General features: G+C 41.6%; 6 protein-coding genes across 17 annotated transcripts; 3 read left to right on the forward strand and 3 right to left on the reverse strand.

Moving 5' to 3' along the window:
* The first annotated feature begins 2,178 nt into the window (after nt 1-2,178).
* hmbox1b (homeobox containing 1 b) lies at nt 2,179-21,112 on the forward strand. Of its 3 annotated transcripts, none has more exons than XM_026341292.1 (10): nt 2,179-2,377; nt 4,397-5,083; nt 8,587-8,672; nt 10,573-10,683; nt 12,916-13,069; nt 13,339-13,421; nt 14,811-14,906; nt 15,444-15,538; nt 16,330-16,413; nt 17,118-21,112. In XM_026341292.1, exons 2-10 carry the CDS (start codon nt 4,404-4,406, stop codon nt 17,259-17,261), a joined length of 1,533 nt encoding a protein of 510 aa, XP_026197077.1. In that variant the 5' UTR covers nt 2,179-2,377; nt 4,397-4,403; the 3' UTR covers nt 17,262-21,112. The 3 variants fall into 3 exon arrangements, with proteins under 3 accessions (XP_026197077.1, XP_026197079.1, XP_026197078.1); XM_026341294.1 differs by having other exon boundaries at nt 15,447-15,538; XM_026341293.1 differs by having other exon boundaries at nt 4,400-5,083.
* A 49-nt stretch (nt 21,113-21,161) lies between these two features.
* Nucleotides 21,162-49,329, reverse strand: LOC113149281 (kinesin-like protein KIF13B). Of its 6 annotated transcripts, none has more exons than XM_026341287.1 (42): nt 49,050-49,329; nt 48,826-48,910; nt 48,477-48,559; nt 47,584-47,677; nt 43,828-43,840; nt 43,681-43,741; nt 43,045-43,137; nt 41,013-41,193; nt 40,642-40,729; nt 40,340-40,474; nt 39,972-40,084; nt 38,613-38,724; nt 37,744-37,956; nt 37,556-37,666; nt 37,195-37,329; nt 36,946-37,076; nt 36,743-36,829; nt 36,361-36,551; nt 35,080-35,314; nt 34,811-34,973; nt 34,411-34,557; nt 34,099-34,248; nt 33,806-33,934; nt 33,024-33,197; nt 32,770-32,927; nt 31,922-32,054; nt 31,689-31,829; nt 31,524-31,553; nt 31,247-31,346; nt 30,180-30,306; nt 29,723-29,778; nt 29,517-29,635; nt 29,260-29,436; nt 29,043-29,135; nt 28,749-28,901; nt 28,288-28,365; nt 27,811-27,867; nt 27,512-27,605; nt 27,074-27,156; nt 23,990-24,055; nt 22,552-23,827; nt 21,162-22,462 (listed from the first exon to the last, which is right to left on the reverse strand). In XM_026341287.1, the coding sequence occupies exons 3-42, from the start codon at nt 48,544-48,546 to the stop codon at nt 22,203-22,205; spliced, it is 6,027 nt and encodes a 2,008-aa protein (XP_026197072.1). In that variant the 5' UTR covers nt 48,547-48,559; nt 48,826-48,910; nt 49,050-49,329; the 3' UTR covers nt 21,162-22,202. The 6 variants fall into 6 exon arrangements, with proteins under 6 accessions (XP_026197072.1, XP_026197069.1, XP_026197071.1 ...); XM_026341284.1 differs by having other exon boundaries at nt 27,074-27,192; XM_026341286.1 differs by having other exon boundaries at nt 27,074-27,192; nt 48,800-48,910.
* An 83-nt stretch (nt 49,330-49,412) lies between these two features.
* Nucleotides 49,413-65,508, forward strand: elp3 (elongator acetyltransferase complex subunit 3). Its single transcript, XM_026341290.1, has 15 exons — nt 49,413-49,569; nt 49,954-50,053; nt 51,080-51,218; nt 51,428-51,498; nt 51,802-51,865; nt 52,051-52,119; nt 52,602-52,756; nt 55,408-55,569; nt 55,656-55,782; nt 60,358-60,551; nt 60,864-60,954; nt 61,937-62,002; nt 62,118-62,345; nt 62,623-62,704; nt 63,002-65,508. Exons 1-15 carry the CDS (start codon nt 49,548-49,550, stop codon nt 63,091-63,093), a joined length of 1,662 nt encoding a protein of 553 aa, XP_026197075.1. The 5' UTR covers nt 49,413-49,547; the 3' UTR covers nt 63,094-65,508.
* Nucleotides 65,509-65,989: 481 nt separating this feature from the next.
* On the reverse strand, nt 65,990-71,793 carry si:ch211-63o20.7 (uncharacterized protein LOC566836 homolog). Of its 4 annotated transcripts, none has more exons than XM_026341981.1 (4): nt 71,628-71,793; nt 70,383-71,148; nt 69,583-69,808; nt 65,990-67,552 (listed from the first exon to the last, which is right to left on the reverse strand). In XM_026341981.1, exons 2-4 carry the CDS (start codon nt 71,121-71,123, stop codon nt 67,308-67,310), a joined length of 1,212 nt encoding a protein of 403 aa, XP_026197766.1. In that variant the 5' UTR covers nt 71,124-71,148; nt 71,628-71,793; the 3' UTR covers nt 65,990-67,307. The 4 variants fall into 4 exon arrangements, with proteins under 4 accessions (XP_026197766.1, XP_026197769.1, XP_026197767.1 ...); XM_026341984.1 differs by lacking the exon at nt 71,628-71,793 and adding an exon at nt 71,489-71,548; XM_026341982.1 differs by lacking the exon at nt 71,628-71,793 and adding an exon at nt 71,267-71,548.
* Nucleotides 71,794-88,776: 16,983 nt separating this feature from the next.
* Nucleotides 88,777-92,880, forward strand: pnocb (prepronociceptin b). Its single transcript, XM_026341769.1, has 2 exons — nt 88,777-88,914; nt 92,106-92,880. The coding sequence occupies exons 1-2, from the start codon at nt 88,777-88,779 to the stop codon at nt 92,757-92,759; spliced, it is 792 nt and encodes a 263-aa protein (XP_026197554.1). The 3' UTR covers nt 92,760-92,880.
* A 2,325-nt stretch (nt 92,881-95,205) lies between these two features.
* znf395b (zinc finger protein 395b) lies at nt 95,206-106,259 on the reverse strand. Of its 2 annotated transcripts, none has more exons than XM_026341970.1 (10): nt 106,073-106,259; nt 103,671-103,794; nt 103,022-103,182; nt 102,821-102,933; nt 101,079-101,278; nt 100,795-100,895; nt 99,511-99,802; nt 96,525-96,620; nt 96,295-96,401; nt 95,206-96,109 (listed from the first exon to the last, which is right to left on the reverse strand). In XM_026341970.1, the coding sequence occupies exons 2-10, from the start codon at nt 103,767-103,769 to the stop codon at nt 95,998-96,000; spliced, it is 1,281 nt and encodes a 426-aa protein (XP_026197755.1). In that variant the 5' UTR covers nt 103,770-103,794; nt 106,073-106,259; the 3' UTR covers nt 95,206-95,997. The 2 variants fall into 2 exon arrangements, with proteins under 2 accessions (XP_026197755.1, XP_026197754.1); XM_026341969.1 differs by having other exon boundaries at nt 99,511-99,805; nt 106,073-106,223.
* Nucleotides 106,260-106,846: the final 587 nt, after the last annotated feature.

The raw sequence follows: 106,846 nt of genomic DNA on the forward strand, positions 1-106,846 counted from the left end.
TTAGTGAGCCTACTATTATTATTATTTATCAGGATCACAGCAATAAAACAAAATCCAATATAATTATAAGACATGACTGATTCCCTGTGTGTGAAGTTATTCAAATGATGGTGATTGGATTAAAGCATGGTATAAAATCAGCTCCATATTACTGCAGAAAATCATCATAAAGGTTACTGACAATGTGAAGCATCTTTACAACTGATATTTACTCCACTTTCCCAAATCTAGCAACCTAGTTTTATTTTGGAGCATGTAGTGCTAGGAGCAACACCTTGACATTTATAAATGTGGCTGTTATTTATTTTTTTTTGTTGTTTTTTCTTCAGACAAAAATAAATTACTTTACTTTTATTTCCTCACGGGTAAAGTCAGGAAATCACAGAAACAGGCCGATGAATTACAAATGACTCGAATCAGTTAAAGAAAGGGTTTTATGTTGGAGGATGTGTTATAACACTGCAACAAGCAACTACAATAACACGTCTTGATGCGTCCGTGCTGGTCGGAGGATTCATGTTTTCAGTGTGTATGTCCATCTCATTCTTGTGAATGTAACATCTCATGAAGATTTAACTGTTAAAGTACGTGTCACATGGGGGCACTCTGAGCAGCAGGCTGTACAGTACATGGCACAGGCGCTGCACAGCAGCATTCACACCTCATCTACAAAATCTGTGCTGTTCCAAACGCTATAGTGTCTTATATAGTCAGCTGGAGATACGGCATTTTAAGCACCTTATGAGCACCATTATGCATTATTCATGACTGCTGGGTCACAGACACCTTCTTTTACAGCATTTATGTTAGTCATGTCCTATTGTGCATCACAAATGGTTTAAAATGCATCTGGCTACTTAACACCTCCACTGTGGCAGATTAGATTTAACTGTCTTGTTCAAAAGCTCTTTGTTGCTAAACGAGAGCAGATCACTTGTCATTTGTGTTGCTCTGCTCTGATTTTTTTTTCCAGCGTGGCCTCAGGATCAAGCTATGCATTAATTTACAGATAAGATTATCATTCGTCCTATTCCCTTGTCCAATAACTGTATAGTTAAGTAACAAAAATAGGCTATAAAGTGTTACCAGTTTCTGGAGTGAACAGAAAATGATATAAAGAGTATGAGTGCAACAACGCTGCAGAAGCAGAGCAGGTGCACGCTGAACTGAAGCAGAAGTACAGCGAGAAAATATTAATGGTTAACTTAAATGAGCTGTGTTTTTCATTGGAAATGTGTAATTGATGTGTATGCCAAGCAGGCCACCTGGATCCATTTCCCCTCCAGAATGAAAGTGCTTTTAATTTCTCCTTATTGCTGACCTGCTTCTTCCTAAACCAGCTACGTAAACAGCTCGCCCCCCTGCACATCAGAAACATTGAGAACTGAAATATGGAAATCGGCCTGTGTGGAAGTTTTAATGTAATCTCAATCATTTCATCTTCAGCCGTGTTCAAATCAATAACTCATTTTCAGTTTCTTACATTAGGAATCGTTCTACATGCGTACATGTATAGTGTACAATTTATATTATGGGATTAGTGATTATCGATCCCCCCAGGCGAAGCAGGGTCATCATGGCACATAAATTAGTAGTGTGCTTTTACCAAAGCTGTTTCCCTGGATGGTCTCTAATTCCTCCCACTGGATTGATTAATGCACCACCAATTCAAGTAGTATGTACTCCCATTATGTTAAAAATGAAGCATCCCTTCATTTTTTAACATAGCTTGGAAAAAACACTTTATTACATAGATGTAATTAGACTTGAAACTGAACAAGTTTGCAATTACAATGACGTTTCACATGTGACCTCTAACTTTTGATGTAGTAAGTTGGAGCCTGCACAAGTGGCCTTTGAGCCGGACACTTCTCGCAGGATTCACTCCAGCAGCAGCAGCAGCAGCAGCAGCAGCAGCAGCGGCAGCGGCAGCAGCAGCAGCGGCAGCGGCAGCGGCAGCAGCAGCAGCAGCAGCGGCAGCAGCAGCAGCAGCAGCAGCAGCCGCTGTGGCCACATTAAAAACTGCATCGCCTCCTGTGACAACTGTAGATCGGTGAGCCATCAGCTCCCCCGCCCCTCCCTTGTTCCAGGGATTTGTAGTTCTTAACGTACGGAACGTCGCCGCGTGGTAGGGGACTTCGCCGGAGTAAGACTACAGTTCCCTCGGAGCCCCTCGGAGGTGTTAGTTGTCAATATGGCTGTTGTCAGACAGACAAAGCAGAGAGGCAAATAATTCGCCTCTGATTAGAAATCCTTGGAAAACGGTCGGACAGGGCACAGTTATCAAATTGCTTCATTGTTCGACTGCAGTGGAAGACACAGCGGGTCTCTGCTCAAGTTGCAAAGTTAAATGGTTAAGTGGACGATTTGAAGCGAGGTAAGTCATGTACTTAGCTATCTACTACACTGAAAGTGATGTTATTAATATCAAACGCTCGCTAGCCAGCGACGGCGGCTAACGTCAGCTAGTGTCAGCGTTGGCAGGGCTAGCATGTTATGCTAATCATTCCACAACCCCGGTGCAACCGAAATAGCACCGTGTTAAGTTGTTAGCCGTCCTCGGTGATGGCAATGCGCTGTTGTCAGTAGAAATTCAGCGGCAGCGGCTCTGAAAAAAGACTTGGGTTAGAGTGTCGAGAACTGTTTGTTTTTTTTCAACGTTATAGTATTTCTGTCCGTCTGCCAGACATACATTTGCTACCGTTAGCTTTTGGGCAAAGGGCGTGAAAGCTGGCATCGCTGGTGGCTTACCCCCGCAGCGCAAACGAGCGGCAGATTTGTGCTCTCCACTGCAGGCCCCCCCTCAGCAAAACAAAAACACATGGGGGGAAATAGAGACCAGGATCTGTGGTCAGTTTTAGGACCGGGGCGATATAGAAAACTACACTGCCGGGACTTTGGTTTGCACGGGGATTATGTGATGCATTGCAAGTCACATTTAAGGCTAAGAAAAACAAAGCCCGTCAGCTTTTGGTTGCATGATGAACAAAGCGACGTTGAAACAGTTTTTTTTTTTTTTAGTTTCTAAACTTGTCTGGACTCTTATCAAGTGTTTGGACAAAAAGGGAAGTTTGCTCTTTGCTTTTTGAGAAGTATAAACTCTGTTTCTCTCTCCTTCCTACACACCTGTCCAGCCTGTGACATGTGAGCTGCAGTGGGACATTCATTAATGAGGGGTTGGATATGAATTTCCATCCACTGACTGTTTCAACCAGTTCAACCTGCATACACCAAAGTGAATAGTTAACTTGGTAAATACTTAAACAGGCTGGATAATGATTCCTTACCCATGCATTCAGCACACGGTATGAACACATAGAATACGAAATCAGCATTGTATCCTGGTTTGTGTAGTTTAAATTGAACGTGTGGCTCATCCCTCTGGCATGTGACAGGTTTTGCTTCATAACTGTTTGTTAATTATTTAGGTCTTTAGTAGCAGTCATGTGAATGTGTAATAACAATGTAAGAGACAAGTTAACCCAAGTAAGCCAGTCTGTGTGTAGAAATAACGTATATCTGTGCTGTGTGACTTTCCTGTAACAGTGTGAAATGCTGGCAGTTGTTCTTCCTCTTTTAATCCCGGTGTTAGAGACCTGTAAAGGCGTATATTACCCATAGTGATATTAATTTCCTTCACAATAACTTTAAAACACTGCAAGCACTCTCCAGTCATTTTGTTTTCTTTTTTGTCCCCTGCACATTTCAGACTAACACAGATGTAGAAAAATGCCAGTGACCCCTTTTAAACCATTTATCCTATCAGCATAGGTCAGGCGTGCATAGAAGATGGAAAATCTGCCGCAGTCTGATTCCAGTTGCATTGATTTTGAGCGCAGCAAATTGCTTATGAAAAACATACAGCGTGGGTGGTGTGCAGAGCCGGGGATATATTGTAGCTCTTAAAGAACGGCAGTCAGAATGTTAAGATAGCATCAGCTGTCAAGGTGACTCTGGCTCTCTGCGTGTGTTGCCTGCTGGTTCCCAAAAATAGCTGATTTTTATACCCTGCCCCTCCCTCCCTTTTTCTTTCACACTTCTGTCTCTCGCTCTTGTCTTCCTTTTCTTATCTGCTGCCTCTTTATATTCTTCTTGCAGTTGTTCCTCTTTTCTCATCCTTCTCTTTTTACATTAACCCTCAAACTCTCCCTCTCTGCCTCTTTACCTCACTCCTCCTTTCCCATCTTTTACTCCTTGGCTCCACCATCCCTTCATGTCTAATTTCTGCCTGACTTTGCTCCTTGCTTTCTTTTATCTAGCTGTGTTTCTCATCCTTTTCCCCCTCCAGATCTTGAACATCCACTTTTCTTCCCTTAACTTCCCCCAGCATTTCCTGTTTCCTATCCCCTCCTCTTATTCCTTCTCTGTCTCATAACTTGTCTTGTCTCTCATCCAGCAGCAGGATGTCTGAGTTCAGCGAGGAGCCGCGCTTCACTATTGAGCAGATAGATCTGCTGCAGCGGCTGCGTCGCTCCGGCATGACCAAGCAAGAGATCTTGCACGCTCTTGACACTCTGGACCGGCTGGACCGGGAGCATGGCGACAAGTTTGGCCGTCGCACCTCTTCTTCCTCCTCCTCCTCGTCCCCCTACGGAGTAGGCGGGGCAAACAGCTGCACCAACAACTCTGCCTCTAATACAACTACCACATCATTCAACAATAACAACACTGCCTCTGCAACCACCACCTCTTCCGTGTCATGCAACGGCAACAACAGCGCCATCAACAGCGGCGAAGGAAGCACTGGTGATCACTCAGCAGCCGCTGCCTCTTCCACAACCTCCAGAATCTCCACCGCCACGCAGACACAGTTTGGCAGTGGCGGGGGGCTGTCACCATCTCCCAGCAACAGTTATGACACCTCCCCGCCTCCAGGGCCACCACCGCCTTCTGCTATCTTGCCATCACCTGTCTCTCTGGTGGCGCTGTCACAGAATGGGCGCGATAGCCTAGCTGCTACACCCAATGGGAAGCTTTCTCCTCCACGATATCCAGTGAACAGTGCAGCTGCAGCACGAGCCTTCGGTTTTGAAGCTACGGAAGAAGATCTGGACATTGACGATAAGGTGGAGGAGCTGATGAGGTCAGTAGTATCAGAACAACTCTAAAAGTTTGTGTCAGTAACTTTTCACTTTGAGCTTCATGTCCAGCTTGACTTTGGTGCTTGTAGAGCTGGACAACATTAATAGTATAGAGATATAGGTATAGTGTTATTGCATGATTGGGAGATATTATAGTTTCATAGCTGCGTTTTGCCAGTGTAAAGTGCTTCATTCATTTAGGTCATATCATGTTGAGACTTAATGGACTATCGTTGCAAAAGTAAATGAACAGTGAATGAATGAATAAATGTCCATCTCCGCTATATTTACATTTTCAATGGTTATTTCCCAAAGTGTTCTTGTGTAAAGAACACCAGAAAGCACTAAAAGTACTTCTAAAAGGCTTTCATTTGTCTTTTCTATCTGATGCATTTTTATTTTGTATAAATTGAGTGCTCCTGTGGCTACTTGGTTGTAGTCACGGTTTGTCTCTGTTAGTCGTAACATACATACTTAGACATCCATATACTTACAATGTATATGCATACATACATATACCACCATTAAAAACTGAGGTTTACTGGTAATCTTTGAGCTTGGAAATAGATTAGAAAACATCTCACCAAAAGGTCCATTTTGTTCTGAAGCTCATGATCAGCTCACATAAACTTCATGAGCAGACATCTTTAGTTTATCTGCTGAATTTAGTTTGTCTGAATTTGTCTAAACATTTTTTTCACCAGGATTTGATTAATTTTTCTATCTCAGTCAGACTTCATTGAAGGATCCAGGCCATGTGTATAACTCAGAACAGGTCAATCTACAGTGAGACCCTCTAGATAATTATCAAGCTGACCCTTTAGACATACAGCAAGCACCCAAACTACTTTACACTAATGGTTCAGCTTCTTGACACTGTTGGTACATCCACAGATTATTTTCTTAATAGGGCAACTTCTGATTTAGCTTTCTGGGTTTGTATATTGCATAATCCCTCTGCTCCTAACAGAAATCCCCCCCAGGTGACAAGATGGACGGAGGAGTTTTTTAAGTTCAGGTTATGATGTCTTCTGGTGGAACAGGTTGACTAACATTTAAAGGACGAGCAACCCCAAACTAGAGCATAAATAAGTTGGACAATCATGCCAGCACCCTTTATTGGATTAACTGATTGATCTATCAAATCACAAAAAATAGTGAAAAGGCAATTTGAAATTTAATTTGTAATCCTTACAATTTCTTTTGTCAAACCAACAAACGCAGATATTCTCAATTACCATCTCACCACATAGGGAAAACCTCAGTGGAAAAGCTGGAACCAGTAAATTACTGGCATTTATGCATGGAAGAATGACTTGGTGACTAAGTGAAACAGTGCAAATAATATTTGCTAATTACCTTCCTGTTGATTTACTACAATTTAAATGAAATGATTGTTTTTAGCTCCACTTCACAGAAGAACAGGATTTAGCCCTTCCTGCAATTCACTGAGTTTATTAACTAACAGCAAATAACATTTGTTGTTTCATTTATTTTAATGCACAGACAATAAACAATATAAATCACCTAAAAATGCACAGATAGACAAATGAAGAAGACACAAGAAAGGCAGCACCATTTAACAGTTGTTATTAAGACATTGTCTTGTACGGCATGTTACACCATGTAATGGAGACAGCCATAAAAGTGTTCTCATTGAGACAAAGCATCATCAAATGTGTTGATGCATATATCCGGAAGTATTCTGTTTGACATGGTGGAAAGCCTTCAGGGTTCAAGGTACATTTCCTAAGAAATAAGGAAGAAAAGCCTTTCAGTTATTCACCTCTGGAAGCATTACATAGAAATACATACAGTAACATCAAATAACATTAGTTTTAAAATCATGTCAGTCAGTAGACCTATTACTCTGACAGCTTCAGTGCTCTTAATCTATCACTGTCACTGTGTTAGCCACCTCCTCTCTTCTTCTTACATTACACACCAGCCCTCTTCTTCTAAAGCTGTGGGCTCCTGCTGCCTTCCAGCTGCCCTGTTTGAACAGTCAGAGTAAGAATAGTCATTTAGAGCTCAGACTCGATCCTTAGCACCGCACTAGCTGTCCCGTTGCTCATTCACGCTGCCTCTGCATTAAATTACGTACTCTTTAGACAGCCCAAGAAGTTAAGTAGCGTTCAAAAGCCCCTCGTCCTCTCCGCCTGCAGGACTCTCCTGTGTCTCGCTAAGCGTTGAATGTGTGGGGGTGTGACACAAGACTTCAGCTTGTCAACAATCCCACAGTGCCCTTCTGATTTTTCTCACTTTTAAGTGCACATTTCCATCTCTGCAGGGGTTTGGCCTTTGAGTTGGCATCTACCACATCCCCCCCTCCTGCTCCTCCCTCCTCTCTTCCTCAGTCTTGTACAGCAGCTTGTGCTACATTGATTCGCTGGTGTCGATACAAGCAGCGTTTTTTAACTCTAATTTTAGCTGCACCGCAAGAGGTTGGTGTGGAGGATATTGATGCTGGATGTCAAGAGTCGTGACGCATTTTCATTTCAGAAATATGCTAACAGAGCGCTCAGGACTTTGATGCGTTCTCCTTTTTGACTGTGTAAGTCTGGGAAACAGTGGTTCAAAGCATGCTGTGATCGTATAGTTTGAGCAGCAGGGCTGTTAAAGTTGGGTGGGGGAAGGCACCCACTGGAGATGCCTTCCTGTAAAAAAATGCACTGTTATTATGGGTAAGTGCACCAATCAGTTTACACTTTTGGCAGGTGTTCACAATCTGCACCAGGATGAGGAATTAAACCAAGACAGTCATAAGCTTCTTGATGTGTGTATACGTGTGTGTTACTGTGTATGTATAGGGGATGAGATTGGGCTCAAAGCCAGAAAGCAGGGTGGGTACACTGTGACTGCACATGTTCACTCACCACCCTCCACTCCTGCAAGTCTGTGCATGTTTCATTTTTTCCCAGCTGAGCACTGAAATAGTGGAAACGTCCACCAAATACATCTAGAAAAAGCGAATGACTGGATTGGGGCTCAGTTCACTTTAATTTATAGACTCACAGGCTTTGTGTTCATCTGAAATGCAACGCTGATTATGTGGGAGCCATAAAAACAAAATAACAATACCCTGACAATGCTGCCAAAATGCAGCTTAAATTAAAATGGAGCCCTGGTTTTGTAGTTTTCCAATGAATTGGCACAATACAAGAACTCAGATTTGATTATGTGACTTTAAAAAGTATCAGTTATTGTAACCACGCAGCTTGTGTGAGTCTTATGTATAGGAGCGCAGCATCAACAACAATACAACAATATTTTCAGTGCTGGCCGCTAATGCCGGATAAATTATCATACAGCAACTCGCATCAGAACTGAACATGTGTAAATTGATGTAAATAGTTAAATAAAGAAGAAAATGTTGTTGATGGCAGTCGTTATGTATAAAAATCACGCTGTTCTTTGTATGTTTGCTTCTGTAAAATAAAGCATTGCTGCTAAATTTAGCTGCTGACAGTGTATTAAATGGTATTTTTGTGCTGTGTGTTTGCAGGAGGGACAGCAGCATGGTGAAAGAAGAGATCAAAGCGTTCCTGGGAAACAGGAGGATTTCTCAGGCAGTAGTGGCACAAGTTACTGGTTAGTAGCAGGCATATATACATTATATTGAACAATGTCATTCATTTGTAAACCTTCTATCATTTTGTCTGTCATCTGTATTGATTGTTAAAAGTCCTTACTCAATTTAAATGCATGTTTTGTTAAAGATTTCACACATTGTCTGATAAAGGTTGTGTAAATTGGCAGTGCATAGTGTGAGGAGCTGTAGCAATTAAAATCTATCTGCTACAGACAGACCATTTGTTAATACTGGGTTTTCTTTTCTTTTCTACAGTCTGTAAATTAGCCCCGCCTTCTTCATGGCGCATGTGGCATGCTCATAGTTTAATTAAAGCAGCAAGCTGTTGAAATTAAGCCCATTCACTGAGGACTGAACTGGCCTTAGAAGTTAAATATTCAACATATATCAACTTATTTCAGTTGTGGAAATTGCTGTGAATGCGCACATTGTCTTTATGATGAAGTTGAATATAATAATGAACATACATATACTAAACAAAGATAGATGCTAACATTAGTACTGAACCTCACTGGAATAGATGTAACAAAAATGCAGCGTTCTAGCTTTGGAGCACGTTCTGGCGAGACTATCGCCTTGTTACAACCAGACGTCCCTTCATGATGTTGTTTCAAAGGAATTTCCATAAACAGCAAGGGAAGGGGGTGTCCAGCGCAAATTTGTTTTGAGTTACTGATCAGTTGAAGCTACAGTTGTAGTTACCCAAGAATTCTTCTTTCTAAACTACAGAATAAAACATTTATTGCATAGAAAAAAGAAGGTATAACCAGACGCACAGGTTAAGAGTCTGGTAATTACATGAAAAACAAACAAAGCTATCTTTTAGAGTACAGTTTTACTTTACATACTGAGTAAAGTAAAGTTTCTATACATTTACTTGGTAAATTAGTAATTAGGGGACTGTATAAGAAGGGTTACCATTCCCCCTAAATGTTGCTGTGGTGTTCATTAAAATCATCAGTTGATAATACCAACTTAAATCTTACTTCTTCTTTTTTTTACTTGCATTATTGTACAGAATGCAGACTAGCATCACTGCAGGCTGTAAACTTTAACAAACTGAGTGCTGACTTAAAATAAGCTGCCTACAAAACAAACTGCAGTGGACAAAGGAAACAGTGATGGAAATGAGGGGAGCAGCAGCGAAGCAGCGTGACTCGTTTCTATTAGATACGTTGGCTTAACTTCTTATAAACCAGATGCTTCTATAACTTCCTCTACTTCTGTACAGAGCAGAGCTGTGCAATACATGTACTGTGTGATGCAATAGGATGTTATTACTGTCCTATAGCCAGGATTCACACTTATTATTTCTCTGACTGTATGAAATGCTGATGTTTAACTGACTAAATAGATAAACATTGGTGGTTGTTACTTTGTGGGCAATTTCTCTTTAAGTTCGAACAGTACCTTTTGGTTGCGTGCAGTAACGCTATTACCTGACAAGAGTGCGAACACAACTGTGAATATCAAGTATGCATAAACACACATTTTGCTTTGATTGTTTATTGTAGTTCTAAGCACAGTTTTTGCATATTTTTTTATAGGTAAAAAAAAAAACTCTCTCTCTCTGTCCATCTCCTAGTAACCCATAATGCAGCGTGAAAATGTGTTTACTGTCAATGTCTTCACTATTTTAATTGATGTGACATTAGTGCAAAAATAGTGGTATGAACCTTTTAAACCAGCCCAATTCTCAGCAGTAGTTCTGTGGCTACAGTTTGTGTGACAGACAAGCAATTAGAGAGAGAATAAAGTCAGGGCTAAAAACAGAGGCAACACTTTCCCCTCTCTAGTATTCCCCTCTTTCTGCCTTGACTTTTTCTAAGGGTTGTCTACAAATTGTGCTGTGGCTTGATGCGAAACACTGTTGTAATTCGATGTTTGGCTGCCTTCCAGGCATCAGCCAGAGCAGGATCTCCCATTGGCTGCTGCAGCATGGCTCTGACCTGAGTGAGCAGAAAAAGAGGGCCTTCTACCGCTGGTACACTCTGGAGAAAACCACACCAGGTACATCTGGTACCCATCTCACTGCTCACTCTTGACTATATTGACTTTTGTCTGAATTATGTATGTTTTGGTCAGGTTAACTTGTATAGGAGTTGAAAAGACATCAGAAAGGAATCCCCTTTCCAGGACAGTGAGGTACGCAGTGACTACCAAGAATTCAGCTATGGCTGAACAAAACAGGAAAAGCTAAGTTTGAAGCCTGGTAATAAAGATAGCAGTAGAGTTTGTATGAACAAACACAGCAGGGAGGAAGCTCGGAAGAAAGGAAGTCTGATAGGTAAACACTCTGCTGCCTGCAGGTTCCTCTTAGACAGTTAATTAGATAAGTAGAAGTAGTCTTGTGGTATATGTGGTGCAGTGGGAAGTAATACCTTAAGGAAGTTTTCTTAAATTCATATGATATTGTGTAGGTTAGCAATATGTATCTTGACTTCTGAAATGAATTGGAGCCTGGCTGAGACAGAGGAAGGTCAGACTGTAACAGCAGCAGTTTGTAAGAGATGACTCTGAGTGCTATTCTAGTGTAAGGAAAATCATTAATGTACACCTCCAACAAGGGGATATGAAGTACTGTAACGCCAAGAGAGCAGCACTCAGGGAAATCACCCATTTATCACAGTTAAGTTGTATAAACTAATAGTGGCAAATTAAAGTCCTGCTAGCCATAAACTGCAGTAATATACAGTATAGGCATTCATATAGCCATTTAGCATGAGTCTGAGTTTCAGATATTACACTCTGAATTAATTTTGTTATAAAAGTGTGAAGGCCTGTATAAATGTACATAGAATAGATCTAACATAACATGTTGTTTTAATTGCCTTCTGAATGATTTTAGAGAAAGAATACTGTGGGCTTGTGCTCACTGGTGATCACATTGATTATCAACAATTCAAGACACAATGGTGAGCTTACTGATTACAAAGAAGACCCCCAAAGCTGATGAAAGAAGAATTCTCTGAAAGAAAAATCACCAAATACCTGTCCAGCAGATCAGGAAGTCAGGTGTGGATTTGTTAATAACCACTGTGTGCAGATGACTTTCATGAACAGAAACCCAGGAGCTGCAAACTGGTTATCCACAAGACAGGATGGTCAGGTTACTGTTTGTCAAGAAGTAATTAAAACATCAACCAGAGCTCTGGAAATGACTAACGTATGTGATGGCTACCAAAAACAAAGTATGATGGAGAGAAAGAACTGCCTGAGATCCAAATAATTTCTTAGACAGATTTTTTTATTATGCTGAAGAGACTAACCTAAGGCACTAGCTCCCAAAACAAGCATGAGCTAAAGAAGGCTAAAAAATCCAGCACTGACAGAGCATCATCAGAAAAGATCCCTAGCAACGGACGACCCGACAAATCGCAGACTTGAAGCAGTCATTGCTTGGAAAGTGCAACGAATGACTAAACATCACCACTTTCAATTACATGCATGTTTTTTTATTACAGATCTCTAATTGTGGGTTATAGGCACATGAAAAATGTCTCCTGCTGGCTTCGGATCCCGCTGTGCATAAATGTGTGTACATAGACGTGTGCATGCTGTATCAACCTATAGCCAGGCAGCAGACATCCCACGCCTCGTTCTCTGCGGCATGTTCCTCGGTGGAGCCCTGCCAACACCGTCAGCACTGGAAACTGCTCTGTGCTATTTATGGCCATACTGAACCTGGCTCAGCCCAGCCCAGCCTAGCACTGCCTAGCACAACACACACGTCTCCATCACTGCTGCAGAGAAAAGTGATGCCCCATATAATCTGAACGTTTGCAGCGGGAACCAGTAGGGCCTTGTTGACAATGTCCGTGTCAGATTAGGTTATGACACTGTGGGTGAGCTGCTGACCTCCTAATATATCCAGGCTTGTAGCTGTTACGTGGCCAGTTCCTCTGTCTTTTTGTGTGGTTTTCTTTTGTGCTGTGGTCGTGATTTGAGATGAAGAGGCACAGTCTTTGTCAGCACTATTCAGCCGACTTTCTAATCACAATATATTGTGAGATTTGCAAAAGGCGACGCGCATTCTCACATATATTTTCAGGAGGGGTGGGCTATCTGGCTGTTGTGTGCAGCACTCAGCTTGTCACATTTTTTACTGGCACCGTTTTGTGCTTCCAAGCCACAAACACACCTGCAGACTCCTTCAGACTGATTATGGTTTGATGCTTCCTGACAGATGTTCTGGTCTTCACTTGTGTCTTACCCGTCTTATTCTGCTGCTTCCCGCCTCAGGTGCCACCCTCAACATGCGGCCGGCCCCGCTGCCTTTGGAGGAGATGGAGTGGAGGCAAACCCCACCCCCTCTTGCCACTGCCCCCGGCACCTTCCGGCTGCGTCGGGGGAGTCGCTTTACTTGGAGGAAAGAGTGCCTGGCCGTGATGGAGAGGTAAGCAGCAGCACAGGAGGAAGAAAAGCAGATTAAAGTAGATGTATGTTTCATAACTTGTCTGTTATTTCCACATGGAATTGCAGCCTGTCCTAGAAACACAGCTGGACAATGAGGAAACAGAGCCTGTGACTCTTTTCATACTGCACACTCTGAATATTGGCTTCTCGGTTGTACCACATAGAAAACAAACAGCAGTAACTCAGGTTTGTTGACACCGTCCTTGTGTAGTGAAATTAATTTAATCAGTGTGACTCTTCTATTTATAGCTACTTCAACGACAACCAGTATCCAGACGAGGCCAAGCGGGAGGAGATAGCAAATGCCTGCAATGCTGTTATTCAGAAACCAGGTAAATCACGGCAACCGGGAATGTGTGGACCACACTGAAAGAAAACATGGTTCTACTGTTGATTATAAAGATATTCTGACCTCTGCCATGGAAAACGTCTGCATTGACACAACCTTTAGAACACTGTGCCAGCCAGTTATCTTTCTAATATATATACATTTACTGCCCGTCCAAAAAATGTCACACACTCTAATATTCCATTGGTCCGCCTTTCGCTTTAATTACAGCACGCATTCACTGTGGCATCATTTCATTAAGCTTCTGCAATGTCACAACATTTATTACCGTCCAGAGTTGCATAAATTTTCCTCTAAGAGCTTCTGTTGATGATGGGAGAGTTGAACCACTGTGCAAAGTCTTAAGGTCTGGACTCTGTGGTGGTCAGTCCATGTGTGAAATTGATGTGTCATGCTCCCTGAACCACTCTTTCACAATTTGAGCCCAATGAATCCTGGCATTGTCATCTTAAAATATGCCCATGCTATCAGGGAAGAAAAAATCCATTGATGTAATAACCTCATCATTCAGTATATTCAGGTAGTCAGCTGACCTCATTCTTTGGGTACATAATGTTGCTGAACCTAGACCTGACCAACTGCAGCAACCCCAGATCATAGCATTGCCCCCACAAGCTTGTACAGTAGGCACTAGGCATGATGGGTGTATCACTTCATCCGCCTCTCTTCTTACCCTGATGCGCCCATCACTCTGGAACAGGGTAAATCTGGACTCATTTTAGTAGTTTCATCAATCTCCTTTTCTTTGCTTGTTTCATGTCAATAATTTGACTCTTCTGAAACATATTAACATCTTTTCCACAACCACAGGATGTGTCTTCTACATGATTGTTTAAGAAATGAGAAGCTACTTCCTGCATCAGTTAGGGTGAAATAACTTGTTGCCAACTGAAAAATAATCAATGATTATCCAGTGGGAGGCTTTCACCTATTTGCTTAGTTAAATCCAGGTGGTGAGTTTTTGGACAGGCAGTGTATAAACACATTTACATTTGATGTGATCTACATACATGTTACAAAGCTTAATGAATTGATAAGTCAATAATAATAATGATTAATTATTTAGGAAAAATGCCCACATTTACCTAACTTAATCAGAATTTTACAAACCAAACATCTGCGTAGCATCTGTTGTGTGATCTACTGCTTATACACCGCAATCATTCTTTACAGCAGTTCTTTAACCAGCATCAGTTATGAAGCAGTCATGTTTATAGAAGCACAAATAAAAGTGAGATTCACAGCTGGAGGAAGCAGATAACAGGGAAAAAGGTCTTAAAATGAAATAGGCCGAACAGACTGGAAACAGAATAAATCAGACAAGTCATTATCATTGTGACACTGGAAGAGATCGCGATGTGATTTGTTTCAGGGAAGAAGCTGTCTGATCTGGAGAGAGTCACCTCCCTAAAAGTTTACAACTGGTTCGCCAACCGTCGCAAGGAGATCAAGAGACGGGCCAACATTGGTAATGTAACTCTGATGACGTCTCTTTGTTTTAGCATGGCCATGTCATAGTTAATTACAGCAGTTCTGACATTTTATGCACTATGCACTGAACAGCGCTACATTAATTCAATCCCATCTCTATAATTAGGCTGATGATTGTTAATCAGTCACCCTATATCTGTAGTGACCCCTGGCGAAGTGTCCCCATAACTGCTGTGAAATTAAAAACATCCTCTAGTTCCTTGCATTAACCCAGATGCCAATTAGATTTGTACAGTACAGCCTCCATTACTCAGTACCCATGGGCTCCTTAGAGACATTCACCATCATTTGGTCAAACTCTGTGCTAATGTGTGATCATTTGTAACAGCAGCCACCTCGTTCCAAATGTCTTGCACTCTAACTTGCAAAACATATATACATACACTATATAGATATCTGTATTTGTAGTTCATTGCTCCCTGAACTCCCTGCGTGGGACTCGATTCACTACGATGTGTAATGAGGGATGTTAGCGATCCATCGTAAATCTAATAATCCATCCTCTTCCTCCAAGAAGCCACAATCCTGGAGAGTCATGGGATAGACGTCCAGAGTCCAGGGGGACACTCCAACAGCGACGACATCGATGGGAACGACTTCTCAGAGCAGGTAGGGAGTGATTGAGGATCCCAGCAGACACATAAAACCAGATTGATGTTCCACGTGGTCGGTCTGAGGGAAGACAAAAAGACATCACTGTCTCTTATACAGTATTTGTGCCTCCTTTTTATTTATTCATTCGTATTATTCCTTTATTATTATTCGTTTTTACGGATCAGCCTGTCGCCAACCATTCACTTCCACCCTATTGGCAAAAAAAAAACCTCTCTGTTCTGGCACAGAGAATCAGTAATCCAGGCATTAGTCTGATGTGATCACGCATTGTACACGTCTTTCATTGCATAATTGAAATCAGCAGCTTGTTGTGTTTGTTTGGATTTGAACCTCGTGACCTCCCTCACTTGGCACATTAATGTTCACAAATTCACACAAAAGGACAAAGAACATTTCAGCTGCTGTTTCCTTCAGATAAACCCTGAAAATATCTTTCTGCAAACACAGAAAGCACATAAAGTTCTTTAGTTTTATGAGGAACCGCTGCTCCAGGCGCATTAATTAACAAAAGCTTGCTCTCTTTTCTTTTCTTTTCTTTTTTTTCTCCTGTAACCAGTGGAAACTAAGCCGGGGCTTTGGAAAGTAGCAGCGCTCCGTATTAATGTAGAAACCTACAGATGAAGATTGTGTTCAGTTTGAGCCGTCTATCTTTGTTCCTGATTGCACAATATGCAAACCGCACTGTCAAAGTCAAGAAGTGCAGCTACTGACTGATGAACCCAGAGTTCTGGGTATATAATGTGTCAAGCAGCAGTGAGTAATCCTGTTTGTTGAAATCCCTCCAGGCCTGTGACCTCCCCTATTTTGACAAGAGACCTCTCAGCCGACCGTTTGGCCTTTACCGACTGGAGCCCACCTCACCAACACAGGTACCCCGACACACAAACGGTTTCCACAAGAACACTGCACACTGGGAATTGAATTGGTGACTTTAATGCAAAGCACAGATTGTATGTGGGTGCTGTAGGAGCAGCAGCTAATCAGCTGTGTGGCTGTCTACAGTATGTTTGTGTCTGCGGCAGATCCAAAATGAGGCCAAGAGAAACATGCAGCTAAATCAGATGTTTGTTTAAAAAGAAGGGGGGGGGCTTCCCCACAATACTTGTCTGATTGCATATCTTTAAGTTGCTTTCAGTGAACAGTAATCAGATGTCACATCACTAAGAAGATGATTTGAGGTTTGGTGTCAGCGCTCACTCCTCTTCTGCCTCCTGTGACCTCAGTTTGAAAATGTTTCCCATGTATTTAGCATCCATAATAATTAGCTTTCAAAGTTAAAACCCATCGCTGCAGCATATTGTGCACTTGATTTACTATTTGGATCTGCAGTACCTTCAGGATCACAGTATTTAATCCCTTATTTACAGACAAACTGTGAACGTCACCGTTTAGTGTTTTGGTCTTTAGGAATCATTTGAAAAGTGGATTTTTGGAGCTTTTGTTCTTTGCTCTGTTGAGCTCTGTTGTCACAAACTTTACCTCCATCGTGAGGTATGATACACACTCACATTTGTAAATAACAGTGCTGTTCCAAGTAATAAGTCATTTTCCTCTGAATCGCTCCCCAACTCAGGATGACAGCGCAGCACACAGCGAGCACCAGGACCCCATCTCTCTGGCTGTGGAGATGGCTGCCGTCAACCACACCATCCTTGCCCTGTCTCGAACTGGAGGGGTCCCCAGCGACATCAAGACGGAGTCCCTGGAGGATGAATGAACCGCACAGGAACTGGGACGGAGGAAGCAGACGAGAGAAACGACAGAGTCGGTGGGGGGGGAAGCAAAGGAGGAGTAAAAAAAAGGTGGGAAATAGGTGGGGGCTGAAAAAAAAGAGACACCAAAATAATTCTACTTATTAGTAAAACTTGTGAATCTGCCAACTGTTCCTTCTCTCTCGGCTTCCCTCCTCTACTCCTCTCGTCCCACAACGTCCATGTAAACAGTAATTCCCCACCACCCCCACTCGACCCAATATATTGACAGAGCTGGGGGTGGGCTTGGGGGGGGGGGGGGTGTCGCTATACGTCCTCTGATCTCTGTGAAAATGTTCTCTGGAAAGACGAAAGGGATGCAATCCAGGTCTTTAAACCCCCGAAAAACGGTGGCTCCTGTCTGGGATGGCGTCTCCTAGGAACACCCCTCTCTTCCTCCAGTACACTCTCTCCTCACAGGATACCTCTTCTCTTTGTTCTCCTCGACCTTACTCCCCGTCTCCCTCCCTCTCCAGCCTGGTCGTCTGAGCCGATCCTCAGTCTATCTCACCTCAACGCCAACCTCAGAAAAATTACGTGTACTGTATATATAACACATATATAAATATATATGGTTCTTATGGTTCTCAGTCACACTCAACCTCATGGTGAGCTACCCAGCTACACCTCCAACGTTCACCCTCTTCATTGTGCAATTCATCGGGAAAGCAGCCTCAGCATCGCCTCGGGGAAGATGGATAGAGAGAGGTTCCTTCTCTCCCTCTCTGACAATGATGCAGCCAGAATGGATAATATTGGCAGACATAACTGTCCACTCACTGTCTTCACCCTCTGTAGTTATCATTCCTCAGTGGAATGGATTGGTGTTTTCCTACAGTAGAGCTGATGTTGGATGAAGCCTCGAAAAAAAGTCAGCTAACGGGTCGCTGATTTTCTTTCATGACGAGGAAACAGCAGAATTCATGTTAAGGTTATTATCCAGCAGTTCTTTCACTTGCATTTCCTTCTGTGTTTTTATCCCAAATGGTGACTGGCTGTACAATCATTTTGCCTTGGTATTTAGCTTCCCAGTAACACCTCTGTTTGTTACTCGAGAGTACTCGAGCTACAGTATGTGAATCAATTTAGGGTCAATGTGATAATCAAGCAAACTTAAGCTATCTAATAAGGGGAACTGTGCTGTGTTTTAAATGTCATCCATGCCAAAGGAAAAGATGCTTGGAGTGAAACGCTAAGAGGCTAAGCTAAGCTAAGACCTATCTAACAGTGGTGTTCACATTCATCCAAAGCGATTTCTACTAAAAGTGTTTTTTTATTTCTTCCTCTCGTGTTGAGTGAAGCCTCTGAAGCCTGTGAGCTCCACACTGCAGCAGGCCCGTGTCAGTGGAGATCGGTATTAGCAGCCAAACACATAATGATAAAGCACCCCTAAGCTATTTACTACTTGTTCTGTGATGCTGCCTCTTTGAATGTGCTTTCAGAAGATCTTTTTTTAATATCAGCGGCATCAAATTAGATTCAACCCACACTGGAGCTGGTTCAGAGTATCCGAAGAATTTCTGAGGCACTTTTTGCTTTTATTACATTTGTGTGTGCTCAAAGGTCAAAGTACCACTTTGAAGGGAATCCGAAACAAACACACTGTAAGTGCTGAAATTGGAAATCATTTTCCACTTTTCTTTCGCCTTGGGTGGAACATTTCCAAATCCATCTTTGACTGAAGATCACTGTAGCGTCTGTAGCAGAGATAAGTGTTGTGTTCCTGAAAGGTATCCTATAGATCTGTCAAGTATTAGCGCTTCGTCAGTCTAAGACTCATATCTTCAACTTTGGCCTTCAGGGTGAGGAAGATGATTTTGTCTGTTCCCTTTTTTTTGCCAAACGTTAGGTAAGAAGAGAAGATTTCTACCATTCGTGTGTGACTCTGAACAGGAGTTAGCGTTAGTTTGGCAGAGAAAAGTCTGGTACTGTCCAAACCTCACTGAATAACATGTTATCGTTTATGTCATCTGTGTATGGACTCTAAACATACAGGATATAAAGTGACCTACTTTTCATTCTGCTTCCAATCTCTGAACTAAGCTAGACTACGAGGCTCTTAGCTTTAGCTTCATATCTAGTGTACTGTTGATCCTCTCGTGTAAATTTGGACAGAAAAAGCGATAAAGCCAATTTGTCTAAATGTCAAACTATTCCTTTAAAGGGACCTTTGCCTTAGTGATGGTTTTGGAGAATTGCAACAATATACAGCAAAGCCGTAGTCAGGAACAGGAAGCAGGAAAAACACAGGTGATGGATCAAATCATGTGGTTTCTGGATCCTGCGAATAGAAGAGCTCCCAGTCCGGGGCTGTGGTCTAGAAAAGCTCTATGTAACTCTACTGCTTCAGTACGTGCAAAGCTACAATACAGCGACTCAGTACTAGGACCTGTGTTTCAAAACGAAATGGTTGAAAGATGAAAACAATATGTATTTATACTCATTTTTTATGGTAATGTACAAAAAAGAATGACATGTTTTAAAATGGAAACATGCTGTTATTGTTAAATTAATCATGCTTTTTAATTTCTCATATCTATTTTTCTATTATCATTTCAATGTGTTGTTTTTTTTTTTTGTGTGTGTGTTTTTCTTTTTCTTCTTGTCATCCCTTATTTGAACAACAGTGTCCCGCCCCTGTTTGTGTCTAAGGTAGTAAGCTGTGTTGTGAAAGACAAACGATGATGCACCTTATGAAATTTAAGTATCACTGACTAAGCGCAAAAATGGAAAACGGCTAATATGCTAGTACGGGGCTGGTGTGACAAACTGTTTCACATACCATATCATGGTAAATCCAAGCCCTGGTATGTGTTGTTCTCTTCTTACAATAATGTCACACCAAACTCCATAGTGAAATTTAGCATTTTAACACCGACCTCCTTCTTGGAAACACAAGCACTCAGCCCGTCAGCAGCCGCTCAACTCCAATTACATTATTTATCTTGAACTGTAAAGGAACTACAGATAATAGAACTAAGGTGCTACCTCACTGGATGTTTGGCCACTGACCATGTAATCAAATTTGAATCATAAGGTAATCGTAGGGCTAGTATGGATGGAGTCACACAAGTCACTGACCAAACACGTGTTAAAATGTGTTTTTTATCTAAAAACTAGTTTAATGAACTCAATCCTCAAATTAACATTCACACCTTATTTTCTATTTGAAGGATAGTTCCTGTGGAGCCTGGTGTGACTTTCTGTGCTCATGCTAGAACACTGTATGTGAAAGAGAAACAAGTGGCGCGTGGAAGGAATCGATTGCATTTAGAGATTATTCTCTCAGTGTAATAAGACACTTTGATGAATTGCCTTTGCGTTTGAGAGATGCCATCGCCCAGTTAGTAAGTACAAGTTCTACTCCTGCACTATTTTAATGCGAGTGTTCAAGCTCGACAGAAATGATCATGTGATATAAAGAATCAGTGTTTTTTCCATCAGAAAACTAGACAAACAGGTAGTAGTGCTTACTCTGAAGGGGTGTCCTCCCGTGGTGTGTCAGGGTCAACATGTCCACACGTCTTTCTGTGTCCCCAATGAAACACCATCGCACTTCATCCCAGTATAGCTCAGAAAAAGAGGACTGAATGCTGTTGTTTCAATCTTAAATCTACTTATTTTCAGAATTACTGTGTTGCCCATTTCAGACTTTAGTGCCTTTTTTGGACAGTAGACTGTTCTGTAATTAAGATGTAGTATATATACATTTTTTTGTACAGTTTCTTTGTTCATTTTTTAACTTGTGTTTATTTTAGTATGATATAAATATCTATATATATATAATGTACAAGAGAATAAAGCTATATCAATGAGATTTCTTCCTGTTGGTTACAAAATCTGTCCAGCTAAGAATCACACATTAGTTGACAAGAGTAGAGTGGAATTTATTATTACACATCATTGACAGAAAGATGTTTTCCTATTGTCATTATCTTTCAATAAATAAGCACTCAGGCTGTCGGAATGATCAACTTGAATGCATATGTATAAAATGTACTGAGCATTAATACTTCATACATTACAACAAACTAAATCCCTCAAGCACCCGTGCTGTGTACAAATCAACAGGCTCCAGAAGGAGTCATCATCTAAAACGACCTCCATTCAATCTTGACACACTTGATGCTTTTTTTTTTCAGCCAATTTAAAAAGTTGCAAAATGTATATAAAAAAAACTGTTGTCAAAACTGTGCAAGTTTGTAAAACAGAAACATCGGAGTTGCTAAAATTAGCTGCTTTAACAGTTAAATCGTTTCCAGCTTACAGACTGGACGTCTGCCGCGTCACTAAGGCACTTTGCAGCAGCATTTTGTGAGTAGTAGTCATAGTATTTCAAGGCACAAGAAAAGGAAGTATAAAGCAAGTTATGACAAGTCTACTGGAACTTGCAGCTGCATATTCCAAAGAGTAGAAATCCACCTTGTGCAAAAAATACCTTCACCTGACAGGTAACATGATTTAGAGGCAGTGTTTAGACTGTAACCTAATGTCAGTGAAATGGAACATTACAATCAAACAACAGATGAATGCTCATTTGCACAGAGATACTTAAAACATTCACATTTTCTGATAAAACATTCACTATATATATATCTTTAAAAACATTCAATTACCAGGTGAGTCGGGTAGAAACATAGATCAACAGATGATAAGTCGTGAGCATCTGATAGATTCCCTCTGCCAACGCAGGAGTGCCCAGTGACTCATCTTGTGTCACTAATACTTGCATTAAAGTACCAGATATAGAGAAGCCTGCAATAACTCTGCCCAAATAAATCACTGCAGTGTCACTCTTCCTTAAAGCTCACATATAATCACATCAACCAGCGGCTCGGTGTGGGTGACGTCTGAGTGGGCGCCCAGCTATTAGCCGCTGGTGAGACTCTGAGCAGATGCGGACGCTCTCAGGGGTTCCAGGACTTGCGATTCTCTCCCCTGCCCTGGCCAGCTGATGCGCCGCCACCTTCACCTTTGGCCAGAGCCGTAAGTGCTGCCAGGTTCGGACTGGATCCGGACAGATTGGCACTTCTGCGTTTTTGCTGCTGTTGCTGCTGACGACGGCGTTTGGTACCCCCGCGGGTCACCCTGCCGGGCCGTACCAGCACCCCGTAGCCAGGGTTGCAGTGGAAGTAGTGCTTACCGCCCACTGAGCCATCATTTTTTCCTAGAAAAGACAAAACCATGGTGGTTGGACATTTTCACGGGTCATATTTTACTAATGAGTTTGTGACTTCTGACAGATGTTCTGCTCACCTGCTGGCACCTCCAGTTCCACTCCCACCCACGTACCCTCTGCAAAATCTGTGGGTCCCACATATCGCACAGTGCCGCTCTTATTTGTCCCCACAGTCACAAACTCCCCTTCTTTCAGCCAGTCGGGGACGGTAGTAGCAGCTGAGTCTCCTTCCTCAGAGTCAGAGATTATCTCCAAACTTTCCATTGGCACCGAGAGGCTGAGTCCTGTCCCGACAGTATTAGCCCGGTCTCCCTGCCCGGGTGTATCCTCGTCCGTACCCAGAATACGCTGAAAGGACTTGAGGTCTGAAGATTTGACTTTCTGGATCTTAAAGGGGTTTGCTGCTAATGCAGGAGCTCTGGGAGCCTGAACACTGGACAGAGGAGCTGCTGGAGCTGCGGCAGCTCTGGTAGCAGCATCAGAAGGTGCCATCTCTGAAGCTGAGGATACTGCGGATGCGCTATGTGGGTCTGGAGCCTCTGAAGTCGACTGTTCCTTAGGTGGAGGAGGAACGGGCTCATCTGGAGGTTCTGGAACTGATCCCAGCTTTGAATCTGGATCTTGAGGGGAGTCAAAGGTCGATTCTTCTTGTGACAGCTGCTCAGGCTGCGGGACACTGGATTCCACTTGACTTGGACCTTGTGCACACTGTGTTTCAGTCTGGACAGTTGGTTCAGGTTTTGTGCTGGACTCTATGGGTTCTTCTGTCTGACTGGTTTCTGGCCTGGAGTGGTCTGCTGGTGGACATTCTGTCTGTTTGGATTCATCCTCTTGTACTGATGCTGATTCTTTAGGTGGATCTGAATTCACCAACTCTTCTGATCTAATATCGATCTGGATTGGTTCTGACTCTGTGTCTGGATCCAGCTCTTTCAACTGAGCCACAGAAGAGTGATTTGATTGTTGGTGACTAAAATCTGAATGGGAACTGTTTTCTAGTGATGGTGCTGACTCAGCCTTCTCATCAGCTGTCTTACAATTCAAGAGCTTCGTTGACTCCTGAGGTTCTGCAGCAGGAGACTGTGGATAAAGTTCACATTGGGCCACTTTAATGTCCTCTTCCTCTTCATCTGGCACAGCCTCGAAGCCGGACGACGGGGGCAGGTCCCAGCTCAGCGTGTAGACGTCTGACAACGTTACCGTAGATATGCTGGTCGATATGTATCCACTGGATCCCTCGCTCACTGGACTTTGGGTGGTTTCCTCTGTTTCTGGGATGATTGGCGGTGGGAGCGGCACAGATCTGATGATCTCCGTTTGGTCGTCAGCAGGAAGGATTCGCTCAAAGGGAACCTGGAGGGAGACCATGGAATGGATGGTGTTATGGTGTTAGTACTTTACTAAAGTGAATAGTTCATAACCTTGTTCAGCTGATTCATTCATTCATTGGCAAATGTTTTGGTCTCTTGAGCAAAACAAGGGAGCTCAGTAATGCGTCGGGGTCGGAGGACTTACTGGCTGCTGATGCTGGCTCATGCCCTCGTCAACACTGGCTGACTGCACCATAATGCGCGGCAAACTCTGCAACGGGAAGGGAATTTGAATGGAAGTTATTATTGCTTCAGATAAAACAATCTGTAAATGTAGATTGTCATGCGGTGTTGTTGAGATCTCAACATGTGATCACGAGTTAAGTCGCTGTTATTCCAGTGTGGTCATTGTAGAGTGTGTGTTTGTGTGTGTGCGAGGCAATGATTAGCTGCTGAGGGAATTACAAAGCTAGTGTCAGTGTGACACCGAGACAGAAACGGAGCCAGTGGGGGACAGACAGTATCAAGACAGATACCGTGGGCTGAACATTATGCTCTGGCAGCCTTGAAGAATACTAAACTAGGATGACTAACTAGGCCAGTTGGCCATCTATTTCAGTATAGAATCACTGCACTGACACGGCTCGTAAGTGTGTGTAATCAGTTCAGTCTATCAGTGTATTAAAAAAAAAAAAAGGAAGAGAAGGTTTCATTTATTTCTGTAATCAGCAGTTGAGGTGTTGATCTGAGATGCAGAGAGCGTAATAAAAATATTTGTTCATCAGATCATTCAGACAGATAATCATGATAAACTGGTAAAACAATCAGGGTAATTGCACCATAATTATAATTACAACCATCATTATTTGTCCCTGTTCAGGATTCAAGTTACCCCTTTAATGCTCAAGATGATCTGTCAGCTGATTAAACGCTCTGATCTGCTTCATTTCTTTCTTTATTTATTTATTTATTTTTGAAGTCACAGAAGAAAACAAGCAAACCTCGCCGTCTTGTATCTCCAGATTCTTTAAGATGCTTAATAAATCACGAATATTGTTGGACTGCTGCACGGAACATGCGCAGACACGGGTTGTTAATCAGGATGATTGTTCCGCTCCCGTGCACATCACACATTCAGAGCAGAGCGACGCCCGCTCATCGAAATGACGCCGTTTGATTCTGAGGGGATGGGGCTATGAGCAGAACGACAACCTACGTGGACGACAGCTCTGCCATCAGACAGCAGGTCAAACACCTCTATCTTAACCCTCTGTGGCTCAGGACAGCGCACCTGGAAGTCAACACAGTGTTTCAAATCCTGTAAAAACACTAAATACAGCGATAGATTCATCTTCTGACTGGGAAACTAAAGCATTGATGGTTTTGCTCCTAATAATAAAAATTGTGTTGCATTTTACACTCCTCCTCTCCTCGTGTCTCCTGCCTGTGTCTGCACTTAAAAATAATAATCTTCTATAATAAATAAAAGCAGCTTTCTATTTTTAAGTGTGTTAGTCTAGTTAGTTACCACACAATATGTGTTTAGTGTCTATTCAAACTGTAATTCAGCCTCCATGATGTCACAACCTGCGGCTGCTTTCATGTATCAGGTTACATTAAGGAAATCGTGTCTTAACTTCTCATTTTTGTGACTGGAGTCTGGCAGAGTAATCACTGGGTTCTTACGTGGCAGCAGTTAAAAGCCAAGCAGTCCTCTGATTTTAATACAGCTGCAATTCAATCATGTCACCGGAAATGTTACAAACTTTCTAAGTGGAATTTTTAAAATAAATCTGTCAGTTTTACTGATTCACACTCAATCATTGGTCCAATTTACTCGTACCTCAACAGCCTACTAATATGTGCAAAACCCGTGGCTTTTGTGTTGACCTTTGTAAACATCTGTGGCAGGCGAGGTGGAAAAGAGCGCTAATTAGGGCGATGGCCTCAAACAATGTAGCAACAAGGCCCGACGGGTTTCCATTCCAAGCGAACACCACGGCACATGATTTCCCTGATTAGCTTCCCTTCACAGCTCGAGTTGCTAATCAGTCAAATCAGAAGCTGTAGTGTTTGGCTGCAGTAAAAAAAAAAAAGCTGTAGACTCTCACGTCCCGATGGCACATGACATGATTGGAGATCAGTGGATGAGGAGGTGGCGAGGGAGCGAGGGCGACGCGTTGGGACGACAAGGTTCATCTGCTCCTAATTAACCCTCCTCTACACACAGTGTGCTCCGGTCACAGTGGGGGCTGTTTGTAGAGTGTCTGCTCTGATCACAAACATTATACAGCACGTCAATCACTCACCAGACACTGTACATGCTGCCGATTTCATTCTCAACCTTAGTACTGGAGCGGGGTTTTAATTTAACCTGTTACGTTTCTTCCTAACAAGTTCATTTCTGATTTAAACAGGTTCTTATTCACTACTTTATCCAATGAGTCCAGCTATTTATTAGTATTCTACTCCCATGACAATGGTGGACACAAGAGAGAGATTTGAAAATGACTGGTCAGAGTTAACACAGTATATCTTCACATATCTTAACCTCTTTCCTCTAGTAAAGGTCAAGTCCCAAAATGGATCCTACATTTCCTGTAAACCAACACAACCTACTCTGCAACCAAAAGGCTGTGCTGGGTTCTACAGTGACGTGAATTAAGTCATACGTATGGGATTCTTTGTTATATGTACCAGCTTTCCGACTCGGGGCCCCCTGTTTGTAACAAACTTTTCCCAGTTGCTCTTGGCTATATGTCGAAGTGTCTTTGGACAAGACACAGAAACCCCAGTAGTGCCGTCATCTACTGCAGCTGTCCAAACAACAATTTCCCCAAGGGGATCAATAAAGTACGTCATTATTATTATTGGTATTATTATTATTTACTTCACCAGGATGGAGTTTGTTTGCAGTCTCTCTACGTACAATCCATTAATCAGTGATACGTCGTGTGTTTAAAAAGATTCTCAAACCTAAACACATAATATCAGGTCTGCATGAAAACACACTTTGTAAAATTTATCACCTCTATTTGTGCAAATTTCTGAAAACCTCTCATCTTGGGCACCGAGGCGCTTGTACACTTTATCTTTCTAATATTTGTGTTGCCATCTACATAAGCCCTGTTTCCATGGCAACAGAAGAAATAAGACTAGCTGCTGATGAGTAGAGGGGATATTTAGATTCAGGCTGCGGTGATGCATATAAACTTTAAATCCCTGATAAGACAGTGAGCAGAATACAAGCTTAAATCCAGGCTGCGGTGATCTGACTGAATGAGTGTACCTGCTGATGGACAGTTGTCTGGTCGCCGCTATCTTCCTTCCCACCAGGAAGCAGCGACTTCAGCAGTTTGGGTACAGCCTTCACTGGAGGGAGATAAGACGTGGCAAAGCCTGAACGCACTGATGGAGCAGACGGAGAATAGAAGAAGAGAAGGAGGATGCAAAACAGATATGGAAAAAAACAAGGGGACAAGGAAGGAAAGAAGGAAAGCAGCAGAAAGACAAAGTTATTGAGGCAGAGATGAGGAAGATATGTTAGCCAAGTGCCAAATTAAGATTCACAACAAAAGAACAGATATAGTTGGCCAGAGGCTAAAGCATCAGAAATAGAGCTGATGACATCAAAGGCAGCAGAAAAAAAAAGACAGAAAGAGAAGGGAAAGATAACTCAACAGCAGAGAAATAATTCATTAGAAGATTAAGGTTTAATCAGTCGTACCTGCTTCTGGGTTCAGGCTCTGGGATATGGAGCTGGGCAGAGTGCGTCGCGATGGAGGAGGCCCCACAGAAAGGTCCTGGTGGCTCTCCCAGCCCTGCACATGCAGAGGGGAGACATGATACACAACATCACACACGTGTGGCTAGAAAGAAGGATTTTGGTCATCTGTGACCTTCAGCAGCCTCTACTGGTGATCAGAGAGGACTGCAACAATCCAGACATTTGTTAGTATTTAAATATGCCTAATAGACAGCAGCCCAACTCCAGTGTAAACATTTCTTAGCAGGAATGCGTCTCACCTTAAAGTCATTGAGGTTATGAGAAGACGAGCAGAGATCCAGACTGCGGGTTGACAGCTGGTTAGAGGGTTAGAGCCAAGGTGTTAGTGTTAGACAGGTCATATCAAGAGACTAGCCACAGGTGAGTTGCTCTACGCTGTGGCTGATGTTGTATTAAAAGCCGACCAGCCGTCTTCTGCAACTCTCATCTTGACACCAAAGTTCACCCCAAGCAGTTCTCTATGCGAGACCTTAACATCGGCTAAGTTTAGTCTTAACCAGCACAAAAAAAGTAAGGGAAACACTATTGTGAGCGGAAACTGTTGGTTAGAAAATGTTGTTGTTAGCAGTTAGGCTCTGGATATCATAAGTAGAGATCACAGGACAAATTAGTTCCTATGATGTAGAAAGGTCTGAAAGGACATAATGCTTTCTGAAATAGTCTTTAACATTTAGAGCAGTGTCATCAGCGTATATGTCACACATGGGGTTTCTTACCCGGTTGATGTTTGGAGAGCTCAGGGAGTGTGTGGGAGCTTTCCCTCTGACTGACAGCTGTTCTCTCACAGCCACCTCCTACACACATACACACACACACACACACACACACGCTTGCAAAATAAGTGTGTAATTGTGTGATTTATGGAAACATTCTGACTTAATGTCTCTATCGGGATGCTGTGGATTAATTAACTCTACTTGTTTCGTGTCTGAATGAAAATGCTCTACATTACATTTTTCAAAATTGCATAAAGAGTGAAAACGACAATGAGGATTTAATGAAGCTCATGCTTCAGAGAAATATCACGGCACACAGTCAAGGCGCACAGTTGAAACAAGTGACTAGTCAAACATTTAGACATTCTGAATGAGATAAACGATGATGGAGGCAAAATCATTTTAACGTATAAAGATGTAAAGATTCAAATCTCAAGTGTTTGTGAAGTTTTGTTTCTGACCTGTCTGAGACGGTCGAGGGTGAGGATGTTCTCCACAGCCAGGATGCTGCGGAGGTATTTCTCTATGACAGCCTCACTGTCAGCTGACTGGTCGTCCTCTGTGCCAGCAGCCAGCCTGGCCAAGATCTCTCTGTCCTCTGGACCGTGGATGTCCTGAGGGAAAAGGGATGCAGAATGTAAGGAGGAGGTACTAGTCGGACTTGCTTAGATAAATATTTAGCATCAGCTGTTGTATTTTTTACTTTTCTGCTTTAATGTTCTTTCCAACTAGATACTTTGTGGTCCCACACTCACCCCTGGAATGTTAGAGACTATTTCAAATGTGACTCCACAGCCAGGGATACTGCTGCGCTGAGACATTCTCTTCAGCAGGCTTTGGGCAAAACCCTGCCACACACATCCACAACAACAACGTCTGCTAATGTCTTTATGAGTGAACATGGGATTAAGATAGCAAGAAAGCAAACATGTCATTGTCTTCAGTTACCCATCATGCCCTGGGCCCACCCACCTGTCTCCCAGTGACGTTGACACAGATGCGTTTCCGGAGGATGAGCTGCATGTGGGCCGGGTGGCTCAGCTGAACTGCAACGCGCACTGTCAGGTAGACCCTCTGGTCACCTGACGCCACGCGACTCAGCTGGGGGCAGTTGTGAACCGTCGAGTCCCAGGACGCCTCCACCTTCACCTGGATGGCAGTAAGACGATGTAGAAATGAACGACTAGACCAGAAGAGGAAATAAGCTACAGAAAGGAAAATCCCCTTACCTCTGGATCGTAGTGTTTAACAATATGAAGGTCAAAGAAGTCATCTTCATCCTCCCCACTGAGTACTGCATCCAGCCCTCCAGCCAATGGGGCTGAAAGACTAGCCTGGAAATCATCAGCTCCAGGGACAAGAAAAACATAAAGTGAGTGGGTGCATTAGTTATTAAAACAGTGGATTACAGTTACAGAAAGTGAGACAAACATACCACTGAGATCCAGGAACAGGACGGGAATGTGTGTTTCCATTCCAAGCACTGGAACCCTGTGGTGAAACAGCACCAACAGAAAACTGACTAAAATACATAATCCATGATACAGAGAGGCTGACAGCTCCCTCGGCTCATCCTGCGTGGCAGAGTACAAAATAGCTGTGCACGAGCTCTGGGAAGCATTGAATATCCCACTACAGTAAGTGAACACGCAGCTTACAAAACCCCTATGGAAATTTTAGATAAAATGTTAGTCAGTCCGCTAATCAGCCGTCGACCAGTGAGCTGTAGTTTAACAGTTATGTCAAAAACCAAAGCCCAGCTGGGAGGAGGTGTAAATGGGAGATTAATTAAGTGACTAGATACCAAACTACATGTTTTACCTGGGTTCTTCTAGTAAATTAAAAGCTATTAACTGCTGTAATAATCACTATTTTCCTTAACGTCCACACACCTTTCTGCTGGTGCTCCGGGAATGCCGCTGCCTGCTGACGGCACCAGAACAGCGTTGCGCTCTTCTGTCAGAGTGAGACGACACTCCAGTAGCTGAGACTCCCTTTCCACATCGTCCTCTGACTTATCTGCAGGAATGTAAGTGGGTGAACCTAACATTAATTGGTAAAACACTGAGTTCTAGACATTGTACAGCAGGAGCAGGTGATAATTTCATTGGTTATTCAGCAGTTCACTGGTTGTAGGCTGTGAAAAGGTCTAGTTCTGTTGCCTAAATCAATGAACTAATGAAAAAGGAATTGCAAACGCTACTCTTGGGATTGGTGGATGACTGCCTTACTCACTCAATACATTTCATACAGTCTCTGATTTTAATTTAGGATATGCCATATACAGTAGATAAAATGATACTGAGACAACCAAATTAATTCCATAATCCATTTAGTATAAAGTAGTTTCCTGCTAGTTATTAAAACCTGGTCAGCAGTTGGGAAACAGAGATCTGAATCCACAGTAACTGATTTGTAATATGTTTGGGTAGACCAGAAAGGAGAGGACAGTAACAGTCCAATCTGCTGGGTATAAAAGCGTGCATTAGTCGAGTGCATTAGTCTTAGTCTGGGTCACTCAGAGGGCAGCAGCCACACCTTGTAAAGATTCTAAAAAGTAGACCGGTGATAATTCCCATAACAGAAAAGAATAAGAGAAGAGAATAAGAAGAGAATTTAACTATGTGACAAGTTTCTGTCTCTGAGCCTTTGGACCCGTAAAAAGTTCATTCAGGCACTGATGTCGATAAATATATGTTTAAAAAAAGCATCAACTGGTTCAGTGTCATCAGGAGAAAAAAAGTATCATCAGCATAGCTATGGAAGGAACACTACAGAGAGCGAGAATGAGATCATACTACAGTATACACAGTGCTAAGTTATCATAATATCATAACTGTCACTATCAATATCTAAATGTTTGGTAAAACAGAATCTCAAATTAAAATGAACAAGGACGTGGCTGCTATCCATCTTTTATGTTTAAGCTGTGTTTGTTCATGTCTTTTAAAAGCTGTACCTGGTTTGGAAACTATCTTCTGTAGCTGCTGGTCCAGATACTCCTGCCTCTGAGTGAGCGTGACCAGCCACTGTTGCCTCATCCTCTCCAAGTCTACCTCCTACACACACACACACACACACACACACACACACACACACACACACACACACACAAAGACATACACAGACATAACTTTGATATTCAAACAAGAGAAAAAAAACTCCACCCAATTGTCATTTTCTCTCCATAAGCATAAAAACGTGTCATGCTTTTATTTTACTGGTCAGTTTCTTACTTGATAGCTGTCCATTTCTTCATCCCCTCCCTGAAAGTAAAAACCAGACAGACAAACTGTTAATTAGCTACGGTCAAAAAAGAATACCGTAGGTAATGATGTAGGTAATTTAGTAAGACTCCTTATCTGGCAAACTAACACCAATAATACCTCTATCCTTCTTACCCATTGTCCACTTTTGGAAAGACGTGTTTGTCGGACTTTGACGTCTCCGATAGAAACAGAGAGGATGGAGGCTGCAATAAGGGGCATGGTGCCTGAGTCAGGAACTGAACGCACCTTCACCTGAACCCGGCGAGACTGACCCTGCAAATAAACATTTATTAAAGACAGACATTCAACCTCATAAAAAGTAACCTCAGAATTTGATTGTACAAACAACCACAGATCCATGACACCTGTCTCAGCTGGAAGATTCCTCCAGTGCGTATGTCTTTGGCAGGAAGAACCTCTACAGGTGTGAAGTCTCCAGCATCATTCAGCTCCATCAGCTGTACCCACAACTCGAGCCGACGGGTCACTTCACTCCACCTGTCAGTAGCCAAGAAACACATACAAAAAAATAAACATTAGATAAACATTAACAAATACCATCATTATTAATGTACTGACACACACTGTAGGTGCAGACGTGAATAGGTGTAGACCTAGATCCCATATATCATGAACATTATTTATTTATTTGATTTATTTCTCTAGGCTCTGGGAAAGTTTCACAGATATGAAACCTCCAAGAATTAAAACTCCCCAACAGAAAGAGTAAAAACCACCAGCCTTAGTAGCTCACAGTGTCCTGACAACACTTTTATCTCATAGTGAGTGGAGAAATTGCTTTTTGGGTGCAGGGGGGATTTTTTGTTGCAGTACCACTAGTACCACTAGGAATAACTGGCTCAAAGGCTGAGTGGTGGTGCAGTATACAGCTCTCTTATTACGACCGTGGTCTAGTAGCACTGTTAATAAAGTAAGTATGTCCTCAACCTGTGATTTGTTCATACTGATGGATGCAACTGTCCCAGAACGCTTAAAAAATGTGTATTTTTCTTTTTAAATTTAAAAATCACACAGAGGATCTCATTAAACTGCTCGTCTTAGCTCTGCATCACATATATCCAGGCTGTGGCTACATTGTGAACTCAGTGTATAAGTCTTTCTGGACTTGATGCCTCTTGTCCAGGTAATGAGTGTGCGTGTGTGTTTATGCTGCTTTGTTGGATTAAGTGTGAAGAGTGTTTGTGCTATGGACCTTTCTCTGAGGGACCTAGTTTTGGCCTGAATCACCCCGAGGTCCCACAGAGCCAAGTTCCTGCGATGGTTCGCCTGTTTGTGGCCGTACACCTCCATGGCCACCGAGCCCTCAGCCAAAAAGTCCACAAAGTCCTCTGACACTGGCACAGAAATCTCCTGAAGAAATATGAACAGAGGATACAAAGACGTTCGACCTTTTGGTGACAACTGTCTCCCTGCTGTTGTTTTATCTTTTACTTTATCTGTTTTTACCTTGGCACTGTCAAAGACCACAGTGCACTGAGGGTCTGTGGAGGCGGATGACGAGCTGGATGGCGCCACCTCAGGAGCAACAAACACCGGCTCCTCCTGCCCCCAGAAGTGGTACAGGCAGAAGACAAAGTTGGACAAGTGGCGAGGCAGACCAGTGGCCTGGAGGATTTTCACCTGCGAGAGAAGAGAGGAATCATGCTCAGCCACATGCACAGATGTTACCAATATATTATTTGTCATTCAAGTTTCTGCAGGTTTGCATCTCTGGCTTCAATCTTTTTCTAGGACCTGCAGATGCAAACCATAATGACAATTCACAGTGTTTTTCACAAACCTAACGTACAACATTAGCAAAATTCTATGTATTTTCAGTCGCTGACACTGAGTATTGGTTTGTAAACTCAACATCCATAAGATCTCTAAAGTATAAGAATTCAAACTTTGTTTTTATGTCATTTCATCCTAAGAAAACAGCCATGACATAAAGTTGCAGACAGAGACAGAGCACTAGTCTCATGTTCACAGAACAGTGAATGTGGAGAAACTAAAAATAGAGAGGAGACAACAACCTGACTGTCTGCCAGCCCCTTTATTAATCTGGAATCATTTCCCCACTGGCAATACCTTCAACTCAAATTCTATTCACGTCTACCCACAGATTCTGTGTGAAGGTAAGATAAGATTTAGATTATAGTGAATATCACCCTGGACCGGGCTCCTATATAAATGACATTACATTATAATGTGACCCGTTAATGAAACTGAAAGTTTCATGTTCTCACCACACAGTCCAGTTTGCGTTCCTGTGGATCTCTGTCTGTGTTGTTCAGTTGAATGTCAGACTTTCCTGGGCGTTCTCCCTCAGAGCCCTCAGTACCACGCCACACCTCCACATGCAGCCGACCTGCCACCTGACACACACACACACACGCATGCACACACACACATACACAGTTTTGTTTCCAGCTTCAGTGTTTCTTGCTCACTGAAGATTATTGCAGTAATTATAAAATTATTGCAGAGAGTATTACTGTGTTTAACTGTAGCCCATCAATTACACACAAAAGACTCCTACCTCTCCCTTCTGGTTGATGATGGGCACGGCATACTGCAACTTGACATCGTAGAAGAGACAGGCCAAGAAAACATTGGCAACGCCGATCAGACTGTGATTCTCCTGCTCGTCAAAGAATGGGTCAGCACGTTTGAAGTAGGATGGCATCACCTGTAATACGGGAAAGGAATCACAGCGGGGATAGTGCGAGATTGATGAATGAACCACCTGTTCGACGTCTGAAACTCCTCTGTATGGATTCCAGACTAGAACTTGATCTGGAGCCATTTGATGTCTCAATTAGCTTTTCTTTAGCGATCTGAGTGAACTCACAGGGTCGTCTTCGTCAAACTCCTTCCACTCCTGGTAGAGCTCCCTCATGTCCACCAGCCTGTTTTCCATCTTCTCCATAGCCCAGATCTGCTTCCCTTTGCCTTTACGACGAACCTGGATAGCTGGCTCACTCAGCACCACATCGCGCTATAAAGAGAGAGAGAGAGAAGTGTCAGTACATCCATGTTGGCCTGACAAACAGAGCACTACACACTGTGTGTGTTTTATATTATCTATATTTGACATTTCCAGTGTGTCTACATTTCTAACTCCATCCACTTCTTTTTCTTTTTTCTCCTGTTCTGTTGACTTTCAGAAAAGCCCAAGAAGACCCCCAGTGTTCACAACGTGTTTTTCCTCTTCCCCTAGACTTAGACGTGATCATAATTACACCCTCTACCTTCCTGTTGGCGTCCAGGTTAGCAGCAGGGATCTGAAGAGTGACCAGGTACTCTGTTCTCTTGTTAAGCTCCTCCGCAATGAAGCTGGCCTCCTGAGCCAGCAGGTTGGCTCGAACTATCTGCTCCTTCAGGCGCCGCAGGCTGCGAGTCATCATCGCTTCTCTACACCACCAACAGACACAAACGCATGTTTTACAATCCACCTAGAATATCCAATTTTCCTTCAAAGTAACCGAATAAGCAAAAGTTTCACAGAGTCCTGTCACACCTGTCCTCACTCCACCGTCGCATGCGTTTTTGGGAGCCGGCTGGTGTTACGGAAGTGGCAGCATCACTGACTAGAAGACTCGACTCATCCAGGAGGTCTAGGGGTTTCTCAGGAGTGAGTCTCCGGCGGAGCTGCTGCAGCTCCTGCTCATACATCTGCCTCTGACGCTCGAGGGCGCAGCGCTTCTCTTCCTCATGCTGCCTCTCCAGGGTCTGTAACACCGACTGTAAGGGGTCTAAAGTGAAGGGAGAGTCAGACGTTACATGAGAGAAAAGAATTATCAAATTACCAACTATGCTGAACAGCGAGGCCCAGCTTTCTACATTCAAGTGTAGTGGCTGGTTGGTACAACTCCAATGTGTTTAAAGGATGGAAAGGTTAAAGGAAATAATTCAGTCACAGTTTAATCACTGAAACTGCTTCACAGGGCTCCACTCACGGAGTCCAAATGTCCAATATTTACCTCATTATCTCCCCTGGCAAGCTCTGTCCTCTGATAAAACACTACATTCTTTACACAGAGCAGAACATTGAGAGAAATATATGACATTATAAGCTAAATATTTAACTTATGGAGTTTTCTGTATGAAGTAGTTGTACTGTAAGTAAATTTAGAGCATGTACTTCATCTTGATTAAAGGATATAAAGTAGTAATTCTATTCGTAGCAGAGCAGTGTTTAGGGAAGTACCTACATGGGCTTGGCATTGAGACAGAAAACAATAAACTAAACTAAACTAAACATAATGTTTGTTCAAATGTAAAAAATGCCACTGAATGAGGAAGCAGTTCTGTGTTGCGATTGGTTGTCTAACTGATTGACATCTGAGGACAACAGATGACTCAGGCAGAGACAGCAACTGGCCAATAGGTTTCTACCTTGAGGGAAGAGGAAAGTCATGATAGCTGACAGGTATACTGCTCTGTGATCGCAACTGTGACCTCACATTTTAAAGTGGTACAAAATGCTAGTTCATGTCGATTTATGTCAAAAGTGTGTCTAAAACAATAAAGACTGTCTGTGTTCTGTGTTCATTTTATACTGTGTCTAATAACGGCACGTTTTCTCTTCATTTCCCATCTTGCCACCTAAAGAGTGTGAAGATACACACATTTGAAGTGATGTATAAACAGTATGAATAATGCATTGTCACTTTATTAACCACAGCTACCATGCTAAAATGTGCTCTGAGGAAGTGCCTTGGTGAAGCATTAAAAGCATTAAAAAAAGAGCAGCTCTTTATCCTGATTCCTAACAATGTCCTCATTCAGTCCGTCTTACCATTGTGGCCCATGCCTTTCATCATGACTTCGGCCTGGGCGAACTCATAGCTGAAGCTCGGCTCACTCGATGTGTTGACGGACACGTCAGATTCTGCCTCCACCTCGTTGGTGCTCAAGCGCTTCTTCATTGCAGCCCCACTCCCCTCATCCTCATCCGCTCCATGGGCCATAAACCTGGGCACACTGATCCTGTGTGTGTTCATGAGCAGGTGTTGGTTGTGAGCGAGAGCACAATTGAAAGAAAGGGGAAGTTACAGAGTGCAAAGAAGAAAAAGGAAGAGGCACAGCGACATGTAAATACATGCCACCAGCATGTCTGTCACAGAAACAAAACACCGCACAAATACATATTTAAAGTTGACACTGCAAATGTAACAGACCTAAAGAAGTGGTTGTTACCCCACAGGATTCGGTCACCGTGATGAAGCTGCACTGGGCTGGTGACTACAGAACCATTCACACATGTTCTACACAGGGGAAATGAACAAATATGAGAAACTATGTGAGATGACAGAAAGTTGCATGGTAAATAGTTTGCACTTTACTGCTTATCCACAATAGGCTCTTTGAGTTAGATACGTACCGAGCATTGCGGTGAGGAGTAAGCATCACACCGTTTGTCAAGGTGACGTCGATGACACAGTGCTCAGCTTGGATGGCCATACCACACAGCTGGATGTCCTGTGAGTTGGCAGAGCCCACACATGTGTGCTCCTGGAAAACACACATACACTAGTAGTGTTGCACTGATGTATTTACAATGGAAAAACATGCTAACTGGTCTCATGAACATGAACAGTAAACAGCAGTGGACTGCATGTGTGTGCAGTACCTTCAAATAATAGACCAGCAGCTCATTCAAAGCAGGGTCAGCATTAAGGTTGACCAGGAAACACTTGTCGTCGACCACTCTGATGCCAGAAGACTGCAAGGAAATACCCAGGCTCTCCAGCTGCCTCTGACGCTCCTACAGCAAACACATATTCCATTTTTAATACATGACTAGATAAGCTTTTATTCTACAGCTTCTCTAATAACAGAGGTGCAAAGGTGAAAGATAAACTTGAATTAAGTCAGGCTGAAATAAAACTCAACCAATCAACAATGACTCACATCTCCTCAGTTTGATCTGCTGCTCTTGACAAAACAAAAAGAAAACTAACTCTGTGTGTGTGTGTGTGTGTGTGTGTTACCTGTGCAATACCCTCAGTCTTCCTTAGTTTCTCTTCCCAAGTGACTGTCATTTCCTGGATCAGTTTCTCAGATTCTTCCAGACGCTCCTTCAGCTCAGGGGCCTTCATGCTCTGAGAGTGATACAACCTACGTTACACTCTGAACATACTACTGTGTTTTGAACAAGCTGAACCAAGTAATCTGAAACCTCCGCCTCTGTGAGCTGCTCCTTCAGTTTCTCCACTTCCTCTCGCAGCTCTCGGATGATCCTGGCGTTGGGGTCCTCGTTGACCACGGCATGGTTGACAATGTTCTTGGCCCTGTCAGCGTATCGCAGCGTGGACAGTGTCTCATCATAGTTGTCCGCCGCTGGGCTGATGGTGGCGACCATGGCAGTGCGGCTGTTCCCTCCCAGGCTGTCCTGCAGGAACAAACGCAGCTTTAGCTAATAGAAACATCTGAACACACAAAAGAAACCAAAACAAAACAAAACCGCAGTGTCCAGTGTGTAATGTGGGGAAAATCTTTCTTGGTTCAAATCATTTTTAAATATATTAAAAAGGTATGATTTATAAACATGCTGTGTAACAGGAAAACCAGGGCTCCTGCAACTTTTAGAAAGCTACATTTAACACCATTATAATACTCTGGAGCCAATTAAAGACTAATTTAAAAACCCAGATTAAAGACGCAAAGCTGGCGAATGGAGCTTTTTTCTGATGAAGCAAAGATAATGAAAATAAGCAGCAGAGCCTTGTAACTTAATGGAAAAAAAACAAAAAGCACACCAGAAAATTAATTACTCTGAGACTTTCAGGTCCTGTTTTCTTTAAAGATGCATACTGTATTGTTACACTGTGGTGTATTAAAGTGGGTATGCTATAGAAAAGGAAGCAGCTGTAGTCTGAAAAGAAGACTTTTCATTTGTTAAAAAATTCAAATAATGTCCACTGCCTTGTAGTTTAGGAAATATGGTAAAGTTCATGAGGAAAACAGAGGAACTGGCACAATAACAAGTTGAAGAAAGCATTATCCTTCAGTGAGTTCACAGTCTGTTACTGTATGTTCTCTGTGTACCTTGAGCAGCCAGGTGAGGACAGAGTCTCTGTAAGGAACAAACTTGCTCTTGTTGTTCCCTGCTCCCTGGTCAGCCAAGGCCGAGATAACTAAACCTAGAGTACTGAGAGACCTGGAGGAAGGGACAGAGAGAGAAAAAAAGGCAATTAGATTAACTAGACAGGAGCAGTCCGATACATATCATGATACAGGGGTTATGATTCAATATATAGAGATATACTGGGATACTTTAAGCAAAGCAATACATGATGAAAAATGTCTGAAGAACACACATCATGTGCATACTTTTGTATAACACTGACATCTAGTGGTGGGGTTTTTATACACGACGCAAATTGAACCACTGTCTGCCCTCTGAGTAGTATTTCTCTAGAATTTAAGATCATTGTCACTGTGCTCATTTACAAGTGTTTTTGTGATGGTTATGGAGTAGTGGCTTCCTTCTTGGGGAATAGTCTTTCAGGCTAATACCATACAGCACCATCATTATACTTTACACTGGTTACCTCCAACATACTGTATTCACCACTTTCTTGACTGTTCTGTGGTACTTTAGAACCTTTCTCTCCTTCCTAGGAGTCAGTGCACATCTCCTTCCTGGTGTTCACATTTGTGCACCACTGTTTGTACAGATGAACATGGAACACGCATGACAAAAACTATGGGTCTGAAGGGAGGTCCACAAAATAACACTCCCATTATGACAATTAGCCAACTTTGAGTCTCTAAATTCATAACAACAATTTCCTTAAGCTTCCAGGCTGTTTAAACCTACTGGAATTCTTATATTAAAAATTAAGTGTGACATAAATCTCCCTGTAATCAGCTGGAGTTGTTCTAGATCTGACATAAGTGTAAATGTAGGTAAGATCCCAAACTCAGTGTACATATATAAAAAGAATGTAACACAGAAGAACAAAGAGCAAATATAAATTCAATCATTTAAATCATCAAACAAATAAAAACAAGGTCTGATCAGGAACTCAAGATAAAAAAAATTGAAATAATACAAACATGATCATAGTTACTCCTTTATATGCCAAAACATTTTGTTGAGTCTTGGCTATAATAATACAATATACACACTCACACTGTGAGTGAGATGAGAACTGTGTCATCGAGGTCAGAGAGAAAAATGTGGTGCTTACTCCTCACCGCAATGCTCAGTAAGCATCTGACCCAATACTAATGCATCCTTTCAAATACAGTATAAACACATTTTCTACTTCAGTAAAAAAATGTTTAATTAAATATTTCTGTAGAGTGGCAGTTGTACACTGAAGTAGAGAGTGTCAATGCTTCTTGAGTCAGTGTTGCTGTAGTCTATACTGTATTTATTCTTCTGTTCTGTTGACTCACTTGTTAATGTTGCTGCCTTCTTTTAGTCTTTCCCCAGCTGCTCCGGTCTTTGCTGCCCGCTCACTACCAGCCAGGTCCACCAAACTCAGCTTGCTCACTTTCTCTCCTTTGGTCTGGAGTGAACACAGGAAAATCGAAATGTGTGATACTGAAAGTCTTTCATTTTCAATTAAAAATCTACTTAAGTAAAACAAAAGTAACACAAAAAAAAGATAAATCAACCACACATTTCTGTTTGCATGTCATTGTAAATCTAATACAGTATATTTGTGTTTTTCATCGTCTATCATACAAAACTAGCTATTTAAAAACTCCCTTTGGATTCAGCAAACTTCATACTGTTTGCACTTGATGTGTGTGTGTTTTACCCCAGACTGTAGGTCCATGAGTGTGTGTGTGAGGATGATGTTGAACACAGCGTGTGATCTGCTGCTCTCTTCGTTCATGTTTGTGGCTGCCACTGTGCGAGATTTATTTCCCTCTGACATCAGAGACTCAATGTCCTGTCGGAAACAGAGACAACACAAACAAACAAGTCTAGACTGTATCCATCATTATGAAATACATCTTCATCAGCCGGTAGCCCAACGTAATGAAAGCAAGAAAAAAAAAAAACAAGCAATAATTAGATATTGTTCGTTAAGTATTTTGCACATAATTCCTGTGGTACCTTGTTGCTGGCCACAGCAAGACGGGACAGGCCATCCACATAAGGACCCAAAACTTTGTGCTCTCTCACGCGCAGCGACTGTCGACTTCTACAGAATGAAGGGGACAGGTTTTCAGTTTAACAGTGCCCCTACCTCGCTCAATGATGATAACAAATAATGCAGCTCAATCATCAAATGAAAACACCCTGTTTGAGAAGTAGTTTTTCCGTCAGACCGAAGCTTGGACGATGAACTTTCTCCACTCTGATATCAAAACAGAACCACAGAAACAGAGTCGGATCCAGAGATTTTAGAAGCAGGGTCAGGCAAATGAAATGCCCTGTGGGTGACTCCCTGTTTTAAAAAGGGGCTAGACTAAACAGTTCCTTACCCTTTTGGGTCAAGAAGGTCTCGGACCTTCTCATTGTAAATCTCCATGTAGGAGACCTCCACAGTGAAGCTCTCTCCCTCTCGGGCCTCATTTACAATCCTGCGGAACAGGGAGTTGCAGAGTCGAGGGATCAGACCAGGCTGCTCCTCCGAGCCCATCATGGTGTACGACTTCCCAGAGCCTGAAGGCACAAAGTTACTCCAAACACTGAGCAAACAATAAACCAAGATATGTAGAGATAGAAAATAAATATAAATAGATAAAATTCTGTATGCCCTAAAAGTACACTACCTATCCCCAAAAAAAAAGTTACACACTCTTTTTAAAAGGATCACCTTCAGCTTTGATTACAGCATGCATTCACTGTGGCATCATTTCAATAAGTTCCTGCTATGTCACAACATTTATTCCGGTTGCATTCATTTTTCACTAAGATTGTTTTATTGATGATCGGAGATTCAGACCACTGCACAAAGTCTTCTCCAGCACATCCCAAAGATACTTAATGGGGTTAAGGTCTGGACTCTGTGGTGGCCAATCAATGTGAGAAAATTATGTGTCATGCTCTCTTTGATCCATTGATGGAATAACCTGGTCATTCAGTATATTCAGGTAGTCAGCTGACCTCATTCTTTGGACACATAACGTTGCTGAACCTAGACCTGACCAACTGCAGCAACCCCAGATGATAGCACTGCCCCCAAAGACTTGTACAGTAGGCACTAGACATGATGGGGGCATCACTCTGGAACAGGGTAAATCTGGACTCATCAGACCACATGACCTTCTTCCATTGCTCCAGAGTCCAATCTTTATTCTCCCTAACAAATTGAAGTCTTTATTCAGATTAAACTCACTGAAACAGATTAACATCTTTTCCACGACCACAGGATGTGTCTTCTACATGGTTGTTTAAGAAACAAGGAGCTACTCACTGCATCAGTTAGGGTGAAATAACTTGTTGCCAGCTAAAAAAGAATCATCAAATGTAGTAATTATCCACTGAGAAGTTCTTATCTATTTGCTTAGTTAAATCCAGGTGGTGACTTTTTGTTGGACGGGCAGTGTATATTTAATACTATAAAGAAACAGACACACCACAACATTTCTCAAGCTTTCACACCAATTCAAGGAAGGGTAAATTAGTGCTCCAAAGTAAGACAAGGAAAAAACAAAGCAAAGCAAAACCAGGGCAGACTTAAAGAAACACAACTGTCCCTATGCCTAGATTTAAAATGAGAAACAATAACACACTGAAAGCTCCACTATGTATCATTTATTCAGAATATATTTTTAGTAGAAATCATCATTAGAATATGATGATAAAGGACCAAGACTCATATAACCAGACAACTAAAATCATGTAACTTCTGTTTGCAATGTTTTGATTCACTTGTATTTGTAGATATGAGACAGATTTTTGGCTACAGGCAAAATATTACTGAAATCTCTATTTATACTATTCTTGAATAAATAATAAATAAATAAATCTAAAGGAAATGTAAAAGTTAATGTCTAACCCTAACCACCTTCTGCTGAACATCTTCCAGTTAATATTGATTACTTCCTGCCGATCACCACCTTTGTCTTCAACAAGATGTTTTATCTTTGCTAGAAAAAAAAAACGACCTGGAAATTACCTACGTTTTGGTCATAGCCACCTGGTAAAGTCAACATGCCATGAGCTGTCCAATGCACCTGCCTTTCATAAAGCACTAATGAATGTCCCACTAGCATCAGCATGCTTTTCTAAAAGAAGACATATTGACTTGTCACAAAAAGAAAAAGCACAGTTGGATCTACTGTAGAACCCCAGAATTTAAACAGCTTTTGCAGCATATTTTATTCTTTGACTGGTTTAGTATTATACGTGTGTGTGTTGTAGTTAATTACACTATTTTATATATTAAAAGAAACAAACAAAATAAATAGAACCTGCACAGCAGCCCCTTGTCCTCAGCCACCCTTCCAAAACCTCATTATTGATAGTTCAGGGGCCCATAATTTGGATGTTTGCAGGTGTAAATGTTACCTGTCTGTCCATAAGCAAAAATGCAGGCGTTGTAGCCCATGAAGGCGTTGTTAAGCAGACTTTCCCCAAGGCACTGGAACACAACATCCTGACCTGCCCAAACATCAGAAAGCAAACACTTTGATATTTCTGAGCACAGATTGCAACAAACTGAAATGATAAGCTTTACTTTGAAGACGGCTTCAATAACAAAGCAGAGAGGGGAGGGTAAGGAGGAAAAGATTTTAGGAGAAACACAAAACCACATTTGTGGGATAAGACTTACTGTTATCTCTCTTTCTATACTAGACAAGTTTAGAACAGACATGGTGTACATTTTGTTCAGATTCTATACATCTGACACAGCCTGTTGAATTATTAATAGCCTTCACATTGTTTAGAAAGCCCGTGGCAAAGGTTTTCATGTACACCTTCACCATCTGCAGCACCACAGAAGCAATCTAGAGGTACGTTTTTTGTAAAGTTTTATCGTGCCCCCTGAACAGTCCCTTACTTCATAAATAGCTGAGAATATCAGGAAACATTCTGTCAGGGGATAAGTTTAAGAAATGACTCACCAGGCTGAGAAGTTACATGAGCTAAAAGCGGAACACAGAGTACAAAGCACTAAGTGACTGGCTGTGAAAGTGTACTAACCCGCAAACTTGTCGTGTAGAGATTCATCCATGGACCAGAAACAGTAGTCATAGGCAAAAGTCTGAGGATATAAATGATTAACAGGTTACAGGTACAGGGTGAGGTTGTGTGCAATAAAATAAAATGAAATTAAATGTTGGATCTCACCTTTGGTTGATTCCTGATGGTGATTGAGAGAAAAAAAATACAAGTCAGAAACTATTTAAATAAACATGAACCAACTCTGTTATTTGAAATCTTACTACAGCTAAATTACAGGCCTGTGGATTCACACACCAGAGGAAACACAGATCAAACCAAGCCAAGACAAGACCATATCAGACATTTTATCATTTGGCTGACTCGAGCAATATTTATTCATCTGTGTGGCTGACAAACACTTATTAAGACTCTGAATAAAGCAAAGGAAATAAGAAAAAGGTAGATGCAAAGGTCATCTGAGGCCTTTTTCATAATCACATAAGGTCAGCTGAGTCCTGATTCAGCAAAACTCTCACTTCAGCTGTCCAGGTAGTAGCTGTTGTTGTAATCTTGACTTCATCTCTTGCATGTGGGCCGCTGGTTTCTCAAGTGTGGCTTCAAGCTAATTTTAGCAGGTTACATGATTTTTATATACTGTTAGGTTAAAACTAAATTTTACTCCCTCTCTGTACTGAAACTAAACGTTAAACTGTATTAAAATTAGAATGAGAGAAAAATAAAAGAGAGTTTTTAGGGTACTGAGTAAAAAGTGTTTTAATTGTAGCCTGTCAAGGTGACTAATCCTCTTTGGCTCATTGTGAATTAAGAGGGGAATGTGACCTTCAGCAGCTCTAAGAACCTCGGAGCCTCCCAGCGCCACAGAGGCACAGGCCGAGCCGAAATCAGAGCACTTTAAAAAACAGTCACTGTGTTTTAGGTACGTCCCAGTGCAGTCAACAAGAGCATCCCGAGCATCAGCCAGCAAACGCATCGCCACATTCAAGCAAACGGCAAATTTAATTTAATTTAATTTAATATTGTGCAGCTTAGTTTAATCTAGCTTAGGATCAGGATTTAGGTTTAGGTTAACACTGATGAATGAAATGATGAATAAAGACTTAAAAACACATGTTTTATGATTACGGATTCATGTTTCTATTCTAGGACTCTACTGGAATATTTTTGGATGGTTTACAATTCCCGAAAGTGCATCAAGGCCCTTTATACCAAATGTCTTCTGTCTGTAACAGTTTGTTGTAGCTCCTGACCACCCTGTCGGTGGGCGGACACACACTTATTGTTTTTTGGCTCCACAGGCTACATAAACAAACTCTACAATCTCACACAGTTTTAGTCTTTTATCACTCAAAACTTGTCAACTTTTTAAATCTAGCCGTGAATGTTTACACGGTACAACCATTCTCAAGTGTTGACTTGTGCATTTAGTATCTTAAGAGCCAGATATAAGAGGATTGAACATTAAATACTCATTAATTCATAGTTTGCACAGGCTGTCAGGGATTGAAGGTGATACTAACTCTGTTCTACTACTCTACTCTGCCCTGCCCTTAAGAAGTAAGTCTAATCATTGGGTATTAGTAGGCTACACTGGAGAGGGAGCAATAACCAGCTAAGCATTACAAAAGTAAAAATCATTTCCTTTGTGGTTGCCATGTTTCCCCATGTGTGAGAATTTATTTGTGGTGATAACCTACCGTGGGGGTGAGACTGCATTTGATATCCACCACGCCAGCTAACAACTTGCATGAATACAATACAAACTTGCAATCTTCATGTTCAAACGCACTCCCAAACCACAGCAATTTAAAATGAAGAAAAATGTGCAAGTGTAAGAAACTGTGGAGGCTAATTGTATTGGCTAGGATGAAATAAATCATCCCTAAACATACGCAGCCAGTCTCTAGGGAAGTTCCATTTGAAGCACAGTGCCATACATAACTCAAAACACACAGCGTTCACTCAGGCAGAAATATCAATTTGAGGTAAAAAAAAAAAAAAAAGGCTACAAATTTAGTTGCAGCCACACACATGTGGTGGGGGGGTTGTAATGAAACAATGCCTCCCTATGTGAAACTTGGCTGATCCATGAAAGAGCAACATTAAGTCCTGTCCTTTCCTGGTCTGGCGAGGACATTCCTGAGATAACTGGCAGAGCCTCACAGCTCCAAGGAGTCACTAAAAGAGAGGGAAGAGGAAGGTACAAGCTCCAAGTCTCTGACCCACAACATACAGGCCTACAAAGCAATCGCAATTAAACCGTTTGGTAAAACACATCCCTTCTGACTAGAAAGGATAAAAGGTGATACTGCACACAGCAGTCCTCAAAGTCGGGGTATAATTCAAGCAAACATTTGCATTCTTATCACAGCCAATCCCAGATAAGAAACACACTATTTCAGTTTCACTTTCTGTAGAAGCTGATAAATATTTCAGGAACAATTTAAGCACTGTATAAAAGTATGCTTTTATAGGTCTGCTGACTATTATTGGCCCCTAATAATTACAAAAGCAGAAAAAAACGTCATTAATCTCAACCACCTCAAGAGCCTGACAGCCCCTGCAGTATTCCTGGTTGCAGCTACCAAGGGTGCTGTAACATATTAACACCCCCTGAGGCTCATGCAGCAGTTCAGTTAAACCTGTCAGGCAAAGCTGACGAAGCAAAATCATGGTTAGCGACTCCCCCAACAAACAAAGCTTTCTGTAACACAGATTGCACGGATTATAACTCAGTAGAATCTACAATCTGCAATCAGTTTAACTCTTCCACTTCTGCTTCTCTACAACACCTGTGCTGTTCTGAGATCAGGACAGTGATTGTCTGTGTTGCATCAAGGCTGTAAAACCTGTTGGCATCAAGTTCCAAGGGGAAACATGCTGCAGCTGAAGCGTGTCAGGGCAGAGGATGTATAAACAGACACATTTACACATAAAAATGCATAGGATAATTGTGAAATATGAGACTCTCAGTCCTCAAAGACAAGAATTTATACTCCGATGGCTGCAGGGGATTGGCCCGAGGCCTAAAAAGTGAACAAGGTAACCTGAGAAGGGGCCAAAACCTCCAGGGAGCATCTACCTGCAATGCTCTGACTCACTGCCTTGCGGCTGCTGCAGGAGGAAGAAGAGGGAAAAACTGAACTGCTTCTTCAAATGCAAACACACATAACAATCTACACACATTTTGTGCCTATACCTTCTGGTATTTTGTTACCACTGCATGCACTGCATTGATCTAAGTTCTGAATGGCTGGATGCACCAACTGTAATTCTGGGTTCGGGACACCCAGAATGTGTGTCTCCTCCTCTTCATTGTTGCTCCTTCAATTTACAACTGACTACCTGAGCAGGACTGAGCTAGAACAGACACGCCCTTTGTAAAGAGAGGAATGATGCAAGAAGAACAGAATTGGGAGGAGGAGGAATGTAAAAGGAGCAATAGGAGGACGGGTGGAGTGAGAGAGAGAGTTTAGCTAGCCAAAGCAACTGCATGCTAATTATTTGTTTTTTTTTTTAAAGTCCCACTGAACTTCTGCCAGTAATCCTGAGGGAATTCAAGTGATGACTTTCCTGTCCCATTTTATATGTCATTAAAAATGAAGCAATGAATAGGACCTCATCAACCTACTGGTGGCCAAAGGTAATTAAAGGTAATCACTAGAATCTCCAATTTGACAGCAGCGGTCGCGACTGGAGGTACATGAGACCTCTCTGGTCAAGAGCACAGCACCTACAGTTTGGATCACTTGTAAATGATCCATTGATGTTTTGCTAAGTTATTGAATAAAGTTCCAAGTTAAGACCAACATGTCTCAAGTCAAATCCCAAGTAAAGGAAACTGCAAGAGGATTCAGCTGGTTTAGAACTGGCCTGTGAATAATAAGTGGATAATAAAGTAGCATGTGACACATCGCTGCTTACCGGGGGTCTCCTTTATTCAAGCTGGTGATGGCTGGATACAGAACCGTCTGGTTCCCCTCCATCTCCACTACACATTTCGTTTTCAGATCTTTTTCTGGATTGAAACAAAAAGTTCAAAAATAATTTGTTAAAACTGAATAAATAATAATCTGACTATTCATGCTGTCAGTAACAAAGTGTGGGAACACAACTAAAGGTAGTAGTTTTGGACCTAAAACATGTTCTCTGTAATTCTCCAATCATCATAATGTACTATTTTAATTGCTTAAACAACATAATAATGAAATAATGATAATAATGACACATGGCCATCATAACACTTGTTTGGAGCAACTGACAACTCTAATTGCAGCTGACAAACGCTGTGTGTGTTCCGGTTCATGGTAACTGCAAGACAAACATGGAGAGGCGTGGAAAAGTTTTATTGATTATGATTCATGAAGGACTCACCAGTGCAAACATTACAACTGGCTCAGTACTCCCTAAACACACACACACACACACACACACACACACACACTCAGAAAAAGAAGGTCACACCTTTTCTTCCTCGTTCCTACCCACAGTAGAAGATTTTAAAGGCAGGGACGGCGGTGCAACTACTTTTTACTACTACTTTTTAGGGACAGGAATGATGGCACATTTTTAAAACCCCTTTCCCAAAAAAAAAAAACCCAATCAGAAGGTGACATCACAACGATGAAGGTAGAACTCAAGCTGCTGTCAGAGTCAATGACTGATGATGTGCATTAAACACGTCTCTGCTCATGCATTATAGTCCCACTTCTGTCAGGGTGTGATGTTAGTGTGTCTTCAGTGTGTTTTTTTAACCATTACTCTCCTGCTGGGTGTTTAACTAGCGTTAGGTTCGTGTTGTGCAGCGCTGCTCTCACCTCTCCTGTTCATGGGTCGCACACGAACTGCGACCTTTACGTTGGAGCCGCTCAGGCTGTTGTCGTCCATGGTGCCACCTGACCTGCGGTAAACACGTCAAAGGAGACGGTTAAACCCACTTATTCCCCTAAAAACTACCTCAAACTAAAGCTTTCCACTCTGAGTTTATACTGCAACGCGTCCATTTATTTGGACAACGCAGCGTCAGTGCGTGTGATGCTAAACTATAAATAAACAGCACGACACGGACTCCTGTGTGTTATTACAACGTGAACAGCTCGTAGAAAACCAGACAAAAGTTAAATGAAGTTAAATTACGAACTATGTCGTTAAGAGTAGTGGACAAACCGAGGGAGAGAGTGCGAAGTGTTGCCGTGTCCGACTCCCACAGACACCTTGACGCACCGCAGCTAGCCTGGCACGCTAACACAGGCTGGGTAGCAGAAAGAGAGAGAGAGAGAGAGAGAGAGAGAGAGAGAGAGGGTCAAATATGTTAATAAAAGTACACAACCCCAGTCAAATGATGCAGGAAGAAGGAGCAGTGTCCGCTCCAATGTCTAAAATGCACCTACGACAGTCCGCGGTTCATGGTCTCGGGCTGTTCCACCTGTTGCATTTCCTGAAACGTCCCGCAGAGATCAGTGGAGCCATGTCAAGTCGCTGCTAAACAGATTTGCGGTGAGATTTACTGAGCGTCCCAAGTTCCCCGGAGCTGCAGTCCTACCGCACATCACAGTACCGGATTACAGCGCCACGGCGCGGATCCACAAGCACAAGTCAGGAAGATACTAAAGTATTCTCATGTAAAACTCATTAAAACTGATACACGCGTAGACGGTTGCAGTGTTTTAACATTGCAACTTCGTACAAGTATCTGTAACTTTGACTCAGGAAAAGCCGCGTTTACGCCATTTTACGACATGTTGTACCGCCGTACGACAGATGCCGTGTTTGGACGCAACGTGGAGTTGTTTACTATTTCTGTCAGCCCTCCTGACTTTAACAGCAGATGTAAATTGTTAAACTACCGTTAGCTCGTTCGGTATTGTACTGTGTGCCTAAAGGAAGACATGGGGAAGCCAAAGAAAAAGAGTGCGTGAGCGACAAAGCGTTTACCATAACTGAAATGGCTTTCTAAATTGGTCCAGCTGGATGTAGCTCGCTGCTAATGCTAACCGCAAGTCTACTTTACCTTCGACTTAAGACATGACAGTGATATAACTTGGTTTAATTATTTTATAATTTCCTAAGCAGGTTTACTTATGGCTTGAAACAACACTACTATTAACGTCACCCTTTGGGAAGTAGACATGTAATCGACAACTAGCTTGTTAGCAAGTATTAACTAGCTACAAACTTACTACTGTTAAATTCTATATTTATTTAATGCCACACAGTTACAGTAAAGTCATGGAGTTTGCAAGAGAAACTAATGTCAAACATAATAATTGTCACTTTAAACAATGTCTTTTTCAGGTGACTTTAGCCGAGCTGAGCTGATGATGATGACAATTGCTGATGTCATTAAGCAGCTTGTTGAAGCTCATGAAGAAGGCAAAGACATCAATCTAAACAAGTAAGTGTTTGCTATCATCGACATACATACTCCTTGTAACCACCTTAATTAGCTTTAAACTACACAATACAAACATTTATGCAGTTTGGGCTGCTCTGGGAAATGTTCATATTGTGTTGATTAATACATTGAACTGAGATGTTAAAAGAAAATAAGTTAAATTAAATGCTAATGCTATTTTACTGTTTATTTTATTGTTTATTTAACTAACTTAAAATTATCAAAAGTTTTGGCATTTGTAAAAGAGACAGAGCCAACATTAAGTCATTAAGCAATAATTTAAAATGAAGCTAATTGATAGCTACAGAGCAGATAAAGATATTAATAAATGAGGTTTCTACTGTGGGAACTGTGGAAGTCGGTACAAGATCTGGAAGATTAAGAAAACATGCGCATCTGCTGGGCATCAGAAGGAAACCTTTCCTGTGACCTCCCCACAAAATTAAATGTCTGAAGTTTGCAGAGCAACATCTGGATAAGCCAGTGGTGTTTTCCAAAACACCACTGCTTATACAGATTAATTTAAAACTCAGCCTAAACAGAGAAAAACTGCTTATTAAAAGGAACATTTGCCAACTATCAGGCATAGGAAAGCCAATCTTATTCTTTGTTTGGATTGAGTGACAGACAGTGGGCCAAGAAAACATGATATGGTTAGAGGGAAGAAAAGTATCTTTCTTCTGTGGATGCAAATTCCCTGCAGCTTCACTCTAGAAGGTGAAACTGAAAAGAGGCTGGCTTCTACTACATGGAAATGAGCCAAACCAAATTTCAATGCTGATGCTTTTAAGGTGGCCAACACAATCCCTCGTCTTGAACATCATTAAAAATCTGTAGGTAGGTATTAAACAAGATGTGCCTAATATATCTCAGGATTTGTGATCTACAAGGAAGAGTGTGTTAAAAGTCAAGATCAAGAATCAAAGAAAGACTGTCTGTCTACAAAAAGCATTTAGTAGTCACTGACAGGTGGCCCTCTCATGTTGTACTGCAGACTGCTGATCAGTGTAACCTGTTTTCACACAGAGTTAAGACCAAGACCTCAGCTAAATATGGACTGGAAGCGCAGCCTCGACTTGTGGACATCATCGCCGCTGTTCCTCCACAATACCGCCGCGCCCTGGTGCCCAAACTAAAGGCAAAACCCATCCGCACTGCCAGTGGGGTACGTAGCTGTCAGGTTCTTATCTGTCAGTCAGACCTGGGAGTCAGCATTTTATAATGCTGTAAGGTTACAACCATGAAGCCAACATAATCAATGTGACGGCAACTCTTTAACTATGTGAATGTTCTCTTATTGGTGCTGTTATATTACTATTAATGGTTAAATATTTTACTAACTCCAAATATGTATGGCTTCTGTCTGTGGTGCAGATTGCAGTTGTGGCTGTGATGTGCAAACCACATCGATGTCCACACATCAGCTTTACAGGCAACATCTGTGTGTAAGTTACTATGTTTTCCTAATATTTAGCACATAGGTGCTAATTGTGTGTTGGATTTATTTAGATAGTGTTTACTGTAGATGTGAGCTGAGTACGATATGTGTATGTCAGTGTTATGTGTGTATTGTACACGCAGACGTACAAAGACCAAAAGAGAGAAGAGAGTAATAGTGCAAGAGACGAGATGGAATTTAGACATTTAGATTTAGTTGTATATATGTCATTATTTCTTCTTAGGTTTATTGATATTATTGATGATGAATTTCCACTCAGTCTAATTTTTATCCTCCTCTTCTCTTGTAGCTACTGTCCTGGAGGTCCAGACTCAGACTTCGAGTACTCTACACAGTCTTACACTGGCTATGAGGTGAGCTGGTGTTATTCTGCCTCAGTATCTAAATAAGAAGGTCTTTCTTGTAGTCTACAGGAGATGTCTTTATTAAACCATTGCCTGTTTTATTCACTGTTATTCTAGCAGCTGTTTTTTATCTTTTTACCATATTATTCTTCGTCTCTTGGCTTTAACCCTTTTTGTTCCTCTCGTTCTGATAGCCGACATCCATGAGAGCCATCCGAGCGCGGTATGACCCCTACCTTCAGACCAGGCACAGAGTGGAGCAGGTCAGCAGGTGTTTCGTCTCTTTAATGGCTATTTCATTTAGTCGTAGGTGGTGTTGCCTCAGTTTGGGAAGCTGTGGAATTTGTTACCTTCACATAATCACAAGACGAACTCCCAGTTCTCTGAATCAGCTTCTAGACTGTGACAGCTTTAATTGCATACATGTATAAATTATAGCCATTTCTAATGTGTGTCATGGCTTTTCCCCTCCTGCCAGGACCTGACCTCAGTTACACTAGTTATTTAAATGTATAGCCACATTAATCTACAGTAATGCAACAGATGAGAGTTATTCATTAAAGCATCCCGATTCTCAATTTGCTGCAGCACTCTGCTTTTTCATAGCTGTTTAAAGTTTCAGTTGTAATAAATATTATGCTGTAGACTAACATTTTTTTAAGTGTTTCTCTGCGGTTTGACTTACAAGTGTTATTTTTATTCCCTAGTTGTACAAATTCTTGTGTGTTCTCTGTGTGATCTGCAGCTGAAGCAGCTGGGTCATAGTGTGGACAAGGTGGAGTTCATCGTGATGGGCGGGACGTTTATGGCTCTGCCTGAGGAGTACAGAGACTATTTCATTAGAAACCTACATGATGCCCTGTCAGGTCACACCTCCAACAACGTGGCAGAAGCTGTCAGGTACTCTTTTTGGGGTTTTTAATTCAACAGAAGCAATCAATTCAATGTGTGGTCAACAAAAAATGTGTTCTGATATATGTTATATTGCTCTGCTTCTCAAAACATTATTTCTTATACAATAGAGGTTGTAGTCTTGGTTGACCTGTAGAACCTCAGGAGTCCCCCTGCTGTCTAATTTTTGTCAGTGGACACGTTGCAGTGGTGATTGTATGCACAAAATACTGCATAACGTGTTGTTACAAACTGGTATGAATAACAACTGATAGGCTGGAAATGGTGCTATTCTATTTGGTGGTGATGTTCTTGCTTTCATCTTCCGGTCACCTTAAGGCTATCAGACATTGCTAGCTATTATATCTTGTAATATTATTATATAGTATATTTATTTTGTAGTATTTTTACATGCTGTACATACAAAGTACTCTACATGTATGAGAGAGAAAACAGTAGCATCCAGCAGAGGGAGCTAGTCCACCATTTGTGGCTTTATCCCTACAGCTGTTCAGTTGTCTTCCACTTAATGCTCAATATTTCCTCCTGTTTCTTATATGACAGAAAAAGCATAATTCTTCACTTACATCAACCTAATGAGAGAATATGAGAGATAAAACTGAAAAAAGTAGTAAATCCTCACATATTTATCATTTTATTTTGATCCAACGTAAACTCTTCTAAGTTTGTGCGTATAGAACATTTCAATTTCCCTAATGTTTCCAGTCAGTGTCGCACTATACATCCGTCAGGAAGGTAAGATATGATGACCATCTCCCCAGATTAAGCTGCTGAATGAAGCTATTCAAAATTCAGGTGCGCAGTAAGTGAGGCCACGTTCACAAAGTCCTCTTCACTTACTTCCATTGATTTCTCACTTACCCAGTTAGGCCAGCTTTGAATGACACTGAGCTCATGTCTGCTCAGTATGGATGAGAAGCAGCGTTGTAGATGACTTGGAGAAGGTTCAAAGTCAAAGAAGAAATAGCCATTTGCTGAAGACGTCACACAGATGATTGGACCAAATAATGGCTTTTTCACAGGATGGAGGCTGTTTGTCAGCAGGGGCTGTTTACTTCCCTAAAGTCCGATAAGACCCAGAAGGCCGGTTTGTGTCTTGAGTGTGTGATTCCTCCTCTGTGTCTATGTGTGTGAGAAAGCAAAGTGTTAGGTGTGAGTTTGCCCTGCTCTGCTATCGGCAGCCTTCGTTTAGATTCGATGATTACAGTAATTGTGGTGGCTGCTGTTCAGTTTGGGAAAGAGGGGGCACTTGGTTTAGCTGGGGACAGCCCTTATCTCTCTCTGTGCGTGTGTGTGTGTTTTGTTTCTCGATGAAAGTGTGCGTGCACGCTGGCATGTGTTCTCACCATGCTCACCTGGCTCCTGATCCGATCACGTATGAGATACCCTGAGATAATCGCCTGCGATAATAGACTTTTTATTGATTCATCTCATACAATCTGATCATCCTCTGTGGAGCATAAACTCCTGTAATTGGTGTAAATCAGCCAGCAGACTGTAAAAAATGGACAGTTATTGCCAGCAGATACGGAATCAGAAGGCATACGAGCTGGCATGAGGGGAGCTAATGGTCATTGGAGCAGCTGGAGTGGAGAAAATGACAGCTGGCTGGTGTTCCAAGATGAGATGTGTCTGTCTGGTTGCTTGTGTTGTTTCTTGTGATTTCGATCAGTGACTCAAATAGCTTTGAAAGTAGCACAGCAGTCTGATTCAGACTAGATGAAGCTGTGACGATATCTGTCCCGAGTTTTCATTTAAGGAAGACGAGAAATGTGGTGGCTCATCTCTAGGTTTTTTTTTTTTTTGGACATCTGGCTGCTTCTGTTGGTGCCTCGTTGATTCTCTAATCAGCAGATCTGCTGCTGTGTGACTGGAATTGTTTTTATGAGTGTTGGTGACATACAGTGCATACAGTATAAAACTCAATGGATGATCAGTTAAAAAGGTTTAAGGTCAGCCCAGTGTTGGACGACCACTGGGATAAAGTTTAGGATTATAAAGAGGTGTTTGCTTTTGTTGAGTCACTGTGATGTTCACGCTCAATCAGGTGAGGAGTTTGACTGTGGAAGGACTTAATGTAAGTATTTAAAGTTCACACAGATTGAAATGAACTAGTTGAGATTCTTGCTTCACAATGTAGGACTGTTGAGGTTTACAGTCAACACATAGCGAGCATGTTTACTTCTCTGGTGGCACACCCTTCCGTCAGATACTTGTTTCGTTAGCAGGGTGAGCGCTTTGTACGTGTTATTTTATACGAAGCACACACGGATATGTAAAAATACAGTAAAAAAAAAAACTTTAAGTATTTAACTTGCTTTTGACACAAAGCAAACAGTCATTAATATCTCGTTTAACATTTCTGCATAACAAACATTTTGTTATGCGTTATGTCATCTGTTCCTTCGTTGCATTAGTGCGACTTTAATGTGAGGCTAGTGTTAACTGTCTGAATAATGAGCCGTGCAGACTCACAGCATGTAAATTGATGTTGGTAAATGAGCCCAGCATTTAGGGCCCTCCAGCACAGTCAATGAGACTAAAGAGTGAAATTAAAGGAATGTTATTATATAAGGTACCAACATCTAATGAGCAGAAATCACATCAACAGAGAAGACTGAGACGGTTTTCTCCTGCAGGTACTCCGAGCGCAGTAACACCAAATGCGTGGGAATCACCATCGAGACGCGTCCTGACTACTGCCTGAAGAGACACCTCAGTGACATGCTGGGCTACGGCTGCACCCGGCTGGAGATAGGAGTCCAGAGTGTGTATGAAGACGTGGCCCGCGACACCAACAGGTCAGTGTGTCAGGGAAGAAGTTTAATGATAATGTAATTATTTACCGTAAAGGCTGGCTCTTCATTTGAACCATGTGTGTTTCCAGAGGCCACACGGTACGAGCCGTGTGCGAGTCTTTCCACCTGGCAAAGGACGCCGGCTTCAAAGTGGTTGCCCACATGATGCCAGACCTGCCCAACGTGGGCATGGAGAGGGATGTTGAGCAGTTTATTGTAAGTGTGGGCATGATTTAACACACCACAATATTTCAAGTGAATTGCACCACTGAATGAAAAAGGTAACTGTTAATATTTCTAGTTAAAGGGTCAATCCAACAACCATGAAAACATATAAGTACATATTAAATGAGTATGACTAGACAGAGACTACAAGGATATTCAGAACAATTACACTGAGGAAAAAAAGAGCACAGTGACATGCAAAGCAACAATGAAGACCATAAAGAATTAAAAATCCAAAATGACCACACTATAAAAATATAAAATATAAAATAACCAAAAGAGACTCAAAACAACTGCAAACTGTCTTTCCATCACTTTTCCCCAGTGTCTCGGTATCTCCACTTCAGTTTATTTATCTACTGGTGTCAGAGTACGTTTTTGCCTTATTTTGACAGTTTAATAGTGGAGATACGGACGGAAAAGATGGGGATATAGAAAGACGTCCCTGTTGAAAATCAGACTTGGGTTTTAAGTGGATAAAAGAGGAGTTAACTTACTTCACCTGTTGTTTTTTCAGTGTAAGAGGTGAGGTTGGGGTTCCTGCAGACTAAGACCAGAGTTTAGTTAATTCACTGCTCAGGAGGACCCCTACCATGACTCTAATCTATTCCGTAACAGTGTTTTCTAGCTTGGATATTATGTATGATATACGATATATGGTAGTTTCAGGTGGACTAAGTTTCCTCACACAACAAACAAAGTGAGTAAAAACTCCCATCTAAAAATAATACAAGTACAGTTAGGCACCAAGTTGATCATTAGGCTTATTGTTTGTGACATTAGCAATCACGTCGTCCTCTTGTACTTGGCATCAGAGTGCGTCATCACTACTTACCTCACAGTGGTACAGTAGCAACTAAGTCCTACGTGTAGCATCTTAAAATAGAAGTGGCAGATCAGTGGCAATCGAGTCGCAGGTCCCAACTGTGATGTGCCTCAACAGAAGATCCTGCCGGATGCTTCTCGACAGCAGGCTCACTTTACCGGTCTGATTAGAAAACCCAGCTATAATGTGAATGTGCGGAATCAAGACGGCGCTCTTTCCTGACGTGCCTGACTGTAGGATGTAAATGAAGGCTCCGTTTGAGGCCGTGCGCAATTCCAGCTCATTCGGTTTGTTTTCACGGCGTCAAAACAGAAAACAAGTGATCAGACTCACGACGAAAGGAAAGAATAGCTTTTACTAATTGGTGCAGGTGTGACTGATGGATCCCTGCGACTCTTACTAAAATGTGTCAGTCACTCTCTGAGAGCCAGGAATAGGACCAATTTCTCTCTTTTGTCTGTTAATTCTGTGTTTTTATTGCTGTCTGATTGCTGGCAGGGTGGTGACTCACTGGGTGTTACATTACAAAAGAACAGTGTTTAGTCTTCTACACAGATGAAAACATTCAGGGCCTCAATGTTCCCATGTAATGAGCAACAAATCATACAAGGAAAGACAACAAACAGAAATGGAACATTGAGATGTAATGTGGAAACGCGTTTCCTCCGCTCAGAGGGGCGACCACACACACACACACACGGTTTGTTTCCTATCTAACGTGCATTTGTGAGCTCTCGCCTACAGTATCTCTTGGGATAAACGCAGTAGAACATACAGTATGTTCCATTGTCCATCCACTGTCCTGCTGCCGTCCTTACACTGGCACCGCTCTAATAGGTTTATACCACATGAGCGCCGTTATTATCTACCTGCGTTCGCATTGATTCTGTCAGAAAAAGCCCAGTTTCTTGGAAAACGTGTCAGATGTGAAGCAGCAGAGGCAGCCAGACGATCTCCGGGCTCCTGAACATTAACGGCTCCAAGTGCTTCATTTTTCACAGGAGAAGAGATTTGAGTTGTGGAAGAGTCCGTGTCTGGCTGCAGATTTGCCACATTACCTCTACGTGTGTGTTTACTGCACCACTTGTCCGTGTGTGTGTGTGTGTGTGTGTTTTGATGATGTGGAGGGCAGCAGCAGGTCGGCACAGTGAGGGAAACAGATTAAATGTGTATTCGGCCCTCAGAGTCCCTTTTCTTCTCTTCCTGTAACATTTCCTGTGTCACTTGTCTTCTCCCTAGACTTAATTTCTTTCTTTGTCTCTGCTGTCTTCTTTTTTTCTTCTTCGTCTTCTTCTGGTGTGAAGTCTCAATATTTTCTCTCCCTGCGTGTCTCTTGTCCCTCTTTCTCTTCTCTGCTCTCTATTATCTTTCAGTGCGTCCTCTCATAACTTTTCACTTGATGCTTTCTCTTCTCTCCTGTCACTTCGTCTGTGTCCCTTCTCTCGTCTCTGCCTCTCTCCCCCTTCCTCCTCTTATTATTCTGACACCTCCACATCATAGTGTGTGTGTGAGTGTGCGCTCATGTGCTTCCACTTTGACTCCTCCTGATCATATCTAATCTTTAATGACACGCTTCCTGATGCTGAGTGCGTGGGGGAAATATGCAGGTTATTCAAATCTTCACTCCGGGGTCCAAATTTAAACATTACAGGATTTTTCCTGAGATGTGTAAAAGTCACTGCTACAGCTCTTGCACAGGGATTCTCCAGCAATTGGCTTTGCAAATGTTTTATGACTAACAAATTGTCCTCAACATAAATGTTAGACCTTCTGGATACACACAGTGTATTTACATAAGGAACTCAATAGCACTCAATCTAGAAGGCTGTGATTTGTAGAGTAACGTTAAACGTACGGGGAGATCTATTTGGTTGTGTCAGTGTCTCCAAACATTACACGCTTTGACGTAAAATAAGACAAACTGTATACTAAGAAATAATTGAAATTGATTATTGAGCTGATTTTAATTTAGATAGGAATTTACTTACAATAAAACTTCATTAAATATGTATCTAACTCGTTGAAATAGCAGCTGACAGCTGCTGCATAGCTTAACCTCACACATCGTATCTTTTAAGAACTTATTGATCCACATCCTTCTTCTCTTTCGGCTTTTCCCATCAGGGGTCACCACAGTGAATCATCCTTTACCACCTAAAGCATTAATCTTATTTTGTATATATTACATATACTGTACATGTATATAAATCTAACCATCATGGGACTATCTGTAGTAAATGGTGTCAAATTGCCAAATAAGTACTACTCAACTATGTTGAACTGGGGACCTCTTGCAAATTAAAAAACAAGTTCATCCCAGTTGAACCAGTTGTGATTAGATGGGGTCCTCGTGCTCATATCCATTAAATAAACAGACCAAAGCCTTTTTGTTTTGATCATATTGTGCTCATAATCAGAAAACCTCAACATTTGTGTGATGCCATAATTCTGTATGTAATCAGCCTGTCCTCCAGCTGCCCTGCGACCAGTAACAAGGATTAAAGCAGGGAAAAAATAATGGACGACATGAATGGAAGAAAACGGCTCCTAGGTTTTAACAGCTTTTGTTTGCTGGCAGCGTCGGTGCAAAGAGCTTTGATTTCCATGGAGAAATCACATTAAATGCTAAAGATTCTCCATGAAGATTGGTGTTAGTAAATCCACTCAGGCTGTTCTGGGTGCAGAGCTCTTCAGTTAGGGTTAGTTGCCATCTTTAGGAAGCAGGGATCTCTCTGTTTGTTTGTTTTTTTATATGCATTATTCATATCCATTCAAACATTCTTTCTTTTCAGCCATTACCTGTCACTTGCATGTGTCTCGGGTCCCTAACATTAGTCCGGATCACAGAGCAGCATGTACGAGCTGCAGCAGAGCAGCAGGAGAACTTTGCATCCTCCCTGCGTCTACCACGGCTGCCCTGATAACGAAATTCGATTACAACTTCTTCCCAGCTGAAGATCCTCTCTCACTTATCTCTCGTGTACAGATGCTCTCTGTCCCTCCTAAGGGAGGCCTACTTAACAGGTTTCCTCTCCACCAACTAACAGGAGCAGTGATTCGCGATCCAACAGGGGAGCAGGTGCAAAATCTCTAAGAAAGGAATAAATAAATAAAATCCCCTTTTTTTGGTATCAAAGCATTGTTGTTTGTCCTTCCCCGTAGGTTCAGGACATGTGGGACATGTGGGGCATATCCTTGTATGATTACGAGCTGTGACAGGAGAGAGATTATGAGATACTGATAATGTGGCCTATTTCGAGGAATGGGCCTCAATTCCAGATCTTCACGGTTCTGATCACGATAGTCAGTGCAGAGGGGAGGAGAAAGACTGGAAATTACTCTGGTTCACCTCACTGCAGCAGAGCAGACCGCAGTGTTTGTGCCATCATCTTCGATATCTGTTTTATACTTGCTCGGTGCGTTGTTATTTTTAGGAGTCGGTGCCTCTGCGATTGAAGCCCTTTATATTGAGTGTGTAGATTTTTCCCTGCTGTTGACTGAATTTCTCTCTCTCACTTTAAAGACGGCAAATGTATGTCAGCATGAGAGTCTAATTGAACCCAGCAGAGATGGCGGTGTACGCTAAATATCTCTGTGATGTTCCTGCACAGCACGGTGACTTGTGATAAAAAAGATCTGATGCCAGATCAAGTGGCGGTGCTTGTGCTTTTGTGAGAATTCACTATTACTCAGCTCTCACGTTTCCCGTCGGATTCTGTGGATCTGTGTGTTTATTGCAGGAGTTCTTCGAGAACCCAGCGTTCAGGCCCGATGGTTTAAAGCTGTACCCGACACTGGTGATCCGCGGCACGGGCCTGTATGAGCTGTGGAAGACCGGTCGATACAAGAGCTACACGCCCAGCGCACTGGTGGACCTGGTGGCCCGAATCCTGGCACTGGTGCCGCCCTGGACGCGAGTGTACCGTGTGCAGAGGTGAGACAATGACTGAACAGGTGACATGCGGTAGATACCAGTGTATAATGTAATGTAGTTGTAGATATCAGGACTTTAAAATACTTTTTTTTTCTTTGACTAACTGCTGTCGGTAAATGTAAAACTACTTTTACCTTCTCCCAGCATAGACAGTGTACATCTCTGAACAGATATTTAGTACTTTAATGATCTGGTTAAGATTTACTCTTGTGATTGTCTCTGTAATTTCCCATTTTAAAGCCATGCTTCTATCATTTCATACATCATCTTTTTTTTTCCCCCCTTGCTTCCTGGTTTCGTACTATCCATCAGGGATATCCCCATGCCACTTGTGAGCTCCGGAGTGGAGCACGGCAACCTACGAGAGCTGGCACTGGCCAGGATGAAGGACATGGGCACTGAGGTGAGACCTGCTGTTGAACTAAAAGAATTGGCGTCAGCTTATTTTCAGTAAGGAAGCTAATAGACTCTACTGGCTGGGACCTGATCCAAACATGTACAGTCAGAGTGTGGTGGCTGCCAACGGACAAATGCTGACTGTCAGAATAATTAGCATACATCGCTATGATAGATGGCAGAATAAAAACCTCTCGGGTATAGTTTAGAGCTGTTGGAGCAGAGAATTGGAGCACCCTCCCTCCTACTCTCCCACGGTTATTGAGTTTATGTTCGAATGTAGAAGCAGGTGACGACTTCAGTACGTGCAGATCCACCGAGTTCATCCAGGCTGAAAATACCTCACCTGGCTGCACCTAACAGAACTGCAAGCTAGGAAACAAGCAAGGCATTTATTGATCATCAGGCTGAAATACACATAGCGGACAAACACCTTCTTTTCACCCCTCCAGCCTCAGTGGTGAAACACTAGCGTGTGCTTCTCTTACATGTTGCATACAGCATAATTCATCTACCTCACAGTGAGGTTAGCTTGTCGAGAAGTTACATCTGTGCTCTTTTCCACACAGCTCGCTGTGGCTGCTCCTGCTCCTGCTCTGTCCATTCCTCCCACTGTTTTAAAAATAACAGTGCAAAATGACTCTTGTTTTTTGCTGATGCATTTTTGCACAAGATCATCGTCAGCACTGACCTCCGTGTCAACTACTCCTCTTCCCGTGCTCCGCAGTAAAACCCACTGCGTGTTTCACCAGTCGACTCCTTTTAATGTGGGAAATGGTGAATTTACATTAGCAGTAAATCAATGCAGCTGTATGAGAGTGAAAGTGAGGCTGTTATCAGTGAGATACAGTTACTAACTGGATTACATAAATGCACTGGCTACTACAGAATACACAGATGTAGTAGAAAAACATGTGTACACATACACATGTAAGTATGTTTCCATCCTCAAGCAGCTTTTAAGTGTTGAATCTTTTCTCTGTGTCCAGTGTCGAGACGTGAGAACCCGGGAGGTGGGCATTCAGGAGATCCACCACAAAGTCCGGCCTTATCAGGTAACAGGCCCTTCGACAAAGTAGGGGCTTTACTGATCAAAGTGTAGAGTGACATAGCTCAGGACAGAGATTTAAAGAGCAATCGACTTTCACTGACGGAGACGTGTGCACTCAGGTGGAGCTGGTGCGGAGGGATTATGTGGCCAACGGCGGCTGGGAGACCTTCCTGTCCTACGAGGATCCGGAGCAGGACATCCTGATTGGCCTGCTGCGTCTGCGCCGCTGCTCCCCACAGTCATTCCGGCCCGAGCTGAAAGGAGGCGTGTCCATCGTCCGCGAGCTGCATGTTTACGGCAGCGTAGTTCCCGTCAGCAGCAGAGACCCCAGCAAGTTCCAGCATCAGGTGGTTATACACACACATACACAAATAGAATGTATGTATAAAGCAGCATTTGATTTCATTTTCATCCCTCTACCGACTGTGAATCTGATTGTTTTTCACTGAGTCAGTAAGACATTAGTCCTGCTTTGTCATGAGTGTGACGAACGTCAGATCTGGAAATGACATTAAATCATCGACATTAAAACACCAGAAAAAAAAACCAAAGTAGGTCAAAATGCTTTGAAAGTGAAGAGTTTTTAACACAGTTGATGTGCTCCCTTCTCTCGTCCCTGTGTAGGGTTTCGGTATGATGCTGATGGAGGAGGCAGAGAGAATTGCCAGAGATGAACACGGCTCTGGCAAACTGGCTGTTATCTCAGGTAAGAACCAAAACGGCTTAGTCAGGCATTGTCCCCCCCCCCTCCTCAGCCGGCAGAGAACGAGCACCTGTTTAAGCCGTGTCACAAACATGTCTGTACAATTATCAGTGTCAGTTGAATGGAGGATCATCAGCCAAGTAAAACTAAAAATACAGCAATTTCAAATGCTTTGATTCTAAATCACACCCCACACCAACAGTAGAATTTACATGGCAGTAATATCAGTGAGAGATTCCACTACTGTACCTTCCTGTGGTTGGCGTTTTACTAAGCGCATTGCTGTCTTCTGTTCTGCAGGTGTAGGAACAAGGAACTACTACAGGAAGATGGGCTATGAGTTGGAGGGGCCGTACATGGTGAAGGACCTGTATGGACCTGGACTGTACTGAACAAGGACAATGTTTTTACCTGGACAGTTTTTAACACAAACAATTTTTATTTATCAAGACGATATTCATGGGACGCGCCTCCTGTTTGCGTAGCATTTTTTCCAATGCTCCAGAGGAGATAATAATTGGGTTCTCCTCTCAGTCAATGCATCTGCTTGTTTTTTTTTTTTTAATCTGGTGCACACACTGCAGTGCTTCTCCTCTGCTTTTTTTAGATAAGGAAATTGTTTAAGGATGTACAGAATAAACTAAAGTGGTTCGAGAATGAAGCCGGTGTCATGTGAGCGAGGTTTTTGAGATCAGCTTGAGATGGAAACATTCTTTACAGCTGCAGTCTAAATTTAAATTGTATATCAAAGTCTGCTGCTGTACTAAGGCTACGTGACCATTACACAGCTTTGGTCGAGGATCCGAAACCTGTTCAGCATCTCGATTCAAGTTAATCATGTTTACGTTGCAGAACAGACATTAAGAGTGGAGCGTTTGATTACTGGCAGTGGATGAATAAGCAGTGGGAAGTGTCCTCACTGTGCGGCTATTGTGTCATTGCACAGTTTAGATTAGGGCAGGAAATTGAATATTAGTGTTACATAAATTAGCTTTTTTTTTTAAAGCCCCACAGTTAATCCTGTGTCTTGTTTTTCTGTCGTGCATTCATTGCCGGTAAAAACGCCTGAGCACATCACCTCACTATGTTTCACTTCAGTTAAGATGTCTGTTCTGCACGTGGCACAAATCATAGCAAGACATTTCAGATCGAAACAACAGAAGGCTCCAAAGAAAAAGTGCCTCCCATAATGTGTTCCCCAGTGTCAAAGGTGGCACCCTCGCTGGAGCCTCTAGATGATTGCCCCGTGAGAGTGGTTTACCGGCTCATTTGACACAGCCTTTCCCGTCCGTTATATCTCTATCAGTTACCTGTCTGTTGAACACGGACTGAATGCTGCACACAGCCCCTCTGTTACTGGAAAGCCTTTACTATTTGACTAAGCGTTAGCAGTAAAACGCTGAACAATCAAGCAGCGAATAAGGTTGAAGCTGAACGGCCATGCCCAATTTCCTGGAAGCCACCCCTGTGTCGTGACTTCCCCTGTTGCTGTGTGTTGGTGTTGCAATCTTGACGCAGTGAGGAATTTCAGCCTCTTACAGGCTTTCTCTCCATGCTTGCTTACTCTTGCTATCAGCTGTGAAATCTGAAAGGACTCCACCACCCCCTCCACTCCTCCTTTGATTTTCTTTTTTTTTTTTTTGCTGGAGAGGAGGCAGAGTATGGTCTAATCTTAAATGCAATAAGAGCAGAAGTATAGCTGAGCTGGTTACTGAAGTCAAGGTTGCAGGACTTGTCTACTAGAATTACCAAAAGCAGGTGAGAGAGAAGAGCTCAAGAGCTGCTGATGTTGTTTTGTTTCCCTTCTCACCAGTATACAGTTGAGAAAAATCCAGTATCAAACTAATATTACTACTTGGTATGTTGTGCAAATGCGAATCACAGTTCCCAAGTGCAGGGAGTCCATCGTGGCCGCATTCCCATGAAATCATTCCTCTTAATATCCACAGTCCATGGTGGGAGTGGATCTAGATGCAGCCAGTCTGTCACTCGGTCCACTACTTTGGTCCAGACTGAAGCAGCCATACAGATTCTGACAGTAGCAGTTTCTCAGAGGATGAAGCCCACTGATGTTGGTAGCTCCTTCACTTTGCCTTGCACTGCCATGGGATTTGTGGTTTGTGGTTTTTAACTTCTTACAAACTTTGGTGATCCTCTGGTCTTTCATGTGGCGCCATCATCAAGCCACACTTTGATTATGTCCAATGCTTTGGTTCATGACATCTACCAGGCTAATTGAACTAACATTCCCAGGATCTCTACTTTGTGTTTACTGCTGATTGGCAAACATTAGCATGTTAATGCTGTGGACCAGTTGGTTAAGCAGCAGTCATTTGTTTACCACGGGTTCAGTGGTTTGACTCATTGTTTGCTACATCCAGCTGCATGTCCACAAGGATTTACCCAAGGAGACTGTGGAAGCTGTCCTCATCACACTGAAGTTACATTAAGTGATGATGGTCAGTATGAACAGGACGAACGATTCATGTGGACACCTGTGTGTTGTTTATGACAGGTTTACCCTCTGATGTCATGTTAAGTCTTTAGAGCAGCAAAATGGTGAAGATAGTTTTAATTCATCAGAGTTTTTATGTTTTCTATTACAATACTGTACTTGCATACACAGTGAAAGAGTCATTAGTCACTTCAATCATTCATCCTGTCCATAGTGGCTGAACATCGATTCCTCTCTAATGTGATTCCGAGTGTGAGAAATGACGTAAAAATGCATCTGACCTCAATATATTGAGTTTGTTGTTTGTACAGAAATGAAGTTAAAACACAGGTTTGGTGCTGAAAAGACGGTGACTTTGGAAAATACCCACTTGATTGAACTCACTCAATCTGCTGGAGGAGTCATCAGACCCAAATATGTCATGAATTATAAATGAGGCTTAAGAACCTTTCCCGGCATCCATGTTAACACATTCAACTCTAAATGTCCCATCGCCTTAAATTAATTCCTCTAAATGCTCAGAAAGGTGCGGGGGTCAGAAGTTGTCTCAGTGAGCTATTGGCTGACCAGCAGAGCGTCACTGAGTTACTGATGCTAGTAAAGGTCAAAGACAGCCTCACTGAGCTGGGAGGTTAGGTGAGCTAGCCTCACTGGCTTAAATCTCCACTTATCCCTGTGACGTCCACATCTCAGACGCTGCTGAGCTCAACAGCCTTATCGCCAAGGACACAGTGAGAAAATAGGTGGGTGGTTACTTAACGCTTTTCTGTGGGACATCATCCTGACTTCAGCCGGCAAAGCATGAATTTTACATGAATAACAATCACACAGCATACAATTTCATCTTTATTTAAATGACAAAACATTTAAAAGAAAAGGTATTTTTGGGGGTTTACGAGTAGAAACATTGTGAAATAAGTATCCATCAAAGACACTGACGGTCACTGACTGAGACTGATGACCAGTAATAAATTCTGTAGATCAGCAACAATCTTAATGCCTGGCTTTAATTTCCTGTGGCGAGTATTAGCAATCGTTAGTCACCATGAGTCACTGATGGTACATAAAATCCTAAGACATATAGCTTTTACAGTCTTACTTTTTTGTGACTCAAAGTAAACTGGTGAAACCAGGAAATATTTTAAAGTAAGAAAGCACAAAAGCACACATCATAAATCATATTTAAAATGATGCATAAATCACCTATAGACTACATAAATATCTCTCAAGAGGTATCTTGCAAAAGAAAATGTAAATACACAGAAAAAAGAAGAATACAAACATCCGTACATGTAATGTAATGCAAACAGGTTTTTGTGTTCATCTTGTTTACATATACTGTATTTGGTGCAAAACAACTACAAAAACCATATAAAATACTGCAATTCATACACCTCAAAGACACAATACCACTCTTAAATGTAGACTTAAGACTTCTGTTAGTGAGGCAGGCAGTATTTATTACATGACATGAACAGGCGTTTGTATTTTTTATTTTCTCACTTTACATATTTAAGATATGTGGAGACCCAGTGGACTTTTCCATCCACTCTATGTGAGCGTCAGATGGACGTATCTGGGTGAATTTAAGTGCACAAGAAGTAGACAGAATACACAACATGTAGAAAACACTCAAGGACCACAAATCAAGTCAAAACAAAAAGCAGGAATAAAGCTGAGATACTAATAAGCCACCAAACCTCTGAAGGGATGTTGAACATTAAATAGGATAAATCAATCCACTTCTTTTCATTTCAGCCGTGTAAATACGCTTAAGTCTTTCTATGTCGAAGCTTATACAACAGCGAGGTGTCCACAGGAAATACAGCTTGTTGAAGTCCCTCTAAGGACTAAATGTGCCATCACGGGGTCCAGAATCCGTGGACTGGTTTCTACTGATAGACCTCATGGTATAATCTCCGATTTTCCCTTTATGTGGTTTCCTACACCGTTTACAAATCAAGCTGCTGTTTCTGCACTTAGACTCCATTATAATCATGTATATTTCTGATCCCCACTGTCCTGTGGCAGTAATCTGATTACTGTCTACACAGTTAGTAGTAGGCAGTGCAGTCAGGGGCCCACAGTCAACACTTCTCTGTAGTGGCTATAGTAGTTGCAGCCGTTGTGGTCTCTCAAGCACACTGTCTGTCAGTTGGAGTCCTCTTTGAGAGCAGCGTGCACTCTTGCCTCCAGCTGGACTGCCGGAGGTCGAGCATCCGGGTTGGAGGCGAGCATGTCTAAAAGCAGGGTGCACATGGCTGGACCGGGAGGCGGGGGCAGCGGAGGCGCTCTCTTAAACTTCATAGGGATGCACAGCTGGAGGTCGGCATTCTCCCACAGAGCTTCCCCGAGCGGCATCAACCAGCCCGAGCGACCCTTACACACGTACGCGCCTGAAGGGGGAAAACACAAGCGGGGGGAACAGTTGAGTCACAGTGCGGGAGATTCCTGAGTGACGACAACATCAGGGACCACAGGGACACACTCCTATTGGCAACTGGGGCTACATATTTCCAGTAACTGCTGACACAGCACAAGCGCTCTTAAGGCTCCAGCTCAGACGGCTTTGTTATCTTTTACAAGCTACTGACAACTGAAACCACAGAAACCAATTAAATCAAGCAAATCTCAGTCTTAGTCAACCTAGTTGAGGTTTGGGAGGTAGTAGCACAATTTATGAGTGGGTCCCTGTTTTATTGGTCGTCATGCATATGCACATGGACGTGCACAAGCACATGGCGAACACCATTTCAGGTCGATGTAGTTTCACATTTCTTCAATAAGTTGAATCTGTTATTATTTGACAATTTCTAGAAGAGATTAATTAAAAAAAAAAAAATAGTAATTTAACAAAGAAAATGAAAATTGTCAATTGCCTTCATAAACCAGGCTCCTCAGCTAAATTAAAGAGGATTTATTTCTTCTTTTGTCAGTTTCTGGGAAGAATAACTTCATTTTAATGCAGCGCTGTCAGTAACTGTTGTATTCTTCCCCTGACGATGTTGAATAAACAGACCCTGATCTGAAAAGCAACCCGATTTTTTATAATCTGTTTTTATTTCCAAACCTGACTGAGTAAAAAGCTAACAACCGCCAGACTTCCAGACCTAAAGGACAAACATAAGAGCCTCTTTTTTGCTCCTTGACTATATCCTCTTCGCTCCCCTGCCTGGTCAAATGATTGTGTGGGTGTGTGGGTCTTGAGAGAGGATAAAGTAAAATAATGGACCATTTTATCGGTTTGTGTGAGTCAGTCTTCAGCTGCCTCTCCTCATTTTCTCACTGACAAAGAGGATTGTGATCGGAGCTGCTAAATTCTATTTTGCCTTTTTTATATTTGACTCACTCATTCCCCCCCCCCTTCCTCCAATAATAACTATTTTCATTCAGTCTAATGGACTCAGGGAGGTTGTCGGGCACTGAACTTATATTGGTTCATATTCCCCAGCCACCAGGTCGGCACTGGCCAGACCAATTGCTTATGAATAAAATGAGACATCTGTATTACAGCCATTTCATTACTCTCGGACAGTGAAGCGTAGCGCAGCACTCTTGTCCATTACGGCGCCTTCTCATCCTATGGCCACAAGGGCTTAGGACAGGAAACAAGACATTAAAAAAAAAAAAAAGAAAGACTTTATGGGCCCAATTCACTACATCAAGGTTCTTTCCAATGACAAATGTAATTTACATGAAGACACACAATGACATGAGATTACGCAATTATAACTCATCTGGGTTTTTGCATCACCATTCAAATGTAATTTATCTTCATTTATGCAGGTTAATGTTATTAATAAGCATTGAGCTAGGTTCCAAGAAAAGAATAAGATAAATACATTTTTTTTTTTTTTTTTAAATCACACGTTTTTCTAAAGAAGATGGTTTCTCATGTGCTGCCAACAACAGCACCTTTGATGTAAGGAGATAAACAACATACCATCATTTTTTATTACTAAATATAAAGCTAGATAATATAATCCATACGTACACTGCATACATCATTATTCATCTCTTTGCCATTTGGATTTATAATTGTGCCATCTATGCTTGATGAAGGCATGATGTATAGTACATGACATTTTTAATATGTGCCAGTAGATTGAATCAAACTCAATTCAGCGTGATGCATCATCAACTTGCCTGACTGCACACTCAACCTTTCCAACCTTTGTGACAGCGCTCTGACTGCTGAGCATTACAGAACATGTCATTCCTGAGCTGGTGTGCTGCCAAAATACACGAAGCTATCTCACAAAATCTATATTAACTCATCCATATTACACATTTGTGTAATTTGAGTCTATATCTTGACTAACCTCTTCTAGTTGAAGTGTTGTGTTTTAACAGAGGAAGCCGCAGGTTACTGTGATATGTGATGCTAACCTTCTTCTCCGCTATCATCTCTCCACTTTGTACTTACCAAGTTGTTCCTGTGTGGTCCCTTCCTCTACAAAGGTGATTCTCTCCAGGACCGCCCAAAACATCACACCCAAGGAGAAGATGTCTGCCTGGGCTGTGTAGGTCAGTCCACCCCACACCTCTGGAGCCATGTAGAAATCAGAGCCACAGGTGGAGGAGAAGTGCTGCCTGGTTAGATCACCATCCAATAGACCTTCACTCATCTTGCTCAGACCAAAGTCTGCCACCTAGAGGGCAGACAGGAAGATTAATTAAAAAAGAAATGCTGGATGAATGTATGACTATTGATGACTACCTTGATAATTGATTACCTGCTACCTGCTGGTTCAAGGTGTAGCAGCTATTTATTATAGTAGTTATTAATATTATTACTATACTGTTTCCTATAAATGGCAAACGCTTTTTTCAATCCAGTGAAGCTCATCATTCTTGATATATTGTGTCAGATAAAAAAAAAAAAATCAAATAAAAAAAAAGATTGATGACGTGTTAAGCTTCAGGCATCAAGTGTTTCACTGACTTCGAGGTTTTAAAGTTTTGCAGTTTAATACACATGTCACTGTAATTGATTTGTTTGAAGCCACATACTTTCTAACCTTTGATTCAGTAAAGACAAAAGAAAGCCCCAAAGCCTTAAAAGGCCGTAACCATCCATCTCTCCTGTTAACTAATCATTTTCCTCTTCTCAAAGCACCAGTGTCAGCTCAGTAACTCCTGATATGTGCCTGATGCTCAATATTTTGCATTTTAATTGTTTTTACTTTATATGATGTTGCATTGTCTCTTCAACAATCTGCCTACCTTGACAACAGGGCCTTTTGGTGTGACACAGACCAGCACATTGTCGGGTTTCAGGTCTCTGTGAGTGATACCCAGGCTATGCAGGAAGGCCACGGCACTGCAGAGCTGCCGAACCACACTGTGGTTACGTTGTGCATCTGGAGGCCTGGAGAGCAGGTACTGATTCAAATCGCCCTCGTCGCAGTATTCCATCACAAGCCACAGAGCTAAGCAGTGCAGAGGCCCCAGCTGCTGTTCCTCCATCTGCGCCGCTCTCTTCCTTGCTCTGTTTTGAGGTCTTTGTGGAGTTATAGAATCAGATGCATGTGATTTACTCTTTTCCTGAAGCCTGGCCCTGGCCTGCACAGCATTGGTCCTGTCTTGAAGTCTAGAGACAGAGTTAGTCCTCCTCCGACTGTTAGACTGGCCATTATTCCTTTCCTGACTTTGTGGTGCTCTGACAACACTGCCTTTCAGCACACTCTCAACTAGACGTAAAGGCAGTTTGCCAGGCTTTAGTGGCTTCAGGCTTCTTGGCCCTGTTTGCAGGAGACAGCTGTGGAGTGCGATGACATTGACATGGTTCTTGGCCGTGGCTCTCATGGCCCACAGCTCTTGCAGGTAGAGTTCAATGCACTCCGGGTTGCTGCAGGGCAGCCGCTTGATGGCCACCCTCTGTCCTGTTTTGGCCATATGGCCCTCAAAGACGACGCCATAGCTGCCTCGTCCTACCTCCTTCTCTAACGTGTAGAGTTCCTCCATGACTACACAAGAGCTGGACCGGATGCTGCGAAAAATACAATAACATACGCATTTGATCAAGATAAGAGCCACATTGTAACGCACACAAGCGTTAAAAGTCTATTATTACCACATTTGATAGTAAGCTAGCCTACAACACTTGCCTGTACCGTCACTCTAACATTTAGATACGTGTAACGTTACATCAGGAACTTTTAATAGTTAGTCAGCTGTGCTTCTTAATGCTAAGTTAACGTTGCGCTACACTACGTGTCCGTAACATTAGCTTTGTGCTACATCTGCCTAACGTTAAGTAGCAAGTGAGTCACAAAACTCTTCTTAACAGTTTGGTTTCACGTTGAAGTTAGTATATATACATACTAAACCTTCAGTAAACATAACGTCCGTATTATGCTAGTTACAGACAATTCAACATGGCGCCGTCTGTAGTCATTACTTTAAATGGAAAGTGAAACACAAAGATCTGGCTTCAGACGAGCCCACGTTAGAAGACTCCCAACTTACCTAGAAGACTACAGCTTATATCACAACATTAAACCCACATGAATCTGCGGTCTAAATCATCGATAGGCCGTCACCATATTCAACGAATTCATTTTTATATCGCTGTGATGAGGTTAAAATAACAGAACGACAACACTGAAGCAAGACGTCTGGCTTCCGCATCAGATTCGGAACGTCCCGCTCTGCGTGTACGTACACTGTGATTGGCTAGGGAATTTCCACCGCGCGTTGTGATTGGTTGTTAGTACAGCGATAGCGCATGAAGCGATTCGAATGTCCGGGGTCCCACAGGAAGTGCTGGTGATGAAACTGTCTCATTATCTTTGTTAATACTTATTAAGTGTTTGAAAACAGGCTATTGATTTCAGATGGAATAAAATAGCCAACGAGGTATTTATCTTTTTGAAGAATAAATATGTTTTTAGCACGACGAAGTGATCAATAGCTCAAATACAATACTAAATGAACGTTTTCCGTTCAGGTCAGTCATGGCCGAGGACCGACCTGATGACGTGTGTGTGAAGTTGCAAATAGCCACATTACTAATTTTCTTATCATGTTTAAATTTAAAAGAGAAAAAAACTAAAGGTTAGATCTTTTGTCATATTTTTTTGAAGAACTAACAGGCACATTTGGCTATTTAGTAATGCTCAGAGAGACAAATAATGAGCTGGATATATTTAAGTAATGTGAGGTTCACAACACATTAGACTAAAATATGTGCGCCGTTGTGTCCCAGGTTTTCCAGTACTCCATTGTGTTAAAAAGAAAAAAGACAAAAAAGTGAGGAGAAGTGCTGAGGATGATGCATCTGAACCACTAGTCTATTATAACCTGCCACATTTTTGTGATACAGCCATTTAATATTTTTTGAAAAAAAAAAAAAAAAAAAAAAAAAAAAGCTCTGGGAGTGCAAAAAACTCCAAACTTCCATCACTGCTGCAGTTCCATTTAGTCACAAAAGACCTTCTGAACAAAATGCACGCACACACACACACACACACACACACACAATGAGTGGGTGCTGCATCAGTATCGACTGGGTTTTGGTGTGTAGGAGCAGAAACATTGGTGATGGCAGATAACAGCATTTGTGTGTATAGCCTATGTGTGTGTGTGTGTGTGTGTGTGTTCTTAGAGAATATAATAGGAAACACAGTGATTCATTGCACTGAAGCACACTGTGAAAGAAAAGAGCAGCTTTGAAGTATGTGATGTGTGTGTGTGTGTGTGTGTGTGCGCGCGCACACTTATATGTTCCATAGCTTTTTATCAGTGATTCCAATCATGAATACTCTTCATTACTTGAGGAATATGGAGTCAGTCACACTTGACTTGTTTTTATCTTGAAGCAAATACCCTTTATTCTATTACCATATCTCACTTGCTTTGACAGTTATCTGGATGTAGACACACTGGATGCCTATAGAAGGCCTTCTGGCTGATACATTTATTAGAATTTCTTCCTACTTTGTCTTCTTCTTCTTCTCCTTTTTTTTCAACAGTATATGGGGAAGCCACAACTGAATTTCCCAACAAATTCAATAAAGCTTTCCAAGCTCCCCAAAAAGATCTTAATGAGTCCTTTAAGAGTTATAGGTTTAATCACCTCTGTTTTCAGACTAATTGTGTTTCTGTGGGGGCTTTGCTTGCTAATTATGGAGTCCACCAACAGGAGTGGCAACAGTAATTATTTCCCTGATTGAGGTCAAAACCCTTGCATTTAATCCTGAGGTTTGTCCTGAGCTCCCCACACACAAAGAGTAAACATCTTCCCCAGCATCCCGTTCTCAATTTCACAGCAGTCACTCTTTTACAAATGATCATTTTCCTCCTCAGTAAGCCAGCTTTTCATTGGAAAGTCTGCCACCGTCCTTGTGTCATTATTGTGTAAACCCAGTGTCTTTACTTTAGAACACAGGTGGGCACTTTGTTTGCAGCTACTCTCTTTAATGTGAAATAACCCTCTGGCTTCAGGTGCCGTCTTACTGCAGCTGGCAATGAAGGAGGCAAAAAAAAAAAAAATGCAAAGATCGATAAACACAAGCCTATGAAGTACTGCTGTACATCTTTCTGAAAGAATACTTACACCCTGAAATCAAACCTTTTTTATTTGTCAGAGCAGAGCAATAGTGGTTCGGTGCAAAATTAAGAAGGCTTTTATTTGGGGGGGAATGGAAATGTGATTCTCCACCAGGCAAAATTCACTTCCGTCCTCGCCGTTAATAACAATCAGTTGTGTCTTGACAGGTGAAAGCCCAGAGCAGCCATAAACCACCGCGGAGACCGCCCCCCCCCACTCCTCCAACACCCAACCCACCCTTCAGTTTCACATCATTGGCTTTCATTGTGGAGGAGGATGGTAAAACACTTCAGCTGGATGAGATGGCAGAGGAGATGAGAAGTTTGACTTGAAATGAGCAGCGGGCAGTGTCGGTCAGGTTTGGCTGCAGCTGTATGGACTCTTATAGCTCCCTGTGAGCCATCAGTCTGCCTTTTGTTTTGCCTTTTTGTCCTCACTAGAGACATATCGGCCTCTAAATTTAGTTGTTAGTGTAGAAAATAGAAAAATAGAACTGGTTCTCATAGGCAGTAAACCCACAAAGTGGAATGCACTGTTTTTGCAATTGTAGGCTTACGTCTGTTTATTATAAACCGCCTTGGGACAGATTATACTTTTTTTAATACCGATTGCATAATAGATTCTTCTTTTATGTCAGCTATTGTTCTCTCCTAATTCTTTAAATTGTGCACATGAAATGTTTTTGAAATAATAATATAGCATGAGGTGTCATTTCCTGATGGGGTGGCGGTTCGAAGCGCATTAGGAATCATTATTCGCTGCATTTCTATTGATCTAAATCAATTCATTTTTATTCTATCACATCAGAATGAATTAAATGTGTTTGCTTTGATAGTCTGCGTAGCTTTAATGTTGTGGTATGGCTGTTTGGAAACCAATTACACATTCCTGTATCATGTTATTTGCGTTTCTAATCCTTGTGGAGCATTACTGAATGAAGAAAGAATGATTTTTTCTTACAATGGAACTCACTGGGCATCACTGCAATGCAAAAATACTGCATATGTTTTTGAAGATTATTCTTAGAAATAATATCAACCTCTCTAAAAATTGACACTTGAGTTCATGTTTGAGATTATGTAAAATAATATCTTCAACAACAGGAGCAAATATAACAACTTTTCCATGAACCCGAGATAAGAAAAAGACATTATTGCCAGATTAACCACTCCAAATTCATCCAAAAGTCGGGGAAAGGTTTCACTGGGTTTTATGGCCCCCGCTGACAAAACAAATCAATACCAAAACTGCACTTACAAGGTTTTAATGTGATGTGGTGCCAAGTTAAGCTCAACCTTCTCTGTCATGGAGGCAATCACCGCCGCTTGGCTGCCAGAGGAGACGTTTATGTGCAGTGGACAGACGGTGGGAAACGCCGATATCAATGACAGACAGGCCCAGAGACTGCTGCTTGTTCTTCTGGGCTCCTTATCTCCGGCGCACCGGGGGGCTCTGTCTATGTACCCAATTCATCCATCACTATCAGGCCTCACACAGGGCCACTATTCACACTTTCTCAGCGAGCTAAAGCTAATGTCAGCTCGTGACGAGAAGGCAGTGGAACCTGAAGTGTAATTTTAAGAGCAAAATAAGTAGGTTTGTGAGGTTGTTATTAGCATAATAATGATTGTTATTTCAATCACATGTACTGATATTAATCTCTACTGAGCCTTATGCAGAACTAGAGGCGCCTTGGACAGCCTGACATTGGCCAGTGGCCGGCTGTTGGCTTTGTGTGTCATGGTTCCTGGCCACACCAGCATCATCACTTCCTATGCTTCTCACCAGAATCATTTTCAACACTTCGTTGCTCTTCTTCTCTGGTTAACCAAACACTCGACATGTATGGTCTGCACAGAAAACCAGAGTCTTGGGGCCGGTGGGGCTGGGGACTTGTTTTCTACTCCCAAATCTCCTGCATGACTCATATCAGCCCCGCACCCTGTCTGCAGAGCCAGGCTGGCTGTATGCACTATCCATTGACGTCCCTGCTCTGTGCTGTTCACTCTCACAGCGAACGGCGTCTCATATTGAGGTGTGGCACCAGCGCCAAGAAGAAAAGCTTGTTGTTTTACCCTTTAAGAGCACAAACAACCTTATCGACCCATGATCATCTCCATGGCATTGCTTATTTTACTTGTGCTCCACTTGCATTCCTGGAGTAAATATTGAATTCAAAGTGTCATTTTTTCCCCGCTCACCTTGGCAGCAGGTTGGTGTCGAGTTGTGGCTTTTATGGACACCTTAGACACTGGGTTTCTGAATCAATCTCACGGTGCATAATGCGTATTTTTAGAGCCCCATTAGTTGGCCCAATGAAGACGAAACCAATGGCGTAGGCAATGCCTCCTACGTCAGCGCGGGCCAATGGTTTGTGTGTCTGTCCGGGGGTTTGTGCGTAACAGAATGGGGAAATCCACCCCTCTCTCTCTGTCTCTCTCTCTCTCTAGCTCTCGTCTATGGTGATGTGAATGATGATGGAGGGGGTGGATGTGGGTGTGTGAGACTGGAGGGTTGAGCCAGGAGGGAAGGGGTGTGCCATTATAAGGAGCCTCAGAAGAGGCATGCGTTCAGTTGTTGAAACCCTTACCTAAGGATACAAGCGGAGCCACCAAAACTCTCCACGCGAGGAGGACTCTGAGAGAATCTCCGTACGTCACGGATACAGGTAAGGGAGCTCTCCCGTGTGACTTTCTTTCATTTGAGTGCGAGCCTACCTGTGTGGAGAGATCGTGGCGTTTTGCTGAAGGAGAGGTGAGAAAAGACACTTGGTTTGAAATGAGAAAGTAGTTCATTTGGAAAGGGTTTCATGTGCACAAACAACTGCCTAACAGATCCCAGGAGATTATTGTTGTTTAAAGACAGCCACTGCTAGAGTCTCACTCTTTCCTTCCTCCTTTTTTTTTAAACCCAGTCTGTGGTTAGTGCTTTACATCAGTCTGGCTTTTGGATTTTGACCTCAGAGGCGAATCTGTAAATAACCCTCCTCACCTGGAGTAATCTTTTTTTTCCATTACTCTCTTTGTCTCCCAGTGGCTTTCAAGGTACCACAGTCACCGTCAGCATTACCAACACCGCACCTGATTACTACTTAATTAACAAGAGAGAAAGTCCCAGCTCATGCTGAGAAAGCAGTTAGTCACTCAGCTGCAATTTGGCCATTTGGCTTAGACGCAGCGCTCTTTGTAATATAACAAAGGTAGAATACATAGAAAAAGATATTTAATATGCAAATAAACCACAAACATTAGGAAATAAAGTAAATTATACTTTAAAGTTGCGTGCAGAATGCATTTTGGAAATGTTTTCCCAGATTTTATGGCCATCAGAAATCAGTGAATGCCACTTTCAAATCAGCTTATGTCTGCTTTGCACTTTTGACTGATCATGGAGTGGTGTGTCAGATTAAATACATCACGCGAAAGCTTCAAAGAATCATTGACAAAAGCTACTTTACCCTTAAAGCAGCTGTCAACCCGAACAAGTAGGAAAAGAAAAGACTCAAGAAGTGAAGCAGCTGAACGCTGTTATTATGCTAAGCGCATAATAATGATGATTTTAATGATAATGGTAATGAATGTGCATAATCTTTTCCATTATCAGTAAAGACGATACCCGCGCAGACAGGGGAGAAAATGGGTGCCTAATGTGCCATTCACAGAGAAATGACTCCACACTGGGGAAATATTGTATGAAGACTGGAATATGTTTGTTTGACAGAATCAGACATGATATTTTGGAAGTACATCTAAATGATTTGGTCTAATATGTTTAAGTAACTTGATAAATAAGTCACTGATGCATACTTGGTTTAATAGGTGGGATTTTGTGCACAGCATTTAAAAGGAAAGGTGCTAATGTACCTTGATCCATCGACTTTTTCTATTAAAAATAAGCAACAGGGCTTCTCAGTATTTGTTCATTTTTAGAATTAAAAAGCTTGGGTCCATAAAACAAATTCTGTATTTCTTCCAAATCTAAAATAGGTTAAGCATTCCTAGTGTTATTGGCAAAAAATGCCTTGATTAAATTTGCAGTCAATGTATTCTGTCTTGTAAAACAAAAAAATAAAAAAGCAGGTTTCTGTGGCAGTACATCACGTCTCTCGCGCTAATCAGCCACAAAAGCTTTTAGGATTTCAGCTGCCTACACTGAAATTGATCTGATTACACTGTTTACATGTTTTTTTGCCCTCTCTGTCAGTATTAATTTGGACTGATTGTAGTGTTTTACATACACAAATCAGCCTTGTGATCGGAGGAGGTTAGGCTGTTTCTCGGTTTAATGATAAACAGCCTCTATCTGTTGCCCCTCCTCACAAGTGCACAACTATTTTGCAGTTCAACACTTTTTCCAGCCTCACTGACCTCACCTTGATTAAAAAAAAAAATATATATATATATATATATATATATATATATATATATGGAGCTTGTCTGGCTGTGCTAGATTGCTTTCCCCTGGCTCCATGTCCAATGGATTCGTGCAGGTGTCAATGCAGCTTAACAGCAACCAGATCAATGATGACACCATGTCAACTGCCTAACAGACTGTAAGACCGAGTTTCAGTCTTACAGTCAGAGCTGGTGGGAAGTAGCACTGCAGGACTAAGTGCATCATTAAGGGCTTAATGTCCCTGTTGTGTTAAAACCCTGGTTTTCCAATTACCAAGAGCTGGTTTGGCTTTGATAATTGACATTTTTTTGTGTTTTCAATTAACTTTTTAGAAAGCATTGTAGATAAGATTGAAACATTATCGTCCACGTCAGAGTATGCCGCTTCGCTTTCTTTTTAATCTAGCACAAAATAACCCTCAATCCTCTCTATAACTTGGGAGAACGACGTGGAGCAAAGTGTGGAGTGTCCACCTGTTATTCTTAGAAAGCACCCATCTCCCACCGAGTCCCCGCGCATCTGATCCTGCGTCAGCATCAGCCTGCGTGTGACAGTTTAAAAGCCAAACTGAAAGCCCACATGTCTGCACCGCTCTGATCTCTCTCAACGTGACATCAAGCTCATATGAAGTGCACTGTGAGAATATTATTTGGGGCTATTAACACAGCGTCATGCGGACTTGTGATTGTGATTGTTGGTGTGCATGCCAAATGAAGGACATGCCTGATGCTGGGAATGACTGTCACCCAGTTGAGTATGTATACCCTCAGGTGCAAATACGATCCTAGTTAAGAGAAACCCTGCAAGTACAATTGATGGAAACAATAGTAATGATATGGTTGATTGATCTGAAATGATGGTACCTCAGTAGAAGCTGAATATGAATATTAAGATCATCGTATCTCTTCATTTTTGTGCTCAATGTGCCTCAGTGGCATATGAGGAGGAAGAAGGTGTTTATGTAGATTTATTTCCACTTAATTCAGATGCTCTGGCACCACGAGAATAAAATGATAAAGAAGAAATACAAGCGAATGCAAGATAATAAAGGCATATTATAATCCAGCAGCAGGAGTTGAGATTCTTCTATTAGTTGTGGAATTCAAATAAAGCTAAAAATAATCTCTGATCATGTTGTTACACCCTTCTTCATGTGCTTGAACTCAGTCGCACATGCAGCATCATCATGACCTCAGCGCCCTTTGCTCTTCCCCTTCATCGTCCTCACAATCTATTCATTCTGCGTGTGTGTGACAATAGCCCTGCTTGGATGCAGCAGCGGTGAAATCTGGCACAGACGGCGTCTAAATTGGATTAAGCGCATTCTCTCAGATTAGTCATTTCAGGATCCTTCCAGCGTGAAAAGGGCACAACTGCAAGCGCACCTTGTCCCGCTCCTGGTCGCCTAAACTCTCCTCTGAGTGGCACGCTGGTTATCTGTGGCTGCACAGGCTGGATTTACACTGTGGTGAGGGAGATGATCCTGTGCTCGTGTGTGTAAATCCTCTACAGTCTGAAGGTCTGTGGGAGGGTAACTTGTCATCGGTTCTGACAGGACGACAATAGTCATATTTGGTTTTGATTTCATTGGTGTTGTGTGGTGATTCTCTGGGCTTCTTTGTGTGACATATGGAGGTTACAAAAGCAGAGTGAGGAAATAATGAAGGGGTTCTGATAAATGATCAGTGTGACTGACTGAATTTAAATGGTCAGTTCACCCAAACTCCACTAAAACATGTTTTCTAGTTATTCTTTAGTGGCGTCTGTCTGTGCTGATGGTTTTAGTCCTATTTGCTTGGGGTTTGGTTTCTTACAGAAACAATATTAAGCTGTATACTTAACAGGATCATTTACTTTCATGCTATGGTTGCACCAAGTGAATATTACTTTGTGAAAGTTGTCAGTGGCAACTGTATAAATGGTTGATTATCCCCTATTGGATTGTTAAAAAAGTATGATCCAGACAGTAATAGAAGTGAATGGAGTTTAAATCATGCAGTAAACAGCACTGAAAAGTCATCACCAGAAACAGTATCCTAGTTATTGACAATCTACACAACAGTTTTTATCAGAAGGTGAAAAAGTTTACACCAAAGCACTAGTCCCCACAAAAACCTTATTACTATATTGCTATATTCCATGGACCACTGTTTGCAGGAAATCAATGTGCCATTGAATGTTTACACATTCTGCTGCGAGCGTTACCAATGGAATTACATTCACCTCCATGGTTTAGACTGGAGACAAAATTTCCTACCCCCAGTCATCAAGAGAAATGTAGATCAGAACCAGATTGGAGAAACTATGAATTCTGAATCAGTCTTATGAGTTTTATCCATGTCTTTCTCCACTCTTCATCTGTACACTACACCCCACTTTATTGGCCCATTATCTCAGATCAACGCATTTTCAACAAGCAATTACAGAGTGTAAGGTGATAAAATGCTGAATCTCCTCAGGTTGTAAAGAATGAATCGAGTACCACTAATGGCCCATGAGATGTAATAGGTAAAGCAGGATTTTAATCATTTCCCCACCTACAGAGGGACCACTTTCTCATGCCATCCATCTTTTGTGGCTCTGAGATCAAGCTTGGCCCTAATGAAGGAGACTTACAAGCCACTCACCAATGCTTAAGACCGGAAACATACGCAATGTGTCGTTAAAGATAAAAGATATCAGACATAATTTGCAGATGTGGAAATGGAGAAGGAGAAACGTTGGTCGATGAGTGGCGGAAGATGGGAGCGTTCGTTGAGGCGAGAATAGACCAGCAAGAAGAGCAAAGTGGACATGAAGGAGGAGTAAGAAGGAACCAGAGAGAAATAGACAGAGAGAGACCTTTAGGTTATCTATGTATTAGCAGACTTCTTTGTGCTTTTCAGCTTCATGTAGAGGACTAATGGATGAGACAGAGTGAGTCAGTGCTTTGTCAGAGATGTGCATGGAGATTTTTTTCCACCACTCGCATTCATGACACTTTGGCCTCCCTCTCAACCCTTCATTTAAACTGCTAATGTTAATTTATCTCCCACCATTACCTTTATTAATACACGTCCTTTGCAACTGTGCACACAATATGCTCACCGTACACTAGCAAAACAAAAAGGATGTTTTCCTAGGGACTGTATGAAAGATATTCAGTTTGGTGGGCAGTGCAGTTGAACTCCTTCCAGGAATTTAGCTTATACTGTAAAACCTGTAAAGAGAACAATGTCAACAAATTATAAAACTCCAGCACAAAGCCCTTTATTAAACTTCACCAGCCCTCCTATCTATCTATCTATCTAAAAAAAATTAAAATTTTTACCAACCCTAACTATGTTAATGTGGTGCCAAATCCTAATCCAACCCAGATATTTTTTTGGGTCTGATCCCAACTAAATTGCATTGTTTGCACAGTCGTAATCCAGTCATTCAATGCAATCATCACCCAAAGTCAGATGGGGTGTAATTTCAACAAACCCCCGATCACCTGTATGTGGGGGCGCTCTAACAACAAACATTTTGGTCATATGAGAGGTTGAGTGAAAATAAAGTTCAGATAGAGAGTAAAGTCTATCTTTTAAAAATAGACAGATGCACCTTAATGCACTTTTTTGTGAATCTTAACTGATAAGTGAAGAATGGAGTCCAGGATGCTTAGACCACTCTTCATTTAACAAAAAGAAACCCACCACCTACCACCTCTACTAATTTTTATACAGTCCCTTAAGGGGTGGCAAACAGGTGGAACATTACTCCTTGTTTTCCAGCTCTAATGTATTTTAGGCTCTGACTAGAAATGTTCTTAGGAAAAAAAAAGCCAGTGGCCTGTTTATGAATGCTGTGGTTTATTCAAAGGGAAGAACATTTTCAGGGTCTACGTTAACTCTAATGGAAGCAGAAAACAATATATTTATTTTGGAAAAAAGTGGGTAAAAGCATTCATTTATGTAAGATGGAAAGACTCATGGGAAAATAAAGAGACTTCACTATAATCCATTTTCTTTTTGCTTTCATGCTGGCATTCACTCAGATGGACAAGGTTGTTTTTATTTATACATGATGAAGATCTATTTTCAAAAGCAACTCTTCCTACTATGAGTTACCAGGTTCTTGGACAGATTATAATTTGTTGCTGCCCTGGGAGAAAGTCTGGTGTGTAGGGGGCGTCCCAGTAATTACCACTTAGTCCATGTACTGTACATCATACATCAACCCTCTGCACACAGTCAACTGCCTGCTCTGCCAAATGTATTATGTAAACAATAATAACATTTAAATAATAGCTGAAATAGTGGACCAGTGGCAATATCAAGGTCACAAACTTACATAGAGCAGAAACATTCGTGTGGAGGCTCATGGCTAAAAATGTCACACTCATTGGATTTAGTAGTTTTTTCAGAGATGGAGAAGTTGTGACTCTTTCCAGCTCTTAGTTGTCAGGAGCTCTTGGGCACAGTGACAGGCTTGCTACTTGGTAATCCATGTATGCCAGGGTTATCACAAAGTATGTCTTATCATAACCAAGAAATGGAGGAGCATTTTTTTTAAAGTTACCTACTTCATCTAACCTAGTTTGCAGAACTACTTTTTAAAATATAAATTAACAACATTTGGTCCAAAGCTGTTTTGTTTTTGTTTTTCATGGATTTTTGCTTTTGCAAATTATATATTTGAATTAAGATTCTTTTTATTAAGTGGCCATTTACAAAAGATGCCAAACGAATGAGCTCAGGAATTCAGGAAGTTCTCAAGATTTGATGTGATTTTAAGTCAGCAGGATAACACAGTTTTAATTTGCTGATGTTAAGCGCATTTAATATTTAATTCAATCACCTTCTAGTGGCAAGGAAGAATTGGATTTCCAAAGTTCATTAAGTAAAATAGGAACATCTTCTGTCTAAAGTGAGAATTAAGGGTGCACTCTATCACTTCCATAACACTGGGTAACTCACTAGAGCCAGGTTAAAAGGAGAACTGACATGTGGATTGACAGATGATATTCGGACACAAATATCTGAGCATGCGTTGTGTTTAGGCCATCATTTACATATTCTGCTCCAACTGGATAGTTTTTTATGGTGTATGCCACAGCAACAATGTCAGCAATTTCTTTCCACACATCATTCATCACTTTTATTATCTTGGTAGTGTGGTCAAAGAGATTCGGGAAGCCAGTGACCAACTTACAACCCTATTGTAGTAGCGTGGATTAGAGAGGAATGGAATGACAGTCTACTCCAGCTTTTTGCTGGAATCAGTATAATTTCAGTTGGTTCTGGTCCAGTTATTACTCATAACCTACAACATGATTTGCATGAGGAAAAGAATTTCCCAGCGTTCACTTTTAGTGTCACTGGGTGATGTTTGACTCTGTTGAGCTCAGCTTCACTCTGTATATATGGCTCATTAGTTCCAGGTCTGGCTAAAGCTTCAAAAACACTAAATCCTACACTTCCCAAAATACAACAGTAAAGCATGTTTTAATCTGAATCCTGCTGCCTCTTATATGTGTGTTTCTCCCAGTTTGTAACATACTCTTGACATCATTAAAGTCGTTTTTTCGCTCCTTCAGAGCCATATAACATTTATAGCAGCTTACACTTGCACACTACACAAAGCAGGGTTCATTTTGCAGAGTCAGAGCAGGGCACTCTCCAGTTAACGGGTTAAATTGCTGTGCTGTGAGGGGACTAAAGACGTGCAAACAGATGTGAGTGAGCATGCAATAAATGCATATCGAGCAACTGCTGTCACTTTAACCTGTGTCAACAAGGTGAGCAATACAGATCACTACAACCAGCTCACTATTATACCCACTTTAAACACCTCAAGGCTGCAGATGGATGACACTGTGTCCCATTAACTGTTAATATCCTTGTCAATTGTTTCTCACTAACAATAATGGCTCCTATTCAAAGGAGCAATGTGATGTGATGGCTCGGTAACTCATGCCCCATGAGTATTTGGAAAGAAGTATACATTACAGTGAATCACTTTCTGGCCTTTGGCAAAAGCCGGATGCAGCTGGATACATGTTGCCCAACAAAATATGTATCATTGTATTATTGAAATTTTATTCAATTGAATTAAGGTGTGCATCTTGAGTTTTATGATTGAGGTGTGTGAAGTGTGTGCAACAAATCATCATAGAAATAAATAGCTACTAATATTTTTATATTGTGATAAAAGAAATTGTGTAATTAAAGTACAGGCTTTCACAGCATTATGAAGAAATATGTCTGGTCATTTCAGTCATGATATGTTGTACTTTAGGTGATCCCTATATTTATTAGCTAAAAGCCTAAATTGGTCTGTGTGTTTGAATGGGAACAAATGGACGACCATTATAAAGCTTTCAAACATGAAAATAAGCAGACATTGCATAACTTAGTTTATAATTAATAATAGTGTTGACCAATAGCTCACAATGACTATCAATGCCTGTCCATATTAAATGACAGTGAAAGAATAATATTAATGTGTGAAAGCCATTACTGTAGTACTGGAGTGTGCCTAGGGCCCATGCCACCGTGTGCACTGTGCTCGTCTACTCGTTTGTTCAACTTACTAAGAAAGAGCCACTTAAGGGAGAACGTAACCACACCGAATGGGCTCAGGCAGCAGGCTAGAACATTATCGTTCCACAAAACATGTCAGAAAAGCAAACAAACAGGTCTCGCTAATGATTTTCCATCAAGCCATTTATACAGCATATTTCTAAATGGACTGAATTCACACATGACCTGGCTCATAGGCTATTAACTACGAGTGTAGTCACGGTGTCCTAGTTTTTACGTATTTGTTTATTTGTACTTCAATGCATCCAATAATATGACACCCACTGTGTTTTCTTGTCAAAGGTTTGTATTCACTTTTATCAATACCGTGTCCTTAGTGTGGGATTATTGTGTTGTCACTTTGCAGCTGTGACTTCTGCCACTCGTCTCTGTCTTTACCAAACCTGTGAAAACATCATTAGTGTGAATTCCTGGTGTGGGTCAATGGGACACTGAAAGCATGTTTTCATCTGTAATGTTACAGAACGTCACATATAACAATTCTTATCGGTGTACCCAAAAGCATGGTTTTTCCTTCTGACTAGATGTTTTATTCAACTTTGTTTTTTACAATTCTTTTACAAAGTGACTACATTTAACATAGTTTAGCCAGAAGAAACAGCAGACCATTACCCAACACTGAAATGGAACGTATTGTATCTTCAGGCTGCATATACAGTATGTCCAAAAACACAGTGCTTTATTTTATGGGTGCCTTAATTACCTAATAATTTCCTCAGTAAGTTTTTTGTAAAGACCTATAATTTGGTACTAATTACAGGGACAGCAAAGACAAAGTTACCAAGAAGTTAGTAGAGTTTAGTTGATTGTGTAGGAGGCGGGCAGAAGGTATTTGCTGGAGAGTGCTAAATCAGCTGCTGAGAACGAATGGTCTGTTTCAATCAAATCCAATATTCTGTCATAGTTTATTTAATATTATTATGAGCTCACTGTATACACATTGAAATGTAGATCAAATTTCCTTTCACATGAGTGTAGCAGCTGTTGCTGTTTTTCCTTTCACTAGCACCATCCCCCTTCTAATCAGTCAGTCAAGGTCAAACACATTCGTCAGTTCCCAGTGCGAAAGGGTGCCATGCATGTATCTGTGAGACAGCATGGGCTTCTGACCATGACTATGGTTGTGGCAGCGTCAGTAGTTGACACACTGGGTGGACAGATTTTGGGTCTCATGTCAATAGTTGCATATTGTTGCTTTACATGTCAGCTCTTATCAGAGACAATATGGCTCCAGCACTGCAGTATATTGCCCAAAGTACCTGGATTACTAAACTCTGCAATGTTTTCCTGGACAAGCTCTGTTTGTGGAATGCAGAGCAATAACAATGCCCAGAACTAGAATGGAGCTTTGCTGTTTTACTGTCAATTCTTAAATACCCATTCACTATAGTTTGGTTAGTCATTTCTGGTTTTAGATTAATTGGGTTCATTCTTCTTGGACTTTAGCTAAAAACTCTGTAGAAGTTAAGTGATGCAACAGGACAATGAATGAAAATACCAGAGCATGTCCACAACAGAATGGCTTCAGAAAAAATAAAATCCACCTTTTGGAGTGGCCACGTCAACCAAAGGTCAACCAGTTATTAATTCTAAGGGTTGACATACTTTTTTCCACTATCACTATGAGGATTTTATGGTTGGTCTCAACAAAGACATGACATTGGGTGTTATCACTTTAGGCACATTATATCTGTTAATACGCTTGACTTAGATGAAGATAAGATAACGTTTTATTACAAATTAATGCAGAAAAGCATGAAACTCCAAAAAGTTCACATATTTTGTTATTGCCACTGTAGGATGTTAGTGTCAATGTCGGACTAAAACATACTAATACAAGCTAAATAATATACAAGAGGTAAAGAAACATTTGGATTTTAACATGACATTGTAAAAATATGTGTGTTTGTATGGCTTTCATTGTGAGGACCAGCATGTATTTTTTCGGACTAAGACTAAATTTTAGGATTAGAATTTGGTTAAGGTAAAGTTTAGGGTGAGGCAGTTAGTTGTGGTGGTTGGGGTTAGCGTAAGACATAAATAATAACTGATAAATTAATTAAAATTTGATACAGAGTAGATTAACATGGCGTAAGCAACAGCAGGGGGCTAGCACTGCTTGACTGCTGTCTGACTGCCATGCAAAAATGTGTGTGTGTGTGTGTGTGTGTGTGTGTGTGTGTGTGTGTGTGTGTGTGTGTGTGTGTGTGTGTGTGTGTGTGTGTGTGTGTGTGTGTGTGTGTCTACAGTATAAGCTAAAACTCTGGATTCTGGTGTCTCTGGCTCTAGCCACAAATTTGTGAACCAGGTGCATGCTTTTTGTTTCTCGACCTCCACTTCCTGACCCCCATCTATCCTGTCACCCACCGCTATGAAATCCAATAACACAAACATAATGAAGAAAAAACAGCCACTCAGAAGATCATAGATTGCTCTGCTTAGCTTTGTATAGGTTGCTGCCCGATACAAAGCCAAGCCGAGCCACGACCGTGGCCAAGATAAAACCTTGTACTTTTGCTCTGTGTATCCTGCTCAACAACTTTCTTTTACATTTTAAAAGAACAATATGCTTCAAAACTTGTCTTATTGTGGAGAGGCGTCATTAAACACACCTCCTCTGGTCTAGAGTCACAAAGCAGCACTGGAAGCGGTGCAGAAAAATTTTAGAGAGAGACTGGCCCTTCTTACCAGGGATATGAATTATTTTTGATTGATTAGTAAGTTTTGAAACATTGGCATTGATTGTAAATATTCAGAATGATAGCCACCTGAAGTGCTGAGCAGAGTGTGGTAGAATGCAGTAGAGCGTAACAGAGCAGAAGAACGGGGGCTGAGTAGAGCACAGTGGATCGATTTCAAGTCTCAAGCAAACACCAACTTAAGTTGCATATTGAGAACAACCATAACGATCTCATAGTGATAGTGGAAAAAGTATGTGAACCCTTGGAATGAATTACTAGTTCAAATCCACTTGGCATTCTGTTGTGGACTTGCTCCAGTGTTTTCATTCCTTGTCCTGTAGCATCACCCAACTTCTACAGAGTTTCAGCTGACGTTCAGACATTCTCACATTATTCTGAAGAATGTGTTTAAACACTGCGGAATGAATCTTTTCCCCAGTCACTGCGAGCTGGCCAGGCCCTGATGCATCAAAGCGGGCCCAAATCATGATGTTTCCTCCACCTGCTTTAGAATTGGGATGTTTTCATGATGATATGCTTTGCCTTTTTTATGTCAGATGTAGTACTGTGTGTTCTTTCCAAATTTTTCAATATAGTTTTATTAGTCCACAAAACATTTTGCCAATACCGCTGTGCAGTGTCAATGTGCTCTTTGGCAAACTTCAGGCTTGTAGCAATGTTCTTTTTAGTAAGCAACAGCTTCATTTGTAGTATCCTGCCAAAGACACACTGCTTGTTCAATGTAGCTTGTTACTGTAGACTCATGAACACTGATTTTAGCCAGTTCCAATGGCGCCTTCAAATCTTTGGCTGTCACTCTGGGTTGTTTCTGTACCTCACTGATAAGTCTTTTTCCATAAGTTGTTATTACTACAACTGTTTCATAGTTAGAAATATCAGAATTTGATGTGTTATTATTTTAGGCACATTATTTGATATATTTCCTCTTTTCGTCTCCTATCACACTAAATCAAATGTGCCTGCAGATTCTTGCTGCCACAGGGCATGGCTCATGTTGTGGTTTAAAGCTAATCTCTACAATACCAGATCAACTCAGGCTGTATGATTTCAATCAGCGATCCAAACTCTCCAGCTCACAGTAGCTGCTTCCTGACCACTGGAAAATACCCATTTTCTCATTGCCTCAGGTTGTGCTCTCTCTCACACCCACCCACATTGTCCATCTCCCGGTGTTGGCTAAACACTCTCCCACCACCAACGCTTTGATCGCCCAAATCCAGCTAATAATCCTTAGAAATTAGAACTGATGCAATATCCCTGTCACTCTGTCTGCTTTCTCTCTGTAGACTGGACCCAGATTCCACACGCTTTATTTCCCAGATTCTCTCACTGTTGAACTCTGACTCCTCTCTTCTACTTGCTGGGCTCCTGTTTGTCCCCTGCCTGCTTGGGTGTGCTGAGCGATGAAGATCCCTCTGTGGTGCCTGGTGGTGCTGCTGGCATGTCTCTTCACCCCTGGGCGCAGCGACTGCCAGGGGGATTGTATGGCCTGTGGTCTGCTCCTGCAGCAGCAGCAACTGCAGCAAGCCTTTAACACCATGGTGAGTACTGGATATGGCTTGTGTATGTGGGGAGTGAATATGGGGCCGTGGGCTGTCCTAATGTCATCATCTGGAGAAGCTTTCTCAGTTGCCGGTCAACCTAAACTGGAACTTCAGTAGTATGTGCAACCAGATGACATCAGATTATGTTACATGGAGGCGTATTTTAGCTAAAGCGGGTAGACCGTTTAATATAGGAAAGGCAGTGGTATGTTTAATAGCATTAGTAAATATAACCAAACCACAAGCTTGGTCTATGAAGACCCTATAGTGGCCATACAAAAACAAAACACTTAAAATACAAAGCTGTTTTTGCACAGACAGATGTGTCTCTCTCTCATAGTGGTGAGGGATTATTTGCATATGTAAGTGTCCACAGCTCTTGTGCAATACTTCGTGACCAACATGAGATCCCAGCCTCTGTAGTCGGAGGACGGGCACCTCAGTCAGAACCAAACTTTAGCACATCGCACATCTTATTTTCCAAACATTTCGAGACACATCAGCTGGTAAAAATAGTCTGTGGGCATCCACGAATAGCTGTAGCACGGCTAATTTAGCTGATAATGATGCAGAGAAAGACAGCTGGGACCTTTTTGGAAGTTGTAATAGAACTATGTAATTGACTGCTGCTCAGTATCATCAGCCTGGGCTTACATCGGTGACTGACACATTTTATCAGCTCCTCATTGTGTTAGCCGCCTTCCCATTGAGCCACAGATGGAATCCACTGAGCAATTCCATTGTTTCCCACTCCAGACTGAAAGAGTGTGCATGCGAAGCCAGCAGTGTTTGTTATAATGTCAGGACCCATTGATTTATTCATGCACACACCTACACACTCATGCATACCTCTATGCATACACCCAGACAGGCGCACATAGAGCATCATGCCTTCCTCTGACTACATTCATTACATAATGCTCTGCTTAAAGGTAAATGCCAGCTTTTGTTTGCATTTGTGCTAATTACCTGCACTGTGGCTATACAATTCTGAGCCTGCATATTGTCTTTCTGTGGGTCTGTAGCAGTTCTGCATACACATAGAGATGAAAAAGTCAGCAGAGTGTGAACTTTTTTGTGTGTACAACTGAGTGCAAATTAAAGCTGCAACACCTAAGATTTAGAGGACTAAGACAGTAATAAAAATATGTACATGCCACTGAATTTTACACACTTTCAGTGTTTTCTTTTGGTTTGTTTCTCACACACCGGCTGCAGTCAGTCACTTCTTCAGCCACTTGCATCATTCTGTATTGGCAAAGACTATTTCTTTTTACAGCAAATGACAAAAATCTTTCATTCATTAACCCCTTCCACCTAGGACCTTCCAATATCAGAATTGGTAAGCTGAGCTAATTCAAAAATCAACAGTGTATTTAAGGACCAATGTTGACTTACCACCTCTAATAAAATAGAGTATCTGACCTCACCCAGGAGGATTTCTACAACATTTTAATCTTCTGGTCCTCACCGGTATAAATATGTGATGTGCATACACACACACACACACACACACACACACACACACACACACACACACACACACACACACACACACACACACACACACACACACTCATAAACTCATAAACCTCCTTTAGATTGCTCCATTGATCTGATGTGGAGAATCCCCTGGTGTGCTCATTTCATTTACGATGGATAATTAATTTCCGTTGATAGATTCACAGCGGAACTCCCTCTTCTCTCGGTCCTTTGATGTGAGCAGGTTTTCCGATAACAACGCAATTTATCTCATTTGAGCAAGATTTGACAAGTAAATGGGATTAGCTTTTTACCTCAAACTGAAATTTAACTCAGAGATCTTGAGAGTTTAAGAAAGGGAATAAAAAAGAGATGTGGACGTATAAACCTCTATAGTTTTTTTTTATTATTATGGTTAAAAGCACACTTGGAAGTTTCTGATATAGTGTTTTCTTGCTTCCATACTTATAAAGTTTTGATTCCATGATGAGTGTTCAGGCATGAAGCCAAACTGTCAAGGGTGATGATAATAAGACAGGAAGGTCATTAAAATGCACCGCAATACAGTGACTCAGTATTGGCAAATATCATTCTTTATAAGAAGTTCAATTTCAAAACACTGTATATATATATATATATATATATATATATATATATATATATATATATATATATATATATATATATATATATATATATCAACATCATTACCCAAAGTTGAAGTGCCAATGATTTTGTCAGCAAAAAAAAAACAATTTATCTGCTGTCCTTCAAAATGATTTGTAATTTCCCCCAATTTTAGATTGTCAGTCATTTTGCAGAAGTGGATGTCAAACGCATCAAATGATGGACATCTCACATTGTGACATAACTTTCCATATGCACTGAACACAGCGAGAGCAAGTTCCATTAACTCCCATGACACACACGTCATGAGACTGCTCTCTCGGCCACAACAAAACAGTAAAACTTTCAGCATAAAAAAAACGGAAATGTTATTGTATACCCTAGGTGTGTCCTTGACTCACTTTCTCATCTCTAATCAATATGAGTGAAATGACTTGTGAAAAGGAGTCACTCACAATGATGGTCTGTCACAAGATGATCAGCTAACTTTGCAGTTCCCCCTGGCAGCTTAACAACAAGCAGAACTGAATGGAAAATGGACACAATGGTGAATGTAAAAAGACAAAATAACAGGTTTGCCATGTCAATTTTATAATACCTAATGACTCAGACATGTATAACTTGAGTAGTGTGCCCCCAAGTGGCCATAAGCACTGATGAATGCATCTTTAAGACAGCTGTGTTATTAATGTTATCAGCGCTAACACACAGTTGCTAAATAGAACAACAAATGTAACTTTAGCAATTTGTCCAGCAAGCAGCAGACCCTAACAAACCAAAGAAAGTGGATGAGCAACTTGCTACATTGGTCCTTTTATTAAAACTTTTATTCTTCAATAGAAATTTGACAGAATTCAAAAATCACATCTGAATTTGGAAAACTATTCTGGCAATCTGTAAGTATATACCAGCATAATGAAGTTGTGAATATTTTAGTTTTCAGTCAGAAACAACAAATGTACATCTCTCTAAAATGTCAGGCATGCCTGTTGTGTACCATGCCATAGTTATTCTATATATTTTCTATAACTTTGTAGGCTATTCATTGAATTAACACACTCCTTGTTCTCCGTCAGCAGGTGTGTTTGTTGGAGTGCGAGGGCCATGTCTCCTCCTCGCTCACGTGGGAGGTGTGTAAACGTGCTGTCAAAGTGTCCCACTATCCTACATTTCCTGAGGAAGGCGCTCTGTTCAAGAGAATGGGAGAGGAGCTGCAGCTGACCTCTCTTGACCTTAACTCTGACAGTGAACTGTTGCAGTCTGCAGCCTCAGAGCGCTTCCAGCAGGGGGATCAGGATGAGACACCCTTTGAGCAGCGCAGTGTCCAGTATGACTCATCACTGCTGGAATCCTCTGAGGATGGGGAGGGCCTGCGGGGTCTGGATCCCAGTCTGACGGATGAAGAGAGGAAGCCAAGGGAGGAGAGGAACATGGAAAGTGGCAGCCTGCTAGAAGGGGATGAGGACGACGGTTCAGAAGCGATCACCTTATCCAAACGCTTTGGGGGCTTTCAGAGGGGGCGCCATGCATACAGAAAGCTCATCAGCTCACCCGTGAGGCCCCTACAAAAGCGCTACGGGGGGTTCATAGGTGTCCGAAAATCTGCCCGCAAATGGAACAGTCAGAAAAGGATGAACCAGCTGCTCAGGCAGTACCTGAGCATGAGGAGCAGCCGCAGCGGCAGGGTCAGCAGCGTCCCCGTAACTCGGGTTTGGAGGCAAAACCAACTGTAATGTATTTTCTGTTGTTCTCACAGAATCCTGCCCCAGTTACCTCAATCAATCAGTCATGTTTTCAGCGGCTCGCTCCAGTTTGAACTGCGGCGTCACCATCGTCATTAGAACACATTGTCATCTCACTGCGCCTCTCTTTGTGTCTCTAAGTAACAAGGAATGTTTTGACCGTGATGTCCTTCTTATTAAGCATATTTACATGCCATTGTGTGAAATAAAACAATTAGAGAAGTGCAATTGAATACATTTTTGTGTGTCAGTATGATAAAGGGGGCCAAATGAGATTTGAAAACTGGTTTAATGCGAGGTTTTTCACCGGAGGTGAAACCTGTGGGCGTGACATTTAAAATCAATGCACTTTCATGCATGTGTGGATGGGACTTAAATTATCGCTTCAACAATTTTTTGCACTTCGCTGCTTGTCTTATGAGAGCTGTAGTTGACATCCAGCTCTTGTGAAATGGACTTGTGTGTAACTAGATAGGTGTCCACCTTTAAAATATTGATGGGGATTGGGACTAAACTAATCATACAGAAGTATTTGATACTTCCAACATTACTGCAGGACCAAGTATGATAGCACAGCAGAATCTAACTGGAAGTGGACCAGCAGTGTGCTTCAAGATAGTTCAGTCAAATGTATATATGGTTGGAAAGAGGGATTTCTGAAGCACAAACTGGTAATTAATGGGATAGGAATTCCAATTTTCTGCTGAAGGATCTTAATTAATTAGACACAATGGACGTAAAATTGGTGGTCTGAACTCCCTTCATTGCTTCATTTTGAGTATTGACACAACGTCTTTTTCCTGTCTATTATATTCTCATTTTATCCATTAAATGGAGGTTCCAAATGCCAACCTTGCAAGTGGTGAGTTTCTCTTGGGTGGAAATGAGCAGCAGGTTGGCAGGCTTCATGGGCCCTATCAGTGGAACAATACTGTCCTCTAGTGTTTGAGGAATGAACATGTTGTCCTTGGATGCTGAGTTTTGCCATGTCTTCAGTGATATTTAACGTAATTATTTGGATAGATTTCCTTTTCCTGCAGTTAGAGTGAAACAAGAAATAAGACGAGGAATGTACAAATGCACTTAATGTATTGTTGATACTGACTTACATGTTTTGTCAAACAAAAGATCTGCAAAATAAAAAAAAGAGATCAAAAACTAGTTTCAGTGATCCCTCATTATGCAGTATTAGTGGTTGCTGTATGACACCTCACAATTAATCATTTTTACCAATCATCTAAGGAACTGTATACAAATTATTTGTCTGTGGAAGAGAGGCTCAACCTTGTGCTGAACAATACCCTGAACAATAGTGTGGCCCCATCCCACTTTTTAAAATAACCAATCCCAAATTCAAAGTGTAACAAAAATTAGAGCTTTTTTATCATCTGTATTGTAACAAATTTCATATTGAAAGGGATAATATGGCAAGGTTCACTTACAAGAGAAATTTAAATCAGATTCTCTCATGTGATACCCACACAGCGTGTGTGCTTTAGTGACTTTGATGATTGGATACAGGGCAGTTTTCAATTTTAATAGAAAAAATCTTTATATAACTTGCACTAGCAAGCGCAACAGAAAACATTTATATATATTTAAAAATGAAGAATAAGGACTTTTTTATATAAAAAATACTGACTGATGAAATGACATTGATTAGTAATGATTATTCACTGGATTATTTGACTTTAGCTATCAACTTGATTAGAGTGGAATTTATTTCCATGACAAAACAATGTTGAATGTTACTCTTGCTCAACTTATAAACAACTTTTACTGTAAAAAAGGTTATTATCACTGAATGAATCCAATTAAAACTAAACCAGAATTGATTAATAAATGTGTAACTGCTCTAAAAAAAAACCTTCTCTAATTCTGACCTCCCTTCCTATCTAATAATTTTCATACAGTCCCTAACTCCTGCAATTATGGAAATGAGGGAAAAATAATTTAAAGAGTTACAAAGGCAGAACTTTACTTAGGAGTAAAAGATTAAAGATAAAACAAACTAATCCCCAGACAACCCTCAAACATAATTCCACGTTGGCCTTTTTGCAGTGCTAAAAAGAAAGAGCAGGAATCTGGAAACTTCCAGGGTCATTGAGTGTGCACTGCGCCGCAGGACGGTAAAGGACGTCTAAATGATACCAGGCCTGAAAACTACCATCTCAATGTTCCATTTAAGAGGGATGGGGTGAACTGTGCATGTCAACTGTGGTCGTTATTATACAGAAAATGATATTTTGGTGGAAAAATATGAGCATTTGTTTTGCCTTTGCCTTGTTTTGCTTTGCCGCATTTCTACCAATATAACATTGCACCGTTTCACCACAACTGAGTCTTCATATAAAATGTGTAAAGAGAAAACTACAATAAAATAGTTTATTATTTCTTTTGTGGACCGTCATGCAGAAGAAACAGTGAACAAAAAGCATTTCAAATTCTCAGTGCTTTTAATTGGGGTTGACAATATATTTCCTCTTTTTTTGTTGGTATTACAAACTCCTTCCCCTAATGCTAGTCCCATCGCCATGATTCCATATCTTCACAGATAAAACTATTTAACACTGGTCAAATGCCAACAACATGGGCAAGAAGGAAATTCATTTGGAAGAAACTTGGTTGAGTCAAACCAAATATAGCTTATTCTTGTGTGTTTATATTCCAACAAAGTGCCAAAAACATGAAAATTCCAAAAAAGTCATCTGCCCTAAATACGGGCTTAACAAAGACGATAAAAAAAAGGTATAAAATACTTACGTACGCAACTCAAAGCACACAATACAATGTACATCATAACCACTGTGTAACCACTGGAAGAGAGGGCAGGAATAATGAAAACAGCCAAGTAGCAATTGAGTACAGTGGAGCTACACGGGCAGTAATATGACCTTTGGATAAAATAGGAGAGTATTGTAGGCTTAGCACATCACATGGCCACAAAGTCAGTCTCTGACTTTAAGTTTCAGGGTCACGTTACTAAGATACAGAAAACATCATTTGCATTCCTTTAGGAAAGAAATAAAGAGGTTAAAAGTAAAAAAACAAAAAACAAACAAAAAACAAAAAAATCACATGTAAAAGAACAGTTGTTTTTCTTGATGGCTCTCAGGCCCTGATTTATATGCTCTTTTTGATAGTCTTTTATTTATCATTCATCCATTCATCCATCCACCTCTTTGCTTCTCACGCTCTCTCTCTCTCTCTGCTCATCACACAGCTGTGTTTAGTCAGGGAAACGCTGGCACGCCTTTTTCCAGCGGCAGGCGGTACACCACTGATCCTTGCGCTCCACTCCGTACACCTTGCGGCACTTTTTGGCCTCCCCGCGACCCTTCCTGCGGAGGGTAAAGACGCAAACTGGGTGAATAAGAAGCGAGAGAGAGACAGAAAGAGGGCAGAAAGGCACAACTGCACATGCTTGATGTGATCAGTCTCTTCTCAGTCCAAATAGACAAATGAAGGTATTTATTGTTTTAATTTTAAGGAAACCTCCACCAGTCTCAGGTATGTGACGGCTCACCTGAAGGAGCAGTGCGAGCGCGAGGGCGACACGCTCACAGGCTGCAGCCTGTTCTGCTGGAGCCACTGTTCCCCGACACTGACGGACCGGCAGCGAGGTTTCGCCATCTGAGGGGGAACACAACCCCCCAAAAAAAGAACGCATTAACTTGTTGAAAGAAGTTTGAAAGAGAGAAGACTGACAGACAAACAAACAAACAAACGTGTGTAACAACGCGACGGAAAACCCACCAGAGTGTTACTGTGGCCAGAGATGGAGGTGGAGGGGGGCAAGCCCTGGCAGCTGGGGCTCCTGGGCCCCACAGAAACCTGGACGGGGCCGCATGCCTAGAAAAAGGACAGGAGAGGAAACAATGCATGATTCAGCCTATTCGCACGACCTTAAAGTGGCTGACAACCTGTTTCGCGTGAAATAAAGGTACGTTTCAGATTGGGAAATTGGCAAGTTGACGAACAAGTAAAGCTAATGTGTTAGCTTACAGCTTAACTGCAAATCCAGCACATATGGAGCAACATTAGGGTTCATTTAAAGTTGTATTTCTGGCTAACAGACAAAATAAAGTTCACGATTCAGTCTCATTTTTGCTCTGTTTTCCTCTCTAGCAAATCAACATGTGGTTCTTTAGCTGCTAAATACTTCACTATATTCACTAACTAGTTGCTAACAGATGTCAAGTTGGCGAACATGTTAGCTTGCACGTTAGCTACCAGCTCATTCACACATAAACACAGTCCGCTACCATCATAACGCCGCGCCCCACAGTGTAGGCAGAAATAAACGCAGACCATCTTTGATAAATGCACACTAATATCAACAAAACGCAACATGATGATGCTAAGTATCTGCGCCATTAACCCCGGCGACAATAGTGAGAGTGTCTCCAAAAAAGAAAGAAATATATAAACAAATAAAACCATGCCTGTGTGAGTAAATAGCTGAGGTTAGGCATTTCATGCCACAAGACTTCTGCAGCTATGACACACATAGAAACACTGCTCCACCACAAGCCCTGACCCACAATTCAGCCCTCAGTCTGACTCGAACGGGAGCCCCATTCGATTTCTGCAGTCATGAGGAAAAATAAAGACAAACGTGGTACAGAATGCACGCACTGCACCTGCATGGCGTCTGCATCACAATAAAAAGAAGAGGCAAAAAGCATGTTATACGTTTGTAGGTGGATCCAGTCCAAATTGGGCACAAATATGTGTGCATTGAGTCATAACCGCTGTACAACTACACAGGGGGAATTTATTGTAGTGTTTTTGCCTTTTACAAGCTGCTGAGAGTCTTGTCTCCTTGGGGGAGCGAGCAAGCCGACTGCTTACTCTCTCACTGTCACAAAGCATCCATTTACGGGCTCAGTGGTACAGGGTAAATGCAGGTCACCAGTGAAATGCTGCTGCTCTGTGATGCATAAACAAAGTTGCTGCTACATGAGGGGAGATGAGGAGGACCTCTGCAATAACAGCACGACTGTTTAACGTGAGACTAATGCGAGCACCGAAACTTCAAGTTGAGAAAGAGGTCCCTTTTTTTTCCCCCTGTTGAGCAAACCAATGAATCTAGAATTCATTTTCATTTGCTGCATTATTTGATGGAAATGTGATTAAATTTGTGTAGTTGCACTGATGTTCACAAGACAAATTCCTTTATTCACACGCTAAAATCTATTTCTGTCATTTAATAATTCATGCTAAGAAGAGCCATTCGGTCTCTATTCGTTGCTCTCAAAAAATATATTTCAAAACAAGAACTCAAATTCTCGTAAGTAAACAAAAGTAAAATTTAGGGATCCTAAATAGCCATACATAAATCTAATAGCATTCATGCAGAAAAGCATTAAAAAAATCTTCATTCATATTGGACTAATCAAATTATTTTAGGTGGGCGAGTGTTATTCCAGGTTTGACAGCTGGTTGAGCACATCTACGTCCACCCACCCTGCACTAATTAATCATCTGGTCCCATATGAAACAATAAAAGACATTTGTTGATTAAAGTCTGGATCCTTTGGTAAATTATTGGCTAAATTTGTAAAAGGTTAACACATTATTTAATGATATTTTAGAACTGTAAAATTAAAAAAATTATTGACATAATGAGTACTATAAAAGCCAAATACATATATCTTGACTGTGAGGCAATGTCAAAAAAAACCAAAGCATAAGCTAACCATGCTGCCAGCAGATGGTTAGCTTAGCATCAATACTAAGAGCAGATGGAAACAGTTAGTCTGGCTCTGTCCACCAATTAAAAAGCTCCCTAACTAATACTTCAGGACAGAAATTACACATTGAGGTCTTATGGAGGTTTTGCGTGGCACTATTTCTTGGTCAGGTGCAGTGACTTCCCTTTATTTGGTTGCTGTTTATTACTAATGTGAGGCTCCTGTTGTTTTTGCAGATGTCGTTTTATTCTAAACTTTCTGGCTCTATTTATGGAGGGTGTATCATGAGATGGTTATTCAGCAATTACAGCCACAGTACTAGACTCAGCCTCCACTAACAGTTGTAGATTCAAATGTAATGGGACCTAAGCTGGCAACTACAGTTTGAATAAAATCTCTCCTGCTTTCTCCGGTGGTTGGTTTCATCCCTCAACCCACATTCTGTTGCAGTTCAGCAAACCTGAACCTGTATTTCTGGGTAGCTTTTCAGTTTGACTGTTCTTAGGGAGGAAACGCACTTTTGTTAGAGAATGGAAACAAAACAGAAGAGGCTGAGTCCTCTGAAAGGCATCATGCATCATCCAAGTTAACATTTAGTAAAAGGCTTCAGAGACTGAAATGTGACTTACAAAAGGACAAACTGGCTCTTTTAAGAGCATATGCTGTTGTACATTTTGTTGTGCCGTGCAGAGCTGTCTATGGCCCCAATGTACTGTCCTGATAACTATTGAGATACAATTTCTAAATCGTATCATATTGTTACTCTGTGAATAAAGTAATAAATCATTTAATGTATTTAGCCCCACGCAACAACACATTATTCTGCTCTACTTTTTCGATTAAAAGGTAAGAATATAGACCTATTGATTCACAATTTCCTCTGCTGGCTGTAGATTTATGTTTGACAGGTGGTGGTATCAATCTTCAAGAAAGTGAATAAGTATATTTTCCAAATCAAAATTTTATTTGCTTAGTTGCAGTAGAAATAGTGGAATTTTCAAATGTTTTTGAATCAGAAGAATGATAAGTTAAACTACTGCACCCACCTGATAGAGATGTTCTGAGTGGATCTGCCAGAAGCTGCTGGGTGCTGACTGGCTGAGTGGACTGGGCCTGCTCATCCCCGGTCCAGAGCTGGAGTTGGACCTGGGTCTGTGAGCTGGAGGAATCTGGAGCCCTGAGCCCGGAGGTGAACCACTGGAGGCCCAGCTGAGATGAGAGGACAGGGCCTGGCCCAGAGCCTGCTGGGAAGAAGCTGGAGCAGAATTGGCATCCACAGTCTCACAGGAGATCTTGGTGTAGTAGAAGTCCTCTTCTCTCTGAGACTGGTCTGATCCACTGCTGTGCATGTGGTGCAGAAAGACCGGTGGACACACGGTGAAAAAGTGACTTGTCTGTTTGAAGCGTTGCTGAAAGCTGCACTCACTGTGGCCCAGATAGAAAATGTTTCATCTCTTCTCCCAACCAAGTGAGAGCTCTTTCACAACCTAAACATTTAATACTCTCTTGTTTTTTTAATGCTTTTTTTTTAAAGCTCTGAAAAGTTTGAAAGGCCTGAAATCCAGCTCAGACTACAATGGAAAACAATGTAGACATGAAGGTGAAAACTTTTTTTGCTTAAATATTAAAGTAACCTTCAGTTAAAAATTCCCCAATAATGATTTTTAATGATTAAATGACTTGTCTTTCCTGCTATCTAATAAACCTCTAAAATGGCACTGCAGAAAATACATGACAATCTTCCTATTAGCATCATTGAGTATTCACTCTTATTACTGTTTTGAGGCTGGTCCAGTATGTCTCAAACAGCCAAGTAACCAAACTCCTGCCTGAAAACTGTCAGATTTTTCAACTACTCATTCTTTAAACATAGAAATCCTGATTTGGAATGTCTGGCAAGAAAAAGGGGCTTGGCCAGAATAAACAGGACACATAGTTTGCCATAAATTTGTTAATAGCTAATCAAACTTCTTCAAATTATATGGGGGTAATTCAAAATTATTAGTATAATAAGAAAACTTTAAAGTCAATATAATTTAAAGTAATTAATTTAAAGTAAATTCAGCGGGGTACGCTACCTTCATTTGCCATAATTTATCTTTTGTAGTTGATAGAAGCTTTAGTTTTATATTATTCTGTGCTATTAGATAAACTTTTATTTGAGAGGATGATAAAAAACAACACAAATTATCTTTGGTAGAGCACTCACAATAATAATAACATAACAATAATAATTTTTATACAGTCCCTATATTAGTACTTGTATCTGTTCCTAAATCCAGTATTGCGTTAGTACTAGTTTTTACATTTTGAAGCAGTAAGCAGCTCACCCCAGATGCAGCACGCGGATGTGTCTTTTTATTCCGACTGATGAGGTGAGCACTTTGCCACAACTGGGCCATAGACACTTATACACACTTCTGAAAGAGCTCTGTGAGAGAATGAGGGCACAGCACAGGTAGAATAGAGGAGATGGGGTGGGAGAGAAAATAAGAAGAAACACACAGAAAGAACAGGAACAGAGGAAACAGTGATTTATAACATTTTAAAGCCATTTCTACTGTGTGCTGAGTACTGAGTGCTACAATTGAAAACACCACGAACTGTTATGTACCTTTGGTTTTTTTGCACTGAGCTCCTCTCCGTGCTCCAGTTCCATGTGTAGGCCTTCATCTGGGCTGCTGTCCATCTCGGCGACAGACGGTGAGGCGGCGGGGCTCACATTACCATGATCCCAGCTCCAGTAGCCGCTGCTGCCGCTGTCAGAGAGCTCGCCGCCGCCGCATTCCATGTCTGCTGATGATGAGGAGCCGCCTGGACGACAGGAGAAACTGCTCGTATTCTTTGTCTTCTTTGTCACAACAAGCAACTATGTAAGTACAGTAAAGCTTATAAATCCTTTTTCACTCTAAAAGTAATGAGTGTCAGGGAGTTGGTGATGCTGGCTCAATCCTGCACAAACTCTACAATAACAGCAGACCCTGAAAATATACCTTATGGTGTCTTTTTCAAACTTTCTCTGTTCTTTGTGATGAAAAGAGATACTGTGCATTTGGAGCCGCTCTCTGTCCATCCTACAGAGAACAGCAGGTGTCCCACACCAATGCCAAGGTTGTGATGTGCATCTTTTTTTTCTGAGACAGTTTCCACTAGCTTTTTTTTTTTGCTCTCTCTTTACTGTACTCTCCATGTAGAGATATTTTGTTTATTGCCTAGACACCAGAATATATCAACTTTCGATAAGCATTATATTTTTTTACTCAGGACTCAAGATTCTTACACTATTATGTATGTTATCTTGTGTATTGTAAGTGCTGCAGGACCGGAATACATTCATCTCCTCAAAGGTTCACATTCTCAGTTCTATGCACTCACTGCTTTCACCACTACCACCTGTTATTTTCGGGTCTGCACAGTAGCTTATGGAAGTTAATGGTAGGAAAATCTTGCTATTGCTGACTAACTATAGAGAGATAATGACGTGCAACTACCATTACTTGGTCATTTACTGACTATAAAGGATGGGGCCAGTCAATAGTATTCCACAAACAATTTGTCAGTTGCCAACTTGGATTAGATGATTTGCCTGTGCTATAGAGCTCCACTGTTGTCTGAAAATGATTAAAAACATGTCAGTCTTATTACTGTAAATTACTGTATTTACTTTGGATGCTGAATTGCTTTTATTGCATGCAGTGCAATGTTGTTATAGGAAATATTTAATTTCCTATAACAAGGAAAAATAGGAAAAATTTAAAAAAATATATTCACCTGTCATATTATCTGATAGGTATATCACTATATATCTATACCTTTTATCTCTTACTGTTTTGACTTGAATATGCTGAAAAGCTGGTCCGTAAATCTTTGCTAACACAGCTCTGAGATTTTTAGTCATTAGCAGACTGAAAATGGCATACCACTTTCTAGTAGAGCATTTGGGGGTTTTAAGTTTCAAAATGAAATAATAATTCAATACATATAGTTACAATATAGTAAGTTACTACATTTATATATCCATTAGTATAAACAACCTGTGGCTTGCCAGGTTGTAAAAGGTTTGCTTAGTTAGATGACAAACCACTTCTCTAAATTAATTAATTTTTAATAATGATTTAGTTTATCAGAAAGCGAGGAAGCCATTAGTGTTCATTGATTAATTACCAACATTTATAAGAGTATCATTATCCAACTGAAAGGATAACCACCCCAGCAACATGGCAACCCCAAATTTGTTGTCAACATGGCATTTTTAACCCTAATAAAGCCATTAGTCACAGCTTCTACAGCATTTATAAAGAAGCAGAGACAATGATGAGACTGCTGTTTACTGTGTGTTGGTGTGCTGAAACAGACCTGGTCCAGTATCTGTCTGTGGAGGACTGTGGACCATGGGGCTGCAGGAAAGACTGGTCAGAACCATGGCTGCCATGATCTCGTCCATCTCTACTGACTCTGGGCTGCGGAAGCTGGAGACAACATACAAGAAATGACATGAGTATGCAAGTCTGATCAAATCCACGCTCGCCCTGTCACACGTTGTGCTACCCCTCTCACCTGCACGATGCCTCTCCAGTGTTGCTGAGGTGCCTTGTGGGTGCCACAGCCAAGTCGCTTGAGCCCTGCTCAGCCTCTCTCTGCTGCACTGACAATTTGCTCCTGTGATGCCCACTCTCCACGAATGCTTTCTCAGCCTGGACACAGCTCTGTGCATATACCTTTAGATAGAAACAATGACACAATTGCTGTAGTGCCCTGCTCTGGTTCATCCCCTTCATTTAGTAAATCAACAGGAGCTGACATACACACATACTCTGTTTAGACCATATTTGGATTAAGCTGATCAGATGAGTCTTTGCTACATTGCAAGTGAAGCTTGCTGTTGCCACGAATAAAACAGTTAAAAGAATATTTCCTGTCCATCTGTGGCGTCCTGCCTGCAGACAGCACAATCTGCCACTAAAGCAGTATGAAAAGGAAGCGGCTGCCAGCCACTGACCAGGCAGTGCATTCCTTCTAGTGCAGGATAAAGAATAATGAGGAGAGCATCCGTTTGAATCGCTACGCGTTTAGACTGGCATGACAATGTACGGCTCTGTAAGTCTGAACTGGAGAAGTTAAAACCAACATAGTGCACAGGTTTTTAAACGACTGAATCAGTCAACGAATAAATAAATGGATGACCTTTCCCCCTCAGTCTCCTCACCTGAGTCGGACGAACTTCAGGCCTGTCACTGTTGTACGCAGTTGTAGAGACACATGCCTGCAGTCCAGAGGAGCACACTGCTCTGTCTTCGGGACCCATAGCTGCCACGGAGCTCCTGTACACACTGAGGGGAATCAGCAAAACAAGACAAAGAGGAAAGCATGAGATTTGCGCCAAGACATCCTGACTCTTGAGGTCTGATATGGGGATTATGAGGACTGGCTTCAACAATACTGCATTCGACATTTCCCATAACACATGTCCTAAATCGGACTCTGTCTGCCCACTAAATGGCCTCTTACTGCAAACTTCACACCTACTGTTGGCCATGTGCGCGTCGTTTCCCAAGCTTCAGTCAAAAAACTCTAATGATGTCACCTGGGAAACTGGTCTACTGGATCACACTTAGATTATATAACATTTCTCTGTGTCCTTAAGTAACTTCTGTTGCAGTACTAGCGCTGCTTCCTTTCTTCATTGCATTAAGCCGGTTATTTTCAGCTACAGAGAATATGCTTTGAATGCATCAAATGATAAACATAATGTTTCCTGTGATCTGAGTCCTCTCAACATGTTGATGTAAACAGAAGGCAGCTTTGCTGACTTGTGAGTGTTGCCAAACACTTATTCTGTCCTGCAATGATCCGCCTAACAGTGCCGAGCAAGAACACGGGCAGCAGGGAATGTGAAAATGATTTGAAGTGAGCACAGACGTGCGGATTTCGATTGTGGTTGAACACAAATCTCGCTGTAGTTTTCGCTGTCTGCTCTGATAAAGTAGCTACTGGACTGATAAAACCGTCTGCAGACGTTTGGGTGCATTCTCGCCCACAGAGGTAAAATGGGGGCAATGCTGCTTTCAGGGAAGATGGGATAATTCAGAGAAAATGATGGAATGTCTTGAAGGTGTCACTTCGCAGAGCACCACCTCCAAGATTTGTTCTGTGGAACTGTGGACCATAAACTGTGGAATATGGTTGGTTCTGCATCTATTTAATCCTCAACCCATTTTCTTCTCAGTTTTTGTTTGTAAATTTAATATGTAGGGTTGAAAACATTTTCATTAAACAACTATTTAAATCCAACACTTTGTGTTGAGCTCTGAAAAATGTGAGGTGCAGTCTTTCCTATTTTCTGATAAAAATTACAATAATGAATTCAACGCATCAAAATTATTAAATCAATAAAATCTACAGTTTAATGTTGCATCCTTTAATACTACAAGGAAATAAACACTGTCAACAACTTTCTACATCCATACACACACGATGGACATAATAAACTATACTTTGTACATAGACATATAACTACTACAACTAGCAGTACTACTATAAGAACAATAAAATTATAATAATGATACCAACAGTAATATTATTATATTCATTTACAAAAACCTTCTGAGTTGAATCCTCTGGAACAGCATAGTATATTATGCACTATCCTATATAAACAGTATATGTCTGTATCACATAGTGAATGGTGTGAAACAGCTTGTACGTCATTTTACTAAACGCCAAAAACGGAATTTAACATTTCTAATTTTCCTACAAAAGAGGAAATTCACGTTCCCAAGTTGTTTACCTCTTGAAAACCTGCGTATCCCAGTAGAGTCAGTAGGGATGCTCCAATCACCCATTCTTGTCTGTGCACTCGAACGCAGCATTAAGCCCACCTTTCCGCCAATCGGCGTCAAGTATCAGTAGTAAACAAGCGTTACAGTGTGGGCGTGGCGCCGCAGCTGATTGGCTGGGCTCGGCTTCTCAGGTACACACCTCCTTTCTGACAACGTGTTCGGACACGAGTTTCGCCGGGAGGGACTGAGCTAGACGAGAGAATAGTGCTGAAAAGATCCTTGTTTATCGGCACAAAGTCGAGGAAAACGCACTTTAAAAAGGTGAAATCACACGTCGCAAACATTATCCACGAACGAGGAGAACAATGAAAGGGTGCAATGAGTGAACGTAAACGTGTGCAGCTAAAACGATCAAATATAATAACGTCATCCAGCTGCTGATGTAGTGGAGGCAGATGCATCGAAACCCTCATGTATAGACGCACAACACACATTTTAACGTGATCCTGTAAAACCCGAGTCTACTGCACGTTTAAAGGAAGTTACTGTGCACGATGGAGCTTCAAATGAGGTAGTTCATACTTTTCAAATAACGGTATAATTAAGAGCGTTACAGTGGTGGGAACGATATATTTGGAGAAATGAACAGACTACAAGTCCCAGTTTATGTCTGATCTCCACCCGGCGACGCAGATTGATATCAGCAGAAACACCTCTCTCCTCCCCCCTAGTTCACGCCGCTGAAGAAAAACAGTAATCTACTGGGTCCACTGGATCCAAACAGCTCTCCGATGAAGAAACACGCTGTGTTTTTTTTTTAAGTACTCACCCGTTCGGTGGAGACCTCTGTCCGGCCCGTCCCGTCGGAGCTGCAGCACCGGGTCGTCGCCGCCTGGCCGTCCCGCCGCTCGCCGGCTTCAGTCTGACTGCCGGGGGAAGAAAAAGGGGGTTGGTCGGTTAGGAGACGCGCCTACGTGTGTCTGCTTGATGGACCAATGCCGGTGGTGACAGCTGGGGCAGAGCGCAGAGATATGAGCCTGCAGAGAGCCGTGCACAAAAGGATGATGTAGGTGAGGGGTTACCAGAGCAGCAGCAGCAGCAGCAGCATCCTCCTGACTCTGTCTGTCTGTCTCATACAAGTCTGGATGTTTATTTATCTGATCTGTCTCCCAGTCACATGAGCATCCCAAATGCTGTGCTTGGTTTCAATTGGAGCATTAGAGGATAAAGAATGAACATACACAAATGAGACAAATGTCCATTTCATAATGTGTAAATATTTTTATATGTATACATGCAAATGAGTTATAAATAATATACTACACACTATTCACTATGAACTATCCACTACTAGTAAAGCCAGTAGAAATAGCATGTTAGGGGTATTTATTGAAGGATGTTGACAGTATCTGCAATAAAGTGCCCCCCCCCCCCCCCCCCCCCCCTTACATTTTTGCTCACATAGAGTTAAAATACAATTGGCATGTGTATTTCTGTGCACTGCCTCTATGTGTGTGTGTGTTTCAGAGACTGGATTAGTGTCGGCTGTCTGCACCCTCTCCACCAGACATCCAGTCAGCAGGGATTTTAGGGTCTGAGCACC

Source organism: Anabas testudineus, chromosome 24, assembly GCF_900324465.2.
Source record: "Anabas testudineus chromosome 24, fAnaTes1.2, whole genome shotgun sequence".
NCBI classification, from domain to species: Eukaryota; Metazoa; Chordata; class Actinopteri; order Anabantiformes; family Anabantidae; genus Anabas; species Anabas testudineus.

What these genes read in the sequence shown, in the direction of transcription:
- znf395b (XM_026341969.1), bottom strand. Translation starts at nt 103,769, where the DNA reads ATGGGTCCCGAAGACAGAGCAGTGTGCTCCTCTGGACTGCAGGCATGT. An exon ending in CTGGCCACAGTAACACTCTG is followed by an intron (nt 96,402 to 96,524) that starts GTGGGTTTTCCG and finishes GTTCCCCCTCAG; the next exon opens with ATGGCGAAACCTCGCTGCCG. An exon ending in CGCTCGCACTGCTCCTTCAG is followed by an intron (nt 96,110 to 96,294) that starts GTGAGCCGTCAC and finishes TACCCTCCGCAG; the next exon opens with GAAGGGTCGCGGGGAGGCCA.
- pnocb (XM_026341769.1), top strand. Translation starts at nt 88,777, where the DNA reads ATGAAGATCCCTCTGTGGTGCCTGGTGGTGCTGCTGGCATGTCTCTTC. An exon ending in AGCAAGCCTTTAACACCATG is followed by an intron (nt 88,915 to 92,105) that starts GTGAGTACTGGA and finishes CTCCGTCAGCAG; the next exon opens with GTGTGTTTGTTGGAGTGCGA.
- si:ch211-63o20.7 (XM_026341981.1), bottom strand. Translation starts at nt 71,123, where the DNA reads ATGGAGGAACTCTACACGTTAGAGAAGGAGGTAGGACGAGGCAGCTAT. An exon ending in CAAAAGGCCCTGTTGTCAAG is followed by an intron (nt 69,809 to 70,382) that starts GTAGGCAGATTG and finishes TCTGCCCTCTAG; the next exon opens with GTGGCAGACTTTGGTCTGAG. An exon ending in GACCACACAGGAACAACTTG is followed by an intron (nt 67,553 to 69,582) that starts GTAAGTACAAAG and finishes TTCCCCCTTCAG; the next exon opens with GCGCGTACGTGTGTAAGGGT.
- elp3 (XM_026341290.1), top strand. Translation starts at nt 49,548, where the DNA reads ATGGGGAAGCCAAAGAAAAAGA. An exon ending in CCAGGCACAGAGTGGAGCAG is followed by an intron (nt 52,120 to 52,601) that starts GTCAGCAGGTGT and finishes TGTGATCTGCAG; the next exon opens with CTGAAGCAGCTGGGTCATAG. An exon ending in GGGATGTTGAGCAGTTTATT is followed by an intron (nt 55,783 to 60,357) that starts GTAAGTGTGGGC and finishes TGTTTATTGCAG; the next exon opens with GAGTTCTTCGAGAACCCAGC.
- LOC113149281 (XM_026341284.1), bottom strand. Translation starts at nt 48,546, where the DNA reads ATGGACGACAACAGCCTGAGCGGCTCCAACGTAAAGGTCGCAGTTCGT. An exon ending in TCTACACGACAAGTTTGCGG is followed by an intron (nt 43,138 to 43,680) that starts GTTAGTACACTT and finishes ATGTTTGGGCAG; the next exon opens with GTCAGGATGTTGTGTTCCAG. An exon ending in TAGTCTCTAACATTCCAGGG is followed by an intron (nt 28,902 to 29,042) that starts GTGAGTGTGGGA and finishes CTTTTCCCTCAG; the next exon opens with GACATCCACGGTCCAGAGGA.
- hmbox1b (XM_026341292.1), top strand. Translation starts at nt 4,404, where the DNA reads ATGTCTGAGTTCAGCGAGGAGCCGCGCTTCACTATTGAGCAGATAGAT. An exon ending in TGCCTGGCCGTGATGGAGAG is followed by an intron (nt 13,070 to 13,338) that starts GTAAGCAGCAGC and finishes TTCTATTTATAG; the next exon opens with CTACTTCAACGACAACCAGT. An exon ending in CAAGAGACGGGCCAACATTG is followed by an intron (nt 14,907 to 15,443) that starts GTAATGTAACTC and finishes TCTTCCTCCAAG; the next exon opens with AAGCCACAATCCTGGAGAGT.